The sequence below is a fragment of the Microcebus murinus genome, chromosome 4 (assembly GCF_040939455.1).
Source record: "Microcebus murinus isolate Inina chromosome 4, M.murinus_Inina_mat1.0, whole genome shotgun sequence".
NCBI classification, from domain to species: domain Eukaryota; kingdom Metazoa; phylum Chordata; class Mammalia; order Primates; family Cheirogaleidae; genus Microcebus; species Microcebus murinus.
In genome coordinates this window covers 101,934,916-102,079,094 of record NC_134107.1, presented here as the reverse complement: position 1 = coordinate 102,079,094, position 144,179 = coordinate 101,934,916, and the positions used below count along the sequence as shown (strand labels likewise).

Genomic DNA, 144,179 nt, shown 5'->3' with positions numbered 1-144,179 from the left:
CCTTTGCTTTATTGATTTTTCTATAGTGGTTTCTTAATTTTAATTTCATTGATTTCTGCTGTAATTTTTACTATTTCTTTTCATCTCCTTAAGTAGCCTTAAATTGTGATTCTTTCTCTACTTTTCTAACATGGAAACTTAGGTTATTAATTTAAATCTTTCTTCTTTCCTAATATATGTATTTACTGCTATAAAATTCCCTGAAAACATTGCTTTTGCTGCATCCCACAAAATTTAATATATTGTACTACATTTTTAACTTGCTTATTCTTGTATTTTTATTACTTATTTATATTTTTTTATTTTAACATATTACAGGGATACAAATGTTTAGGTTACACATATTGCCTTTGCCCCACCTGTGTCAGAGCTTCAAACATGTCCATCCCCCACATGGTGTGCACCGCACCCATTAGGTGTGACTATACCCATCCTCTCCTCCCCCCTTCCATCTCTCTGACACCCAATGATTGTTACTACTCAATGTGTACATAAATGTTGACCAATTAATACCAATCTGATGGTGAGTACATGTGGCACTTGTTATTCCATTCTTGTGATACTTGACTTGGTAGAATGGGCTCCAGCTCTATCCAGGATAATACAAGCAGTGCTAGATCACCATTGTTTTTTGTGGCTGAGTAGAGCTCCACGGAATACATATACCACGTTTTATTAATCCACTCGTGTATTGATGGGCACTTGGGTTGTTTCCACATCTTTGCAATTATGAATTATACTGCTATAAAAATTATAGTACAGATGTATTTTTTGTCGAATAACTTTTGTTTTTTTGGGTTAGATGCCCAGTAACAAGATTGCTGGATCAAATGGTAGCTCTACTTGTATCTCTTTGAGGTATCTCCATACTACTTTACATAGAGATTGCACTAGTTTGCTGTCCTAACAGCAAAATATGAATGTCCCTATCTCTCCTCCACATTCATGGCAACACATTGTTTTGGGACTTTTTGGTAGAGGTCATTCTCACTGGAGATAAGTGATATCTCATTGTGGTTTTGATTTGGATTTCCCTGATGATTAGAGATGTTGAGCATTTTTTCATATGATTCTTGGTCATTAGTCTATCTTCTTTTGAAAACTTTCTTTTCATGACCTTTGCCCACTTTTTGATAGGATTGTTGGATTTTTTCTTGTGGATTTTCCTGAGTTCTATATAGATTCTAGTTACCAGTCCTTTATCATATGTGTAGTATGTGAATATTTTCTCCCATGCTGGTGGTTGTCTGTTTTCTCTCATGATAGTTTTCTTGACTGTGCAGAAGCTTTTTAATTTTATCAGGTTGCATTTATTTGTTTTTGTTGTTGCTGTGATTGCCTTTGGGGTCTTCTTCATAAATTCTTTGTCTAGGCCAATGTTTAGAAGAGTATTCCCAATGTTTTCCTCTAGAATTCTAATAGTTTCACACCTTAGGTTTAGATCTGTTACCCAGTGTGAGTTGATTTTTGTGAGAGGTGAAAAGTGTGGATCCTGTTTCAGTCTTCTACATGTGGCTATCCAGTTTTCCCAGCACCATTTATTAAATAAGGATTCTTTTCCCCAGTGTATGTTTTTGTCTGCTTTGTCAAAGATTTGATGGCTGTACAAGGATGGTTTTACATCTGGGTTCTCAGTTCTATTCCATTGGTCTATGTCTCTGTTCTTGTGCCAATAAAATACTGTTTTAGTTACTGTAGCCTTATAGTATAGCCTGAACTTTGGGAAATTGATGCCTCTCAATTTGTTCTTTTTGCTTAAGATTGCTTTTGCTATATGGCATCCTCTCTGGTTCCATAAAAAGTGTAGAATTATTTTTCTAGATCTGTGAAAAATGATGTTGATATATTAATAGGTATTGCATTGAGTCTGTAGATCACTTTGGGCAGTATAGACATTTTAACAATGTTGATTCTGCCACCCCATGAGCATGGTATGATTTTCCACCTGTTTACGTCCTCTGCTATTTCCTTCCTCAGTGTTTCGTAGTTCTCCCTGTAGAGGTATTTTACCTCCTTGGTTAAATATATTCCTAGGTATTTCATTTTCTTTGTTGCTATTGTGAAGGGTATTGAGTCTTTAATTTGGTTCTCAACTTGACTATTGTTTGCCTATAGAAATGCTACTGATTTCTGTACATTGATTTTGTACCTGAGACTTTTCTGTAGTTTTCTTTTTTTGTTGCATCCTTTCCTGGTTTTGGTAGCAGTGTGATGTTGGCTTCACAAAACATGTTCAGGAGAATTCCTTCCTTCTCGATGTTGTGGAATAATTTCTGCAGGACAGGCACCAGTTCTTCTTTGTAGGTCTGTTAAAATTCAGGTGTGAATTCATCTGGTCTGATACTTTTCTTTTAGGAAGGTTTTTTATTTCTGCTTCAATTTTGTTACTTGATGTTGGTCTGTTCAAGAATTCTATTTCTTCCTGATTGAGCCTATGGAGGCTATGTGTTTCTAAGAATTTCTTCATATCCTCCATATTTTCCTGTTTATGTACATAGAGGTTTTTATAGTATTCATAGATGATATTTTGTATTTCCATAGCATCAGTTGTAATTTCTCCTTTTTATTCCTAATGGAGCTAGTTAGAGTCCCTTCTTTTCTGCTTCTTGTTAATCTAGCAAGAGGTGTGTCAATTTTATTTTTTCAAAGAACCAACTTTTTGTTTTATTAATCTTCCATATAGTTTTTTCTTATCGATTTCACTTAGTTCTGCTCTGATCTTTGTTATTTCTTTCCTTCTGCTGGGGTTGGGGTTGGTTTGCTTATCCTTTTCCAGTTCTTTGAGATGATTCATTAGATTATTTATTTGTGATCTTTCTGTCTTTGGGACGTAGGTATATATGGATTTAAATTTTTCTCTCAGGACTGCTTTAGCTGTGTCCCACAGAGTATGATAAATTTTGTCTCCTTCATCATATATTTCAAAGACTCTTTTGATTTCCTTCTTAATTTCCTCCTTAACACAATAATCATTCAGCAGAAGGTTGTTTAGTTTCCATGACTCTGTGTAGAGATGAGAATTATTTAAAAAAATTAAATTTCTTCTGTGATTCCTTCTTTGATCAATGTGTTATTTAGAAACATTTTGCTTAATTTTCAAATATTTAGGCATTGTCCAGCTATCTTTATCTTATTGATTTCTAGTTAATTCCACTGTAGTCTGATGACATGCATTATATGATTTTTATTCTTTTAATTTTGTTACAGTGTATTTTCTGATCCATAATGTGGTTCATCTTAGAGAACATTTCATGTGATCTTGAGAAGAATGTTCATCTGTTGTTATTCAATGGTATATTATATACATGTTAATTAGGTCAGGTTGATTGATAGTGCTGCTCATGTCCACAATATTTTTATGATTTTCTGTTTGCTTGATCTGACAATTACCAACAGACTGGTGGTGAACTTCCCAACTATCTGATCCATTCTGAGTTATCTTTTATGAAGGTGTAAGATGTGTGTCTAGATTTCTTTTTTCCATGTGGATGTTCAGTTCTAGCACCATTTGTTTAAAAGACTGTTTTTATTTACTCCATTGTGTTGCCTATGCTCCTTTGTAAAAATCAGTTAACTATATTTCTGTGGATCTATTTCTGAGCTCCCTATTATGTTTCATTGATCATTTGTCTATTATTTTGCCAATGTCATGCTGTCTTGATTACTATAGCTTTATAGTAAGTCTTGAAGTTGGGTAGTATCAGTCCTCCAACTTTGTTCTTCTGTTTCAATATTATGTTGGGAAGCAAACATGATTTGCCTCTCCATATAAACTTCAGAATCTGTTGATATCCACAAAGTAAAATGCTGAGATTTAATTTGTATTGCATTGAATCTATAGATCAATTTGGGAAGAACTGACATCTTGATAATATCAGGGTTTCTTATCCATAAATGTGGAATATCTCTTCATTTATTTAATTTTTAAATTTCTTTTATCAGAGTTTTATACTTTTTCTCATATAAGTCTTGTTCACATTTTGTTAGATTTCTCTCTAGGTTTTCAGGTCATGATTTGTCCTGTGACCTCATTTCGCTGATTGGTCCAGGAAAAGTCATTGACTTTCAGTCTGTTCGGTTTTTTCTTGCTTTAAAGTTATGAGTATCGACTTTCAAAGTCTTCACATGTTGAAAGTGAAACTAAAAATTCCAATTATTTGTGTAGTTGAAATATGTTATTAAAACTAAAACAAAATAAATACATACAGATTAATAAAGGAAATCAATGTGTTGAGCATGACAAGTTCTGGGAAATTCAAGTAGTTTGATTTGCTCCAGGTCATAGCATAGGTGTGAGAGAGGCTATGCATATGATATGATGAACCTGGATAAGTGGGCAGGGGTCTGAAGGTAAAGGTCCTATGCAGAATGTTACACAGAGTTGCATTAAATCATTTGTGTCTTATTCTTTTTAATGCCTTAGTATTTAGCATGATACCTAGTAAGCAGAAGGGTGACTAATGAATAATTACTGAATGAACAAGTAAATACAAGAAAGGAAATATAATTGAAAACCCACATCAAAATTAATTTAAATTGAAATGACACCTGCCATTTCTATTAAGGAATATGAAGGGATTTATTCTAGAATTTGCTTAAATAGTTAGCTTCCTTACTATATTTTAAAGCACTTAAATGTATAAAAATGTTCCTTTTATTCTTAGAGTTTCCAAATGTTGAGGCAGCTCTGCATTTAGATGGTGATTTTTAAATTTCAATTAATATTTATAGCTTCTTCTTGATGCTTCCCATATGAATAAGAAATTATTCTTTGGGTAATGTACCTGAAATTAACATTGACACTCAAATTATTCTGGTTTAATATTCTAAGTGCACTTCTCTGTATTTCCCGAGAGGCACAAGACAGGAAGCTTTTCTTTCATGTTTTCTTATCTAATTTTAGAAAGAACAGTAGTCCCTCACTACCCTTATAAAGTACAGGAACAGTCTTTTCTATTTTACTCTCTTAGTCATGACTTTAGCAACCTTCTAGGGATGAAAATATATATCCAAGTTAGATCTATCTCAGAAGGCTACTGAATATTTATCCAGGGTTATGATGGGAATTTTGCATTTTCTATTATTTTGGGATAAAAATGAGAGATACATCACATTGTGGAAATGCCTTCTAAATTTCTGGTATGAGGAAATTTATCAGGTTTTCTAAATTAAGGCTACATATAGCATAAGATATTAAATCACAGGAGATTCTGAGGACATTTTGGTTAATTTTATATCAGAGATAAGGGAAGTGAGGCTTAAAGAACTTCAGAGGGTTGTTCCCATCTGCAAAACTACCATGCTTCCCTGAAAATAAGACAGGGTCTTATATCTATTTTTCCTCAAGAAGACACCTTAGGGCTTATTTTCAGGGGATGTATTATTTTTTTTTAAGTATGGTACAACAATCTACATTTATTCAAATATAGTTAAGTCATCTTCTTCTGGAACATCATCATAACTCTCCAAACCCTGAATTCCATCCTGAATTTCTTGTGACTCTATTTCCTTTAGAACCATTGGCCCTAATCTCTCATGTTGAGCAATAGAGCTCTCATGGGGCAGATGAGAAGGGCTGCTCATCTTCTCTACCGCTCCACGACAAAATGCATGGGTTGTACAGATACGCTGTGTAGCCACACCCATCACTAGGTCTTATTTTGGGGGTAGGTTTTATATTGCACAAATGCTTAGAAATCCTGCTAGGGCTTATTTTATGGATAGGTCTTATTTTCAGGGAAACACGGTAGTTGCTGATAGAATTGAAATTCCCTTTCAGTTTAGCAACTCTCCTCTACAACCCACTTTTCAATTTTTGAGGTCTGATTATTTTTGATTCTCGTAAACCAGAAGTATCAGTGCTATCCTAAGTTATACATCCTTGTTTGATTATACCAGTGTATGATGTCCAAATGCTTGGTGTCCTGTAGACCCACTTAAAACATCTTTTATGGAGAAATAGTGGAGAATTCCCCAGAGGGGCCAGAGGAAATTATTTTAGAGAAGTTCATAAATCCCCTAATGAACATGTCCATTTATCTCAGCAGGTTCATTTACCAAGTCATACCAAGTAGATGAATCCAACAAATCATTCCCAGGTGACAGAATTTGTTCTGCTGGGGCTCTCTCAGGTATGGGAGCTTCGGTTCTTCTTCTTCATTGTCTTCTCTGCTGTGTATCTTATGACTGTAACTGGAAATCTCCTTATTGTGGCCATAGTGACCTCTGACCCACACCTGCACACAACCATGTATTTTCTCTTAGGCAACCTTTCTTTCCTGGACTTTTGCTACTCTTCCATCACGGCACCTAGGATGCTGATTGACTTGCTCTCAGGCAACCCTACCATTTCCTTTGGTGGCTGCCTGACGCAGCTCTTCTTCTTCCACTTCATTGGTGGCATCAAGATCTTCCTGCTCACTGTCATGGCATATGACCGCTATGTTGCCATTTCCCAACCCCTGCGCTACACGCTCATTATGAATCCAACCCTCTGTGGAGTTCTCATGGCAGCCTCCTGGGTCGGGGGCTTCATTCATTCCATAGTACAGGTTGGACTGACTATCCAGCTGCCATTCTGTGGGCCTGACAAGCTGGACAACTTTTATTGTGATGTGCCCCAGCTGATCAAATTGGCCTGCACAGACACTTTTGTTTTAGAACTTCTGATGGTTTCTAACAATGGCCTGGTGACCTTGATGTGTTTTCTGGTGCTGCTCGTATCCTACACAGCACTGCTAATCATGCTCCGAAGCCACTCACGGGAAGACCGCAGCAAGGCCCTGTCCACCTGTGCCTCTCACATCGCTGTGGTGACCTTAATCTTTGTTCCTTGCATCTACATCTATGCAAGGCCTTTTCGGACATTTCCTATGGATAAGGCAGTCTCTGTGCTATATACAATGGTCACCCCCATGCTGAATCCTGCTATCTATACCCTGAGAAACAAGGAAGTGATCATGGCCATGAAGAAGCTATGGAGGAGGCAAAAGGACCTTATCAGTCCACTGGAACACTGACCCCTGGATTAGCAGAGGCAGGGACCCAAGAATCTGAAAGATTTCCAAAGTTTTGGTTATTTAACTTGTTAAACGTTACTTAATCTACAATACCCTTCATGGATGTAGTATGGGAAAAGCATGACATTCAGCAAATCTATCTGCCATGTAGCACTAAGTCATTGTCCATTACTTATAGTTTAGTAAATTAGGAGAAGCAGAATTGCTTCCTGCAATAATAACCAGCTGAGAAGGAATATTTGATACAAGGGCCTAAAGCATATGTCAGACTCCAAAGAATAAAGGCATAGGGTTAGAGAAAAGGGACTTGTGATATTGACAGAGAAGATATGATGGTACAGAGTAAATACTTGTACTTCAGTGGAAAAAGAATTTTGGGATCAGAATAGCCAAGTTAGAGTTCTCTCTCCATGCAGTTAGTTCAGCAGCAAGAGTCTAGTTCTATTTCCATTCTACCATGAACTTATAACAGGGTCATATGTTTGCTTATAAAAGGTCTTATGTGAAAATAAATGTAGCTTCTTTATTTTTTAACAAGTGATATTATTTTCCTCATGAGTGTCACCATGCTGGATAGTAGAGAAAAAATAGCTAAAATTTTGACAAATTTAGTACACTTACTTCTATGCAAAAAAAAGAGAAAAAAATCAAATAGTCCCTGTAAGTAAATGATCATTTTATTTAGAAAATAATTTGGTCCATTAGGATTCTACCCTCTCCCTCTTTCTAACACTGATCTCTTTTAAAGTGGTGTCAAAATATATGGATGGGGTGTGCAATTTACATGACTCAGGATGGTGAAGGAAGAAAGAGTTCTTATCTCTATACAGTGTCTTCCAGGTGCTTGGTGGTCTCTGCTGCAGAGTGGCTGATCTGGGCTGCTTTCTGGACTGGTGAATGGATATGAAAGCAATTCTATCTCTGAGCACCCCACTGACCCCTGATGCTAATATCTGTGAATGATACAACTCAAAGTTTGGTCTTCCAGTTTGGTCAGGGCTGGTGATGCTTTCATTCTAATTAATCTCACCTAAACTTTGGTGTGGATTATAAAACCCCATGGATTCTCTTGCACTTTCTCTATTCATTCTCAGCCAAGCCACAGGGCTCAATCACTTCACCCCTGGCCACTGAGAACCTCATGACCACCCACTATCTCTCGGCTCAGACTTCATCTGTGTCCTGCTTCAAGAGCATCTAGGATGTTGGATTCCATCCATACCACATGGAGGGTGGACCTTCCTTTGCCTCACCATCCTGCTTCTCTTCAATGACTTTAATGTCAGCACATACAGCTTGTTTTATGAGCAGCCTGTGGGGCTCTTGCCTTCAAGAGGCCTCACTGTGAAGCAGGGAGAGACCTCATGCCCTTGACATTCCCCTCAGGGTATCCCAGAGGCAGCACAGTAAAGGACTATCTGGACACACCTCTGATCATCTACCCACTCTGCCTCTGTATTCCTCTGTTTCCTCTTATTTCCTTCCTGTCTGAGCAGGACTTTCTTTAGGTAAAACTCTTATGTTCTAGTAAGTTTCTTAGGCCTAGATCCTGGTGTGTTAAAAGGGGTTAAAGAGAAATAGAAAATCCTTATTTCTCAGCCAAGGTCCATATTTCAGGACTATTATCTTCATGAAAATGCTGCCAGACTCAAAACCGATGGGTGTCTTCTTTGTTCCTGTCCTCTCTTTTTTTTCTCTCTCTCTCTTTTTCTAGCATGAGCCTCATGGTGAAACTTTTGGAGTAGAAAGCTTACTGAATGCATGAGTTAAGGAGGCAGTTTAAACACTTTAGTTTATTGTTTGCAAAATATTTTCCTGTTATGCTACAAAATGGTTCCTGTGAACTATAAAATCAATGTGTCTTGGTAGAATGGCAGAAGTTCTGGAAGGGTACAGAGACGATTGAGGAATTAAATGACTTTTGCTTAGTGTTAGTGTAGATCTGACCTAAGAGCTTAAATAAATAGCCTTTGTTTGCAATGGGTTGTAGGAAGCTGAGGAATCTAAAGAGATTTATAATAATACATAGAAAGGATTTTAAGGCTGTTCGACAGATACTAATATGTCTGAATATCCTTTCTTCTAGGAAAGGTAATGTAATTTTCTAGGATTACTTGATTTAGTTGGTACAGCCAAATTGGTACAGCAATGGACAAAAGATTGTCACCTTCCTCTTATTGTTCCTACAAAATCATTACTTACTTTCCCCAAAAAGATCATATGGTTCAAGCGGCCTAATGGGTACTGGCAGTGGTTGAAATGTAGGACAGTGGACTGATCTGGAAACAGGCTAACTTTCCATGCCAATTAGCATATGCAACTTAAGAGTCCACTATGTCCACAGTGTTTTCTGATTCTTCAAATGGCTTGCATAAGACATAGCGAAGTTTATTCGTCTTTCCAACAGTATGCAATAGGGCCTGCCTACTATGCCTCAGTTGTACATACTTAATGTACCCAATGTCAGATACTGCATCCATCCCTCTAGCTCTCTTCCTATTTATATCTACTCTCCATATCTTTCTATCATCTATCCATCCATGTTAGTACTGAAATACAGTGCTAGTGATGGTACTTGGTATCAGAATGTATTAGTAAAGTGTGTTTGAACAGACCTCAATCTAATCTAAGTTATTTCAGAATCATACAGAATCATTGATTGCCAGGGCCAAAAAGAACTTCTAATTATCTAAGTTAGGGTTACAGACATAGGATTTAGTGCTCCATAAACAACCTGAAATCGTATGTTAAGTTTTATGTATGTGTAAATTATTTGGAGGAAAGAGGTTATAGATTTTATGAAATTCTCAAAAAAATATATGATTCCCCAACACATTAAAAATCCCTGATTCAATCCCTTTGTTTTACACATGAGGAAGCCAAGGAAAACTGAGAAAGTGATTTCCACAAGTGCAAAAGCAAGTGGCTGCACCATTTTGACTAAATGGTGCTTCTTAAAATGCTCACAACAGAGCCCTGCTGACTGACTCCTGCTTACCTTTCCATCCTCATATCTTCCTTCTCTTTGCTTCACAGTCTATCATACTGTACATTTTTTGGTTCTCTCAATATGCTCATTGCCCCTCTGAGCCTTTGTGCCTGCAGCTCGTGCAGACATTCATTTTCAGGTTTGTGCACAGCCTGCTCCTGAGAATGTGTGTCTCTTTAAGATATGTTCCCTGGACATAGCCCTCGGCTCACCCTAGTCCCAGCCTTGCCTGGCACGGTGCCTAAAACGTATTAGGTATTTAATAACATGTCTTAAATGAATGATTGTCCCTGAAGTTGGAATCTAATAGGCAGAATTTGACTTGGAAATTAGGCCTGTCTAAATATTTCACTGGTCTTGCATTCTTCCTTTATGAGATTCCTACAGAAGCTGCTAGTCACATTAAAAAAAAATAACAAACGAGAATCAAAGGACCATTTATTACTGCAGCCAGAATTGGATTTCCAAATATGGAGGTTCTGGTTAATCTTGTTTGTAATAAATACCCAGTCTGGTTGGAAGGCCTCAGAGGGCCCCTTACTCCCCTCTAAGCTCCAAATCTGAATCTCCATATGTTAGCATCCCTTGTTTGGCTTCACGGTACAGGAGACTGACACAGTATTAGGAGTGCATATTCACACACGAGGAGGAAGACGAGCAGCTTCCTTGCCTGGAGGCCACATGCTCACGTGTGCTCTCGAATCCAGAGATTCCCCCTCAAATGTGTCTTCACCAGAATTCTGAAATTTGACCAATCGGATGAACCTTCTCTGTGGGATGAGGGGGCACAAGGAAGATTGTAGAGAGAAAAATGAAGTCTAAGCTCCATATTCCATGTTGCATATTCATGAAGACTGTCCTTGTATTATATAAGCTGAGAAAAGTGCAGGGTAGTGCCTGAGCCCTCTGAACTTCTAACACGTTTAAAAAAAAACTCCAGTAAACGTTTAATCTCTCACTTAAAAGGAGCGTCTCCTTTGCGTGGTGACCCTCACAGTTTCCTGGCAGCAGTGGGCCTGGGCCATCTCAGGGCGTCTCTCAGCGCCTGCTTCACCTTGTCGTTGCGGAGAGTGAAGATGAACGGGTTGAGGAGGGGTGTGACGATACAGCTCAGGACCGAGGCGCCTTTGTTGAGCAGCATGGACTGAGCCTCCGACATGCGGATGTAGAGGAAGATGGAGCTGCCGTAGACGATGACCACCACCGTGAGATGCGAGGCGCACGTGGAGAACGCTTTCCTTTGCTCGGCGGCTGTGGGGGCCCTGAGAACAGTGGCAAGAATGCAGACATAGGAAACTGAGGTCAGGGCCAGCGAGCCCAACAACACCGTCGTGGAGAGCACGAAAGCCACCAGCTCCAGCAGGCGGGTGTCCCCACAGGAGAGTCTCAGCAAGGGCCAACTGTCACAAAAGAAGTGGTCAATACCATTGGGGCCACAGAAAGGCAGGCTGGCCATGAGGATGGTGGGGCAAAGGACCCAGAGGAACCCAGCTAACCAGGAGGCCAGCACCAGCTGGGAACAGACAGGGCCGCTCATCAGAGTCTCATAGTGGAGTGGTCGGCAGATGGCCAAGTAACGATCCAGAGACATGACGGCTAGCAGGAAGAAGTCGGTGGTGCCTAGGAGGAAGTAGAGGTAGGACTGCAAGATGCAGCTGGCAAATGAGATGGCGTGATCCCCTGTGAGGAGGATGACAAGCATCTTGGGAACCACAACAGATACCAGCAACAGTTCCAGGAAGGACAGATTCCGCAGGAAGAAGTACATCTGTGTGTGCAGGCGTGGGTCCCTCCAGGTGAGCACAATAATTAGCAGGTTGCCTGTAGCTGTTATAACGTAGGTCGCCATTAGCCCCAGGAACATCAGGAACCGCAGGATGCTGCTACTGGGGAAACCCAGAAGGACAAACTCCGCTATCTGAGTCCAGTTTTCAGGGCTCATCTCCGGCCACCTGCAGGGGAAATGAAAGAGAGCTTTGTAACGGGTCTACAGCTACCAATCATCATTTAATCAATCAACAAAATCGTATCAAGTATACCTAACACTGTTGCTTACATTCTGAGAACATATTGATCTATATTTCTGCCTGCAAGTGACTTACAAAGACAGAAACAAATTATGATAGCAAGCAGTAAAGCAATAATAACATGGATGATATTGTACAGAATTATGTATTAGGAAATTTATACCATATGTAGCATCTCTTTTCTGGATACCCTTAAAGGTAGGTTTTATTGTTTTCATAGATAAGGAAAAGATGACTGAGGAAGGTAGTGACTCTTCTGATCAAATAGGGAGCAGGTGGTAGAGGCAGGATTTCACAACAAGCCTCTGTGAAGCCAACATATAGGCTACTTCCACTGTTTTATATACTAAGGCAGAAAACCACGTGGGTACTGTGGTCTTAGAGGGATCCAGAGGAGTAGAGAGATCGGAGGAGACCTTAGAGAATAAATGTACCATGAACAAAATGTTCATGGCATTAAGAACACTTATTAATATTTTAGTATTAGTGGTCCTTAATGTGTCCAGGCTTAACATAAAATAACAGAATTTAAAAATCTGGGCTTTCAGTACCTTTACAAATTTTATTTTCATTAATCAGCCAGAAAGCCAAATAGGATTGGACTGTGCAGAGCTCCAACAGTGTCTTAAAAAGCTTTTTCTTCTTTTCCCCCCACCCAGACTTCTGTAGGTTACAAGAAATCCCTCTCCCTAGTGGAACATTTACCAGCCTTCTCTCAGTCTCATCTCTCCCAACGTTCTAATGGCACAAGATGGGGAGAGGGGGAAGGAACGGTATCAAAGGAGATTGAATGTATTAACTTGCCTCTTCAATTTTTGCCTTCATTTGGAGATATGTTCATCTTGTCCTTGGAACTTTTTGCATTTTGTAAAATTCACCCATAAATTTTTTGAAGGATTGGGTTTCACTAGATGTCTTGGTTCCAGGATTCTTTTTGTGTTTTGTTTTTACATCCAGTACCAAATACTCAGAAGCACACATCGATCATGCCTATCAATTGGGGAAATGGAAAATATCCTAAGACAAAAAGAATAAAAATTACCATCAAGTTACTTTCTTTAATTGACAAAGCATAAAGTGCTGAGTGCTTTGACAAAATTTAATCCAGGATCATCTATTACTCGACGCTACTAGTGTTAATGATGAGGAGCACAGATACTTTCTCAATTCTGTCTGAAGCTACCTGAACAAAGAGCATCTACTGAAGCCAGGAATTCAGGCTTGAAGGGTGAAGGAGAGAGACACTCAGCACACGTTCTGTTTGTATCAATTTGGGCAGGAATAAATCCTGAGATTCAAGTAGCTAGCTAATAATAATGCCTCCTTCTGCTATTCTGGGGCCTATGTCTCTAAAATCAAAGAAATACCTTAATAAAATCCTTAAAATGATAATAGGGCACAATTTCAGGATAATATAATCATTTCAGGTAGGGAGAGTGTGCTATTGTGGCTATTTCCAAAGTATAAGGTAAATATTATTAAATGTAATTTATAAAGCCTAGCTGTCAAATACTCAATATCAGCTTCGGGCTACTGTTATAAAATACATACACTGAAGTGTGTTATTCAACATTTCTTTAATAGTTAAACTGAATAAGTACTGATCAGTTCTCAAATATCTTCATCAGTTGGCTCGTTATTTCTCATAACTCCAGGTAATAACAATATCATCCCTTATATCCCTGTTCAAAACTTTGTCATTTTGAATCTCAACATAATGTTGTGTGTGGCTTAGAGTCTAGAATAATTTGCTTAATGTCACACAGTTAGAAATTGTTTGTGTTATTGTTGGAAATTTTTTTTTTAGTGCAAAATTATACTTTTTGACAAGATGACAATCAGTAAAAGGAATTAGAGCTGTGAGGGGCACACACACACAGATTTTCATTTGATTGACTCAGTGACTTAATTTACACAGTTAGCTATTATTAGAGTCCACTTTGCAATTGAGCAAACTATAACACAACAGGTTTAAAAAAAACTCAGAGGTGGAATTGGGGTTCATATTTAAGCTTGTCTGACTCTGGTGTCTGACCATGGCACTAGTAAATATGACTATGAAACTTGAATCTGCCAGGGAAAAGAGGATATGGATTTGGAATGCCACAATATAATGATGCCTCACAGTAATACCAGCTAGAATTTACTGAGTAGTAACTATATGCCAGGGACTTTGCAATCATTTCATTGTTAAATCTCTCAGCAACCCTATAAGGCATTATTATTAGTTTCACCCTACAGGCAAGGATTAGGGTTAAGGGGATTAAGGATCCACATTAATGAGTAGTAGAGTTATTGATTATAATTTTAGGCAGTCTAAATTCAGAGCCTGAACTTTTAACTGCTAAACTGTAAGGTCTTATATGAGAGAGTTTGTGACAACAAATTTGATTTAATATCAACTTCCACTTCTTATCTTACTTCATCTGTTGACTAATGATAGAAATCTACACATAAATAGTAATTATTGTACTTTAAAGATTTGATATTGAAACAATGAAAACTCCTTCTAGGATGTGTGTTAGATTGAGCCTTATCCAAGGGACTTTTAGCTCCTCCTCCAGAGCAATGGAAGGCAGAGGTTATGGCCATGAACACCACGCCCCATTCCTAGAAGATGGACTCCCTTCCCTGAACCTTGCCCTTCAAGTTCTATCACAGGATATGCTGCATTCATATCATGTAGAAAGTAAAGCATTCTGCTTGGATACAAAGATGCAATATTAATCATACTTTATTTCTAACCACTAACTAGTTATAGATATAGAATCACATTCAAGTACCTACCTAGTTAATCAAAGTAATCCCTCGTGGTATCATACATTTTGCTTGTTGTTCCAACTCTGATGGAATCACACAAACCACCCCATCTCCCTTCTGGAAGATGGGACCTCCTGCCAGGCTTATCATAAACCTGCATTTCTCAGACCCTTTCTCAAAGCCTTCCTCCACATGGACCATATGGTCTTGCAAATTTCTCCTTGCCTGACTGATGCGTGTATTTAGGCTGCCTAAATACACCTTTCATGCCTTCCTTGGCCAAATCCTTCCTATCCTATTGACAACAGCATTGCTTGATTTGTTTTTATTTCTTTCCACTTTTTAGATATATTCCTGGCATTTTGATGTTAGAATGAATTTCACATCTTATTAATGAAGGCTAAATCTAGACTTTTTGAGTTTTTCCTGAGAGCATAGAAAACCTATATCATAATCACCTAGTTTCTTTAAAATTCTGATTTCTAGGCTCTACCTGTAAAAATGCCATCGTTCTCTAGGGTTAGGGACCAAGAATACACATTTTTAACAATTTCTCTGAGTTATTCTTATTTATCCAGAAGTTTGAGAAATATTGGTCTTGGGGATAAAGAAGAGTGTTGAGCAGGTTTGAGTGTGATTAGGGTAAAGGTGTAAGTGAGAGGTAAGTTGGAGATTGAATATAGAAGAGCCCAGGTACTGGAGGCTGAGTTTTCTAAACTAAAAACATCGCTAATTTTCTAAAGTTATAGAACTAACTTTATAGGTGAACCACAGCAGCAATAAATCCAGGCTTCTGAATTCTTAAAACACTCTAGATGGCTATCTTCTGCTCTAACATGTGAATAGGCATGCAGAGATTATTCTTTTCAAGTGTGGGCTGGCTAAGTACCACCATAAAATGAGATTGAACACTTGCTATGTGCCAGGAATTCTACTATTGGACATATAAAGTTGAATAAGCTGTTGGGAGCCCATAGTGTACTAAGGGTTAGAAACATGTAATGCAAGGGATAAATCCCATTGGAACTCAATTAAGTCCATGATAAAAGTAAAATCAAAGTCTTATAGGGGAAGAAAAAGGGAAGGTACATATTTTGTTTGGGGACAGCATGAAACACTTCATAAAGGTAGTAACTGAACATTTAAGGATAAATTTTTCCAGATCAAGAAGAAATGAGAGTCTTTTAGGTTTAAAGTAACCAAATACAAAAAATATTGAGTTTCTTCAATATGAAAATGAGATTAAGATTATCAAGCTACTGCTTAAAATGCACTTGTTGTCATTATATAAGTATATGCTGTTTTAAGGAAGAGAGTATACTATTTGCTGAATGAAAAAATGATTTAAACCTGATGAGCTTAAGGGCTTATAGGAATAGAAACTGAGCTGGCCCCAGACAGAAAAAATTTAAACTTTCTCTTTAGATCTTTCCTATCTCTGCTAGTAATACCATAATATACCTATTATATAACATTCTTGCTTTTGAGTAATTGTCAAATAATCTTATCAATATGTTAAAGAGAGATGTGAATATTTTGAGATATTTGCTTCTTATATAGAAATATTTTAAGTCTTAAAGGCTTTAAGATAAAATGACTAACAGTATAATTGTGGAATTAAAAACAAATCCTTGAAATTGTTTATTTTGAGTAGGGTACTTTGTCTTGTGTTCTATCAAATATAATAGGTTATCAGTTTCTCCTATGCAAGTAAAACTTGATCTTCACATGAAACTTCGGTGAGTACTTAAGATAAAGTTTTCTAAAAACTGGAGGCTTTATAGATACTTCAGCCCCTAATAAAAGATAAAGTTGTTAGGCTAATTTTCTGGGTACTCAAAACATGAAAATCAGAACTTCTCATAATGCAATATTGTACTTTGTGGGCTCAAATGTTGGTCTATCTCAATAGACCAATAGCTGAACTCAATAGCTGAGTATACTAATGGAGGGTTCCCATTCCTATCATCTATCAGTAAACAGATATTTTATAGCTGCAATGAGATGTGCCATATTTTTCAATACTCCAAATCTATATGTCATAAAGTACTTACAAACAAAACTCCTTAATTCCAAAGAGTCCAGTTCTAAATAAAGAATAAGAATAACTTTGGGGTATACAAAAATGCCTTAGAGAGGAGTCTGGTGTAAGTTGATCCTTGTACTTATTCCAATGCTGAATTTCTTAGGCTTCTTCCCCTGGCCAGTTTGAAGGATGTGCACTCAGAGGACCTATATGGCTCCTGTCTATGGTCAGTGGAACACACTGAAAGCTTCTTGCATCAACAGGTTTTATGCTTCAAGTAACACCAAGCAAAACTCCTTTATAGTGTTGTAAGAGAATTTAATATAACTTTGCATCATTATTTCTTTACACAGTTAATTAAAATTTACTTTAACTTGTTTGAATGAAAAGTCCCCATTGAGAACAACTTTGACACAAGTTCACTAAAAATAAACAGTGTAATTAGTCCTTTGAGGCTATAGGGGGTGAGAAGTTTGAGATTTGTCATGGGTGGGAAGTATACTTTTTCAAACAAAAGATAGGGCTATTAATGAGTACAAGGGTGGAGAAAAATTTGTTATTGCATTCAAATTTTGGGAAAGTCTCTCAAATTAGGTAGTGACTTGGTGAAGTCTTGAGTATTTTGACCATGTAATGAAATTATAAAAATTAAATATCTACATATAATCAGCCCTAGTAACAAAACCCACCCTATTTTCAGTGAGCATGGGACATTGAGTCACATACCAGTTCTGGTATATAATACTTACATGAACTGAGGTAAGTTACTTAGACTCTCTGAGCTTCAGTTTTCTCATCTATAAAATGGGTTTTACAGGACTTTCAAGACAAAGAGTTGCATACAATTTGCACTTAGGTGATCAACAGAAATTAGAAAAACCATTTGACTCCTGCTCATCATCACGTAGAACAAATGAAAATTCTCTTCTCATTTATATAGATTATATTTAAGCATTCACTTTCCAAATTCTCTGCCTACTCCACCCACCCCCACTGACAAATGTTGAACTGTAGGGCACTAAAACCACACTGTGAACTGTTATGAGCCTGCACTTTTCTAGGTATGTTTCTATTGAAACATTCTGCACACTCTGGAGCATGAAATAAATTGCATATAGCATTGGCTTAACCAAGATTCAGTAAAATATAAAGAATACATTTTAAAGCTTATTGATGATTGTCCAAAGTTGGTTGGAATTGGGAAATGTAAAGTCATGTCAAACTGTGTATTTGGAATTTTTAGTTTTGGTAAATTATGTTTTTTCCCCCTCTCCTTGAAAATGAGAAGTTATTTTATGCATCCCTTAGGGGTTCATATGCTAAAGATATTATGGTTTAAAATATTCAATAGATAAGTAACAATAATCCAAATTATCTGTCAGGAGAAAAATTTTTAATTGTTCTATGATTCCTAAATCTTGCCTCCTTAAATAACATATAATGGTGAGTTCAATAAAAACTATTCATTTATAATATGGAAGAAGAGGGTTAGTGAGGGAACAGCCTTGTATGTCACCAAAGTATTGAATACTGGGGTGGGCACTGTTGATGAGCTCTTTCCACCTTTACTCTACCTTCCCTGGTGGATCACCTCTATAGAAAACTTGGAGTTTCAGTCTAAAATCTGTTTTCTATGCAAACCGGTTGATTTTGTAAGCTCTTATTTCCCTATCATCCTTCTTGCTTAAAATTCCTAAAATCTTTTCTGTTTTCTTCACTGAAAACAATTAGGGCTCCTAACTGATACAAATCTTAATTAGGATGGACTTCTGGGAACTATGGCAAATAATTACCTCATCCAGAGGATATTTTGGTGTCCTACATGGTCCCAAAGACTTCCCTCATAGTAACAGATCAAGAAGCAAAAAAATGCGTCCAAAATGGATTGTTCAGTATTATTCTGATATCTGTATTCATCCAGAGAAAGAATGCCCTATGTGACAATATTTCTTAGAACGAAGATGGACTATCGGTCTGGGGGGAGGTTGGTATCATTGCTAACTTTTTAAAAAAGGAAATGCATTTATTTTTATTTTATTTTAACATGTTTACTTAATTTGGTTTAATCCATATTAATGGATTAGGGAAAACTGAAATGTCTATTGATTAACTGAGTTAACTTAAAACTACTCTTCAGCATTAAATTATTCTATGGGAGGTTGCCCACATTAAGAATATATGTTGAAGTATGTAACCTTCTATATCCTTTTCTGGAATTTGATTATTCTCCTACTAATTTATGCACTGTTTAGATGCTCTTGTACAGTGCTTATCTTTTCTCCTTTGCCATAAAAATTTACCTTTGTTATATGAGTAAGGTATATAAAAAGGGTAGATTTTTGATTGTGCCATAACACTTCTAGAATTACTTATATCTTAAAAAAAATCAAAGGTTAGCCTAAATAAGTATCAGATTGGTAAATTTTCAGGCAGCTTTAAAAATGAAGAAAAAAGTTGAATGTCAACAAGATGGCAGAAAAAGAGATTCCAGCCCTCATATTCCAATAGAAACCAATTTTGGCAACCATCCATGGATGAGAACACCTTTGTGGGAGCCAAATAATCTATTTGAGAGTTACCAGAACCACAGTGCAATAACAAAATCCAAGAGTTACATATAGAGGAAGGTAAGAAGGAAAGTATCTCTTTATCCATGTCACCCCTCCCCCATAGTGACACAACTCAGTGCCAACAGAGGCCCTCTCAGTTTGTGACTTTTCCCATGGGAGAAAGTGAGAGTGAAGTGAAAGTGCACCTGGCTTCCCCAGCCTTGCAGGATGCCACCAACAGGCCCACTTCAGTCTCACCCGACCCAGAACACTGAAGGGATTAACATGGGTGAATTATCTAGGAGCAGCAAGGAGCAAGGAGAAGAGGTAGGGGCTCACATAAACCAGAGTGTGGAGCTCCACAGCTTGCCTTGGATCCTGCCAACTGGCTCATAGAGTCCACCAAGATGCTGACCTACAAACCTCACCTGTGGACCCCCAAACCAGGCAATAATCATCTCCAATGCCTTATGCACCTCCCAGCCCCCATGATGTGCATAGCATGCCATACATCCCTGGGCATTGCCTGCACAAGCTCTAAGCAGCACACAGATCTCAACAGCAGGAGTGAATTTTAGCAGCTGCCTCAGCTCTGATGGTTTGAGAGAAAGCTCACATCTTGAATACTTTAAGGCACTTCCCTAGGGAGGCTTTCAGCACCACACCTGGGTTTTGTGGGATTGAGAGACTCCTTCCTCCTTAAAAGGAAACAAGAGGAGTAGAACAGGTGTATCCATAGAAAAAGTATGAGCAAATCTCATAATCTCTAGCCAGGCTCACTGGTAAGATCTTTCTTTCTCAAGGTCAGTAAGTAAAGACTGAAGGAGGTGACAGCTTCTACAAAGGTGAAGATGGCAATGCAAAGCTTCTAGTAACATGCATAATCAAGGAAATATCTACACCAAAAAGAACAAAATAAACCTCCAGTAGCTACACCCTAAGACATGGAAATCTACAAATTGCCTAAAAGAGAATTCAAAATAATCATCTTAATGAACTCAGTGAGCTACCAAAAAAACCCCAAAAACCATATAGACAACTAAGCAATATCAGGGAAAGAATACATAAAAAAATGAGATGTTCAATAAAGAGATAGAAACCATAAAAAGAAAAACAGACAGATATTCTAGAACTAAAGACTACAATGTTTGAGCTGAAAAATGAAAACAAAAAAGCTCAATAGCAGACTCAATAAAGCAGAACAAAGAGTCAGAAAACTCAAAGACAGATCATTTTAAATTATCCAGCCAAAGGAACAAAAGGAAATAAAGAATAAATAAGAGTGAAAAAAGCCTATGGGACGTATGAGACACCATCAAGCTAATGAAAATAAGCATTACGGAAACTAAAGAAGGAGCAAAGAGAAATAAAGGGGCAAAAGCTTATTTAAATAATAATGACAGAGAACTTCCCAAATCTGGAGAAAGAAATTAATATGCAGAATCATAAAGCTCAAAGAACTCCAAATAGATGAAATATAAAGAGGTCTTCAATGTGACACATTATAATAAATTGTCAAAAGTCAAAGATAATAATAAAAAAATAATTTTGCAAAAAGAGAAAGAAAAGTAGCTTGTTACATAAAAGGGAACATCCATAAGACAGTCAGAAGATTTCTCAGCAGAAATCTTGCAGAAGAGAATAGGATGATACATTCAAAGATGTGAAAGAAAAAAAAAAAAACCTGCCAACCAAGAATACTATACCCAGCAAATCTGTTCTTTAGAAATATAGGAGAAAGACTGACAGAAAAACACAAGCTGAGGGAGTTCATCACCACTACCTGCCTTATGAGAGGGAAATGAAAGGATGATCATTAGCAATGCAAAAACAAATAAAGATATACATACAACTCATTCGTAAAGATAAGTATATACTAATATTTAGAATGTTTTAATTCTACAATGGTGGTATATAAATCACTTATAATTCCAGTGTAAAAAATAAAAGACAAAAATATTAAAAATAACTAAAACTATAATAATAATAATTAATTTCTTAATGGATACACAATATAAAAGATGTAAATTATGACAGTAAAACATAAATTATGGGGTGGAGACAAATATGAATGTAGAGTTTTTATGTGTGATTGAAATTACATTATTATCCCTTTAAGATAAACAGTTATAACTGTGAGATAGTTCATGTAAAATCTCATGATAGTCATGAATAAAAAAATCTCTAATAGATTCATAAAAGATAAAGAGAAAGGAATCAAAATAAGAAATCAAATCACAGAGGAAGACAGCAAGAAAGGAAGAAAGGGGCATAGAAACTAAAAAACAGTCAGAAAAAAACTAATAAATGGCAATAGCAGTTTCACTACTCGGGAAAATCAGCAAGGAAAAAATCAAACAACTCTATCAAAAAGTGGGCAAAGGACATGAATAGAAATTTTTTAAAAGAAGATATACTAATGGCCAAGAAACATATGAAAAAATGTTGATTGTTTCCTTCGTTGTTTAGAGGCTTCTTAATTTGCTGTAGTCCCATTTATCCATTTTTGCTTTTATTGCCTTTGCTTTTAGGGTCATAGACAGAAATCATTACCAAGAAAAATTTTAAGAAGATTTTCCCCTAATTTTCTTCTAGAAATTTTATATTTTTAGGTATTATTTTTAAGTCTTTGATCCACTATGAGTTAACTTTTGTGTGTGGTGTAAGATAAAGGTGCAATTTTGTTTTTTACATGTGGATACCCAGCTTTTCACAATGCCATTTATTGATAAGACTATCTTTGTCCCCATTGTGTATTCTTGGCACCTTTGCTAAAGATCAGTTGATCATAGACAGTTTTATTTCTGTCCTCTCTATTCCGTTCCATTGCTCCATATCCACATGTCCATTTATATGCTATTAGCATACTGTTTTGATTACTGTAGCTTTGAAATATATTTTGAAATCAGTGTGATGCCTTCAGCTTTGTTTTTTTGCTCATTGCTTTGCCATTCAGAGTTTTTTCTGATTCCGTATGAATTCTAGAATTGTTTTTTTTTTTCTATTTCTATGAAATATGCCATTGTAATTTTGATAGGCACTCATTGAATCTACAGATGGTTTTTGGGTAGTATGGACATTTTAAACAATATTTATTCTCCAATTCATAAACATGAGGTGTCTTTCCATTTGTGTCTACTTTAATTTCTTTCATCAGTTATTGCTAGTTTTCATTGTACAAGTCTTTCATCTCCTTGCTTAGATTTATTCCTAAGTATTTTATTCTTTTTGCTTCTATTATAAATGGGCTTGTTTTCTTAATATTTTTAGATAGTTCATTGTTAATGTATAAAACATACAACTGATTTTTGTATGTTTATTTTTTATCTTGCAACTTTATTGAATTAGTTTATTAATTCTAATAGTTTTTTTAGCTCATGTGAAGATATTTTTGTGCATGGATAATTATTTAAATTGATGTTTTTGTATTAGGAAAAGTGCTGGGAACGTCTATTCTGCCATTTTGCTAATGTTCTCTTTATATTATTTCTTACACCTGCCTGTAAACCTATTTTATCAAAAATAAATGTTTAATAATGAATGAATTTAAAATTGAGACTTTTCCAGAAAAAATAAAGTCAAAAGTATTAATTGCTAGCACACTTGTGGTGCAATAAGTGTTATAAGAACTTCTTCAAGACACTGAAAAATAATACCAGATTGAAAGCTGTGTCTAAATAAAAGGAATAAATGGTACCAGATATGGTAACTAGAAGGATAAATATACAGCCATTTTTATACAATTTAATCTCTTTTTTAAAATAATGACCTACTCAGAACAAAACATAATAACACTGCATTGTGGAGTTTTTAACTGATGTATAAGTAGAATATATGAAGACAAGCATATCAATGATTTTTATCAAACATTTAAGGAAAGAAATAATGCCAATTCCAGAAATGTGAAAAGCTTGGAATACACACCATATCAGTTTATGAGTATACCAAATAATAATACCAGTATTATTCTGATACCAAAAGTACACAAAAACATTGCAATAAACAAAATCTATAAACCAATGTTTCTTAAGAACATATATACAAAAACACTTATCAAGTGTTTAACATATCAAATTCAACAGTACATAAAAAGATAATACATGAAGGCCACTGGGGCTTATTCAGTGCAGAATGCAGATAGGTTTAACATTGAAACCAAACATTGTAACTCACCATATTAACAGAGTTAAAAAGAAAATACAACCATCTTGGTAGATCAATAAAAATCACTGGATGATACCCAGCACCTGTTCCTGATAAAAACTTGCAACAAACTAGGAATAGGAGTCTTCCTCAACTTGATAAAGGCCATCTATAAAAATCCCACAGCTAGCATCATACTAACCTAAGCTAAGAACATAAGAACCTAATTCCCCTAAGATCAAGAACAAGGCAAAGGTGGGAGATACTGGTTTGTTGGAGATTGTTGTAGTCACCTTTGGAAAACACAACCTTTTCTAATGTTTTAGAGTTTGGTAAATTTTTGAGATACAAAGATCAAAGTTCAAATACTTCTATTCAAAGCTTGGGGAATCCTTACCTCGAAGAAAATTGCTTTCTTTTTTTTTTTTTAGATACAATGACTTGTCTATAATTTACTGACAAGTTATTAGAAATAATGATAGGGTTTATCTAAGTGACTGGCTAAAGAACTTAGAATTTCTCTTCATCATAAGTCACCATGAAGAAAATCAAAAGACAGGCTATATACTAGCAGAAGTTATTTGGAGCACATGTAATTGAAAACACATACCTATGCATAAATATAACAATTATAAACCAATAAGAAAAAAACGTCCAATTTCAGAAACTGGCAAAATAAATGGATATGCCTTCATAGAATATAAAATCTGAACAGTGAATAAGTATTTAAAATTATTGTTAAACTCATCAGTAAAATAGGGAAATATAAATCAATACTAAAAATAAGTACATCTATTAAATAGACAGGAAATCTAACAATGCCCAATGTAGAGTAGATATGAATTAGGAAGTCATATATATATGTCATATATATAAGTCATATACATATATACATATATATATATTTGTTGTTGTTTTTTGTGTGTTTTTTTTTGCTGGCTGCTTGGAGTTTATTTTCTGCTTCATGAAAGGTGAGGAGTTACAGGGTGTCAGGAAAGCTTCCCACATGTGCTTGGACGGTATAAAGCAGGGCTTGCCCCACTTCCTTTTGGTGTCTCCTGTGTTGCTACCAAACAACCCAACTTCTTTCCTGCTCACTGCCACCCTGTCACACCCTGGGTTTGGGTGGTGGCTCTGGACAGGACAGGGGCCCAGCACTGGCTGCACTGGGATGATTACAGGGCTGTTTCCTCGCGGCTTCCAGGCCAGGCCACATGCTATTTTATTAAGTTCTATTACTATCAGTGAGGGAAGACACAATCACATGTTTTACATATCTTTATCTTATTTTAAAAATAGCCTGAAACTCATTATTTGAAAGCAACTGCTACTGTGGAAGTCCATCATTCTCTGAGGGCAGTTAGTTCACTTGACTACATGTATTATAGTTCCCTTTGTACACACCACCTTCCAGAGTACTGGTGAACTTCTGCCTCAGAAATTCCATGCCATAGGATAACCAATGGTAAGAATACCTAGTCATTCTTGTAGTATGTCCTTCCATGCAAATTACCATGGTCAAATGACACTTTTATTTTCATATTAATCATAAAGAAAAATATCAGTTCTTGCACTGTTTGCATTATAGGTGAGCTGGGAAAATAATAACTATATGTAGTTGTTCTCCTTTTGTAGAGTTTTTTCATTTTAGTTAATGCTAATTAATTCTTCAGTCCCTTTTCCCTTCAAATTTCAATTAAAACTGTAATATATATACATAACAAATCTCATAAATCTGAAAATTAAACCCAAAGATAGAAATATGCCAAAGAAGAAAACAATTAGGATAAAGAATTTCTCTTTCCTCTACTGGATACAAAATAAATATTTCTACTTGATAAATTTATTGTGAAGAAAGTGTATGTGTCTTATTTTATTTCTAGATCCTGAATACTTGACTTAATAAATATTTTACTGAGATGAGACAAATATTTTCCTGAGTTTTTTTTTTCATGGAACACTTGAGAGTTATAAGGGGCCTTTGCTCTTAAAGTCCTCACAATCTAGTTATGCACATGAAACATTTGATAAGAGAGGGTATCAATTAGTGCCATTATGAAGGCCTATTATAAATGAGCCAATGAGATGGATAACCCACAATGCACAAGAAACAGATACAAAGATGGGGGAGTAGAATTTGAGATAGTGAATGGTTCTCACTGAATAGGCAGATATAAAAGTGTTAAGGACAAAGTTGAGAAGATGAAAAATATGACTGGAATTGCACAGCCACAATCTTCTTCAGTCATTTATCCTTTGATTTCAGAAGGTAGCCATTTGACAAGATTGAGGACTGGTGTAGGACAAGACCATAGCTTGTTTCAGCACCCCCACCCTTTCTGTGTTTGACTTTCCATATATCCTACCTGTATTTGAAGTCTGCTTTGATGGGAATGCTGAGTTTGGCAGACTCACTCCTGGCATTCCTACAAATATATGAATAACTCCAAGATATTTGAACGGGATAACAGCTTTGATTTCTGGATGAATGCTGCATTTTCACTTCGTTTTTCTCTCTTTGCCCCCTTTTATTCCAATGTCTTTTTCCATCCCTGAAATGTTGGGTTCAGACTCTATAATTAAAGCTGAGTAGACACCATCCAAAGGTCAGGGAATCCATATCTCAAGGAGGGCTTCCTTGTTTAAAAGCCTAGAATAATTTTGAGGCCTCTAATATAATTGAGTAAACAATGGGGGTGGGATTTGATTATCTTCAAGGTATAATTGAAATGTGTAGTCTTCAAAGCCACACAGATTTGAGTTGAAATCCTGGCTTCAACTATAATTATGGACATGGCCTCATAAAAGTTAATTTACCTCTCTTATATGGGTTCCTTCATCTATATAACATAAATAAAAACAAAAATTTTGCCTTGAAATATAGTTCTCAGGGGAATTAATATGGATACAGCAACTAGCACAGTGCCCATGCACATATGTAGGTCAAAAGTTATTAGTTACTGTGCCCATTCTAATAGTCTTTCAATTTTTCCCATTTAAAACATTTCTAATCTAATTCTATAAAATGCTTCTTCATCTCCAATGTCTTCACCCAAATTTAACACATTTTTTCTCTTATGTCTAGGATGTTATAATGAATAACTGGTCATTCTACTGCCTCTTTTTTCTCTCTCTTTTCTCATTTATTTCATGATTTAGCATTTAAAAGAGTGGCTTCTCATAATGAAGGCAGCCCTACAGGTGGTGAAGAAGAGATGAAATAAACAGGTAGGACTCTTAGCACAGAATCTAAATTCTTTTGTATGGCATTCAAGGCCCTCGACAGTCCACAGAGTAGTCTGGGGTCATTCACTCATTTTCTCAACACAGCATGACTCTTCCCACTTCTATGGCAAGCTACTTTAACTAGAACCTTGAACTAACTTTTATCACTTTAAAGTCTAGAAATGTCTTTTTTGTAGTTGCTCCATAAATGCTTGTTCAATGAAGATATCGAAACCTTGCCAATCCTTCAGAGACAGTTAGAACCTTAGCTTGTAGGGTGAGCTCTCCTTGATATTTTAGCTTGCTTGGTAAGAAACTGGAGCACCTACTTACTCCAGGCATTAACATAATTGTCTCATTTAGTCCTCATAAAACCATACAAAGTAGTTTTTTTCTAATCTTACTTTTAACAGAAGACAGTAAAACTCCAAGTATGATAAAATCCTAGAACTAGTGGCTGGTGGGATCAGCACTAGAATACCGCTGACTCCAAAATCATGTTATTCTACCACTCAGGGTGACCTCAGTTATACACTACCATGAGTGGAAGAATAAAGATGACACTTTCCAAGTCATCTTGGGCAAGTCACTTCTCTCCTTGCAGATGTTCTTTATCATTCTAAAAAATATGGTTTCTTCTCTGGGAGATACGTATACAAAGGTTCATTGTATTATTTGTACCTTAACATTTCTGTTTTCGGTATTCTTTAACATGAACTATAGATTTAACAAAATTATTTCATAACAAGTAAGAAATATCACTTAGTGAAGTAAATGAGGATATGAATAGCCTTTCACATACCTCTGAGCCATAGAACTTAGATTTTGGAGATACCCTAGACATCACCGAATCCAGCCCCTTCTTTTTACAGATGAAAGATTTGTGACCCAGACCCTGAAGCAGGCCGCTGACCAAAGCAGGTGGGGAGGGAGGGAAGTTTGTGGCTGAGCTGCAGCTCAGTTCTTCTGATTTCCACTTGAATGACTTTCCCTCCTCATACTGAGGTGAGAATAACCGATTCCCTGGCAGGCAAATCCCGAGAGTGACCAGGGTCAGGGGGGTGGGCTGCCTGCCTGGCACTCCCTGGAGCTGTGGCACAGAAGCCTCCGCAGAGCCCGCTTCACCTCTTTGTTCCGCAGGGTGTAAATGAAAGGGTTGAGCATGGGAGTGACTATGGTGTAGAAGACAGCAGGGGCGCCAGCTCCCGCCCCGGCGGAGCGAGGCTGCAGGTAGATGCAGACGGGCGGCAGGTAGTACAGGAGCACCACGGTGAGGTGGGCGGTGCACGTGGAGAAGGCCCGCCGCCGGCCCTCGGCCGTGCGCATGCGCAACACGGCCGCCACGATGAAGACGTAGGACACGACGATGAGGCTCAGGCAGCCTATACCCAGGATGCCAATGTTGGCAAGCATGACAAGCTCGTTAATGGTGGTGTCCGCACAGGCCAGCTTCAGCACAGGGGGGATGTCACAGAAGAAGTAGGCGATGAGGTGAGGCCCGCAGTAGAGCAGGCGGAAGGTGAGGGAGGTGTGGATAGCAGAGTGCACGGCACCTGTGGCCCAGGTGATTGCAGCCAGCCCCGCACACACGCGCCTGTTCATGGCCACTGGGTAGTGCAGGGGTTGACAGATAGCCAGGTAGCGGTCGTAAGCCATGACTGTGTACAGGAAGCACTCGGTGCTGGCCAGGAAGTGGAAGCAGTAAAGCTGAACGGCGCAGCCCTCAAAGGAGATCAGCCTCCCGGCCGGTGTCAGCAGGCCCGCCATGACCTTGGGCACTGTCACTGTAGACAAACACGCGTCCAGGAAGGAGAGGTGCCCCAGGAAGTGGTACATGGGGGAGCGGAGGTGAGGGTCAGAGCCCACGGTTATGAGAATGAGGAGATTCCCAGTCACGGTGACGGTGTAGATGAGGAGGAAGAGGAGAAAGAAGAGGCGAGGGTGTTCAGCTGTGTACATCAGACCCTCCAGGACGAAGTGGCTCACCGCCGTCTGGTTGGGGTGTTCTGTCTCCATGGGCACCTTCTCACACACAGAGTGGCTAGACTGCCCTTGCTACAAAATGGACATTAACATAGTAAATAGCTGTTTCCCTCTCCTGAAATATCATTATCCACTGGACCACACCGTCTTGGTCTTGGCCAGTAAGCAAGAAATGATATATAGGTTCAATTCACAGTTATGTACTGTTCTAGTGTTTTCTTGCTGCTTGTAATGAGTCTTTCAATATGAGATCTGCAGTCTTTGTGACACACATAAAGGACTGTAAGAATTATTTGCAGAAATGCACTCCATAAATAATGGCAAGATAAATATGGATTATAAATTCTGTTCTCAATGTATATATTTATATATATGTATATATTTTTCATGTATTCCAGAATAGTGATGCCTCTGCCTTCCTAATTTACTCTGACATGCTGCAGATGTGGATAGGCAGGTTCTTTATGCTGTGTGTCAACAGACTGTGCATCCCATTTTCAGGTAAGTCTTGCCGGGAATTTGGGTGTTATTACATCAGCCAGAAACACAGCAGCCCCACCCATCCCTCTCCCAGAGGGAGTTCTTTCAAATTTCAGCTACCCACAACTCTCACGTGTATGACATGAAGCCTTGGAGGGTAGAGTAATTACCAGGACAATTTGTTCAGTACATTTCATGTTCTTCCTGTAAACTCTGTTTCAAACTTTTGGGAATTGTTTGCCTATTCCCTTTTTGGTTGTTGAGCCATTCCCCTGGGCCATAATAGAAACTCAAGAGTTCTCTTTGAATTTTTCCATTTTTTACCTCCTAAACCTAATTAGATGTTACATTAAGTGAAAATTTTCTTTAAACTTCTCCCCACCCCCTGCATTGTCCCTTCAATTTCCATGGATTTTACATGGAACTGCCTTTGCATATTTTATGCCTAGATTTTCACACTGGCATTTTATGTCCTATCTGTTACTTATTCCCTAATAAATGAAATGATTCTGTATTCAATTTCTTTGTCAGTCTTCTTAAAATAGTAGTTTTAATATCTCCTTTTTACTGTTCCCCACTACCTAAGATATAAAGTGTATCTCTGTCTGATATTCAAAATTATCTGTAAATTGTTTCCAGTAATCATAAAAAAATCTTTATGTCCTGCAATTCCCTAAAAGAAATTCCTGATATCCAGAAATGTTGCTTGCCTCATCTTCTCAGTTTGCCATGATCACTTCCTGACCTCATCATAGCATTCCATTTTTAAACATGAATGGAACAGCTTTAATCTCTACCTTCTCAAATGTATTCTTTATGGTTGAATTTGAACTTTAATTCTTCTAGGAACACTTTATAAATATTTTCTCTCATACTGATTTATTAATTCCTGTAACCTAATGGCATTTATGATAATTATTAAAAAATACCTGAGCATGTAATATCTTGCAGTGTTTTAATGATCTATGTACATGTGTCATATCTACCTAAGAGGAAAAACAGGAAAAAAAATTTATACCTTTTCTAACATCTTGGGGGATAGAACAGTAGAAATAGAAAGGAATCAATTTTCTTCAGATCCCTGTAAACTTCAGTTTAAGCCCATGTTCAGCCACTTATTAGTTGAAAGTTATAAGTCATGGTACTTGATTTCTCTTCTTTCACTTCTCAAATTTAAAATTGGGATATTATCGTTGGTTCTCCTTTTAATGTAGCTACTATTATTTTCCTTAGGATAGATCAGGGCATATATTATAGGACCTTAAATTTCATTATATCCAATAATTTGTGCAATGACATCTCCTATGATGTTCCTGACAAAAAGTTATGGAACTTCTGCTTGAGGAAGTTCACTAAAGAAGCAATCCCTGTTTCACAAAAGAGTCCATTCCAATGTTGGGTAGATCAGTACATTATAATGTTATTTACATCAGTTGTATATGTGTACTCCTGATATTTCAACCAACTATGTTTAGATTTGTCTTTTCATACCCTTCTAGAATGGGCATGATTAAAAAAAAGATGAAGAGTAACCAGTATTATTGGATGTGGAGAAACTGAAACCCCCATACATTGCTAATGAAGTGTAAAATGGACACCCTACTTTGGCAAACAGTTTGACATTTTCTTTAAAAGTTGTAGATGCTTTTACCATAAGACCTGCCATCTCCATTCCTAGAAATCTATTCAAGAGAAATGAAAACTTATGTCCACACAAGCACTTGCATATAAATGTTAATAGCAGAATAATGCACAGTAGATAAAGATTGGAAACAACCAGTTTATTGATCATCAGCCGGTAAATGGATAAAAAAAATGAGTATATCCATTCAATGGGATGTCATTTAGCAATAAGATGGAACAAAGCACTAATATAGTTTATAAAATGAATAGATGTCAAGAATATTAAGCTAAGTGAAAGAAACCAGGCACAAAAGATGACATATTATATGATTCTATTTTTATGAAATGTCCTAAAAAGACAAATCTATAAAAACAGACATTTGATCACTGGATGCCTGGGGCTGAACGTGAGAATAAGAAATGACTGCAAATGGGGATAAGAGATCTTTCTGAAGTGATCAAAATGTTCTAAAATTGTATTGTGGGAATAGACAATTCCGTAAATTTACTAATAATCATCAAGTTACACTTTTAACAGGTGAATTAATAACATGCAAAATATACCTCAATAAGCTGTTTAAAAAGAAAGAAGGAAATCTGAAGAAGAAAAGCCAGCCGAGTGACACAAAACATGATTTAGATAAAAGAAAAGATATTCCTTGCTCAAAGATGAGTATAATATTTAAATTTCTTCTAATTAAGAAAAACCTTCTATTTTAAAATGCTAAACTTACAGAAAAATTTAAAAAAATGAAGGACAGAATTCATGTACACCAAAATCTATTAATATGACATAAGATATTCATGGATTATTCAATATTAAACCAATCATGTATTCCTACATTATAGTCTACTTGGTCATAGTCTATTATTTTTCTTAATAAGTTATTGTATTCTTGGAAGCATTTTGTTTTATTTTATTTTTTTTTATTTCAGAATATTGTGGGGGTACAAATGTTTTGGTTACATGTCTTGCTTTTGTACACTTTGAGTCAAGGTTATACATGTCCCCATCACCCAGATAGTGTGCATTTTACCTGTTAGGTGTGAATTTATGCAACCCGCTCTCCCCTTCCCATCTGCTTGAGTTAATAAACCTAGAGCTTAATAAGCAATTCTAATAAGGAAAATAAAATTTAGGAACTTAACTGAAATTCCTAAGAAAACACTTAAGTCAATGAAGTAATTACACTTACAATCTCAAATTATAAAGACAATAAAAAACATCTTTATATTATAACCACAGCCAAAATAAAATTAATTCCAAAGGAAGAAAAGTAAAGCTTGAAGCATTAAATATTATATAAGTGAATACTGATAAATGTTGGTTGTAAGGAAAACTTTGTTAAAACAAACATCACCAACATCATCCACATCAAAAACCATATTGAAATTGATTGGCAAAACTTCCTAGAATATTAAAAAAAAGTATAGAGGCCGGGCGCGGTGGCTCACGCCTGTAATTCTAGCTCTCTGGGAGGCCGAGGCGGGCGGATTGCTCGAGGTCAGGAGTTCGAAACCAGCCTGAGCAAGAGCGAGACCCCGTCTCTACTATAAAAATAGAAAGAAATTAATTGGCCAACTAATATATACACAAAAAATTAGCCGGGCATGGTGGCGCATGCCTGTAGTCCCAGCTACTTGGGAGGCTGAGGCAGGAGGATTGCTTGAGCCCAGGAGTTTGAGGTTGCTGTGAGCTAGGCTGACGCCATGGCACTCACTCTAGCCTGGGCAACAAAGCGAGACTCTGTCTCAAAAAAAAAAAAAAAAAAAAAAGTATAGAAAAAAATTTTTAAAAGACAAATTTGAAAGCACATTTCATCTAACAATAAAATAATGTATTGATGTTCTTAATATGTAAAAGTATAGAAAAATTTTAAAAAGAGTATTACCATGAAAAAAGAAATGAAAGTTTATGAACAGCTAATTTACAAAAGTCAGTACACTTATAAAATATTTTAAGTGTTTTCTCATGCTTTTAACAAGTGATGGGAATTATGATGGCAATAAAATGCAATTGTTACTTATATAATTGAAAAATAAATTATGCATGGAAATTTTTGAGGAAAATGTCAATCAAAAGCTATAAATAACAATAACAGAAAAGATTGGGAATTTGGATGTTTTAAATCTCAATAAAAAATGGTGAAAGAGACAGTATATTGAGCTAAAGAGCACAGCACGGTGATAACAATTTATGGATCCTAGAAATTTTGTGTTGGAAGCAAGCAGTTGTGAGTGTCTGTCAATCACTGGAGAAGGAAAGGTTAAGTCCTCCTTTGTTTATCTTGGTATAAATATTAGTTCCAGGAAGACATGACTTATCCCAGAAGGGTTCAAACAAGAAACACAGAGGGAAATATGTGTGTGATTATGACAAACCTTCCCCTGGTCTTCTGTTGTTTTTGTGCTCACCGAGGGAACATGAAAACCCAAGAGCAAATCCAACCCCTGAGACCTAAATCAAATTAATCTCCTACCCACGTTAGTTTCTGTTTCCTGCACTTCAGCTAGTTTTGTTCTTGACTAAAAATGGACCTCTCTATCTCAACATTGCGTACATGTTCTTTGAGCGATGCCATGTAACTCATGCCTGTGAATAGCACGTGGAGAGTAAAAATATTTGAAGAAAAACCTCACATGAGTTTTACTACTGAAACAATTCACATACTGTATGGTGAGTTCTTAGAAAGGTAGATTTTTAGTTGCCTCTGCTTTCCTTCTTTCCTTTACCTCAAACTTTCTTCCAGAAGTAAGATATTTGGGAATTCTTAGACTTTGTTCTAAAATCAGTCATCTAGGTAGATAGAGGGATAGATAGGTAGGTAAGTAGGTAGGTAGATAGATAGATAGATAGATAGATAGATAGATAGATAGATAGATAGATAGATAGATAGATAGATGATAACTGAGAAGATACAAGTAGAAACTAAGGAGACTAAGTTACTATATCACGAATACTCAAGTAAACATCGATCCTGTCGATTGAGGCTCTTGCCTTAGGTCTCAGACTAACTTGGACTTCATCTGAGAAAAATTTTCATATTTCATCAAATCTGGTCATGAAGTTATGGGAATTTATTCTTCCAGAAACAGTAAAAATTTGTTATGCTTTTTCCATTTTTGGAGTTCTAATATCCATGTTGATAATTGCAATAATCCTGTCCCTGCTATTTATTCTCCTACTTGAAAAATACAGCCTTAATGTAATTTGAGCCACATTCCCTGGGCCTTTGCTAAGAGCAGAGATCTTAGTTTCTCTTGTTTGGTGAACCAGTTTCTGTCTCTTCTCACCAAACAATTAATAGCATCTTGAACTAAGAGAACATTTTGTGTTTAGTCAAAAACCTCATTTCTGCCTCAAATTCAATGGTACATAATCCCAACTTTTCTTGACATCAAGCAAACATACTCTCCTTCTTTTGCTTAGGTCCATTTTCCTATCTCAGATCATAAATACTAACTTGATGGAATTGTCTTCTTTTATGAGAATATTTCCTGTGTTTATGAGCATGAGGAGTAGGTGATGGTGGGAGAAACATGAAATCTAACAAAGCCCATATTAGAAAATATTTACACATCTATGATAGAAGGGTTTGTGGTAGAAAGCTGGCCGTGTCCAGTAGATTGCAGTCAGGACAGCACATAACAAACATCATCTGCTAGACCTCACCGGGCTGGTAAAATGTAAGAGAAGCCAAGGGTCAGACTTGCATGAGGCCTTGAGTTGTGCAGATCATTTAGGAGGTTGTAGGGTGTCCAATAAGTAGTTTTGCTGAGATTCCTACCTGCTGTGAAAGATCTGAGAGAATCCTTTTGAAAGCAAGCAGTGGCAGTGGGGGAGGGAACAGTAATAATACCAGGGATCAAATATTCCACAAGACCTAGCTATGAAATTGGCAAAAAGTTTATGGAAACATTGAGAGAATTTACTTATTTTTCTCTTAGTAAAATCATAAAAGGCAATTTTGCAATACAGTTGCAAGGCACAATGTATTATATGATGCACTGTCATTTACTGAGCAGTTATTAAGTGCCAGGCACTGTACTAAGTACTTTAAATGTATCATCCTATTGAATCCATACAACTTCTAAGTGAGGTAAGTGATGTTAAAAATGCCAACTAAATTATGAGGAAATTAGAGAATGGTTTAGGTATACAAAGGACTTTTGATATATCATTGCTACCAACAAATTCTTGTGGTTTTCAGTTTTCCTATAACCCTGCATGCAACAAAAATAGGGTATGAAAGGTAAAATTGCAAGTAAATGCCAAGACTTCTACCCACTAGTACACACTCCCTATTTATTAGCCTCCCTTTGACTGTGGGTGGGACCTAGACATATGATGGGATATCAACCCTCAAGTATATTATACTATAGGACACTGTCATAGAAAACTGGAAAAAGATTCTCATACTGGCTTTGAAGAAACTTTCATGTTGTAAACACCAGGTGCCTAGGATCCTAGGTCCCATGGTGGCAACTAGAATAAAACTGGGACCTCAGTCCAAAACTGCAAGGCATAGAATCCTGCAAACACCCTGAGGAAGCGTGGTAGAGAATACTGAGCCTCAGATGAGATTGGAGTCCCAGCTGACACTTGGATTAAAACCTGGTGAGACGAGGAGCAAAGGGCCCTGCTGGCCCTTTATGTGCTCACCGTGCTGGGAAACCTCCTCATCCTCCTAGTGATCAGGCTGGATTCTCACCTCCACACCCCCATGTACTACTTCCTCACCAACCTGTCCTTCATTGACATGTGGTTCTCCACTGTCACGGTGCCCAAAATGCTCATGACCTTGGTGGCCCCGGGTGGCGGAGCTATCTCCTTCCACAGCTGCATGGCCCAGCTCTATTGCTTCCACCTCCTGGGGAGCACAGAGTGCTTCCTCTACACGGTCATGTCCTATGATCGCTACCTGGCCATCACTTACCCACTCAGGTGTGCCAGCATGATGAGTGGGAGAACCTGTGCCCTCCTGGCCACCAGCACTTGGCTCAGTGGCTCTCTGCACTCCGCTGTCCAGACCATACTGACATTCCATTCGCCCTTCTGTGGGCCCAGCCAGATCCAGCACTATCTGTGCGATGCCCCACCTATCCTCAAACTGGCCTGTGCGGACACCTCCACCATTGAGATGGTTATCTTTGTGAGCGTTGGCATGGTGGCCTCGGGCTGCTTTCTTTTGATAGCACTGTCCTACATGTCCAGCGTCTGTTCCATCCTGAGGATCCGCACCTCAGAGGGCAGACACAGAGCCTTTCAGACCTGTGCCTCCCACTGTACCGTGGTCCTTTGTTTCTTCAGTCCTGGTCTTTTCATTTACCTGAGGCCAGGCTCCAGGGAAGCTGTGGATGGGGCTGTGGCAGTCTTCTACACTGTGCTGACACCCCTTCTCAACCTTGTTGTGAACACACTGAGGAACAAAGAGGTGAAGAAAGCTTTGTTGAAACTTAAAGACAAAGTAGCACATTTTTAGGGAGAATAAACACTATAAACCCTAATTTGTTCAAAATTGGTAATATAATTTAGTTTTCCATATGAAATTTATTCCATGTATAGTTATCTGTGTTAAATATTGAGAACTATCTACTCAGTTATATTTCTTTCACATATCTTTTTTGGAAATTTTACAATTCTGATCTATTGAGTAATTTCTCTGCAATTGGTTTCTTTTACCTTTTTAAAAAATATGTATTTTAATTGAATCTCAGGGACAGAAGATTGAATCATTCATATATTTAAGTTATTGATATGTAGGATTTTTTGTTTATTTCTTATGCACATAAATCAAGAATTTGCAATCGTGGATATCGTTCAAGAATAGCAACAAATATCAGTGGTCATTTTTTTCTGGTTGTAGGTGTTCAAGTACCTTTTCAATTTTTTTATTGGTTTTGTGAATTTTTTTATATACAAATCCAAAGGTGCATGCAATAGAAAGCATGTAACATATAACTTTTCTAATGGCAATTCCATATATCTGTGTACGTATTTATATATACTTCAAAGAATTACTTCTAGAAACATTATTTTTAATAGATGAAAATCAGAAATTATTCAAATGACTATCCACAAATGAATGAAAATTAAATTGTGTGCATTCACACAATGGGATAGTATACAGCAATGATAATTATGATCTACAACTATATGTATCATGGTTTAGGCATTTACCTTTTGTGCCTACTTATGGTTGTTAAGACTCAATATAAAAAATAAATATGTTTTAAATATTTAGATCAGTTGCTCTCAACTAGGGGCACTTTTACCCCACTGGGGGTCTCTGGGGATTGTCTGAAGACACTGTTGTATGTCACAGGTAATGGCATATAGCAATAGAAGTCAGGAGAGCTGCTAAACCTCCCACGGCCCCTCACAACAAGACCTATTTCGGCAAATATGTCAATAGCACTGAGGTTTAGAAACTTTGATCTGATTTAATTGGCAGTAAGTAAAGTTGTATAAGACCATGACAATAGAAATAACAAAATATATTCAGGGAAATGTAAAAGTTGTTGAAGAAATTAAGCATTATAGTGTAACCATCAAATATAAGATTCATGTTTTAAAGAAGCCAGACATCATCAGTTTTTTCTATAGATTCAGTGCAATGCCAAATAAAATCCCAGCATTTGATTTTATAGATATGGACATGTGATTCCTACAGTATGTGGTGAAATGAAATGAATACTCAAAATGGGGAAGAGAATCTCAAAAAATTAAAACAAAACCAGAGGATTCACACACTATATATCAAAACTTATTATGAAGCTATAGTAATTTAGTGAGTGTAGTATTTGTAGGAGTCTAGAAAAATAGAAAAATGGAACTGAATAGAAGGTATAGAAATAGACTGACACATATTAATACTATAATGATGAAACTGCCAGGTTGAAAAGCAAGAATGGCTTTTTTCAAAAATTATTTTGGGTAATTTGGGTTCACAAAATGAAAAAACCTTAATCTTGACCCTATCTCACAATAGGCACATTAAAAAATCAATTCAAACAGATAAGAGGTAAACATGTGGAAGTAGGAGAGGAGGGGTCAAAATGGCTGACTAGGAACATCACTTGCAGGAGCATCCTGGGAGATGGGTAGTGTTTGAGATAAAGGAGCAGGGAGAGAAGATGCAGCTCAGCTGTAGGTCAGAGAGAGAAGTTCCAGAGCCTACCAGGGAACTCACAGAGGAAAACAGCCAAGCAGAGAAGGAAAAAGATAAAAGAAAAAAGTATGGGTAAGGATCAAACCCAGAGAGGCTTAGAACCCAGGAAAGGAGTAAGGGGGGATCCCTCTCTCGCTCCCCTGTGCCTTCAGGGACCAGCACGCTACCAAGTTTCTGGGAGGCCTTTCTTTTTTTTTTTTTTTTTTTTTTATTTTGGCATATTATGGGGGTACAGATTTTAAGGTTTCAATAAATGCCCATTTCCCCCCCTCCCCCCAAAAGTCTGAGTCTCCATCATGACCATCCCCCAGATGGTGCACATCTCACTCATTATGTATGTATATACCCGCCCCCCTCCCCCCTCCCACCTGCCCAATACCCTATTACTGTAGCACCTATGGGTCCACTTAGGTGCTACTCAGTTAATACCAGTTTGCTGGAGAATATATCTGGTGCTTGTTTTTCCATTCTTGGGATACTTCACTTAGTAGTATGGGTTCCAGCTCTAACCAGGAAAATATAAGATGTGCTATATCACCATTGTTTCTTAGAGCTGAATAGTACTCCATGGTATACATATACCACATTTTATTAATCCATTCTTGGATTGATGGGCACTTGGGCTGTTTCCACAGCCTTGCAATTATGAATTGTGCTGCTATAAACATTCGAGTGCAGGTATCTTTTTTGTAGAGGGTCACTGGATCATTTGGGTAGATGCCCAGCAATGGGATTGCTGGATCAAATGGTAGATTCACTTGTATCGCTTTAAGGTATCTCCATATTGCTTTCCACAGAGGTTGAACTAGTTTGCAGTCCCACCAGCAGTGCAGGAGTGTTCCTCTCTCTCCACAACCACGCCAGCATTTATTGTTTGGAGATTTTTTGATAAAGGCCATTCTCACTGGGGTTAAGTGATATCTCATTGTGGTTTTGATTTGCATTTCCCTGATGATTAGAGATGTTGAGCATTTCTTCATATGTTTGTTGGCCATTCTTCTGTCTTCTTTAGAAAAATTTCTGTTCAAGTCCTTTGCCCACTTTTTAATGGGGTTATTTGATTTTTTCTTCCTAATTTTCGTGAGTTCTAAGTATATTCTAGTTATCAGTCCCTTATCGGATGCATAGGATGCAAAAATTTTCTCCCATTCTGTAGGTTGTCTGTTTACTTTCATGACTATTTCTTTGGCTGTGCAGAAGCTTTGTAGTTTGATCATGTCCCATTTATTTATTTTTGTTGCTGCTGTGATTGCCTTTGGGGACTTCTTCATAAACTCTTTGCCCAGGCCGATGTCTAGGAGAGTGTTTCCAACTTTTTCCTCTAGAGTTCTAATAGTTTCATATCTTAGGTTTAAGTCTGTTATCCAGCGTGAGTTGGTTTTTGTGAGAGGTGAAAGGTGTGGGTCCTGTTTTAGCCTTCTACAGGTGGCTATCCAGTTTTCCCAGCACCATTTATTGAAGAGGGATTCTTTTCCCCAGTGTATGTTTTTGTCTGCTTTGTCAAAGATGAGATGGCTATATGAGGATGGTTTTATATCAGGATTCTCACATCTGTTCCACTGGTCAATATACCTGTTTTTGTGCCAATACCATATTGTTTTAATTACTACAGCTTTGTAGTATAGTATGATATCTGGCATATTAATGCCTCCCATTTTGTTTTTGTTGCCTAGAATTGCTCTTGATATTCGGGGTCTTCTTTGGTTCCATACGAAGCGTAAAATTATTTTTTCTATATCTGTGAAGAATGCTGATGGGATTTTAATAGGTATTGCATTGAATCTGTAGATCAGTTTGGGTAGTATAGACATTGTGATGATATTGAGTCTGCCGATCCACGAGCATGGTATGGATTTCCATCTGTTTACATCCTCTGCTATTTCCTTCCTCAGTGTTTCATAGTTCTCCCTGTAGAGGTCTTTTACCTCTTTGGTTAAATATATTCCTAGGTACTTTAATTTCTTTGTTGCTATTGTGAAGGGAATTGAGTCTTTGATTTGGTTCTCAATTAGATTGTTGTTGGCGTATATGAATGCCTCTGATTTCTGTGTATTGATTTTGTATCCTGAGACTTTACTAAATTCATTGATCAGTTCCAGGAGTTTCTTGGTTGAATCCTTGGGGTTTTCTAGATACAATATCATATCATCAGCAAACAGTGAAAGTTTGATCTCTTCTGCCCCTATTTGGATACCTTTGATTCCATTTTCCTGTCTGATTGCTGTAGCCAAGACTTCCAGCACTATGTTGAACAGAAGTGGAGATAGTGGGCAGCCTTGTCTGGTTCCAGTTCTAAGTGGGAATGATTTCAATCTTTCCCCATTCAGTATGATGTTGGCTATGGGTCTGTCATATACGGCTTGTATCATTTTTAGGTATATCCCTTCTATGCCTATTTTGTTAAGTGTTCGTATCATGAAAGGGTGTTGAATTTTGTCAAAAGCTTTTTCTGCATCTATTGAAAGAATCATGTGGTCTTTGTTTTTGCTTCTGTTTATGTGGTGAATTGCATTTATAGATTTATGTATGTTGAACCATCCCTGCATCCCTGGGATGAAGCCCACTTGGTCGTGGTGGATTATTTTTTTGATAAGTGTCTGGATTCGGTTAGCTAAGATTTTGTTGAAAATTTTTGCATCTATATTCATTAGGGATATTGGTCTGTAGTTTTCTTTTTTTGTTGCATCCTTTCCTGGTTTTGGTATCAGAGTAATATTCGCTTCATAAAAGGTGTCGGGGAGGTTTCCGTTCTTCTCGATGTTGTGGAATAGTTTCTGCAAGATAGGTACTAGTTCTTCTTTGTAAGTATGGTAAAATTCAGGTGTGAAGCCATCTGGACCGGGACTTTTCTTTTTAGGGAGATTTTTAATTGCTGTTTCTATTTCAGCTGTTGAGATTGGTCTGTTCAGGGAATCTATTTCTTCCTGGTTGAGCCTAGGGAGGCTGTGTGTTTCTAGAAATTTGTCCATTTCCTCCACATTTTCCAGTTTGTGTGCATAAAGGTTTTTGTAGTATTCATAAATTGTATCTTGTATCTCTTTGGGATCAGTTGTGATATCTCCTTTTTTATTCCTGATGGAGCTTATTAGAGATTTCTCTTTTCTGCTTTTCGTTAGCTTAGCCAATGGTGTGTCAATTTTGTTTATTTTTTCAAAGAACCAACTTTTTGTTTTATTAATCTCCTGAATAGCTTTCCTGTTTTCAATTTCGTTTAGTTCTGATTTGATCTTGTTGATTTCACTTCTTCTGCTGGGTTTGGGGTTGGTCTGTTCTTCTTTTTCCAGCTCTTTGAGTCGTTTCATTAGATTGTCTATTTGTGATCTTCTTGTCTTTGGGTTATAGGCATTTATGGAGATAAACTTTCCTCTCAGAACTGCTTTAGCTGTGTCCCAGAGGAGTTGATAACTTGTCTCTCCATTGTCGTTTTCTTCATAGAAGTTTTTTATTTCCGTCTTGATTTCTTCATTTACGAAGTAATCATTTAGTAGGAGGTTGTTTAATTTCCACGTTTTTGTGTAGAAATGTGAGTTTCTGTTAGGGTTGATTTCTAGTTTTATTCCACTGTGATCTGAGAAGGTACATGGTATGATTTCTATTTTTTTAAATTTCTTGAGATTTTCTTTGTGTCCTAGGATATGGTCAATCTTAGAGAATGTCCCGTGAGCTGATGAGAAGAACGTATATTCAGTGGATTTTGGGTAGAATGTTCTGTAGATGTCTGTCAGACCCAATTGTTCTAGAGTTTTGTTTAAGTCCATTATTTCTTTATTAATTTTCTGATTGGAGGATCTGTCTCGTGCCGTCCGTGGGGTGTTGAAATCTCCGGCGATTATGGAGTTGCTATTAATCCATTTGCTTAGCTCCAGTAAGGTTTGCTTTATGAATCTGGGTGCACCTAAGTTGGGTGCATATATATTTAAAATTGTTATCTCTTCTTATTGGACTGTGCCCTTCACCATTATATAATGACCCTCTTTGTCTTTTACTACTTTTATTGGTTTAAAAACTAAATCGTCTGAAATTAGAACTGCCACACCAGCCTTCTTTTGGCTTCTATTTGCTTGGAATATTGATCTCCACCCTTTTATTTTTAGTCTATATGCATCCTTGCAGGTGAGATGTGTTTCCTGAAGACAGCATATACTTGGCCTGTATTTTCTTATCCATTCAGCCAGCCTATGTCTCTTGAGTGGAGAGTTTAAGCCATTCACATTTATTGAGAGAACTGATAGGTAAGGTAGATTACTGATCATTCTGTTGGGTTGGATGTTGTTGCTATGATTTCTGTCTTGAGCCATTGTAATATCTGGCCTTTAATATCTTTGGGTTTTGGTTGTTTTTATATTCGTGGGTTATTATTATGATGTTCCGTGCATAACGCTGTTTTAAGCACTTCTTGTAGGGCTGGTCTTGTCTTGGTGAATTCTCTGAGCCTTTGCTTGTCTGAGAATGTTTTTATTTCTCCTTCATATACGAAGCTTAGTTTTGCAGGGAATAAGATTCTAGGCTGGGCATTGTTTTGTTTCAAAAGAGTGAGAATGGGGCCCCAGTCTCTCCTTGCTTGTAAAGTCTCATTAGAGAAGTCTGATGTTATTCGAATTGGCTTTCCCTTGTATGTTACTTGTTTCTTTTGTCTTACAGCTCTTAGAAGGGCCTCTTTAGTTGATACTTTGGTCAGTCTGATGACTGCATGTCGTGACGTCTTCCTGTTTGCGTTGAATCTCCCAGGGGTCCTCTGAGCTTCTTGAACTTGAATATCAAGATTTTGAGCAAGGCCTGGGAAATTTTCCTCTATTATATCTTCAAACAGCTTGTCCAACCCTTGAGTGTTGTCTTCTTCCCCTTCCTGCAACCCTATGACCCTCACATTAGGTTTCTTCACATAATCCCACAGCTCTTGTAGGCTTTGCTCTTTTCTCTTGTTTCTCTGCTCTATTTCTGTGACTGATTTATTTAATTGGAGGGTGTTATCTTCAAGCTCTGAGATTCTTTCTTCTGTTTCATCTACCCTGTTCTTGAGACTTTCCACTGTATTTTGTAGTTCCTTGAATTGATTCTTCATTTCCAGGAGTTCGGTTACACTTTTCTTCAATGTGTCTATTTCTTTTCTCATATCCTGGAGACTTTTTGTGGTTTCTTGGTGTTGGTTATTGAGTTGTCGTTGCAGCTGGGTGAGTGTTCTTATGTTCCACATACGAAATTCCTCTTCTGTCATATTGGTTGCCTGATTTTGGTCGGTGTCCTTTTCTAGGGGGCTGGTGCTCCTCTTTGGGGGTGTGTTTTCCGTTTGGTTCTTCATATTTCCTGAGTTCTTTCGCTGATTTCTTCCCATGTCGATCAGTTGTTGTTTCTTTCCTTAGGTTATTGTTTGGGTATTCACACACCTTGTTTAGTTTCTGAGGCGTTAGGTGGTGCCTGTGGGTAAAATTGGACCACTCCCTGTATATTGAGTCAGTGGGTGCCGTGGAAAGGCTGTGCAAGATGCCGTCCCTGTCAGTAGGTGGCGTTTGCTTGGAGGAACAGGCTATGGTGTTGATTTTGAGTCCTGTTATCACCTCTCGTTCGGGGCGGAGCTGGGTTGGGTAAGCCTGCCCTCAGGCCGTTAGCAGGGATCAAAGTTCTGTTCCCTGCTTTCAGGGAAAGCTGTCAGGGCGGGGCTGGAATGGTCCCGCTCAGCCAGAAAGTCTGGGTGTGGGGGTGGGGTTGTCTGAGACCCGCAGTCTGCAGCAGGCCTCGCTTCTTTCCACCCTCCCCAACTCCGCAGCTACTCCTGGGCCTCTGCCAGCAGGCCAGACCACAAGCCACCAGGCCTCCCCGGACTGTGATGCCGGCAGGGAGGTTCCTTGCACAGGAACGCCACCTGGGTTGGGCGCACGGCCTCCTCCTGGGAGGAGGGTTGCCCTCTAGGATGCCGATCTGCCCCTGGAGGCACACAGACCTCAGTAGGCTGTTCACGTATAACCCTTCTGTGCCCCGGGCAATGCTAGCCCTCGGTGCAGGGGATCTGGTCTGCAGGTCCGACCTCTGGGTCCCAGAGTTCAAACTGTATTCCCACCAGGGAGAGGGTTTCCGGTCCTAATTCACCCACAGGGAGCCCAAGCTGGGTCTATGTCTCTCAGCCTCTGAGTCGGCACCGTTTTCCTGGGAACACGGTGCCAGCAGCACCTGGGAGGGCGGGCGGGGTCCCAAACGGGAAGGTCCCGTTCCCTGGAGGTGCCTCCGGCTGGTGGCTGTATTGTCTCTCTGGGCAGCCGCGGGTAGGGTCGGCGGAGGGAGGGAGGAGGCAATATGGCGCCTGCCGCGCGGCTCGGGTCTGTGCACACGGAGGTGCCCGGAGGAAGTTGGGAACCTGGTGCCACGTCCGCTACAGGCTCACCGCTGGCAGGCGGCGGCAGTCTCTGGGCTGGTATCCGCAGGTCTCTCCACCTGCTGGGGAGCCCACCAGCAGTCCCGAATGCAGGAGAGGGGAAACGGCAATTCCACCTACCCTTGCCGCTGGTCTCCGGGCTGCTCCGGTGGTCTCAGCCTCCAGTTCTCCTTCGCAGCCTCCTCCCGTGGAGTCTCCCGGGGTCTCAGGTACCCCTCCTTCTGGCCCTTGTCCGCTGTATGCTCGTCTTCTTGCTTCTTTCCTCTAGTTTCTGCTAGAATCTGTCTTTTCTGCAGAGACCCTCTGTCTGGCGGTGTTATTCGTCCGCCATCTTGCTCCACCCCGCTGGGAGGCCTTTCCACCACCATGAGCCCAAGCCCTGTGGGAAGCATGGAATAGTGGGGAAAACTTATGTGATCCCAGAGCTTGGACATCCTGTGTGGGTTTCCCCTTCAAGGAGAGTGTTAAGAGAGGATGGAGAGCCTTTTTTCCTCCATTCAGATGCTTTTCCTTCCTTGCCTCTCCCCCATCCACTGCAACCAAGAAGGCAATTTTGAAATAAGAGTTTGGTGAGCTGTTGTCTCTCCCTGGCAGGTGTGTGCTACGGGCTGAGGTTTCTACAGAGTAGGGCCCATGCCCATCCTCTTGAGGAACTCCTTGGAACTGGGGTACCTGATCTGGGAGCTATTTGCCCACTGGCCTTTCATGGAGATGCACGCCAGTGAGTCAGACAAGCAGGCCAGACCCAGTGCGCCACCCCAACCTGACTGGAGCAGGCTGCTGGGGGACAGAGTGGGGAGGTCTAAGAGCTGGACTTGGGTGGTAAGAGAGCCCACATGGACAGAGCTGACAAGAGAATATTGTGGGGTTGCAATATGTGGCGATCTGGGAGAGCAGCCATCCCCACCCCCACCACCCCACAGGAGAACTGCCCTGTTGGATTAGGGTAGGTCCTCAGGTGAGAAAAGCCAAGCTCCTGGATTCATAGCAACCAAGTGGGATGCATTCAGGTGCTCAGGCTGACAGAGAACTGCAGTTCCTCCCCAGTACATGGCAACTGGGAAAGCAGTTCGAGCCAAGAATCTGGCAAGCGGCTGCCTCTCTCCAGTGGGTGTGTACTCCAGGCCAAGGTCTCCAGAGAGAGTGGGGCCCGTGCCTCTTCCCTAGGGGACCTACAGTGGTCCCAGGAGGCCCAATCTGAGAGCTCCCTGCCTGCCAACATTTCACAGGGACTCACACTAGCAGATCAAACATGCAGACTGGACCCATGACTCCCATACTCAACGGGTTTCATGGGGACACAGGGTGAGGTTTGAGAGCTAGACTAGGGTGGTGAGTGCACATGGACAGAACTGATGGGATAGTTACTGGGGAGATCCAAGATGTGGCATTCTGAGAGAGCAACCACACCCCACCTGCAGGAAAGCTGCACTGCTGGGTTAGGGTGGGTCCTCTGGCAGGGAAGATCCCAGCCTGGCACCATAGCAACCAAGAGTCTAGGCCCCTTGCCCATGAACATCCCTCCAGGTCTAGAGAACCTGTCCTGACTTTCCTCCCAGCAGGTTCCCCTAGCAGTTGGGAAAGCAACCTCTGAGCCCTGCCAAGACTTTGCAAAGCCTTCCAGGCTCACGCAACCTAATATTCTGCCTCGATCCTCCCCGTACATCTGCTGTAGTGAAGATCAAGCAACCCCTTGGAAGCTACAGGCCCCCTCCCAAACCTGGAGCATTCAGGTGCTCCACCTGAGGGACTAGAGCTTACCATGGGCACAAAAGAACACATCAGCAGTTGGCCCTTTCACGCAAGCGCCAACCACTGACAGGAAGAACAACTCTACAGCTCATCACAGCATCTACCAACTCAATCAAACAGAGCATGGCTGATTCTCACTCACAAGTATGACCCACCATCTCGGAGATTAAGCTGAGGGACACAATACAATTCACACTGCTGGGAAGAGATGAAGATGGCAGGATAGAGGCAACCCAAGGGGATGCTGTTTATTGGGAGAAAAATGAAATTACAGACAGCACAAACTGTGAGAGGACTCCTTTTTCTGCTGCAGAGCTCTAGGATGATCAGGAGCTGCTGAACGTCTGTACAGGGACATTCCAGTAGAAACCTGCTGCAAAAGAGATCTGGTGCCTGCCAATACCAGACTCCTGCAGTGGATGACATCCTGGTCACTCTGATGCACGGAGCCACATCCATTCAGGACCCAGCCATCCCGCAGTAACCTTAGCATCATCCCACCCCAGGCCAGGCAGGGCACAGATATTCCACAGTGTCGAGCCCTGTCACTGGGGGTTAAGCACACCTCCTCCCCAGCATGGAAGTGAAACAGAGAGGGAGCCTCAAACACCATAGTCACCACTTGGGAAGCCACTACCTCAGTGGGTCCTAGGTGTGGGGAAGAACCTTGACTGACTGGCAGTTCTGGCCTGTCTCTGCAGAAACTGGGCCACTGAGAAACCCCTGCCTGCGTAACTGGGCATCAGCAGTCCCCATGTTGGTGGAACAGCCCACAACATGGGTAGCTCTGCCCTGAAATCCCCAGAGCCAGCTTTGAAGCTCTCACTGTGCCCAACTCTGAGGTTCAGCCCCTATAGCTCGAGGGCTCCTGCCGGATCAGCAACTCCATTCCTGAGACTCCTGAATTTTGCCTTGACCCCAAAACCCCACAACTGACTCCCCACCACTACCACTGGGCTGATAAGACCTCCCTGACATCCAACACCTCACTCAGGACCACCCAGCCCTGAGCAGCTGTCACTCCTGGACTTGGTCTACAGCAAAGTAGAATGGGTGGCATGCATATGTATAAAGCCAGAGTCAAGAGAACAGAAGCCAGATGAGAGGAAACCAGCAAAGGAACTGAAAAAGCAAAACAGCATGACATTCCCAAGAGAACAAAATTGAGCTAAGGTAGTGGACTCTACCCATAAGGAAATTGCAAAAATGACAGAAATCAAATTCAAAATATGAATGGCAAATAAGATGATTGCAATTGAAGAGAAAGTTGAAAAACAACAAAAAGAAGCCCCCAAAAATTTCAGAAAATCAATAAAATCAGTGGGAAAAAAATGTCACTAGAGAGCTAGACAAGATAAGAAAGAATATAAGAGCACTTAAAGAAATAAAAGAATCATTCAGGAAATTTCAAAATGCAGTTGAAAGCTTTAACACCAGGCTAAACCAATTAGATGGAAGACAAGGCTCTCAAGATATCCCAGTCATTTAAAAAGCAGAGAAGAGTATTAAAAAGTCTGAGGAATCACTGAGAAAGATATGGGACTATGTGCATATACTAACATTTGAATTATAGGTATCCCTGAGGTTAAGGAGCTAAAGGCATGGAAAAACTTATTTGAGGAATTTATTTCCCAGGCATCGCCAGAAACTCAGACAGACAGACAGATAGAAGGTGGACATCAAACACTGGAAAGATACAAAGCAAGTAGGTCATTTCCAGAACACACAGTAATCAACTCCTGACATTTTAACACAGAAAATTTAGACTATCTAAATTAATCAACATCCTTCTTTCCTTTCTTAACAATAAAAAGACATTAGAACGCTTGATATCTGCTCTCTTTCTCCTGGCTCACTTAGAGTTGCCATCCAGAGAGCTCTGTCTTCCTTAAACCCCAGGTTAGATGTTTTTTCAGGATGTCTATTGGAAAGAACCTCTTGCTGGCAAATATGTTCAGTTTTTGTTCATCTGAAAATGTCTTCATTATTTTAAAGAGTTTCCTGGGTGTAAAATTCTAAGATGGCAATAATTTCCTCTCATAGTCTCACTTTCATTGTGCCATAGAAGTGTCAGCATCCATTTTTTGTTCCTTCATGGATAATGTTTTCTGTGGCTCATTTTATGTTACGTTGTCTTTTGTGTTCTGCAATTTCACTCTGACATGTTTATGTGTTAATTTCCTTTTATTTCTCCCACTGAGGATTCATTGGGATTCCTGAATCTGAAAATCGGTATGTACAGGAGAAAAAGGTGTGATACTTTCCCTCATCCATCATAAGGGTCACTCATGGCTGACGCTCCTATAACAAAAGACAGGTCAACAAGAGAAAAACATAGCAAATGTATCTATCAAAGTTTTACATGACGTGGGAGCATTCAGGAATGAAGACCCAAAGACCCCAGGAAAACTGTCTATTTTTATGCTTAGGTTTGAGGAAGAATAGACAGCCACGTAGAAATGTGGCTGGACAAAGGGGTATAATGTAATGGGAATAGACTGAGGGAGAAAAGCCAGCAAGGTCTTGTCTGTTCAAATTCTTCTTGGCCTGTCTGTAGCATTCCTTCCTCCCAGTATGAGGTAGGACCCCTCGGGAATGAGTTCTGATGTCTATGACTCACTTTTAGGGGATAAGGACAGCCAGAGACAGGAGAGCAGGAAGAGGTTAGAGAGAAACTGCAACATAGTTTTCTTTTTGAAAGAAACATATCTAAAGCAAATATGATAGAATAATAATATCTTTTAAATTTGGTGCTAAGTATACATATGGCTGCATTATTTATGTGCACTTCTAAATGTCCAAAATACTTTACTTTTTTTACAGAAAAAGGACAAAAAGAATGAATGCGAAAATTCCCAAAATGTTTTGAAGAGACCATTTATGAATAGGAATTTGCAATACTGTATGCATTTTACAAGAAATATAATACAAACTTGTAAATATATGTTACTGCCACAGGAAAATTAAAAGTTAATCAGGGTTACAGAATATACAGTACTGCAAAAACTGGTTCAAGTATTGACTGGGTTGTAAATTCCAGGACAGGAGTGTTTATCTGTTTTGTGTTTTGTTCCCCCTGAATTGCCAACACCCATATAGAGCCCAGTACATAGTAAGTTATCAATAAATATTTGTTGAATTAGTCTTCTTTAACCATGTTCATCTGATAAATATAGTATTTCAAGTCTATGAAAAAAATGTTAAATAAATTGTTCAGTAAATAGGATTGGAAAAATTGGATATCTATTTGACAGAAAAAGAGATAATTTTTGTCTAACTCCATAGACAATAAAAATCCAGTTTAAATAACAATATAAAGGTAAAATGAAACTATAAAAGCATTTCTTAACATTAAGGAAGACTTACTCTGCCTATACTATGACTGGAAAGAAAGAATACAAATCAAAATTATTGGAGAGAATGAGAAATACAGTCTTTTTGTAATATATTCTGACATTGTCTACTAAAAATGCAAAGGTGTTTGGGTGCAACAGTCCTATTCTGGTTATTCTATTCATGAAAATAATATACATCAATACTTAAGAATAAATATATAAACACTTTTAGTAGCAATAGAAAAATAAATACATAAGAAATAGTAGAGAAATATATATTGCATGATCTTATATACTGGTATGTAAGTTAACAAGCAAGCAAAAATTTTTAGAAGGGCATAACAAGCTGTCAATAGAGACCAGAATACTTTTTATGGGAGTAAGTTGGGGCAAAATAGAAAAATATGTCTGATGCAATGTAATATGTACAACATAAAATTATTGATAATATTTCTCCAAAATTATAAAAATTGAATGTGTTTATGGTCAAAGGTTAGAAAGTAACATGGACCAGAAACAACTTGATTTTATTAGAAGATAGAACTGAGCGCTTTTTTTTTTAGATTTTTAATGTTATTTGAATACTTATTTTCAATAAAGTAACTTTAAATAAGAATAAAATACTACAAGAAGTTTTATAAACCAGGTGGGATAAATATTCCTAATGAATTCAAGGAAGCTAGAATATTTAAAGAAAAGTGTTGATAATTTTGCATCATAAAAATGTAAAACTTCTGCATGGTAAAACACTATACTCAAAATCAAAACACAAGGACAAAACTCCACAATGATAGAGTGGGAAAAATATTTCCAACATTTATGAAAGGAAAGAATTAATATCTCCAATATTTTAAAAGCACCTACCAATCAGGTAAAAATAAAAGACAACCTGCTATAATGAATGTACTGCATATATGAACCAGCAAGTAACAGAAAAGAAAGTGCAAATGGCCAATAAACATACAAAAAGATAGACACCTTTATTAATCAGAAGACGTCAATTGAAACAGTAATTTCTCTGCCTCTCTAATTGGCAAAATTTTCAAAAAATGGAAGGCACTAAAATTGGTATAGGGAACTTGTCACATTTACAAACAGTTCATAAAAATGTAACAGATGGTAAAACCCCCAAATCTGCACATGAATTGTTCTTAAATCCTTAAGTCCTCTATATTCCATGGGTCTGTTTTATGGTTTCATAGGCTATCTATTCTCTGGTCAACTTTTCTATCACTGCACAAATATGACACATTCTTAATCACAATCAGTTTGTTATTGATACTTGCTAGAGTAATTCCTCTCTCCAATACATTATTGATTAAAGAGGTAATAAAAGTGAGCATCCTAATCCCATTCTTGATTTTCAATTATTTTAATTGAAATTAGAATTTAGAATAATAATTTTTAGAATGATTTAGAATAATAATTTTTAAGTTTTTGGTTTTGGTTTTAACTTTTAGTTATTATGGATACAAAATAGTTGTACATATTTGAAAGATACGTTATATCAGGTTAAACAGGTTCGTTTTTATTTCTATCTTTCTAGCTTTTTGTGTTCAATTTCAGAATATTACAGGAATACACATGCTTTGGTTACATAATTTGCTTTTGAACAGTTTGAGTCAAAGTTATAAGTGCGCCTTTCACCCAGATAGTGTGCACTGTACCCATTAGGTGTGAATATTCCCATGCCTCCTCCTCCATCCCACCTAATTGATTTCCGTTGAGTTTTACTTTCATATGTGCACGTAAGTGTTGATCCGTTGATTCCGTTATAGCATTGAGTACATGCCGTGGGCGGGGACCAGAGGCGGGGCACCGGGGGCGGGGCGACGGCGCTGATTGGCTGCCCTGCTGTGACCCCTCCAACGGGCTATGCGGAGCGCGGGACTAGGCAGTTGGCCTCAGGGAAGACGCGCCGCCTGCGCGCGGGGTCCTCTCCCTTCCTGGACGCGGCCGCCTCTGCCCGCGCGCCCTGGGAGTGTCTCCGATCGCACGAGGCTCCCACACCAGAAGGATGCGGCCGTTGAGCTGGGCCCGTGCTCTCCGCCGCCGCGGCCCCCGCGCTCGCCACAACCCCGCGCCAAGCGAAGGACGCGGGGGTTTAACGCTCACGGCTCGCGGCCTCGAGTTCGTTGCAGGACCTCCCGCATTCTCCCGCACTTGCCCACCGCCGTGCCACGGTTTCCCGCGGCGCTCCGGCATTTCTCGGGGTCCTCTCCCTGCCTGGACGCGGCCGCCTCTGCCCGCGCGCCCTGGGAGTGTCTCCGATTGCTCGAGGACTCGCACCAGAAAGATGCGGCCGTTGAGCTGGGCCCGTGCCCTCCGCCGCCGCGGCCCCCGCGCTCGCCACAACCCCGCGCCAAGCGAAGGACGCGGGGGTTTAACGCTCACGGCTCGCGGCCTCGAGTTCGTTGCAGGACCTCCCGCATTCTCCCGCACTTGCCCACCGCCGCGCCACGGTTTCCCGCGGCGCTCCGGCATTTCTCGCGTTCCCGCATTTCTCGCGTTCCCTCGAGTTCTCCCTGTGGAGAGTTCGGATTGTTTTCTTCCTCTAGGAAAGACCCCGCAGCCTCCCAGCCGCTTCCTTCAGCCGCGCGATCCGCAGCCCGGCTCCTCCCTGCGGGGGGGGCGCCGGGCTGGGGCGGGACCCGGTTCCATCCGCGCTCGGCCCTCGGTCCCCGAGGTGGCCTGGGCGCCACTGCCCCTCGGCGGGGCCGGCACAGAGGTCGTCAGGGCCGGCGGCGTCCGCCCCTGAGGGACAGCCGGCGCTGACGCAGGTGGGCGGCCGGGCCGCGGCCCTGGGTCAGCCCCTCGCCCGGCCTGAGGCGCCGCCGCTCCGCGTAAATGGCGGGGTTCCCGCGCCCGGGCGGAGGTCCGCATGACTCCGGGTCTTGGGGGTGGTGGTCAGAGTTGGCGGTGCGGATTTTGGTTGGTGTTTCTAGCCCTGTACTTCTACCTCGCCAGACCCCAGCATAAGACATTCTCATATTTGGCCATTTTTTTCCTTGTGGTCAGGGTGACCTTTATAAAGCACTACCTTTATAAATCATGTGATGGAATAGTGACACTGAGCCAGCTAGTTAGTTTTATATGGTTCCTAGTGGAACAACATCCACTTTCCATGCATGGCTGGCCGAGGCTCCCAGACAGTGGGTGAAACCTCTGGCCAGGGTAAGGTGAGAGTCTATAGCAGGAAAAATGACTTTGGTGAGACAGCTTCATGGGTGTTTGTGACTATAGTGTCAGTTTACTCAGGTATCTCTAATGGCTGTTTTTAGAGGTGTTAATTGCAGAAGATTGAATTTAGAGCGTAATTATCAGGATAATTCAAGTTGGATAAAACGTCATTTACCACAGATTTTATTTAGGTCATTAGAAACAGAGTCCCTGAATTATATTTCTACCACCTAGGGGGGACAAAAGTAAACTCTCATGTTTAAGTTATAGCAAAAAAAAAAAATCTATTTGGAAGGAGGGATTCTGAGATGTGTGAAGATTTAAATTTGAAACAAATGTAAAGGTTCTTTAATTTTTTTATGTGAGAACTAGTGTCCGTGTCTTTGCTTCAACTGTTTTTTCCTCCCTTTTACTTGTCTTCCCTTGAAGGCCAGTTTGGGACCTCTCCTGCCTATGAAATAGAGTAGTGCCTGCTCTGATGACCTTTGGGGTATAAATAGGAGAATCCATCTCCAGCCTTGAGCCTAGGGCTGGACTCGTAGTCAGCAACAACGGTTATGATAGTGTTCTTCACAAATACTCTGATCAAAATTTAACCTCTTTATTCTCTGACCATTAAAAAAAATGACTGTGTATAGTACTTTGTTACACTTACTATCCTATTTTTTTAAACTTTTCTATTTTAGATGTTATACTTTTTATCTGTATAAATGAAAAATTGTAGGCTCCTTGATAGGCTAAGCATGAGCGATACAAAACTTGTTGAATTGGATTGAAAATCAACTTTTACTTCCTTTATAAACCACATGGTCTTTATTTATCTTGTCTCAACAGAAAATGAAAGTATTAGTAGAAAGAAGGAGGAGTGTTCCATCTAGTCCCCTCCATAGAGCTCCGCAAGAACAGCCTAGAATCAGCATGTAAGTGCAGAGCTTTGTACTACACTTCTGGTATGTGCTTGGAACATTATAGTAGACAAAGAGTTTTTCAGATCACATTTTTTATGTGTCCGTGTTTTTTGTTTGTTTTCTTTAGCACCAGAATTCTCTGTTTAATCATAGAAAACCTGACTGATGTCCTGAGGTTATTTAATAAGACCTCTTCTTTGTGGGAATCATACTGCCTTTTAGAGCTGGTGTGTAAGCTTGGTTGCTTTAAAACTGATCAGTAGTGAATCTCACATCACATAGTACACAAATATTCAGGTTCCACATTTTATCAAAGTATATTTGTAGAAACAAAAAATCAGAAAATGAATGTTGTTCTACACAAAACATTGCTTATTTTTTTATCATAAGTTGATGCCTGTTCTACATAAAACATTGCTTATTTTTTTATCATAAGTTGATGCCTGTCCATGAATAAGATCGTTTTTTTCAGCAGTTTTAGATATGAAGGAAGATAACCAGATTGAGATTATACAAAAATGGAATATTGATTTCTTTTAGATATTATTGGTTAAATCACGGAAATTCAAAGTGGGAAAAGAAGCTAAATATGTAATAAAGTGGACATCTTACCTATTCTGACTGATTATTATTTCAGTGGACATTTTAAGGGTCTTTCATAATGTGTAGATATTTAATGGATATCCAATTATTAATTTATTCATTCATTTTTAAATGGCATTTTTTACTCATAGCATTTTTTGTGTTCAAATGAATCTTGTGATGACATTCTTCTCAGCTATGAATCCTTTTATATAAAGTGAAGTCTTCATCTTTATTTAAAGTGAGGGTATATCTGCAGCTATGATATTTTTGTGAATGATGTGCTAATTTAACATAAAATCTGTATGAAGGGATGGAAGATTTTTAGTGCCACAATAGATTCTTTATACAAATCCCATTTAATGAAACTTATCAAAATACTTACATCACTTTCTTCCCAGTGCTCAACAGTCCTCTTAGATTCAGTACTCTTTCTGATCTGTCCCCAAAAGATATATGCTTTAGTTATTGGGTTGATTAGGAAATGTAAACTCCTTTTAATAAGTGCCTAATGAAAATTTAATTAGGAAGATAATTTCTTAGCAGTTTTTGTACAAAGGTTACATAAATTAAATACTCTATGAAAAAAATCAATGAATTAAATTTCATGAAATGTTAAAGCTTTTATCAAAAACACAGGGAGGAAAGTGTACCAGACAAGCAACAGACTAGGAGCAAATATTTTCCCAAACACATACCTGACAGAGCACTGTATACCAACACAACGTGCCCAGGATTCATAAAAAATTCCTAGAACACAGTAGATTACATTTGCATAACAACATATAACTCATTTTTGTAAAGCTAATGAGCAAAAGATTTGAATACATTTTACCAATGAAAATGCACAAATGGCCAGTAAGAACATGACAGAAATTAGTCATCAGAGAACTACAAGTTAAAATCATACTGAGAGGCCACTATATATCCTCTAGACTGGCTAGAATTCAAAAGACTGACAGCAGCAAATGTTTTTAAGGTTGCAGAACAACTGGGACTCTCCTACTCTGTTGTAGGGAATGTAGAATGATACAGCCACTTTGGAAAACTAACTAGAAGGTTTGTTTTTTTTTCTAAAATTAAACATACATGTATTCTATGACCTAGCAATTGGGATATTTACCCAAGAGAAATGAAAACATAGGTTATAAAAAGACTAGTGTAATATAGCAGTTAAAACTGGAAACATCCTAGGTGTCCATCAGTAATAGAATAAATAAACTCTGGTATATTTATACATTGAATATTATTCAGTAATATAAAGGAATGTATTATTGATAAATGAATTCCAAAAGCATGCTGAGTAAAAGCTACCTAACATGAAAAAGTAAATGCTGTAGTTCCATTTACATAAAATTTTGGAACAGGCACAACCTTCACCATCCCTCAGTCATAAAGATAGTTTCCTATGTGTTCTATTAAAATACTGATGATTTTGGTTTTTACATTTAAGTCGATGATCTATCTCAAATTATTTTTGGTTTATAGTATAAGGTAGAGGCTGAGGTTATTTTGTTTTTCGAGATGGGAAAACCTTCAGTGGGAAAGAAATCAGAATAGCGGTTTCCTCCAGGAGTGGGGACTGACTGAGATAAGAAATGTGAAGGATTCAGACACTGATCAAGCGAAAAGGAGATGATGATGGCACAAGGTTGCATGAGAAAATAAGTCCCCTACCACACGAGACTGTCCAGAGGCTTATGATAAAGGATGGGGAAGAGGGCAAGAGAATTCTGGATGAGAGGTGAATCAGAGATGGTGTCTCTGGAGATGACATGTCCAGGTGATGTTGCTCAGTAGTGAGGAATGTCTGGGTCAGAGAACGGTAAGGGACAGTAGCAGCGTGGGGTCTCATAACCACAGGTTCTCTCTTATCAGTGGCCAGCAGATGCTGGATCTAGTTTTATGGAGTATGCAAAGCAGGCAGGCTGTTAGTGGCTACAAATCTTCTTGTGTGGGCTATTTTTCAAATGATTGGGTATGTAAAAATTTGAGATTGGCACTAGTGAGCTTTTGAACTAACAGACCTCAGCCTGCAATGAAGAAATAACTCGGGTCAATCCATAGAAACTATGTTTCCTTAATTTACATAATTACCAGAAAGGGGGATTTTTTTGAGTGATGATAATTTCCTATATCTTGATAGGGTCTTAGATTACACAAGTGAATACAATTGTGAAAAGTCAGTGAATATCATGCTTTAAAAAGAGCTTTATAAAAAAAGATCAGTGATATACACCTAAGATTTTTGTATTTGTGCATTTTCTATGTAAATTTTATATCAAAAGGAAAATATAAATATTGAACTCTAGTTAATGACATGCATGCTGAAGCATTTGTGGGGGAGATATGTACTGCTGTATGCAGTGTACACTGAAATGCCAGCAATAAAATAGATTGGTAAATAGACCATGTGTGTTGGCCATGCCTGTAACCCCAGGCCTTAGGGAGGCCGAGACAGGAAGATATCTTGAGGCCAGGAGTTCAAGACCAGTCTGGTTAGCATAGCAAGAACCCATCTCTACAAAAAAAAATTTAAAAGTAGCTCAGTGTGCTGGCATATGCTTGTAGTTCCAGCTATTCGGGCAGCTGAGGCAGGAGGATCGCTTGATTCTCGGAGTTGGAGGATACCGTGAGCTATGATCACACCCCTGTGCTTCACTCTGAGTGACAAAGCAAGACCCTGTTTCAAAACAAATGATTGAATGAATGAATGAATATAGAAGGATAGATAGATGGATACATATACAATAAAGACGGCACAGTAAAACATTAATGGTAAAAATCTACATGCATGTGTTTATCATAAAACTACTTCAACTTTGCTTTATGTTTCAAAATTTTCATAAAAAGGTGTTAAGAACTACTGTGTGGAGAATACACTAAGGGACCAGTGAGGACACTGCCACTGCATTAAAAAGTTACAGAGTTTTATATTTCTTGACCAACTTTAAGCTAAACTTTTATAAAAACTTGGTCCTATATTTGATCATTTGACTGAAGATCTGTGGAATTTGATCTGTCACAGGGAAAGGCCTGCTGCTGGCATGAACATCTGTGCGTTTCTGTCAGCATTTGCCTGTTCTGATAGGACTCTGCTGATTGACGGCCTGGTGGAGCTCAGAACAGGCCTGCAGAGGCAGGAACGCCATCTATTTCTCTTCAATGATCTGCTTATTATAGCCAAAAGCAAGTAAGTGGACTGCACAGTCTCTCCTGGTTATCATTATAAAATTGAATTTCCACTAACAGAGATACCCTTTCTACACAATGGTTATTCTAAGAACATCTGGCCTATCTTACTATACCTAGTATCTGAAGTGAGTTTTATGTTTGTTTCTTTTTTTGCAAAATAAAGTTTCCATTTTTTATTCATACAATAAATGTTCATTTAGGTCTTGTTCCATGCCCTGAATAAATGTGGAAATGTAATGAAGGATGTGATGGGTATAGTCCCAGCTCTTTAGTACCTTACATTCTAATATGGGAGCTTACTTTCGTGTGTAGGGGGGAAAAGGACAGATTGTGATTAGTGCTATGAAGAAAATAGGGTGGTGGGTGAAGTAAAGGATGGGGTATATGTTAGGTGTGTGTAGTCAGGGGGAAAAATCATTGCAGGTTAAAAAGCAACCAGCCATTTAGATAGATAATGGGAGTATGAGCGTTCTAGGTTGAGAGAACAGGTACATAGGTGGTGGGGAAAGCTTGGCCCTTAGAGGAGTTCAAAGAAGGCCTGTGGAACTGGGGCCTAATGAGCAAAGGTGAGTGATAGGAATTATGATTGGTGAAGTAGACAAAGGTTAGGTCGTCAGGACCTTGTAGGCTGTATTAATTCTTTATTGCTATGTAACAAATTACCCCAAAATATAACAGCTTAAAACTGTAAATGTCTACATTTTCTCTGAGTGAGGAATCTGGGAGTGTTTTGCTGGGTGGTTCTGGCTCATGGTCTTTCTTGAGGGCTCTCTGGCTGGCTGGGCAGGGTCCCAGTTATCTCAAGGCTCAACTGGAACCCAAGAAACCACTTCCAAGCTCACTCATGTGGGTGCTGGCAGCTGTAGTTCCTCATGGCTGTTTTCCAAAAGCTTCCTCTCCATGTGGATCTCTCCACAGGGCTGCTCATAATGGCAGTTGCTTCCTTCAGAGTGAAAGATCAGAGAGTGAAAGAGAGAATAGGCCATTGTAATAGCACCCCAATTAGAAACCACAGTATTTTATAACCCGATTTTGGAAGTAGTGTACCATCATTTCTGACGTATGTGATTGGCCACACAGACCAACCTTGGCACAGCATGGAAGGGAACTACACACTGTATGAATATTAGGAATTAAGGATCATGGGGACCATCTTGGAGGCTTAGTACCACAAAGGCTATCATAAAGACTTTGGATTTTATTCTGAAGGGTTTTAATTGGGGGAGTGGTAGAGTGTGATTCTTTTTTAAAAAAAATATATGATTCTGGTTCATGCTAGTTAGATAACGCACTAGAAGGCAGACAAGAGAAGAAGCAAGGAGACTAGACAGTAAGTTGTTAGTGGTTCTGATGGAGATAGCAAGGGCTCTATCTAAGGAAATGACAGGTAAGAGGAAGATACAGACATGTCTGGAACGTACTTTAGAGGTACCCAAGAGGATTTACTTGCTGCTCAACACTAAATACCAGTGCACTTAATACTCAGCCTAGAACATGGTGACTGCCGCTGGCTCTGTTTCCCATTGTCCTTATGTATGAAACATCAGGAAAGATAAAACTATTTTAACAAATCCAATGTCATGAAGGAGATTTTTAGTCACTAGAGAAGAGTAAACACTTTTTTCTACTACCCACACTCACACACCTAACTTACTCAGTGGCATAAATAATGCATGGACCAGGGTAAATAATTTTGCAATTATATTTAATCTAAGTGCTATTAATAACAAGAGAAACTGTTTATTGGGATGTTATTGTATTTTAGGTATTCTTCTAAAGACTTTAACCCTTATAACTATTTTATGAAATGGGTACTTATTTTCCTCATTTTAGAAAAGAAATTCATATTCTTCTCACTACTGCACTTGTCCAGTCTAAGAAAAAAAAAGAAAAGAAATTGATAGTAAGAGAAATTAAGTGACTTCCTCAAGGTCACAGAGTAATTAGTTGAACCCACCTTGAACCTAGATCTACCTTATTCCAAAATCCATTCTTTTAACCAATATGTGGTCTGCTGCCTCTATTACTGATATCTTTTTAATGGATTTCACAGGAGAGTCTTCAACCATATAATTTTTTTCACCGTTAAATGAGTCTTTGTGATGAGTAAAAGGTTCCAACTAAATACTCATTTAGTAAGAAATGGTATAGAATGCTTAGTGAACTTTTCAAGTTGAAGGCAACATAAAGATAATGAAACAGTTTCAGAATATTTTCAATAGAAGTGATACCTACAAATGTAGTTTGAGATGTGAATATGACGTTTTGAGTAATAAAATGAAAGAAAAGTTTTTTGTTCCTTTGTTGCTTTTGGTGGGTTTTTTTTTTTTTTTTTTTTTTTTTTTTTGGTCTAAGCCTTTGCACTTGAACAAGTCCATAGGAAGATCTAAGTAGGGAAGATGTTACCAGAAGAACAAATCCTTTATTTCTTAAAAAATATTTGTTCATTTAAAAATTATTTTATGGGTTATATTATGTATGCTAGGTATTATAATAGGAGAAATCAGAAAGGTCTCATTTAATTTTCCTAGCAGTCCCCCAAGATGAGAGTTATTTTAGATGTTGAACACTGAGGCTCGAAGAGGTTTGCCATAGACTAGGAAATGGTAGAGCTCCGGGCTTTAACATAGACCTTAATTCCAAAGGCTGGCTCTTTCTGTCTTCCTTATCACATTGTACTCCTTAGGTGCAAGGCTTAGCCTGGAGGTAGATACGCAGACAACAACCAATTTCCTGAACTTTAGGACCTTAAAGGCCACTTACTTGTAACATGCATTCAACACTTAGGGAAAAAGGTATTTTCCTTAATTTTTGGATTTTTTTTCCTTAGCAGTTATTTAGAGAACTTTTGGGGTTTTTTTCTTACCTTATTTATTGTTCTGTATACTAGTCACATCTAAGTGATCTTTATGTAACCTAGATTTTTCTAAAAGCATTTTATAAAAAGACAGTTGTATTACCACTAGAAAATTGTTGTTTTTAGGTATGTTGACAAAATTTGTGCCTATTATCTACTTTTATAGCTTTTTATTTTAATTTTCCTTCACATAGGGTTATACCATTTTATCCCAGATAACTCTGTGTCCACTGTAATGTTTTTATGAAGTGACAAAAATTATATCAGTTGATGTAAATGCTGTTATTTACAACATCCAGTTCATGGGAGATTACTTTAGATACTTTCTATATCCATTGGGGATATTTAAAAGTTCAGGTGATCTATGTTATTTTTTATGTTTCTGGCATAAACCCAAGGGCCTTAATTAAGATAGAAAGAACACAGATATTTGAAGAGATGACGATGATGATGATGATGATGAGTAAATCCTGCCACCTTAAAAAAAATTTAGAAAATTTTTTAGGAAATGTATTACATGATCATTTTCATAGCAAACATTTAGATATATTCACAGATCCTTCTTAATATGAAAGAACTTAATTTTTTTTCCAAAATAAACAGCAGCGACCAAAAATTAATAGCCTCTGGCAATATCAAACGGTGTGGATACTTACCCTTGGATAAAAAATTAAGTGGTACCCTGGATCAATTAATTTGTTGAAATAATCTGAGACCAGTGCTTAGTCTCAATAATTAGCCGTGGGGAAAACGGGAGACCTCAGTTCCATATTATGTCAGCTCATCTTTAGGCTTCATTTGGAAACTGCTTTCAGTCCTTGGATGGGATCTATAGAAGTAAACTCAAGTGGGATAAATAATTGACAAGCTGTCACATATTTACTTAGTCAAAAGAAGTAAATTTTAGTAAGAGCAATAATAGAGAGGGTGTTAAATGCACCCTTTTATTGGCTAAAGTATTATATTTGCTCCATTTTGTGCTGGATGTTAACAATGTTGCTAAAAATTGTTTTGAATTTATTGTCATTCTTTTCCATACTAAATTAGGAATGTATTAAAGGCAGATATGGCCCTGGGATCTTCTTTTGTATTCATTAGGGGTGACACCTTATTGATCTAGGAAAAGGATCATTGGAATGACTTTTTCCCCAGGTCAGTATGTGTGGATGTTTGCACATGATATCTGAAGTATCCAATATGGATAGAGATCTGCATTAGAAAACACAAAATGTCAAAGCAAACATGAAAGAGTACCTTTCCTTCCAAAAGATTTGTAGTCTAAGTTTTATATTACCTGAATAACTGGCATCACAAAATAAAAACCAGTCTGTAATTGAATCTGTTTCATAAAAAATCTAATGATTTTTAGCAATACGGTAAACAATATTGAAATAAAATATAGAAAGAAGCCATTTTGCTACAACATACTTTTCTCTTACACTTAAATTCAGTGCATCCTGTGGGAAGCACAGACAAGTCTTTGAATCTAGGTTGTCTTTCATGCATATTTCCTGTAATGTCTTTTCATCTTATAAATCCCACTTAAGAGTTTTAGCCTTACTATTCCATGAATCAGAGAGTTTTAGGGATGCTTCCATACATGAGGTATCTTTGATTTTATTTTAGCTTTTCCACAAATGGTTCTGAATGGCAGGAAGGACCCAAGTTTCCCTGGGTGTTCTCTTTATCCTACTTAGTTTCTTCTGTTTAAATCTCAGCTCCATCTGAGCAATAAATCTGTCACTTAGCTCAAGAGATATGATGGTTTCCATATCTAGGGTCTAACAGGGATTAGGTAGAACTTGTCAAAAAGGAATTCCTAAAGTAGATCACCTTCTGAGTCCCCAGGGATAAACATTAATTGTGTCAACCCTACTCTCTCTCTAAGGTTCTTTTTTTAGGCTTTCCGTTTTAGCCAGAATATAAGGGAGAATGGTTGAGCAGAATCTTAAGAAAGGAAATTTAAAATAATCTATGCTTCTAACGTCTAGAAAAGCTTATAACCACTCAGTTGAAAATGTATTATAAATTCCTCTAATTAATCCCAGGTTTTTTCAGTGCATCTCTCTTAAAATGCGAATGTTATAAACATCTTAATAAATTATGTATACCTTTTGTGTTCAGCCACTCCAGTCTTTTTGTAAATAAGCAAGTTATAAATAATAAATGAATTAATTTTTTGTAACAGGAATAAATTGAAAAGTGTGTTTTTGATCCAAATGCAATGCTCAATGTATAGAAAAATAAAATGGCAGTTTATGGTAATTTGCTGCCATACATTCAGACATGAGTAATAAATGCTTCACCAAGTGTTTTACAGGCCTTCTTGGTCCAAGGTAGCCTACTATGTTACAAGTTACTGCCTCAGGCACTGAAGATAAAAACAATGAATAGACATTAACACAAGTACAGAATGTCCCATACAATTTAAGAAACAAAATAACAAGAGGTCCTTTTTGGTTTTTATCTTTCTAGGCATAAGAATAATTTGAAGTTGAAAAACATGATTCAATTATCTGACATGTGGACAGCAAGCTGTGTCAATGAAGTGGGAGACGGCAAGAGCAGTGCTATGAAATCCTTTGTCTTGGGGTGGCCCACTCAAAACTCTGTGGCCACTTTCAGGTAAGAACCACAGCTTGTCCTGTATTTACCTTGTTTAGCTACTATGGTGATTTCTGGGATGAGGGAAAAAATTTAAGCAAATTTTGCTTAAAAAAATTTAAGCAAATTTCCCCAAATCATTAGAAGGAAAATATTTTATTCTGATTGTTTCTGAAGTCAATGACTCATCTTTTGACACATAATACCCAACCAATATGCTTGTGTGCCTTATGTTTGTCCCAAAGAGCTTTTGGTTAAAACCTATGAAAATTAATAGTAACTGTTGGGAACTCTTTAAGTCATTTGCCTTGGCTTGACAAGTGAGTTTTAAAAGGGCTCTACAGAAACAACTGGGGGGATGAGAACTTCCAGGAATATGGAAGGAGAATACACTGGTGGTCAGATCTTTAGGATTCCCTCTCCAACATCCCTTTTCCTAATGTCTAGGTACTTATATGTTTTACATATCGAGCTTTCGAATCTTATCCGTCTTTTCAAACCACTGAAATGGCCTTTACTGAAGCAAATTTTATAAAATAGTCCAAATAAGTTTGGATAAGTGGTTTATACCACAAAATTTTCTAAAGGAGTAGTTTATCATCATACAAACAAAATTAATGTCATGAAATACTGGGTTCTCTGAATTGTGTATCAGGTTTTGGATTAGTATCTATAAAGATGTGACATTCAAGAGCAAAAAATATTTTAAGGAGTAAAAAGTGGTTTATCAAGAGTCACTTGTAGGTGAGGATGGGGTTGGAGAATGTATGAATAAAGAATTTTTGTCCTCTTATGCTGAACATGCTTAATTGGCACTTTACAGTTCAGTGAAAGTATACCAAAGCTTACACCTGTGCTTCTGAACAACTGTGCTCCAGCTCCAGTATTTGTTTTATTCTTGAAGATTGAGTGTCCATTATATGCACATGATGCTGTTCATTCTGCATCTTTCCCACAAACTCCTCAGGCATCATCTTAAAGCCGGTTAACCAAAATTTTCCAAGCTGTTAATCTCTATTAAAAGACAGGCATGTCATTAACTCTGCTATGCATTATTGGCCTCCCAGATTTTAAGACTTATTTGGAAGGAACATGGGTTTGTATCTTTCTCTGTGTATCTTCTTTTCTTTGACAGATGTCTATAGATATTATCATTTCTTTTTTTTTTTTTTTTGAGACAGAGTCTCACTTTGTTGCCCAGGCTAGAGTGAGTGCCGTGGCGTCAGCCTAGCTCATAGCAACCTCAATCTCCTGGGCTCAAGCCATCCTCCTGCCTCAGCCTCCTGAGAAGCTGGGACTATAGGCATGCACCACCATGCCCGGCTATATATTTTCTCTATATATTTTTTAGTTGGTCAATTCATTTCTTTCTATTTTTGCTAGAGACAGGGTCTCGCTCTGGCTGGTTTCAAACTTCTGACCTCGAGCGATCCGCCTGCCTCGGCCTCCCAGAGTGCTAGGATTACAGGCGTGAGCCACCGCACCCAGCCTATTATCATTTCTTATTGCTTAATCTCCTTAGTGTTACAGGTGAAGGGAAGCGATTTCAAGTGAGGGGTGTCACTATGTGATGTTTTTAATGAAAGAATTTCCATGAAGCTTCTTTATAAGAAGAGGGGGAAATGTGAACAATATTTGCTCAAACTATGGTTCTTTAACCAAGAGAAAAAAGTTAATGTCACCAGGATGTCACATGGATATCACGTACTCCTTTATATAATGTGATGATAAGAGCAATTCCACTCTGTTGTCTTTTTCCTGAAACACCCATTTCTCTTGTCTAATCATGAGGAAAAACTTCCAATTCACACAAATTGAGAGACATTGTACAATATACCGAACTAGTACTCCTCAATACTGTCAAAGTCAAGAAACAAAAACAGAGAAAGACTGACAAACTGTCAGAGATCAATTACTAAAGAGACATATTTAAATATAATGCAGTATCCTGGATTGGCTCCTTGAACGGAAAAAGGACATTAATGGAAAAACTAGTGATATCTGAATAAAGTCAAGAGCTTAGTTAATAGTAATGTACTGGTATTGATTTCTTAGTTTTAACAGATGGACCATGAAAATGTAAGAGGATAACATTAGAGGAAATTAAATTGGGGGACAAGTATACAGGGACTGTCTGTATTATCTTTGTAAGTTTTCTGGAAATCTAAAATTATTTCAAAATTAGGTTTATTTTTTTAAAAAAAGTAAAGTGTTGCATTCTGCCTCTCCTCTGGTATGGCAGAGTAGGGTCTTAACAGACTAACCTCCCTACAAATAACAACTGTAAACTCCAAAAACTACCTGAGGGTTATGGAGAATGAACAAAAGTTGGCAGATTTTGAAGAGGAGTTAAAACTAGGAGGAAAGCACCAGCAGTGGGTGAGTTTCTTGGTATTAGGGCTTCTGTGTGAGGGCAAGAGGCAGGCACATCATGGTGTAGGGCAGCTAAAACTGACAGAAATTCTTAATCTTTCCGGAATGAAGAACCAGAGTACGTAGTCCAGGTCAACCACAGCTATTACAACATGAGGGGGCAAATTTAATAAAAGGACACCTCAGAGAAGGGAAGCTATAAATTCTTTGGGTAGATGCTGCCCAAGTCTCTGCTATATCCCTATATGCCTAAGATAGACTTGCAGCTTAAAGCTAAGACAAAAGAATTGTACTGAACTGCTGCCCAGCACAGGTGATTCGATTTTATAGCTTGAGCTAATCAAGTTAGTTGCTTGTTGAAGCAAAAACATGAATACTCTTTTGCAAATATAGCAATACAGTCTCCAAAACCAAACATTTATAATGTCCAGAGTATAATCTAAAATTTCCTGACATATAAAGAATAAGGAAAGAGAAAAAAGATAAATCAGTAGTGACCTATCCTGAGAGTACCCATATGTTAAATTACTAGAAAAGATTTTTAAAGCAGTTTTCATAAGGATGCATGGTAGATAAAATGAAAATACAATTCAAATTAATAGAAAGATAGGAAATATCAGCAAAGAAGTAGAAAATATTTTACTTGGCCAGACAGAAATTCTAGAATTAAGACTACAATATCTTAAATAAAAGATATTGGTCTTTCCTGCAGATTGGAATAAGCTCAGAGAACCCCAGACAGAATGAGATGGAAAAAATTATACCTGGTCATGTTATAGACAATTACTGTACATCAAAGATAAGAGAGAACTCTTAAAAGCAGACAGAGAAGAACAATGCATTATAAATAAGAGAATGATGATTTGAATTATTGCAGATTTTCATTGCAAAATTTGAAGGTCAGGAGACAGTGGAGCATCTTTAAAGTGTTGAAAGTAACAACTTTCAACCTAGAATACAATAACCAGAAAAAACATTCTTAAAAAATTAAGATGAAGTAGATTTTTTAAAAAAAAACTATACGAATTTATTGCCAACACACCTATTCTACTATGAAAATGTTAATAGAAGTTGCTCAGGACAAAGTCAATGATATCAGAAGGAAGCTCAGATCTTTAGAAAGATCTAAAGATCTAAAGACCATTGGAAATGGTTTGTTAAGTCTCGGTAAATATTAGGGAACTCTAGGTCATGATCAGTTTAAACTGCCATCAGGCTACAAGCTTAAGAAGCAGTCTCTCCTACCCAGTTACTATAATAACTATTAAAAAAAAAAAAGTAAAAAGCTAATAGGTTTGAAATCTAAGGCTGACAGCTACCATATTGAAGAACTGCCAATTGAGCCCAATTGGGAAAAGAGCAAGCAATAGATATGAACTCTCCATGTCTTACTTCGTGAAACAGGACAGATAGTCATGTCTCAAAAAAGGCCAAAAGGGATTTAATTTCTCTGTCACTACATGTATTCTGATTTACAAATCTAGCATTTTGTTGTTGTTGAGACAGAGTCTCACTCTGTTGCCCAGGCTAGAGTACCATGGTGTCAGCATAGCTCACAGCAACCTCAAACTCCTGAGCTCAAGTGTTTCTCCCGCCTCGAACTCCCAGAGTGTTAGGATTACAGATGTGAGCCATCATGCCCCAGCCCATAAACCTTAGGATTTATATGCACCAGAAAAATAGGTGCTACACCTTAATTTTACAGATAACTGTATGATACAATGAGAACATTTTTCAAAACACACAGAAAGTACTTCATACTGATGATGGTCTATCTACAAGAGTAATCAGAAGAATACTATTTTAAGTTACGTACCTACTGTGAGTCTTAAATTACAAACTCAGGTGTGCCTGTTTATTTAGAGATCAAATTCATACTCCTCTTAATCCTCCATTTTCCCAGGTGGTAGGAAATCAGATGTTCTTTACTCGAACTCTGTTTTCTTAAGGGAGAATCAGAATACAAGAGACTTCTGCGATGCCTCACTGCTGACATCATCTTTTTCTATGCTCAGAGTTGTTTTTGTACCTCCAGAGATGTTCTGCTTCCTTGCCACATGCAGAATGAACATGTTCTTCCTTCCTTGCTGATATAAAAACCTTGGTGCCTGGTACCCAGGCCCTCTAGTTGCTCCTTACACCCATTTCCTCTGGATTCTTTGTTTCCTTAGGACACCTTAACTGAGTGACATGGTTTCCAGCTCACTCTCAAGGATGACAAATTTCTATGCCCTCCATAATTTGAATCTTCCAATGTGCCATGCCCTTTTTCTTTCCTTAATATACACTGCTTTCTCCTCTCCCGAGTATTAGTAGTATGTTTTTTAGTGGGCTTAGGTGTTTATAAAACTCTGAGGTAACCATTGACTTTGGAGCACTTCTGTTTTTAGTCCTGTAAACATGCCTGAGATTAATAAAACTACTAAAGAAATGGAGCCCTGGATTCTAATATAGAACAGGGGGAAAGGGCAAATATAAGGAGATTACACAGATCAATCTCTATAAATTAACCTGACACATTCCATAGTTTGTTTATTATTTAAAGTAATAAAAATATGCTATATATTTAAACAACACCATACAGCAATAAGAATGAATGACCTAGAATTACATGTGGTGATATTTATAAATTTCATAAACATCATGTTAAATGAAAGAAGCCAGACTCAAAATAGTATATACTGTATGATTACATTTACATAAGGTACCCAAACAAGCAAAACAATTCTGTGCCCTTGGAAGTTAGGATAGTGGGAACTACTGGCTGAAAGGAATATCAGGGGACCTTCTAAGGTGATTACCTGTTTTATAATCTGGGTGGTGGTTAGGCATGTGTGTTCAATTTACAAAAATTCTTTAAGAGGTACAGTACAGCTTTGTGGTACAGTACAGCTTTTGTCAATAACTAAGTGTCCTAAAGGGGTAGTTTTCTTTAACTGCTTTGAAAAAGTTAATGGGTCTGAAGAAAATGTCTCATCTATTTTCCACACAGGTTTTTGCTGAATAAATGCAAGATTTAACATAAACCTACAAAATTTGAACCTAGAAAATCTTTTTTAGAAAAGATAGTAAGAAATGAAAGAAGGAAGTTGCATGGTTAGTGGTTAAAAAAAGATGTAAATACGCTTTTTGATGGCCAATCCTGAGAGATTGCGTATGGAGAAAATTGCTGAGCACCAAAGATAGAAACAAATTGCAAATATTTATGAAGTGTATTTTGTTAGAAAAAGACAATAACTAAGTTTTCCAATTTCTTTAAAGAGATTAGAAATATGGTTTTAAAAGCTTGTAAGTGCCATGACTATACAGGAATAAAGTTAATTTTATTTCTAATTTTAATAATTAAATGAGGCCATGACATCAGCAAAAAATATTAATCTATAGCAATTTAGTTGTAAATGGATTGATCTTAATCAGATTATCGTCATTGAGAGTAAGATTTCGATGAACTCATTTACTAAATTATAATTGTGCTCTATATATTTAAAAAAAAAATGTTTCTTTTCCTGACAAGAGTCTGGTTTCTGGGCCAAGGTATTTTTCCATATGCCAAATTTCTCCTTAATCTCTTTAATCTCAATATTAAGCTTACTTCTTAACAGTAAGGCCTTTTATGCTATAAAAACACTCCGAGTTAGATAATTAACCCAGTTTTACAGATGTGGAAACTCCAGGTATTGAATTCCAAATCAAGTACTCTTTCCACAGTAAGAGCTACCACTTACTGGTATAATACCACTTGTAGAAAAACAGTTGAGTAGAAAAGAAGGTCTGTCTTGGGTCCATCAAAGAGAATTTAATAAAACTATAGTTGGCTGTGTAATTTTTCCAAAAGGGTATTTTCACCATGGGATTCTCCAGAACAAAGTTATGCTGAGGTTGCATCTTACATGTGCAACTACGACAATAACAACAGGCTGTTCATATTTTCATCTGGATTGACAATCTTAAATATTTTAGCATACGTAGTGTATGTGATTTCTGTCTTCCATTTTCTTTGAATGCAGTTCTTCGGAAGAAAAGGATACATGGCTGTCTCTCCTTCAGAGGTATTTTTTTCAGTATATATATATATATTTTTTTTCTTTTTCTTCTTCTTTATTATTTCAGCATATTATGGGGGTACAAATGTTTAGGTTATGTGTGTTGCCTTGCCCCCCCTCCTGGAGGCAGAGCTTCAAGCATGTCCATCCCCCAGATGGTGCACATCACACTCATTATGTATGTGTATACCCATCCCCTCCTCACCCCCCCCACCTGCCTAACACCCGATAAATGTTATTCCTATATGTGCACTTAAGTATTGATCAGTGAAACCAATTTGCTGGTGAGTACATCTGGTGCTTATTTTTCCATTCTTTGGATACTTCACTTAGTAGAATGGGTCTATCAAGGAAAATACAAGAGGTGCTATATCACCATGGTTTCTTATAGCTGAATAGTACTCCATGACAGTATATGTATTTTATTTTATTTAACCTGCAATAAATGAATTAAAACTTTTTCTGCAGAGGCATGCCCAAGTTATTCCCCTTCTCCTTAGTAGAAATTGTTCATTTGTCCTGAAAATAAGCTGCTGTTTGGATTGTTCACTAGCTGCTACTTGCTATAAATAATGTTCTTTCATTGCATGTATTTCTTAGTTCTAGGAAGGAGAGCTCCAAGGTCTACTTAGATCATTTTATGCAGAAATTGGTCAATAGTATCTTCCATCTCTTTCTGTTTAGAGCTAAGTTTCATCAAAGTATGTGTTAAGCTTCCATAAATGCAGGGTTTTCTAATGAGCACCTCAGAAATCAATTATTGACCCCACCATTGAGCATACAAACTAAAATGATAGACTTAGGCTATCTACTAGACCCCTAGTCCTTCCCTCCTTCCACTCCTCTCCCCCTCCCCAAGCAATGAGATACCCATGATTTACACTCTACTGGAGAGCTAGATGAGAAGTAAAAGGTCACTGCTTTGGTTTGTCCTTGTAAAGTATTTTATATGCTCCTGTTCTTATCAGCAAGGTACTGGACATGTCCAGAGAAGGCAGGGCAGTGTTAAGGATAAAACATTATCCAGAGGTGCCTTAACCTGCTTGTGCTCCTCAATCCTCACTTGACATGGAGGTACCATTCTTTTTTGTGCCCATGCCTAGTGTCCTGCCGTGTTTTTTAATTTCCTTTCAACCCATACTGTAATCTGGCTTTGCTGAATCTTCTCATCTGTCTTTAAAAATAGCATATAAGTACATTGAAAATATTAGCAAAACTGATAGATTTTAAAAATAAGCCATCAGCAAATTCCATCTGACTCAGTGTTTGCATTTGATTAGACACATCGATCTCGAGAAACAAAAGGACCACCTGAAGAGTATTCCCATCAGAATATTCACCGAGGACATGGGGAATTGTGTACATGTAAGTGTTTGTAAGGAAGAAAACTAAATTCCAAGTCCCTGCATTAAAGCAGAATACCATGGATAAAAAGAGAGACTGACAGGCAGACAGACAGACTGTGTATGTGTTGTGCAAGGTAGGCATTTAGAAATGCCATAGGGGGAAAGTGCATTTTCCTAGGTATATTCATGTCTTTGTACATATGAAAATTAAACCCTAGAGAAAATTAAGCAAGAGAAATTCATATTAACTATAATATTCGACATGTATGCTTAGAAAGAACACTGCTTATTAGATGTCTCTTTTCTCCCGCTGGCATGAATGTTTCTCTGAATCTTGTTACTAGCAGCTGCAGAGACTTGTAGTAAAGCTCTTTCCACAAAGAGGTATTTTCAATTATTATTAAGCATTTTTTCCAAGTTGTCACTTCTTAAGGAAAAAGTGGTTTTGAAAAGTTTATACTTTGAGTTTTTATGGACTGAATTTCTCAAGCTAGTCAGTGGATGATCTGGGAAAGTTGATATTTTTAAGGGATCAGCATTTTCCTGCCTCATAGTTTTATTACATTGGTCACATGAACATTAAGAGTTTAACCCATTTATTAGGTATGATGGATGGATGAATGATATTGTAGCACAAGAGCCATTATGTTATCAATGATGAATAAAATGGAATCTTATGGATATTTTTGTGATACTATGGACTGCCATACTTCACAGCAGCTCTAGTTCACACAGAGTAGTTTTGTTTGTAGAAAAATATATAGTGCAAAATTGTTATGTTTTGACCAAAAGCAAAAGTTATGGAAATATTCTGACAAATACCTGAATGCCAGATAATCATGCTTGAGGGAAATATTCAAATTTTGGTGGTATGAAACAAGAGGGATCTTCTGTAGCAAAGTAGAAAAAAACAACATGAAATGTTATTGTTTCTGCCTGGTTTGATTCTGTTGTTGTGGCAGTTGGTTACATTTAGGATTGTCATGGAAAACCTCCTGAATTTTTTTAACACCTTCATCTCAGTGTATGGAAAGTATGTGCTTGAGAAAGGACTGGTGTCCCACTCTCATTTTGGAAAAAACAAAAGATGTGGTCAGGTTGCCTGCTCTGTTTTTGTCATTACTACCCTGGGTAAGTCAAGGATGATGTGACACTCTCTGTCATTTGCTCTCTGAAGCAGATTTCATGGCTAGAGTCTCTTTCCAGGATCCCTGCTTCCAGAGTTAATCCCCCAAATAAGAGCACGTGTATCAGAAGTATGATCTTCCTCCTTCAGTTCTACACAACCTGTCAGTGAATTCTGCTAATATGCAAGAAAATAGCCATATGCTCAGTTTTGTCTATTTATTTTATTTATTAGCCAAAAAGCATAATTGCTCAAATTCATTTGTTTTGTCTACCAGAACGCATGATGGAAAAATACACTTAATGTAATTTTAACATATGTGCCCAGTACTAAAAAAATCATCATGTTAGAAACTAGGTAATTGGGAGAATAGATTCTTCACTTTACAAAAGACTTCATGAGAGTGTTTCTTTAAATTAAATGCAAGTGTTTTTAAACTTTAAAAAAAAATGCAGAAACCCTTATTGAAATTAAGTCTTAAGTTAAAGCCTGGTATGTAACATACCTCTGACACACTGGTAGAAGACAGACACTGGGCTGGGTGTTCCAAACCCTCCTTTGTTGGCCTCTGAGACAATTTTGCATAATCCCTGTGGCTGTAAGGAGTACAATTTGAAGTTAATGCATTTAGAATACTGTTTTAAAAATTAAAATTCATTTAACAAACCACTTTTAGAGGCAATTTGTCATGCCAAGTAATTGTCTCATAGGGAAGAAATACTATTAACAGAAGGATAAGTGATAAATTTTTAGTGGATTTCACTTAACTTTATTTTTATCTTTTAAAAACTATCATTCATTTCTGCTACTTATTTGTACATTTTAATCTCTCTTTATCAAGGACATAGCCCTGATAACTGAATTCTTATAATTATCATGTATAAAACTTACATATATAGCAAAAATATTTTTTGATAACATAACATTGTTTTATATTTAAATAATGTCTCTTGGAATTCAGAAACCTATATAGATATCTAAGAATCTTGCTAATTCCTTTTCTGCTTTTTGCAAATTGTCTTTTTAAGTAGCAGTTCTCACTATAGTTTAACAGAGAGCTATTATGGATAGATTATAGAAGATTTTATGGCAGAGTTGGTAATAGAATTGAGCTTTCTGAAATTTTCAGTTCTTTCTTCTAGACTCATTTGTTTTAAATCTAAAGATTTCAACAATGAAAATCTTAGTAGCTACAGTGTCTGACATGTAGAAAGTACTCAATAAATAGGTGTTTTTAAACATTCTAAGCTTTAAATGTTTATTATAACCAATTATTATTCAGATTTTACCTAAACTGACTTTATACCATGCAAAGAAATAAAACCCTGTACTGTGAAAACAAAACTGGGGGGAAAAATAGAGATTCAACTTCTCCCTTCTTTTATTACACATTACATTGTGCAGATACAATTATTGAAATGAGGCAATTGACCAGTCTCAGTGATTCTTCTTTTGTTTTTTTGCTTGATTGGGAGCTAGATCCCTGTACTCTCTCTCTCTCTCTCTGAAATATATTTAATATACTTCTTACTTGCTTAATCTCTTATATACTGTGGCCCACACATCTTTAATTTAAAAGAATTTTTTATTAAAAGGCATAATTTATAAGGGAATAAATGTAAATTATAAGTACTTGTGTTCTACTTAAGTCTTGTGATATACTTTCTGTAAGAAATTAAGATGTATCTTTGGATAATCATTTGATGATAATTATTTCTTCATCTGATTTAAAAATCTTTATTTATAACTGTATTTCTTATTTCTTTTTTTCCTACAGTATAAAACAATCAAAGTAAAGAACACAGACAGAGCAAGTGAAGTAATCCACAAGTTATTGTCAGTGCTAGGGGTAACTATAAGTTATTCTGCTAGATGATCTTAATTAAAAACAAGCAATGATACTTTAAATCCATGGAAATATTATCCCTTTCATCATAAGACAGCTTACTATTAGAGATACCAGTCATATTTTGTTCCCCCAAATCTAGAAATTAAGGATAATAAGCTTTAATGTTAGCTTAATATAGGGGTGATGTTCTTCTACTCTTATTTTAAAACCTATGTTAACTGAAAACCATTATGAGCTTGGACTATAAATTTAAAGTATAATTGTATTTTTATTGTATATACTACATACCGATACAAAACATGTTTTTGTATAAGATTCTTAATAAGAAAGTTTCAACCTCCTCTTTCCTTCCTATGTGACACTATTTGACTTCTCCTCCCCACCTAAATATCCTGTTATTATCCCAAGACCCAATCAGTCTGAGAATGATCAATTCTCAAGGATATTCTTGGTAGTAGAATTTTTACATAAAGTCACATTGGCTGGCTACAGGTCCTGAGAATGGCATGGCTAGGACCTCTAATGAACTCGTAAATAAAAAGACAAGCTTTGAATTAGATAATGGATTTGAAGAGCTTTAGTGTGAAAACCACAGTCTTCCCTGTTTTGCTTTTAGCTTCTGTCCTTTTCTGTTTTCTGTGATAGAGGTGAGTTTTGTTGAAATTTTACTAGTGGAGGAGATTGGAATGTTTGAGGATGAGGTAGAGGAGACAGAACTGGAAGATTCTTGTCATTACTTCCTTACCAGTTATATAAACACATATAATGAGTATTTTTATTAAAGGAAGTGACTTTCAGAAGGATGGAAACTAAGGGAAGCACTTTAAAAATACTATTCCTTGAATGAGATTCTCTATAAATATTAAAGTACACTATTAGTATTATGTGCCATGATACATATTTAAGACATGCCATAATATTACTGTCTTTAGATTTGCTTATACACAGTGCTGTAGTGAGCCCTTAACATACAGCAACTAAAATTTCAAATAAGAAATCCAATTTCTTTTGAATTTAGTAACATGTCAAATGTAATTAGGTGTATATACACTGAATAAAGCAGGCATGTCTGTATTGATTTCTAACCTATATGTGCATATTTTGGAAGAGAGTGATAGTAGTTTTAGGGGTAGAAAGGGAGATTAATGACATGATTCATTTTCTTATCTATGCTTTTCCTTTGGATAAAATGATCAAGCTACCCAAACCGCCCCCCTCAAAAAATTGTATTAATTAGTAATTGAGGCTTTTGGTTATACCTGTTCTAAGGGATTATGATAGTTTCAGATAATACATAAAAACAAAAGATTTTTATTAGGTTACTCTTCCTATTTACCATAAAAATTTTGGCTAGGGGATAGGGCAACAATAAAGTGACAAACTGTTTGGGAGGGGGTCAGGGGGAGTGGTTTGTGTGGTATTCTTCATAGCCAGGACCCTCCATTGTAATCATGGCAGGGCCATGATTTTTAATTAGAAGTTAAAGGCAAGGCTATGAAATATTGCCAATAAATTTATCTGTTCTAGCTTCATTTAAAAGATTTTTGTTTGACTCTCCTAGGGGATTCAGCAAAATCTGTATAATTTAGTGTTAAATCTTTCAAATGGGATGTAGAGTGTCGCTAAGTTATAATTCTGCTAGTGAACAGTTTTATTGTTGTCCCTCACTGGGCCTATTCTCTAGATAGAATTCTTGTCCTTTCTGTCCCCAGGACTGGACTTACCCAAACTAAAGCCAATGCAAACTGTGCCAGCTACCTATCTCCTCAAAGCCTCTTGGTCATTCTTCTGCTCAGAAGCAGCTGAGCTAATAATCAGCCTTTGACATTTGCCTTTTTAGTCACAGACACAGCAGTATTTGTGGCTTCCTGCATAAGAAGGTTGTCTTTACACAGGGATATGTTGGAAGTTAAGTCCAATATTCTCTGAGAAGTCTGGAGATAAAACAGAAGTCTGGACTCTAAAGAATAAATTAGCCTTTTAGAAACAGGGAGTTTGTTCTTACTTTGTAAAAGAGCCTATGATTTCACATTCCATGGGCTACCTATCTAGTAAGGGCTGATTCCATTGCAGTTTATAGATCCGTAGATATCACTGCAAGGAAAAAGGCAGGATTCCTCAGTCCCACATTGAGTAATGGGGAAAGGGAGATTGGTTGCAGGAATCAGCACTTCCATCTTCAAAAACCATAACTACCCTGATGAACCTGATTAGTTAGCATTTATATTCTCTAGGAGTTTCCTTTTGCAAAGCATAAAAATGCCAAAAATATGTCCTTATTCAAACACCAACTATGAAAGATTTATTGTGACCTTTAATCCTTTTATCTCCAAGGGCTGTGAGGGAGATTACCAGTTATGCATCAATTCTGGGAAAGAAGAAGCAGTGTACCCGCTAATTGGTAAAGTTTTGCAAAAATTGAAGTAGCTTTGATTATGTTTTGATTATAATTCTAAGTGTCTCAGAGAATTGGTCATATCATCCTAAGCTTAACTACTATTAAATAATCTCATGGTATTCATTTAATAAATATATATCAAGCATTTACTATGTGCTAGGCAAATAATATCTCTGAATTCAAGCAGTTCATGGGATAGCAGAGAGGAGAAATGAAAATTTCCCTCTCTGCCTTGTCAATTTACCAACAGACCTATCTTGCCAAACTTAAAAAAAAATTTTCTGTAAGAAAGCAATATGCATTGGTATTCATTTTTCCTATTTTTCAGATTCCCTTTATACCTTTAGTTTTCATATTCAGTTCTTGAATTTCCTACTCCCTTTCCTAACTACATGTTGCCTCTATGGAAGACAGTCTCTAATCCAGTCATGCATGTTAATCCACCAATGAGCATGCAACACCCACTCTGTGCCCAAATGTGCCTAAATTTAGGCATCATAAAGGAAGTGAGATTAACCCATTTGCTACTTCTCTAGTCAAATTTCCAGCATTTGTTTTGAGGAATTATTGGTAAATAGGTTACATCTTACCTTATTTAAATAATTTATCTAAAAAAATGTATTTGTTGATCAGTATTTTATTCAGTGTGGTTAACAGAAATAGAACAATTACAATAAGGGCAAGTATCTGTAGCAAAACTTGAGATGATGACAACGGTAATGATGATGGTGATGATGATTTCTGTTAACAATCTTAAATGATTACTACCTGCCAGAGATTGTACAGAGCATATTGTATGCATTATCTCATATAATCCTTTCATTTATCTATGAGGTCCTACTGTGAAATTTAGAGTGTTTCAAATGATCTGAGAAATCTAAAACCAAACTTTTCTACAAAATGTATATGCTCTGACTTAGAATATAGAAATATACTTAGTATATGCACAGAACTGAGGACAAAATCAACACCATTTCAGGTTTTTTTTAATGTCACTTTTGTAAAAGCCAATGAGCAACTAAGTCATAATTAAAAATTAAATACTTAGCATAACCATTTCAATAAAATATATTAACTTAATTAAACCTAGGTGGATGGTAATTTTTAGGCTTAAAACAGCTCCAAGCTTCAAATTACCTCTCACTAAAAAACAATGGGTCATGATTGTTCCATGAATTAGCAGCAGTTCTTAATTATACATTGTCATTTTAATGTGCCTTGAAAGCTTCAGTTGTAGATCACCAGCTGGCTATGTTGATAAATAGATTTTGTTATATTGCTATTAAAATTAGAAGCCTTTTTTGGCCCTAATCCCTGGATGTTGCTGTAGTAATTGATATTAATGGAATATTCACATTGTATGCCTATGCCAGGTGGAAAACAAGAGTAAAAGTTCACTGAATTACACTCAGTAATAAATCAGAAATAGAAATTATTCATTGTACTTAAAAATATCTATAGCATAATGGTATTTGAGGATTACTCTGAGAAGATGCAGTTATTTAGAATATTAAAGAGCAAAAATCTCATTGCAGCCAGGTGTCCAGGGGTTGGTTTTTCTAGTTTGTAAATTTCTTTTTGCATCTGTTTCTGTGCTTCTGATGCCCTGTTGTCTTCCTTCTGATTATTGTCTATGAACACTGCCCTTAGAGGGTAGCAGTAGGAGGGAAGCATAAATCAGATAAGCCCCAATGCTTGTCTTCAGTAACTCTAATTATGTGACTCATAAAAACTAATGAAATGTCTTTTCAGACAGACACCATGTGGTAGATAGTGGAAATGACAGCAATTCTTGACACATGTTCCTATTATTTAAATAATGTTAGCCACTAATATTTACTTATTGATCCTTATAATATTTGTGTGATAGGTTGGATAATTGTTTTAGTCATAGATTTGAGGCTGAGTGAGGATATAGATTTGCTTAAGATTTATAGATCTAGTTAATGTCATGGAAAAAACTAGAATACCTTTAAATATTCTTAGATGCAAACAGGAGGAGTCAACATTATGCAACTCACAGACTGATCTGTGCATTCATTACAAGCGAGATAGTCTTTAAAGGTTTTTGTGGGGTTTTTTCTCCCCACCCCCTCTTAAAACTATGTTGGTAGGAGCACACCTCTATTATGCAGGGGTCTCAAACTGTAAGCATGTACATGATTATTCAGTCAACAAATGGGTTCTTTATACCAAAAGTGCCAGGAGTAAATTGTAGTGTATCCTGTTTGTAGCACACATGGTCACAGCACCAGTCAGTCTAAGGTCTACATTTAGATTTTTTTATGTAGGACATGAATATCCCTATGGGATTAAAATGAAGCATCTGCGAGACAATGCACTCCTAAAAGCAGGCTCAAAGGACTCTACCACCATTTTCAACTCCCAAGAGGCCTTCCTGATGGAAGAGCTGCCAGGAGAGAGGCAGTGCCGATTCATCTTAAAGCCCAGAGTCCTGGCTGCAGCCCAGCAATTGAGAGGTGAGTTGCTTTTCCTTCTTCATAGAATCTTCTTTCAGCAAAGTGTTCATTTCTGAACATAAATTTAGGAAGAAAGGCAAAGACTCAGACTTCCAGCCAGATAAGGCATATTTTTTTAGACTTTGCTACGTGTTTTGAAAGGAAAGATGAGGTTTTAGAAGAAGATTTTTTATAAATTAGCAATAGGCATGACTGGTTTATAAACAGCAAGCTAATAGCAATACACTCTGTCCCTTCTTTCCTCACCATTCTGTTCCCTTTAACCTTCTGCCTACTGCAGAGTCAAAGGCACCAGGCAATGCTGCAGGTGCCTCTAAGGTGATTTCTGTGGAAGTCTCTTCTTAGCCTACTAATCGAATATGAATTTACTGTGAACATAAAAAAGACTCTGGAATGCTAAAAGTGATGTACAACATAGTAGCATCATAATTTGTCCTAACCTAAATTTGAGATTTAAGCTTTCAGTCTGAAAGTCAGATTGTATAGGAAACAGAAGAAAATAGATACTGAAAAGTATGAGTGGGATAGTAGAAAACTGATGCTGAATTTCTGCAGCTGCCTTTGTCAATTTGACCTAACTGGGCCTTTGGCTTTTAGCATATCATTTCCTTGCAGATTAATCACTAGCAACTAATGGATGGGTAAAAGCTCATCAATCGCATAGTGCAATGGATCTTAAGATATGTAAATCTCCTTCCTATTGCATTGAGGTTGGGAAAACACTGCTGGAACTGTAGTTTGAATTCAGAAAATATATCTTCTATAAATTTGTATAGGAATTAAGATCTTTCTTTTTTCACTTTTATTCTATTTTATTTTACTTTATGTTTTTTAATTTCAGCATATTACTGGGGTACAGAGGTTGAGGTAACATATATTGCCTTTGCCCTGCCTGAGTCAGATCTTCAAGCATGTCCATCCCCCAGACCAGTGCGTATCACACCAGTTAGGTGTGAATATACCCATCGCCTTCTCCCCTCTCCCACGTGCCCTATACCTGATGAATGTTACTACCATATGTACACATGAGTGTTGATCAATTAATACCAATGTGATGGTGAGTACATGTGGTGCTTGTTTTTCCATTCTTGTGATACTTCACATAGTAGAAAGGGCTGCAGCTCCATCCAGGATAATAACAAGAGGAGCTAGATCACCGTTGTTTTTTGTGGCTGAGTAGTACTCCATGGTATGCATATACCACATTTTATTAATCCACTCATGTATTGATGTTGCTTACACATCTTTGCAATTGTGAACTGTGCTGGTATAAACATTCTAGTGCCGGTGTCTTTTTTAGAGAAAAAACATAAGATGCTGCAGTATCATGATACACATGGCACTTGAATCACTTTCAAAATATTACAGGGTCACTACAATTTATAGTGCCTTAAGCAGCAGTGTAAACAACGAGAGTGCCACATACTGTCTCTGTCACAGCTTCTTATTTCTATAATTCAGTGTGAAGAGAAAGCAGCCACGAGCAGTACCTAAAGGACTGCCTGTGACTGTGCTCCAGTGAAACTATTCTGGGCAGTAAAATTTGAATTTCATATAATTTTTACATGTCACTAAATACTATTTTGATTTTTCAACCTTTTTAAAAATGTGAAAATCATTCTTTTTTTTTTTTTTGAGACAGAGTCTCACTTTGTTGCCCAGGCTAGAGTGAGTGCTATGGCGTCAGCCTAGCTCACAGCAACCTCAAACTCCTAGGCTCAAGCAATCCTCCTGCCTCAGCCTCCCAAGTAGCTGGGACTACAGACATATGCCACCATGCCCGGCTAATTTTTTCTATATACATTAGTTGGCCAATTAATTTCTTTCTATTTGTAGTAGAGATGGGGTCTCGCTCTTGCTCAGGCTGGTTTCGAACTCCTTACCTGGAGCAATCCTCCCGCCTCAGCCTCCCAGAGTACTAGGATTACAGGTGTGAGCTACCACACCCAGCCTGAAAATCATTCTTAACTCACTGGTTATCCAAAGTGGTGGCAGGCCAGATTTGGCCCAGGGAGCATGGTTTGCTGCCCTCTTTAAATGATTAGAATGCACAGCTAATTAAAAGCATTGCAGCTAAAGTATCAATGCTCTACCAGATTTATAACAGAGTTCACACGAGTAACAGAACCATCTCATTTGACTTGTGTGCATTCCCTTTGCATGGTGCATCTTTGTAGTGCTTTGATTAGAGGAAGAAAAGCCAAAAGGCATCTAGAGACTCTAAAGAACTACAAGAGTCTAGGAATTCTAAAAATGGAATTGTCTCCTAAATGATGACAATCTTCATAATATCATCAAGTAATTTCTACATAGAATTTAACACTTTAAATAATACTTTCTTTCAAGCCTCAAAACATTCATGTAAGTTTTGCATTATCATCTCATTTTACAGATTAGCAGTGTCAGACTGTATCTGGCATCACAAAGCATATTATAAATGTCAGTACAACATAGGCCTTCTAACTTTAAATCTCTGCTCTTGTCACTAGATCTAACTGCCCTATTATGTGGACACGTTAGCACTAACTGCCTTCAGACACCAGTTATGTAGTTATTATTTGGCTTGCTCTCCACATTCCTACTACTTCTGTTACTCCCCTTGATCTTTTAATTTGAAGGCAGCAGACCACTGTGGAGATTGTTCTCAATATTCTTGTAGCCTATTGTGTGACCATGTGAATATAAAAATGCCATGGTATAAAGTCCACAATTTTGTCACCTTTCCCACCTGCTGTGCACCAAAGCATTCCTAACACAAATCAAAATTAAGAGAGAGACCCCTTATAAGGAAATCAGTATAAGAACAAGTCTCTTCACTCTTTTCCCCCTACCCTTGTTGCATACATAACAATATTAACCTGACTTCTAAAAGGGAAAAATGAGTTAATACTTCTTTTTCTTCATATACTAAGAATGTATAATTTGATCCTGTTTACTAAGTGCCACTTGTCAGAGTCTATCACACTTTGTTTGTGGCCTACATATTTTAAGTCTAGGGCTGGGCACAGTGGCTCACACCTGTAATCATAACACTTTGGGAGGCTGAAGCAGGAGGATCTCTTAGGTCCAGGAGTGCAAAACCAGCCTGGGCAACATAGCAAAACCCTGTATCTTCAAAAATATTTTAACAGAAACAAAATAAACTCATCAGAATTCAGAAATTCTTAAATTACTCCTAGGAAGGTATATATTTGCAATGTTTCCCTGTGTACAAAATCATATCTTGTTTCCAGTGTTAGCAGGAACATAAAAGAGGGAGACAATTTGTATTAGTGTATTGGCTGAGAACAATAGATAATCTCTATTAAAGTATTGGCTGAGAACAATTAATATTTTATTTTGAAACCACCTGAATAAGATAAACCACAATTAGACAGTCAAAACTCTATATATCTGTTTCTTAGAGATGCTTTCTCTAGTTAGCTTAAGGAAATTATCCTTGCGAACCATCATAACCATAGGTAAGCATAGGCATCCCCAAACTGTTTTTGAAATTTCTGCCTCAGTGTGGAGAAGACATCCTACTAAATAGTCTTACAGTGAAAACAGAATAACAATAGGCCACCCCTGAGACTTAGATCACCATAACTAATGCTAGCGGGTGATTAGTCCAGAGTGAAGACAGCTCTAGTGTAAATTGGGAGTACAAGATTTAAATGTTCAAAGATGTGACCTCAAGGCCCAACTCACATGTCACTTCTATGAAATCTTTGTTCCTTCAGGCAGTTTGTCAGAGCACTTTACACATATGTATAGTATAATATGTAAAAAATTGTGTTTATTTCTTTATATATTTACATGTATCTTTAGACTATGAACTTCTTAAGGGCTGGGAACTAATCCCAGAGCTCAGTCCAGTATGTAGAACAAATCAGAAGTTAAATGAAAGATTGAATGACATAGTCACCCCTAGAATGAAAGGGGAAGAGTTCTAGACTTAAGTGGGATCTTTCTGAGCATGATTTGAAGTAGTGTTTGGAGTTCCAGCCTGAACTGAACTTTTATGGTAGATAGTAAAATATCAGAAGCATTGTTTTCTTTTTTATTATGATGATGATATTTTTTTCCTTTATTATTTCAAAATATTACAGGTAAACAATATTTTTGATCACAGGGATAGATTTTGTGATGATTGAATCAGGCATATGAGTGTGGTCATCACCCTGATAGGTTTTATTGTACCCACTGGGTAGGTTTTCACCCATCCTTCCTCCCCCTCCACCCTGCTTGATTTCCACTGAGTTTTACTTCCCTCTGTGCACATGTGTGCTCATTGGTTAGTTCCAATTTGATAGTAAGTACATATAAGGTTTATTTTTCTATTTTTGAGATACTTCACTTAGGATAATGGTCATCAGTTCCATCCAAATTATTGCACAAGGCATTAATTGATTTTTCCTAATGGCTGGGTAGTATCCCATGGTATACATACACCACATTTTGTTAATTCACTCATGACTGGATGGGCACTTGGGTTGATTCCACATCTTTGAATTGTGCTGCAATATATATTCAAGCGCAAGTGTGTTTTTGGTAAAATGACTTCTCCTTTGAGTAAATGCCCAGTAGTGGGACTTCTGGACCAAATGGCAGGTCTACTTTTAGTTCTTTGAGGAATCATACTGTTTTAATTTGCCACCAACAGTGTATAAGTGTTCCTTTCTCTCTGCATCCATGCCAGCGTCTCTTGTTTTTGTCCTTTTTAATAAAAGCCATTCCAACAGGGTTAAGGTGATGTCATTGTGGTTTAGATTTGCATTTCCCTGATGATTAGTGATATTCAGAACTCTTTCATATATTTATTGGACATTTGTCTATCTTGTTTTGAAAGGCTTCTGTTCATGTCTTTTGCCCATTTCTTAATGGGGTTGTTTTTTCTTGCTGATTTGCTTGAGGTTTTTGTAGATTCTGGTTATTTTCCCTTTATCTGATGTATAGCTTGCTGATATTTTCTCCCATTCTATAGGTTGTCTATTTGCTTTGTTGATTATTTCCTTAGCTGTGCAGAAACCTTTTAATTTAACCAAGTTACATTTATGTATTTGCGTTGTTGCTGCAATTGCCATTTGGGTCTTAAATTCTTTGCCTAGGCTGATGTCCAAAAGAGGTTTTCCTATATTTTCTTCCACAATTCTTATATGATTTCCAGTCTTACATTTAAGGCTTTTATCAATCTTGAATTAATTTTTGAGTGGTGAGAGATATGGATCACGTTTGATTGTTCTGCATGTGACTATCCAATTTTCCCAGCACCATTTACAGAATAGGGATTCTTATCCCCAGTACCTATTGTTGTCTGCTTTGTCAAAGAGCAATTGTTTGTATATGGATGGTCCTAGCTGGGACAATCAGGCAAGAGAAAGAAATAAAGGGTATCCAAATTGGGAAAGAGGAAGTCAAACTATTGCTTTTTGCTGACAATATAATCTTTTATCTACAAAAGCCAAAAAACTTCACCAAGAGTCTTCTGGAATAAACAAATTCAGCAAAGTTTCATGTTACAAAATAAATGTACACAAATCAGTAGCATTCTTATACACCAATAAGATTCAAGCTGAGACTCAAATCAAAGACTCAGTAACATTCACAATAGCTACAAAAAATAAAAATAAAATTCACAATAGCTACAAAAAATACTCCTGAATAAAATAAAATTCAGGAATATACCTGAATAAGGAGGTGATGAAAGATGTCTACAAAGAAATCAGTGAAACACTGAGGAAAGAAATCACAGATGACACAAATGGAAAAATATATTATGCTCATGGATTGATACAATCAACATTGTTAAAATAACCATACTGCCCAAAGTGATGTATAGATTCAATGTAATTTCCATCTACATGTGAAAAATCATATTTCACAGATTGAGAAAAAATCATTCTATGGTTTGTCTGGAACAAGAAAAGAGCTGGAATAGCCAAAGCAGTCTTACATTATCAGAACAAATTTGGAGGCATCAAATTAGCAGACTTCAAATATGCTACAAGGCTGTACTAACCAAAACAGCATCATGTTGGTACAAAAGTGGAGACATAGACTGATGGAATAGGACAGAGAATTCAGATATAAAACCATCTTTTTCTTGTACCTGTTTTTCCTGTCATTCCAGTTTTCTCCTCTACATGTTTCCTACTCTAACTACAGAAGAGGCATTCTTACTTTGGGGAGATATGTGGCCAGAATAGAATTTCTAATTAAAGCTTTTTGTTTTTATGATTATTACTATATAAGTACAAAGTCTGAAAAATTGTACTCTTTAATATTCACTTTCATTACTTAAGCATGAAGGAAACACTAGTCTGAATTATATCAGAGTTATTCAGGAAATCCAGATTTACATTAATTTAGTTAGCTTTACATTTAAATCACTCATTTTTTATAGTACTAGCATGTTTTTCATCAGCTTTTGACATTAGAAATTAAGAGCTATGCATGAAAGTAAACAGTAATGACTGCTTTTCTCAGTCCCAGAGTAAAAGTGAACTCTCAGATTGAATGCTATATATAACAAAAGACATGGCTACCACTGAAAGTATTTATGATAAAGTAAAAGACTCGATTTCTACTTTATCCTCTGTCAACACTCATACCATAGCTACTATAGAATTTATTGATAGAGCATCCCTTTGAAGAAATGAATGAAACCTTAAAAAATAAATAAATTTTGATAGTTGTAGAAATAATAAAATTAGGTCAAATGTGAGTAAACAAGACTGAGTATAGCTACTTAACCTACATATTAATGTATACATCAATGTAGATTAATTAATGTAATTAATTACATGTACACATTAATGTACATTAATTAACATACATATTAATGTACACATTTGCACAGATTGACTTTGCTAGACATGTAGGAACCCCTTCTTGGATTTAAGACAGGGTTTAGTTTTCTGTTTTTTTACAATGGCAGAGGTTGGGAATGTTAGGGCAGGAAGAAAGTGCTTGAGTTAAGCAGACTATTGCTGTTCCTTCATGTCTGCAGACCTCTTAATGGGGGTGACACCAATGGAGAGTGGATGCAGAGAGGAGGCCCTGTTTGTGAGGAGGAGATTGGTATCTAGGCATCTTTAATCAAGATTGCTGTGACCTATGCCCTGGGCTCACTAGTAGTTTTCACACGTTTTCCTACATAATTCTCTCAGTAAACCTCTGAAAAAGAAATATTTTTTTTTTTTTATTTTAAAGACAAGGAAGAGGGTAAGTAACTTGCCCAAGTAAGTATCCTAAACAGGAGTCTACCGGACTACTGTCCCCAGAGCCAAACACCATTACACACCTGAGTGTGTCTGGAAGAGCATGTACGTGATGACGTACTTACTATATCCCAGGAAGTAAGGCACAGGTGATGGTTTAAGGCCATTTGGTAAAATGTTGCTTACTTGCTTATCCTCCCACAACTTGGCCTTTTTAATATTTGCTTTAAGTAGGGTATTCTGAGGAAATAAAATGCTAAGATATGTTATACTCAAACAATATGGAAGCCTTCTTTGAAAGTAGCCTTTGACACCACTGACTGTGTGTCCTCCTTGAAAAGCTGCTCTTGTGCAATGTTTCATTATCAGGGAATTCTGGGAGCTAAACATCATCTCTAGGTAGCTTTGTTGGGCATCTCAAGGAACAATGCCACACAACCAGAATTTAATGACTAATTCCCATGCCCTCTCACTGCAGAAAATCATGTCCAACCACGAGTGGGCACTACCTGGTCATTATAGCTCCTCAAATCCTGGTTGCATTAACCTTAATTGCAGGCTCTTTGGAATCTGCCCCACAAATGCAAGCTTCAGGGGTCAGCCAGAGATTTGGGCAGAATGTACACGCTATTTGCGGTTCCCACTATTAGGTTTTCTCCCTTCTCTGATTCCCCCTCACTTTTCAGCTGCTGTGGGTACCTCTATCTTGGTTCTCTAGTTGTTCAAGCCAGCAAGAGTACAAGTTTCTCTCTGAATTTCAGTCACTCCCTGCCACCTGCCTTCAGGCTAAATGCTCTAAGAATGAGAAACTCAACCAGTGCTCTGCCATTCCCTTCCTACATGTGTCAAACTTATACCTCCACTTCTACCTTGTTTGGGTTGCTCTTCAGTGCCTTCTAGTAGGTTACTTTTGGTTTGTTTCTGCAGAGTGCACAGTTGTTACCTGTGTGTATGTGCTGCAGGGAAGAGGCAGGGGTCATCCACTTTTAGAATTGGAACCTCAAAGAGCTTTTATGTGTCAAAACTTGTGCTCTTAACTCTCAAATCTCCTAACTCTCATGTTAAAATTAGACACAGATGATACCAAAAACATTCTTACACTACGGTGTCATAATAGTATAACTTACTACTGATGTTTTTTACTTCTGCCTATTCTGTTCATGCTGTCTTTTTCTACTAAAATCCCTTCACATTTTCAATTGTAGTTCAATAGTGATTTATTGTAGACACTATGCTCTATCTGTTGAACTCTTATTCATTCCAAATACAAATCAAATGCCATTGCCTCCAAGATCACGCCCCTCCCTACTGCTGGATAGATGTGATTTACTTTCCTCTGAATGCCTTCAGTACTTTTTTCCTCCCTTATGGCATTCTATTCCTTACTATGCTTGCTTTCATCCCCACCATGAGAGGTCTCATTTCTATTATAAACTACATTTGCAAGGGCAAGTCTCACTCATGTTTGCGTCCATCCATGCTACCTTAAACATGCTTTTTAAAGTCAGGAACTGAAAAGAAACATGAAGGTGTTTGCATTAGGAAGGCAAAAAAAAATTGTAGGCTATAAGCTTCCTATCTCTATTCCCAATAGTAGAGTGGGACATCAGGTAATAAAATATTGTTTATTTCTAGGGAACATTTTAATGGAGATAAATTCTCTCCTCCTTCCTCTTCTTCTGCCTCTTTCTCTTCATCCTCTTTCCGTTCATCTTGTCCTTCTCTTTCTCCTACTTCCCCTGCCCCTTCATCTTGCCCTCCCATCCTCTCTTCTCTGTTTTTCTCACTATTTAATTATGATCAAATTCTAACTTTTTTGTATGCATATTTGTATCTTTAAATGGGAAAATATGTGTGTTGGTATGCAACACTTTTTTGCTTTAAGTTGTGACTGTTAAAAAGGAAGCCTTTCTTTCACCTTTAAAATTTTACTACCAAAACTCAAGTAAACAGATCAATGATGTCCCAAAAATAGATGGGAGAACTCAAATATTTGATTTTTCCTTTATTGAGCCTCTTTCCTTTATAAAATATTATCATGAAATGTAGTTTAAATTCTCAATAACAAAAGACATCTATAAATATTTTTTTCTCTATGAGGCATTGTAAGAAAAATACTGTAAAATAGAAATTGTAGAAATAAGGTGAAAATGAATTAAATTAATTTTGCTAATATTTCAAACTCCTTTGTTAGATTCACATCAGAAGACATCTCAAAAGAGAAGATGTATCATCAATTTGGCCTGTTGTTGGGGTTCTAGCACTGACCAGGACAACTCCCTTGTGTCACTGCCAGTATCTCCTCCTGTGGCAGGAGAGCTCCTTGGACTTTCTTTGGAAAATACCTCTGAGAAGGACACACATGAGGTTGTTGATGCCCCATGTGTCAATACAGGAAAGACAGTTGGCCAGGGAAGCACAAACATGGCCTCTGTTTTAAAGTTCACTGATGACATCCTCAAGCAGCCTGAGGTGCAAGATGTTTTAAACAAAAACGACTGTGACTTGGAGCAGTGTACTGAAGAAGGAGCTCAAATAGAACATCCACTTGAGTCCAAACTTTTTGGAGTTTCTCTGAAAAATATTTGTAAAAATGACTATCTGCCGAAACCTATCATGGTAAGGCTTATTTTGTCCTCTAAACTAATGGGAAAGGGGATGTGGGAAGGGAGAGCTCTGGGAGATAGATCTGTCCCCAAATGGAAAAACTGTAGACACCACTGGTTACTTGAAAGTGTAAAAATATGACATAGTATTACAGAATGAGAAGGAAGACATAGTAAGAAGAGATAATCTAGTCTACTGATTACACGGAAGAGCCACATAAGCCTGCTCAGATAAATTAGGGTTTTCTCTGTAGACAGAGAATTTTCATTATCCCTCAGAAATCCTGTCTTGAATTCCACTTTGTTCTGAAAGTTTTCTTTTATCACTTTAGTATCAGAAACTACTGACTCTTATATTTAAGTTTTAGGAATTATTTTATTTATAGTTAATATGTTTAAGCATAAAGATACAGTCTCTGGTATTTATTCTTCTTTTGCATATACAGTGGGTCAGATCAAAGCCACTGAGTTTACATTCTCTACAATTGATATATTAATCACTTCTAAGCAGAATTTATTGAGTATCCTTTAAGAACTATGGTACATGTATGGGATTTCATCCTATGTCATGCACCTCTAAGTGCCAGACACTAAGCCAGCCATTGTTGGTTAGCCTTCACAAGAAATTTCAGGAGTAGTTAATATCACATCATCATCATTTGACAAATTTTTAGAAGCCTCAGAACTTTATTCAAGGTTACAAAGTAAATATGTAGCATAACTAGGTTTCAAATCCCAGGGATTGCATGTCTCCAAAACCCATCCTCTTTATACTGCAAGCAGAGGATGTAAAAACAGGAAAAAAAAAAAAATTAGAAACCATTTAAAATACTCCATTAGCAACTTTTAAGAATACAGGGCATTGTTGTCAACTGTAGTTTCCTTGGTATATAGATCACCTCAACTTAATTCTCCTGTCTAACTGAAATTTTATATCCTTTCACCAAAATCTCCCCACCCCAACCACCACCTCTACACCTTGGGAACCACTCTTCTGCTCTCCATAAAAATTGATTAATCTTTGTAGCCATCCATCCAGCTCCAATCCTTCAGCTGTTCTACGCTAGCAACATCCTAGCCTCTGGCAGCCAAAGAAGGCAAGTACATGTCCCCTTGTTTATATGTGTCAAGTGCCATTTTGGTTTTTGTTCTTTGCTTTCCCATAGGATACTCTTTTGTTCCTGAATGAAAAAGGCCCTCTGAAGGAAGGCATCTTCTTTGTACCGGCCAACACGGAATATTGCCGACAACTAAAAGAAAAACTTAATTGTGGAGTACCAGTACAGCTGTACCGGGAAAATGCCTTTGTTCTGGCATCTATCTTAATGGTAGGAAAAGTTCTTCTTTTATCCACAGCATGTGTAGCTCTCAAGATAAATTTTTTAATTGTGAGCATTATTTCTGTCTACAATGACCTATAATAGATTTAGAATTGAAATAGTGTTAAGAAACATTTCGCAAATCAACATTGGACTTTAAAAGCCACCACCGCTGATATCACATATCAGATAGGCTTTTTTTTTTTTTTTTTTTGAGACAGAGTCTCACTTTGTTGCCCAGGCTAGAGTGAGTGCCGTGGCGTCCTAGCTCACAGCAACCTCAAACTCCTGGGCTCGAGTGATCCTTCTGCCTCAGCCTCCCGGGTAGCTGGGACTACAGGCATGCGCCACCATGCCCGGCTAATTTTATATATATATATCAGTTGGCCAATTAATTTCTTTCTATTTATAGTAGAGACGGGGTCTCGCTCTTGCTCAGGCTGGTTTTGAACTCCTGACCTTGAGCAATCCGCCCGCCTCGGCCTCCCAAGAGCTAGGATTACAGGCGTGAGCCACAGCGCCCGGCCCAGATAGGCTTTTTAAATAGTTTTTCTCCCGCAGGCTAATCTCTTCACTTCTGAAACCCCATGTAAAAGATAAAGTTTAATTAACATTTAATCAAAGCACACGCTCAAAGATTTTACCAAAACAAACCTTCTGCTTATGATGATTTCCTCACTGTCTCACTACCTTCTGAATGAAGGCAAAGTTTTCAAAAACAAACATTTATTAAACTTTTGAAAATAATTACAGAAGTTTATTATAGTGATTCGGAAAATGTCGGGTACCAGGACACAGCCACTTGCTGCCTCCCTGTAGCTCCACATCTCTGCGGGCCAGTGCTGCACGTGGCCAGTTGGAGGGCACGCTGCTGGGGCCGCCACCCCCCCAGAGCTGCCTGGGACCCTGACTGCCGGAATGCCCCCAGGCCCACATGCCGCTGCCTGTTACTGGCCACGCTGCTTGCGTGATCCTGATTGGGTAATTTTTGAATCCCACTGTTTTTGATTGGATGTTAAAGCTTGTTGGTGATTGGATGTTAAAGCTTGATGTTGATTGGATGTTAAAGCTTGTAGTTGATTGGACGCTTTTTGAGCCCTACCAAGGGTATAAAAGGAGGAACAGAAGGAGCGGAAGGGTCAGAAGATTGGAAGATGCAAAGAGAGCTGTAACACTAGGTGTGCTGAGCCTGCTGGGAAGTAATAAAGACTGTTCTCCCACTCTTCATGTGCCGCTCCATTCTTTCCCCAGTCAAGAGCTATAACACTAGAGCTGTAACACTAGCTGTACACATTGCCGCAACATTTTGGTTCCCTGGCTAGGAAAGCCGACCGGGCTGGCCCCTTGAAGCCGCTGGGACAGCACCCTTAATGGTGCACAGCACCCTTGATGGAGGATGCCACTGAGCAGCACCTCTCTCCTTCAGTGCCATGTTGGCTAAGCTGGCCAAGGTCTTGCTGAGGGAGGAGAAGCAGGGGCACTGACGCAGGCCACGCTGTAACAGGCCTTCCGGCAAGTGTTGGCCTCCACGGTGCATGGGCAGGAGCAGGAGGCTGAGCAGGTGGGTGCCAGGATGAGCAAGCTGGAGCAGAAGACCAAGGCCAGGACGTCAGACAAGGTAGGGGCCTAGGACCCGCCCAAGATAGGTCTGTCACTAGGACAGAAGAGGAGCCCCATCAGCTCCTAGGGTATAGGCCCGTCAGTGGGATGGAAGAGGAGCCCACTGGGCTCCTAGGATGTAGGCCCAAAAGTGGGACAGAAGAGAAGCCTGATCGGCTCCTAGAGGTAGGCCCATCAGTGGGACGGAAGAAGAGCCCAATCGGCTCCTAGGGTGTGGGCCCATCAGATCGGCTCCTAGGGGTAGGCGCGTCAGTGGGATGGAAGAGCGGCCCAATTGGCTCCTAGGGGGGTAGGCCCATCAGCGGGACAGAGGCCTGTCATCAGGACAGAAGAGGAGCCCTATCAGCTCCTAAGGACAGGGATCCCCAAGGGGAGGGAATATGTAACCTCTGAGTGAATGTGAGTGGAGGGAACAGTGACTGCTTGCAGTCATTGTGTCGGTAGCTCCACAGCTTCGGCTACGGGGGTTGAGTGGGTCCTAATCTGGGGTTCTGTGGCAACGTCGGCATAGAAAGGGGAGGAGCCAGAGCAGGGACCAGAGTCTAGGCAGGGATGAGGTTCAGAAAAGGAGTGTTGTCAGGCAGTGTAGGGAACAGGAGTGCTGGCTAAATCAGTTGAAACATGGGAGGATCCGAATCCAAGCCAACAGTTCTAAGGTGCATGCTGATAAGTTTCATGCATTCAGTATGGAGAGTGGTGACTAGGACTGCATACACCCTACCACCATTGGTTTCTCCACCTCTGGTATCTCCACCACTTGTCTGCTGGTCGCAGTCTGCCCCAGCCTTCCAGATGTCTCTGCGTAAAATGCTAGGTCCGCCGCAGGTTTGGGATGCCGGAACCATCCAGATGGGGCAACCTGCCCTGTATTATCAGCCTTTCTCCACCACTGCTCTATTGAATTGGAAACACCACACTCCTTCCTACTTGGAGAAACCGCAGGCCCTCATCGACCTCCTGGAGTCTATCTTCCAGACTCACCACCCCACATGGGAAGATTGCTGGCAACTCCTGCTGACTCTCTTCAGTACTGAAGAATGGCGTCGGATCATGATTGGAACTCGGAAGTGGCTGCAGGAGCGGGCGCCAGCGGGCACCCTGGATGTGGAACAATGGGCATCTCAAGCGGCGCCTGAGACCATCCCAGGGTGGGATTTCAACACTGTGGAAGGGCAAGCAGCACTTGAGCGGTACCGAGAAGCTCTTCTCCAAGGAGTTTGGGAAGGGGCCAAAAAGCGGACCAACATGAACAAGGTTGCCCTAATTACCCAGAAGCCAGAGGAGTCACCCAATGACTTCTACTAGCACCTCTGTGAGGCGTACCGAGTATATACACCTTTTGACCCAGAGGCAGCCGAAAACCAGAGAATAGTGAATACAGCGTTCAGTTGGGCAATCAGCCTCCGAAATCCCAAGGAAGCTGCAAAAATTTGAAGGATTTGCAGGCATGCCTATCACACAGTTAATGGAGGTGGCCCAGAAGGTGTACGTCAACCGGGACTGGACCGCTCAGAGGGAGAAAGACCAGAGGATGAAGAAAAAGGCTGCCCTCCTGGCTGCTGCCCTCAGTAGATCTGACCTGTCCAGGCAGCCTGGACCCCCATGAAAGGGGGGAACCAGAGGATGGGCGCCCCTGGCGGGAGAACAGTGAGCCAATTGCAAGGGGTTTGGCCACTGGAAGAATGAATGCCCCCACAAGGGAAGTCAGCAAAGGGGGCAACCAGAGGATGGGTGCCCCAATAATAGTAAGAAAATATATTTGCCTTACAACTAAAAGATTTGCTGAAACTGCAGAAAATTCCTTTTGTTTTCATAATCATCATGCCAAAGATCCTTAACTCCTTTTACTTTAAAAGCTGAGGAGGAATGAATTTGAAATCTAGGTTTTCTTTTACCTTTAATACATTGGACTTTCTTTATAGTTCTTATGCTTCAACTATGGTTACATAAGCCCCATCTACAGTTACAAGTTTACAGAGTTCTAAAATGTTTTCTACCCCACATTCTTGGAAATGCCCTACAGTTTTAGAAAAGCCAGAGTTAAAATCAGCATTTTAAGTTGAGGTTTTGACCCTGAAAATCACTTCTGCAGAACTGCCTTAGACTCCCATCTCCCAAAGGATTGGAACAGACCAGAGCCAGGGGTAGAGACAGGGCCCTAGCCTGCACCTCAGAACCTAAAGCATAGAAACCAAATGAATAAAAACATGATGACAGTGAATCTTGCATTCCTCCACTCCAGCTGAGTGGCCAGCAGCTTATTTAATCTTACTTCATGACTCTATGTACAATGACATGTTTCTTGGTACATGGTCCATGTCTGCTGTTCAACAAACCCTGCTATAGAATTTTGCAATTAAATATCACTCAAGAAAATGGGAGAGTTTGAGCTAGGATCGGCTAATCTGTTTTGCACAGAATATGTATTTATTCTGCAATCCTGAAATACAATAAATATATACATGGTATAGTATTTCAATTATATATGCCAGGATATATACGTATGATGCATCTTTTTTTTTTCATATAATTAATTTTTCTTCCATCTCTGAATTTAAGAAGTTTAAAAAGGTAAAGCCTGGCTCAGAAAATATTTTCTTACTCTGCTAGTCTTCATAGCACTACACTCCTAAAAATTTTGTGCTAAATTTTTCAGGCTATCACAAAGAAGCACATTTTAGAAGAGCTACATTGTTTCAAGTTATATAAATAGCATTTGTCTGAAAACAAAAGATGAAAAATGGTCCCCATGATTGAAGAGTCTGGTTAATGGGTTCCAAGTAATTGAAGTTTTGTCATACAACTGTGTTTTACTCCCATTTCTTCCAGTGGTTACAGGAAGGAACATATTTTTTACCAGAACTTTCTGAGCTTCTGTTTTTCTTTTGTTGTTGTTGTTTATTTCTTATTGTTAAGTCTGTTTTGAAATGGTACTTAAGATTTCCTTGAATTTTTCACTTATGCTGGTTTGCTTACATATAAGTTTAACCCTTCGAAGTGTAACTGGACAAAAATTGCTTGAGATACCATAACTTTGATGCCTCTGACTTTTGAGGAAAAATTCACATTTAATTCTGTGGAATATCAACTCAAATCATTTTGGGAGTTCTGCTGATGGCCTAGGCTCTGTTTTGGAAGGGAAGAGACTTTCAGTTAAGTGCCGTGAGTTGGTGACAATAATCCAGAACCACACCTCTCACGTCCTATTCATCTGTGATGGTGGTTGTATTTCATAAGCTGTTTTCCAGCTGTGGGAGAGTTCACTGAGTTGTTACTAAGTTATCTTTAAGTTATCTTTATCATTAGATTTAAGATTTAATGATGTTTTCAAGACAGATCAGAGTATGTTTTCCATTGATACTTTAAAGGAGCTATTATCACTACCTGATTTTGAAATAACACATTTTTGCCTCTTCTAAATCTGACTTTTAAAGTGGGTGCGACAGCTAAAATTAGTTTAGAATTATGAAAACTCAATAGCTTTACCCTAGGGCAGTTAACTTTTGTGATGATGTACCTGATGCACAACTATCCAGGTGCATTTCCACTAGAAGATACGATAGAACAGAGAAAGACTTTGAATCAATCCATCTTCCTTCTTGTTAACTACTCTAAAAAGAAATAAAGTATGGTAAGAGAGTGACATGATGAGAAACAGGTTCTTAAAATTATCCTAAAAACTCATTTATACTTGATTGGCCTTCTCTTGTCCCTCATTAATGTTTGGGCATATGACTTCAGCTGCAGTTTAATGGTGACCTTTGCTAAGGACCTTGCTTGGCATTGATGTGTACAAAATGGTGAAGGTCTGTCCCTTCCCTGGAAGCACTCATAAGCAAGTGGGAAAGATGCCCGTGTAATCAGCTCACTATAACAATAAGTTATCATAGCTTTCATATAGTGAAATGAACATGATACAGAAGTAACAGGTTGTGTGTTGCCTTCTATAAAGAACATAAAGTTATTGTTTTGGTGTTCCAACAAAAGTTAAAATTATGCAGTTGTAGACTTTCACCTTTCTATATGTTATAAGCAGGAAGTTGCAAGAAGATAGCCAACTACAGATATAGTGCTTTGACATGAAATTGAGTTTCCTTTGCCTAATGTTTGCTCAGTGGGAGATCAGAATAAAAGCTTGGTGTTGCTAATGCCATGCCAAAAGCAACAGTGAGAGTTGGCCTAGAATCAACTTTCTCAGACTGGGAACAAATTTAGTTTACTTTTAAGTTTTTGTAAACAAAAGTACAACAGCCAATGCCTTGGGTCATATCCTGTTTGTGTCATGGTTTGGTTTCAGCACATCTAGCCTCACCAGGAGTCTCAGCAGAATAGGGTCTCCAAGAAAGGATAATGTACTGTGGACACGTTACTTAGTGTATGTCAAGCACAGTGATGCTGCCCCAAGCCCCCAAGTCTCAGCTTGTACCCAGAATACTTTAGCTCCCCAATTATATGACAACCCTTCTATATGGAATACTGGGGAAAATTCTAAGTAGCTCTTGAGGCAATTGTGCCCCAATAGCACTCGAATATAAATTTCTAAGTTTAATTCACTTCTGTCTCCCTAGAACCTCAAGAAGTGCTTGGTACCTATGAGTAAGCACTTATACAATGATTGAATGAATGATTATGAGATTGAGTCTCACAGCTATCTGGGTGCATTTCCTTGAGCTAGCCATTTAAGGGAAGGGGAAAAGAGGACTTAGAATGGTTTACTGCCAGATCCAGTCATGTTCTACTAGCTTCCTAAAGTTGTGTGCAAACAGGAGGATCCACCCAAATGGGTTGTCCTTTCTCTTTCCCACCATAATCCAGACTTTGGCTACCCCAATGGCTTCTGTTAGATAAAAAATCAAAGCCTCTGTTTCTTTGTCCCCAGTCTGTGGTGAACTGGCACAGAGCTCTGTATAGTTCATGGAAGGGGGGGCTTAACTGAAGTTTTCAACAGCACATTTTCTTTCTGGTTTCTCTTGTACATACTTGGCATGAGAATAATGATTTAAAATATTTGTTTTTTCATCTATGTAAGGATTTTCTAAAAGAAATTCCTGGAAGTATTTTGTCATCCGATCTTTATGATGAGTGGGTCAGTGTCATGGATAATGGAGAGGATAAAGACAAAATAAATAAAATTCAAAGGTAATTATTCTATTTTGTTATGTCTCAAAAATCCTTTCTAAAACTTTAAAAAGTATAAATTTATCTGTTAAAAATCAAAGTCATATTCATAGGGACCAGTTTAAAAATGGATTTATGCTAGCTCATCATAGTTATTGTCTTCTCCCTAATCATATTTACATGGAATACTTGAACGTTGTACATCTTCTGTATATCTGAATAAATAAGAGGTGTCATTCAGTAGTTCACTAGCTAATACTGTAGGCCACTCTATAGTTTATGATCTTAATTTTGATAAATATTTAAGTAACCAGATAACTCCTTATATAATTCCTTCAGGAACTGAAGTCATACAGAGAAAATGACCCATTTCCTCTACTCTAGCAATTCGGTTTAGTAGAGTAAGAATAGACAAACCAAGAATTACCATAATAATGCAGTATAATCAGTGCTATAAAAGAGCTATCTAGAGAGTTCTGTGGGAGTACAGCAGAGAATCAGTTAACTCCTTGAGAAGAGTCAAGGAAAAGGCGAGTTGTAAAGTCTCAGTCTGATTACAGAGCATGCACTGTTTCTACTCATGCACAGGGAAATTGCTTGGAGAACTTGTCACCCCTATGCCTGGGTATTTCTCACATTATAATAGACTAGGAAAGAAATGTACATTAACAAAAAGAAATACTTTGAGTTCTGGAAAAACTCAAGAATCCCAAAATCATTTATTTGCATATGCTTATTTAGTACAGTTATTTTCTTGAGCAACTTTTAAATGTGAATTATTCCCATACTGCTATTGATAGACATTTATATGTCTACATTTATATGTCTAACATACTATACCTGTGGAATATACCAGAAACTAAACCAGGTGATATAATACTACCTCCACTTTCATTATTGTTTGGTGGAAGCCATTCAGGTAGCATCAAATTTTTATATTTGTTTGCTCATTGTCCAAAACATTATCTATCTATCCATCCATCCTATAAGTTGTTAAAGGGTATTTTTTATAAAAAGGTAATATTATGACTGTCATGCAAACATAAAATAAACACATGTGAAAGATTTTCTTTAAATTATTAATAAGGGAACCAAGAGATGTTACAGCCATCTTTGTAGATTTCAAATTACCACCACTTCTGTGTTCAACCAATTTGAGCCAGAAATACTGAAAATCAATTTACAAAAAAATACAAAATTAGCCTTTTCTACCAGGGCAAGGGTGCAGATAAATCAGTTGTCTCTCCACCAGCCAGAATTTTCAAGTCTTTAGCCAAGTATTATGTACGCTGCTATCAGTTATCTACAACTTACACAGTTGTAAAATAGCCCTTGTGAAAAGGCTTAGGGACTCCATAGTAACCCAGAAGCATTTGCTAGTGCCTTATTTTCCATTGAATACACCCAGCAATCTTTTGGTCTATCTCAAAATCCTTCATAACTTACCCTTACAAAAACTATACTCATTGCCAGTCTATTACAGTGAAGAAAGGCTTTTCTGCTATTTGCAACAGAATGACAATACCTTGTTATGACTAGGTTGCAAAGTCTTATAGAAAACAGCAACAATCATGAATATCAGCTCCTATCTTGTTTTCTGGATAGTAATAATAATAATTTTTGGTGACTAATCATTTAAAAATCCCTTATCAATTACCAAATGAGAACAGTAGAAAACATACTACTATAAGCTTAACTTATATGTGAAAGTGATACTAAGGAGGCAAGATTTGGGACAAAATCAACCTTAGGAAATGGAGGAGCAGAGCATAAACTCTCAGAATGGACCTGGAAATCTTTATAGCTGAGGTTTGGGTTCTTACCAAGAGACAACATTCCTGAGTTGCCTCGTGGAAATAAAGGAGATCTTTACAATTGAATGGCTGTTTAATTTTATCAGAAATGTTTTTTGGGTTTTGGTTGAGATTATTCTGAATTGTTACAGGATTTGCATAAGTTTAAACACATTCTACTAGTTTCAGGGAAATATTTCAGAAAGGTTTTTATTTTTAATGGTACTTTTCCTGCATTCTTTCACATTTCATTGGGTTTTGAAGACCGTGTAGAAATATACAAAAAAATAAACCCCAAGTGCTTATTTTCTCCTCTTCAGGCATCCTCACTTTGCTAGGTACACCTTAAGTGAAGCTTGTGTATCTGAGTTGGGTTCTTGATTTGCCCTCTTCTTTATGCAAGGAAGTTGCCTGTCTTTACAGATTTTAAAAAGAAGTCTTGTGTAAAGAGTGCATTTTTCTGTCTTTAGCCTCTTAGAGAAGCTTCCAAGAGCAAATGTCGTGCTCTTGAACTATCTATTTGCCTTACTGTACAATATTGAGAAAAATTCTACATCGAATCAGATGGATTCATCGAACCTGGCAGCATGTCTGGCTCCCACAATTCTTTGGCCTGCTACTTCCTGCGGCCCAGAACCAGAAAATGAATTGGCAAGAAAGGTAACGAATATTTTCTTGTCTGCCCTGGGGGACTGCATCACCATTTTGAAAATGAAATTTGAAGTATTAATTGTGATAGACAATTTCTTAAATAGCTTAAATATACTTCTAAATTAGAGTTTACTAACTATGGGGTGTTTTATTCTATCAAGGTATAAACTATACAAAAGTGATTTGTCAAGAAGAAAAGTAATAACATTGGATTTACTTCTCTTTTCACTGTAAAGAGGATAAACACTATGATTAACTTAAACCACAGAGTGATAAGAAAGCAGGTGATACATTTGTAAAATTTAAATGAGGAAAAACAAACAAAAAGGATGCCTGCATTAGGCAAGCTAAGGTGCAATTCTCAGCTCCAGCACTTGCCTGTTGCATAATCTTAGGCAAATTCAGTGACACTGACACACAGTGTCCTCAACTAAAAATGTGGAAGTGGTAGTAATAGAGTAGTTACTTAAAAACTTCACTCCTATAGTGCCTGGCAGTTAATGTCATGTTTGAAGATATCATATATGTTCAGATATGAAATAGGGTTTATAGACATGTCATATGAGAACTAGCACCTCATGTGTGTCTGTCTTTGTATAGGTTACGCTGCTCTTTCAATTTATGCTGGAGAAATGCCAAACAGTATTTGGAGAAGAGGTCACATCCCTTTACGGAGAATTTTCAGGAACACATGACACTAGAGGAAATTCCTCAGGTATTGCCAATAATTGGATTGTTTTCTGTGAAAAACAGACACATGATTCTGAAGATGATTGGGCAATGGTTTTCCTGGAGCTCCTGTCAGCTGAGGTGAAGGGAGCCTCTGTCCTGGGTCAGTGGGGCCCAAGGCTTCTGATTATTTCCTAAAAGGCCTCTTAATAGGCCAGGGCATGATCATATTATGGTAGGGCTTAGAAATGTATATTAATGAAGTCACAGCTTTTAAGAAGACAGAATAATGGCCAAAAAACATATGAAAAAAATGCTCAGCATCTCTAATCATCAGGAAAATGCAAATCAGAACCACAATGATATGTCACTTATCTCTAGTGAGAATAGCCTTTATTAACAAGTCCCAAAACAATGAATGTTGGCGTGGATGTGGAGAGATAGGAATACTCCTACATTGCTGGTGGGACTGCAAACTAGTTCAACCTCTATGGGAAGCAATATGGAGATACCGTAAAGCGATACAAGTAGATCTACCATTTGATCCAGCAATCCCATTACTGGGCATCTACCCAATAGATCAAAAGTCACTTTATGAAAAAGACACCTGCACTCGAATGTTTATAGCAGCACAATTCACCATTGCAAAGTTGTGGAAACAACCTAAGTGCCCATCAATACATGAGTGGATTAATAAAATGTGGTATATGTATTCCATGGAGTACTATTCAGCTATAAGAAACAACGGTAATAGAGTACCTCTTGTATTTTCCTGGCTAGAGCTGGAACCCATACTACTAAGTGAAGTATCCCAAGAATGGAAAAACAAGCACCACATATACTCACCAGAAAATTGGTATTAACTGATAAACACCTAAGTGGACATATAGGAGTAACATTTATTGGGTATCAGGAGGGTGGGAGGGGGGAAGAGGGGATGGGTATATACAAACACAATGAGTGAGATGTGCAACGTTTGGGGGATGGACACACTTGAAGCTCTGACTGGGGGGGGGGTGCAAGGGCAATATACGTAACCTTAACATTTGTACCACCATAATATGCAGAAAAAAAAGAAGTTATTGGTGGTAGCATGCTATGGAATGATGGTTTGAACCTTTTTCTTTTGGTTGTTTTTAGTAAAACTTCATGAGGATCCCTAATATATACAGTGCAATGTGCTATGGTTGAAACTAGAATAAAAAGCCCAGAGGTAGTAAAGGCAGGCATGTTTTGTTTTTGTTTTTGTTTTTTTGATTGTTTGGTTTTGTTTCTGTTTTCCTTCCTTTTCCTCCTCTTACTGGGCCCTGAGACACTTCTCAGAATTCTGATGTGCTATGAGATGGTTTGAAAACAACTGTCATCATTTGGGGTAGGGAGATGCTGAATTCAAAGACAAACCATCTTCTAGAATATGAATTCCTGTACCTCCAGTTACTAGTTGTGTTTTCTTGGGCCAATTATTCTATACCACTGAAAATTAATATCTTCATTTATGAAATGTGAATAAAAATTCCTTTGTTGTTATGATGAATATTAAATTAGGTAATGGGTATTAAAAAACTTTGTATTGATAAGTTGATAACTTGAAATTGATAAGGTTAGTGAATGGTTTCCCCAAGGCTACATTAATTATGTATAACAACCAGCAATCCGTGTTAGAAGGCAGAGTCTTTTTTTCAGAATCTAGATATATCTAGCATTACTTCCTTCATATTTTTCACCATTTTGTGGCCTTATGACATGTTCATTACTTTGAGAAAATCTTACTTAAGGAAAGCCTATTCATGGGGACCTGAGATACATCTAGTATACTCCAACAGGTGTTTCTTCTTTTATTCTGTACTAACATTTGGCAAGATTGGAAAAGATCCTTTCTTTCTTCAGAGTGTATTCAAGAAAGGAATCTGAATACTCTACATGAAAAGAGAATTAAACTAAGCACCATAATTTGTTTCCAAGGCAGTGTGGGCTCTATTCCTGCTGAGTAAAAGTATTAATCATGGTTTGATTTTTTTGACAGATGTTTCTCACTTTGAACTGAGTGACTCCTCCTCAGTAGAGAGCCTGGAATGTGAGGATGACGTTTATGCTCCATTCTCTGATGTGAAGGACCTTGAGCACTGGAAGACAAGCATACAGTCTATGCTAATGGACATTGAGAATCTTGACCCAGCTGAGGTGGCATACCTTTTATCACTCAATGACTTCCTCTTGGAGCATCCTGAATAGGGAGTTGCTCAATGTGGTGTGCTCTTAAAGCCACACCACATTTTCATTCTCACAAATATTTTTGAGCTTGAGAACACAGGTGTTATTATTATCTCTGTTTTACGGCAAGGAGATTAAGACTCAAAGAGTTAAAGTAACTTATCCAAGGACACTTTAAAAATGAATGGCAGAATGGGGACTCTCGGGCTGGTTTTCTGACTCTGGACCTGCGATCTCTTGAGGACAAGGTAATGCTCAAGATGGAGGGATGGGACTCTTCCCATGGACCTTCTGCTTCTCCATCTTTATTTCCTTCATCCTCCTCCATCCTCTCCTCCTCTCCCGAAGCCACACTGGCACTTCTTCCTCTCGGGTGCATTATTGTATCTTCAAATGCATGTACTGAATTAACCCTCATCTTATTGTTCTCAGATTTGTTGAAAAAGTGGAAGAAGTTCATGTCCGTGGCTTCAGATGGAATTCGTTACTTCTATACCTTAAAGTGCTGTAAAGAGGACTTCTGGCCAGCTGCTGAGACATGTCTCTTACAGGCAAAGCAGAGGTACGTGTGCTGTGTCTTTTCTAAACCGTGCCCATTGGGCTTAGACCTGGAAACAGGCCCTGGCTGTGAACAGGCAGCATGTGCATCAGAAGAGAATTTAGATGGGGGAACCCATGGTGTAGTGACTGTGCTGTGATTCTGTGTTAGAAAGTGTGGATTTGGCTTTGTCTTGCTCAGCACAACCAGGGGAAATTATTAGGTCCAAGCTGTCATTGTTGTGTGTTCTTGGCTTCTCTTTTTACTAAAACAGTTTGATATCCAAAACACAATCCTAGGTGGATTCTGATTTCTTTAACGTCTTCTCTATTCCCCTCTAAAATTTCTGCAAGACATCCCTATATTCTCCAGTTATCATTTATGTTAGCTTCTTTCTGAATGTCTTAAAAAACTGATGCCTATTCTGGATTTCACTTATATGTTTTGCTTTACCTACAGTGCCTCTGGAGAGCAAATCTACAATGAGAGGATCCAACGTGGGAATCTGTGATATGCATGCTAAACTCAAACTAAGGTGATGGCGAGTGACATTGCATTAAAAGAATTGTGAATTGGGGTTTTCAAAGGCCTGCCCACAGGAGTCTAGGGCTATTTTATTTATTCCCTGCTCTCCAGGGGCCCTGATGATTTATTTGTTCTAAATCAAATTGATTTAAATGAATATGTAATCAGTCAGAAATAATATTTTTCAATCATTCAATTGGCAATTTTTCTTTTTTGGTTAAGAATATTGGCTATACCTTTACAAAAATAATTATCCAAGCTAAGAGAATAGCATTATTACAATCACTATTAAATTTTTTGTTAGTTCATGTAGGGTAAGAGGGGAAATAATAGTGTAACTGGCTCCATAAGATAGAAAATGCTTTTCTCAATAATACTTTTAGTTTCAATGGGTTTTTAGTGTTCACATTATGGCTGGGGCTGGTAGCTGTTAGTAACCTCCACAGTAAGATTTACCTCGGCCCTGGTAGCTTAGCAGCTACAGTCTCAAAATAGGCAGAAATTAGGCACAGAACAGTCAGATTTGCTGATTGGAACTTTGTAACTTTCTGTTGCACTGACACATTCTCTTTTGAGTTTCTTTGCCAGGAATGGTGGAACCTTCTTCAAAGCCTCACACCACCTGTTTGTTTGGAGAAAAAAAGATAAGTAATACTCTACCACAAACCATGCCCACAGACCCCCTGAATCTGTGTCCAAGGCTGAAAGAATAATCAATATTAACCCCTAGTTTATAATGATACTAAAATCCCCACCCTGGGAGGGGGTTTATCTGCCATTTTTTGATCATGGGACATATTTACTCACATGATTTCTCGCTGCACTTGCATGCCCTGCACTCTACTCCAAACATGCAATGATGCTCACACCCCACCTGCATTATTCATTTCACCTCTAGAAAAAACATGTTGGCTGAGGAGGTTCATTTTAGGCAGTTCATAACCCCCTCCCAGTTGACATGCCCACTAAAATAAATCCTTTCCTCCTTAACAATCCTCGCTATCTTACTAACTGGTTTTCTGTGTGGCAGGCAACATCGACCCCCCCTTGTGGGTTCGTTACCCACTTGGGGACTCATCCAGGATCCGTTGCTCATGGACTGGTGGCCAAGGAGTGGGGACAGACTTTAGCCTCCCTAGGAGCTGCCTGGCTGAGTTTCTGCCAGAGGTTGGTTTTGGTTTCTCCCACTAATTTCCCTATTGTCAGCCCCAAATGCATCCCTGATTGTCAGGGACGAATGGACTTTTGACTTTTGGATTTTGGCATTTGCATCTGGACAGGTGAGAGCTCTTTGAAGGTACTGCACATCAGAAAAACTCATTTCATCCTCTGGGGAGGTTCTCTGGAATTTCTGTTTGGGAGGGGAACCTCAGCCATTTGGGAGAGTAGGACCTAAAACTCCTCTCTCCGTTTGGGGAATTCCTCCACAGTTCGTGTTTAGGCTAGAGACCTCAACCATTTGGCAGGGTAGGACCTGTGACTGTTTGTATTGGGCACTCCTTAGGCTCATTTGTTGGAACTGCAGTCCCTCTGGTATGTGTGTTTGTGTGTGTGGCATGGGAAATAAGAATTCCATTCATAAATGTAAAAGTTGTACACTGGGAATCCTCTGTCCCTGCTGTATGGGATTTCGTGCTATTTGGACCTATTCGAACAGGTTGTTTGTGGTAATGGTTTGAGATAAGATTCTTGAAAACTTCTCCCCAGTCTCCTTCTACAAATATTCTGAATGAACTGTATTTGTTTTGGGTTTTGTTTTGTCTGATGTGTTTTTCCCGGGCTTGTGTTTGAAACCTTTTCCATTTCTCTTTGTATTGAGTGTTTATCTGTATTAGTATATGACATATAAATGTACTGTCTATGATAAAGTTTAAAAACATGCCAGGTTTTCTAGGACTTCAGCTTGTCTCCACACACTATGCTCTGTTCTTGTGCACATGTTTGAAATGATGGGCAAATTACATCAAGACAATTTCAGAGCTCAAATGGTCTGTCTGGCACTGTGGAGTTAAAGTACAAAGTTTCTTAAACTGTCTGTCTTTTCCTGGATGAAGCTGTGATTTCTAAGTTATGGATGTTGAGATGGAGCTCATTCAACTATGTTATCACAAATTCAAGGCCAGCTGGGAACAGCCAGTTACTCATTTGAAACTGAAGGGGAAAAAAGGGTTAAAGAGGCCTTTTTTAAAAAACTCAAACTCCCACGAAAGCTGCTTTACCCAAAATTTTAGTCCATAGTTTTCATGACATTGCCTCTTGGGGCAACTGCAGTTTGGCTATGTGAACAAGTCTCAACTTTGACAAAAACAATTTGATCCAACCATCTTTTACAAAGTAATCTGAATATGGCTATGAGCCTATAAAAAAAATTGTATATTTGTGTAATACTGCCTGGCCCCAGTAGTCTCACGGGGCTGGGAAATATGGCTCCTTAATGGCTCATTGAGCTGCAATATTATTCTCCAATTAGATTTGTTTTGTCACTGTGTCGGGAAATGGGACGAAATCCCTTACGTATAGTTTTCTATGATTCTGTATCAAAACAAGGCAGATCCAATTAAATGTAAGATTCTAATACAGAGGACAGAAACCTTCAATATGGTTGGGGAACAAGAAGCCAGGTCTAAGAACCCTGTCTTGCCATTAGAAGAAAATGCCCATGTTGAAGTAGACCTTTGGGCAGCTGTAGCAGTGGCTCCAGCTCTGGCTATGCTGGCTCAGGCTCAAGCTGTGCTGATGTGCTGGCTGCAGCTTTGGCCACAGTGGTGGCGCTGGCCAGAGGGCACAGCAGGTACACCAAGTAACCCCTCCAATCAGGTGCAGCCTCCCCATGGTGGTAGAAGAGCCCTGATCAACATATTAGTGGCTCCCCCTAGCGGCATATCAAGCAACCATAGAAACACACACATCCAAGCTAGTAGGCAGCACCTGCAATCTGCCTTGCTCCTAAACATCACCTCTGGCGCAGAGTCTAACCAGGGTGTTTCATTTTCCAAACAAAACCCAAAAGGTAGAAGCAACAGCTGATCCAGATGGGAAGGAATCAGCAAAAGAACTCTGGAAGTACGAAGAATCAAACAGAAAGCACACAGAAAGTTCCCAAAGGGGAACACCAGCTCTCTAGCAATGGACATCACCCAAATTGAGAAAATGAAAATGACAGAAGAAAATTTTCGAACACAGATTGTAAGAAAACTCAATGAAATGCAAGAAAAAAAAAAAAGGATAACCAATACAAAGAAACCACAAAAAATCCAGGACATGGAAGAAAAAAAATGCACTAAAGAAATTAAAATATTAAAGAAAAACCAAACCAAACTCCTCGAAATGAAGAATTTTTTTCAAGGAACCACAAAACACAGTGGAAAGTAGGATGTACTATGGTTGAAACTGAAATAAAAAGCCCAGAGATAGTAGGGGCAGGCCATTTTTTTCCTTACTTTCCCTCTTCTTACTGGTCCCTGAGACACTTTTCAGAAGTCTAATTCTAATGTGCTATGAGATGGTTTGAAAACAACTGACATCATTTGGGGTGGAGAGATGCTGAATTCAAAGGCAAACAACCTTCTAGAATATGAATTCCTGTACCACCAGTTACTAGTTGTGTGTTCTTGGGCCAATTATTCTATACCACTGAAAATTAATATCTTCATTTATGAAATGTGGATAAAAATTCCTTTGTTGTTATGATGAATATTAAATTAGGTAATGGGTATTAAAGAACTTTGCATAAGAGAAATTGATAAGGTTAGTGAATGGTTTCCCCAAGGCTACGTTAATTATGTATAACAACCAGCAATCCGTGTTAGAAGGCAGAGTCTTTTTTTCAGAATCTAGGTATATCTAGCATTACTTCCTTCATATTTTTCACCATTTCGTGGCCTTATGACATGTTCATCACTTTGAGAAAACCTTACTTAAGGAAAGCCCATTCATCACCCAATAGGTGTTTCTTCTTTTATTCTGTACTAACATTTGGCAAGATTGGAAAAGATCCTTTCTTTCCTCAGAGTGTATTCAAGAAAGGAATCTGAGTACTCTACATGAAAAGAGAATTAAACTAAGCACCATAATTTGTTTCCAAGGCAGTGTGGGCTCTATTCCTGCTGAGTAAAAGTATTAACCATGGTTTGATTTTTTTGACAGATGTTTCTCACTTTGAACTGAGTGACTCCTCCTCAGTAGAGAGCCTGGAATGTGAGGATGACGTTTATCCTCCATTCCCTGATGTGGTGAAGGACCTTGAGCACTGGAAGACAAGCATACAGTCTATGCTAATGGACATTGAGAATCTTGACCCAGCCGAGGTGGGATATCTTTTATCACTCAATGACTTCCTCTTGGAGCATCCTGAATAGGGAGTTGCTCAAATGGATGGGCCTCTTAAAGCCACACCACATTTTCATTCTCACAAATATTTTTGAGCTTGAGAAGACAGGTGTTATTATTATCTCTGTTTTACGGCAAGGAGATTAAGACTCAAAGAGTTAAAGTAACTTGTCCAAGGACACTTTAAAAATGAATGGCAGAATGGGGACTCTCGGGCTGGTTTTCTGACTCTGGACCTGCGATCTCTTGAGGACAAGGTAATGCTCAAGATGGAGGGATGGGACTCTTCCCATGGACCTTCTGCTTCTCCATCTTTATTTCCTTCATCCTCCTCCATCCTCTCCTCCTCTCCCGAAGCCACACTGGCACTTCTTCCTCTTGGCTGCATTATTGTATCTTCAAATGCGTGTACTGAATTAACCCTCATCTTATTGTTCTCAGATTTGTTGAAAAAGTGGAAGAAGTTCATGTCCGTGGCTTCAGATGGAATTCTGTTACTTCTATACCTTAAAGTGCTGTAAAGAGGACTTCTGGCCAGCTGCTGAGACATGTCTCTTACAGGCAAAGCAGAGGTACGTGTGCTGTGTCTTTTCTAAACCGTGCCCATTGGGCTTAGACCTGGAAACAGGCCCTGGCCGTGAACAGGCAGCATGTGTGTCAGAACAGAAGATAGGTAGGGGAACCCATGGTGTAGTGACTGTGCTGTGATTCTGTGTTAGAAAGTGTGGATTTGGCTTTGTCTTGCTCAGCACAACGAGGGGAAATTATTAGGTCCAAGCTGTCATTGTTGTGTGTTTTTCCTTCTGTGTTTACTAAAAGAATTTAGTATGCATGATCCAACCTCAGCTGGATTCTGATTTCTTTAGGGCTTCTCTGTCCTCCTGCAAAGTATCTGGCAGATATCCCTGTATTTTCCAGTTATTTATTTTTGATCCTTTCTGAATGTGTTACATAACCGATACCTATTCTAAATTGCACTTCATTGTTTTGCTTTACCGACAGTGCCTGCAGAGAGCAAAGCTATGATGAGGACATCCAAAGTTGAAACCTATAATATGCATACTGAAAGTGAAACTAAGAAGATGGCCAGTGACATGGCACAGGGAGGATACTGAATGGGGGTTTTCAAAGGCATGTTCACAGGGATCAATGCCTCTTCTGCTTATTCCCTCCTCTCCCTGGAACCTGTTGATTTGTTCTTAATCAAACTGGTTGAAAGAATAAATAACCAGTCAGAAATAATGGCTTCAATCACTCAATTTGCAATTTTTTCTTTTTTGGTCAACAGTATTTTTACCTTTACAAAAGTAATTATTCAAGCTGAGAGAAGAGCATTAATACACCTATTATTATATTTTGTCTTAGTTCACTTAGGGTAATAGGGGAAATAATACTTTAATTATTGTAATGCTAAATTAGTAAGAAACAGTCCACCCTATTATTGCCACCCTATTATTTATCATTCTGTATTTTACATTTTATCTAAAATATTATTTTAACTCTTGGTTCAATAATATTCTATAATAATGATACCATTAGAAAGCTATTCTTCATTTTCCCATTGGATATCTTTTGTTTAGAAAAAAGATTTTGAGATGGGAGGGAGAGAAAAAAATTAAAAAAATTTTTAAAAGATTTTATCAAATATTAAACAAAATAATCTTAATGAGAAATATGCAAAGTATAAAGAACTATGATACATTGACACGTGTGTCCCATTATCCAGTTTAAGGATAAGAATAATGTCAGTGCCTTGCACGTTCCCAGTGGGTCCTCACCCATCCCTTCATTTTCCCTAGAAGTCATCATGCTCTTGAATTTTCTATTTATTTACTCCACTGTTTTTCCTTGAGTTTTACCTTATATGTTGGTGTCCCTAAACACCATATTGCAAGGCTTTGAAGTTTTACTAATGTAATTCTACTAAAATTGGCTGTTTTCACTAAATATTAGTTTTTTCTGGGGGGGCACAAGGAATCATGACTTCTTTATTAAGAAAACTGCCTTTAGCCTCCTGTTTACCAATATTTAATGTTTTAATGCTGCAAATTAATCAGTACCCTTTTTATAAATGTCAGAATATTACTGGGGTACAAGTGCTTTGGTTACATAAATTGCCTTTCAGCTGCCCAAGTCTGAGCTATAAGCTTACCCATCCCCCAAACATCATGCACCACACCCATTAGGTGTGAATTTACCTATCCCCTTCCCACCTGCTCGACACCCAATGAATGCTACTTACATATGTGCACATAAGTATTGATCAATTAGTGCCAATTTAATGTGCATGTGGAACATGTGGTGCTTGCTTTTGCATTCTTGTGATACTTCATTTATAATAATGGGCTCCAGCTCCATCCAGGAGAATAGGAGACTACCATTTTTTTACGGCTGAGTAGTACTCCATGGTGTACATATACCACATTTTATAAATCCACTCATGTGTTGATGGACCCTTGGGTTGTTTCCACATGTTTCCAAATGTAAATTGTGCTGCTATAAATATTTCAGTGCAGATGTCTTTTTTATAGAATATCTTTTTTTCCTTTGAGTAAATACCTAGTAGTGGGATTACTGGATCAAATGGTAGTTTCACTTTTAGTTCTTTGAGATATCTCCATATTACTTTCCATAGAGGTTGTACTAGTTGGCAGTCCCACCAGCAGTGTAAGAGTGTTCCTATCTCTCCACATCCGTGCTAATATTTGTTGTTTTGAGACTTTTTGATAAAAGCCAAGAGATAATCAAGATGGCGGATGAGAAACACCACCAGAGTGTCTCTGCATAACAGACAGATTCTAGCAGAAATTTGAAGAAAGAAGCAAAAAGATGAGCATACATCGGATGAGGGTCGGAAGAAGGGATACCTGAGACCACAGGAAACTCCACGGAAGGAGGTTGCAGAGGAGAACTGGAAGCAGAGACCTCTGGAGCAGCCTGGAGAACAGCCCTAAGGGTAGGTGGTGCGATTAACTCTTCCCTCCCTTGCATCTCGGACTGCTGGTGGGCTCCCCAGCGGGTAGATAGACCTGCGGACACTGGCCCAGAGACGACCACCACCAGTGAGTCAGAGTGGTCAAATCTCACCCACAGACACCTACCAGCTCAGAAACTAAACAAGGCGTGTGAATACCCAAATAAAAACCTAAAGGAAAGAAACAACAACTGATCAACATGGGAATAAATCAGCGAAGGAACTCCGAAAATATGAAGAACCAAACGGAAAACACACACCGAAAGAGGAGCACCAGCCCCTTAGAAATCAACACCAACCAAAATCAGGCAACCAAAATGACAGAAGAGGAATTCCGAGTGTGGATCATAAGAAAATTCAACGACCTGCAAGAACAACTCAATAACCAACACAAAGAAACCACAAAAAGCCTCCAGGACCTAGAACAAAAGTTCACTAAAGAAATCAATACAATGAAGAAAAGTTTAACCGAACTCCTGGAAATAAAGAATCAATTCAGGGAACTACAAAATTCAGTGGAAAGCCTCAAGAACAGGGTAGATCAAACAGAAGAAAGAATCTCAGACATTGAAGATAACACCTTCCAATTAAATAAATCAGTCACAGATATAGAGCAGAGAAACAAGAGAAAGGAGCAAAGCCTATAAGAGATGTGGGATTATGTGAAGAAACCTAATGTGAGGGTCATAGGGTTACCAGAAGGGGAAGAAGACAACACTAAAGGGTTGGACAAGCTATTTGAAGATATAATAGAGGAAAATTTCCCAGGCCTTGCTAAAAATCTCAATATACAAGTTCAAGAAGCTCAGAGGACCCCTGGGAGATTCAATTCAACAGGAAGACGTCACAACATGCAGTCATCAGACTGACTAAAATACCACCTAAAGAGGCCCTTCTAAGAGCTGTAAGACGAAAGAAGCAAGTAACATACAAGGGAAAGCCAATTTGAATAACACCAGACTTCTCTACTGAGACTTGATAAGCAAGGAGAGACTGGGGTCCCATTCTTACTCTTCTGAAACAGAACAATGCCCAGCCTAGAACCTTATTCCCTGCAAAACTAAGTTTTGTATATGAAGGAGAAATCAAGACATTCTCAGATAAGCAAAGACTGAGGGAATTCACCAAGACTAGACCAGCCCTTCAAAAAGTACTCCAAACAGTGTTACCCACGGATCAGCACAATAAATACTCACAAATGTAAAGCTACTCAAAGCTAAAGATCAAAGCCCAGACACTACAATGGCTCAAGAGAGAAAACAAAGCAACAAAGTTCAACCCAACATAATGAGCAGAAATCTGCCCCACCTATGAGTTATCTCAATAAATGTGAATGGCTTGAACTCCCCACTGAAGAGACACAGGCTAGCCGAATGGATAAAAAAGCACAAGCCAAGTATCTGCTGCCTTCAGGAAACACATCTAACCTGCAAGGATGCAGTTAGACTAAAGGTAAAGGGGTTGAGAATGATATTTCAAGCAAATGGAAGCCAAAAGAAAGCTGGCGTGGTGGTGCTGATTACAGATAACTTAGTTTTCAAATCAACAAAAGTAATGAAAGACAAAGAAGGTCACTATATAATGGTGAAGGGTACAGTTCAACAAGAAGACATAACAATTCTAAATGTATATGCACGCAACCTAGGTGCGCCCAGATTCATAAGTGAAACTCTACCTGATCTAAACAAATGGATAAACAACAACACCATAATAGCTGCAGACTTTAACACCCCACTGACAGCACAGGACAGATCCTCCAAACAGAAAATCAACAAAGAAATAATGGACTTAAATAGAGCCCTACAACGAATGGGCCTGACTAACATTTACAGGACATTCTACCCCAAAACCACTGAATACACATTCTTCTCATCAGCTCATGGGTCATTCTCTAAGATTGACCATATCCTAGGACACAAAGCACGTCTCAAACAATTTTAAAAAATAGAAATTATACCACGTATCTTTTCAGACCACAATGGAATAAATGTAGAAATCAATCCTAACAAGAGTCCTCATTTCTACACAAAGTCATGGAAACTAAACAACCTTCTGCTTAATGATCACTTAATAAACAAGGAAATCAAGATGGAAATCAAAAGATTCTTTGAACTAAACGACAAAGGTGACACAAGTTACTAAAACCTGTGGGACACAGCTAAAGCAGTCCTGAGAGGAAAGTTTATTTCCATAAATGCCTATATCCAAAAGTCGAAAAGATCACAAATAGACAACCTAATGAATCATCTCAAAGACCTGGGAAAAGAAGAACAGACCAACCCCAAACCCAGCAGAAGAAGTGAAATCATTAAGATCAAATCAGAACTAAACAAAATTGAAAACAGGGAAACTATATGGAAGATTAATAAAACAAAAAGTTGGTTCTTTGAAAAAATAAAACTGACACACCATAGGCTAGACTAACAAAAAGCAGAAAAGAAAAATCTCTAATAAGCTCCATCAGGAACAATAAAGGAGAAATTACAACTGATGCCACAGAGATACAAGATATAATTTATGAATACTACAAAAACCTCTATGCGCACAAACTGGAAAATGTGGAGGAAATGGACAATTTCTTAGAAACACACAGCCTCCCTAGGCTCAACTAGGAAGAAATAGACTCCTGAACAGATCAATATCAAGTACTAAAATTGAAACAGCAATAAAAAACCTTCCTAAAAAGAAAAGTCCTGGATCAGGTGGTTTCACACCCGAATTTTACCACACCTACAAAGAAGAACTGGTGCCTATCCTGCAGAAATTATTCCACAACATTGAGAAGGATGGGATTCTCCCCAACACATTTTATGAAGTGAACATAACCCTGATACCAAAACCAGGAAAGGATGCAACAAAAAAAGAAAACTACAGAACAATATCCCTTATGAATATAGATGCCAAAATTCTCAACAAAATCCTAATCAGTCAAATCCAGGTGTTTGTCAAAAAAATAATTCATCACAACCAAGTGGGCTTTATCCCAGGGATGCAGGGATGGTTCCACATATGCAAATCTATAAATGTAATTCACCATATAAACAGAAGCAAAAACAAAAACCATATGATCCTCTCAATAGATGCAGAGAAAGCATTTGACAAAATTCAACACCCTTTTATGATAAGAACGCTCAACAAAATAGGCAAAGACGAGGCAAACCCACAGCCAATATCATATTTAATGGGGGAAAATTGAAAGCATTCCCACTTAGAACTGGAACAAGACAAGGTTGCCCACTATCTCCACTTCTGTTCAACATAGTGCTGGAAGTCCTCACTACAGCAATCAGACAAGAGAGCGGAATTAAGGGCGTCCAAATGGGAGCAGAAGAGATCAATCTCTCACTCTTAGCCGATGACATGATATTATACCTAGAAAACCCCGAGGATTCAACCAAGAGACTCCTTGATCTGATAAATGAATTTGGTAAAGTCTCAGGATACAAAATCAACACACAGAAATCAGAGGCATTCATATACGCCAACAACAGTAAAAATGAGAACCAAATCAAAGACTCAATACCCTTCAAAATAGCAACAGAGAAAATAAAGTACCTTGGAATATATTTAACTAAGGAGGTAAAAGACCTCTACAGGGAGAACTATGAAACACTGAAGAAAACACTGAAGGAAATAGCAGAGGACGTAAACAGATGGAAGAATTATACCATGCTCATGGGTCAGCAGAATCAACATTGTTAAAATGGCTATACTACCCAAAGTGACCTACAGAGTCAACGCAATCCTTATCAAAATACCATCATCATTTTTCACAGATACAGAAAAAATAATTTTACACTTCGTATGGAACCAGAGAAGACCCCGTATAGCAAAATCAATCCTAGGCAATAAAAACAAAATAGGAGGTATCAATTTACCAGACTTCAAACTATACTACAAGGCTATAGTCATTAAAACAGCTTTTTACTGGCACAAGAACAGGGATATTGACCAGTGGAAGAGAACAGAGAACCCAGATATAAAACCATCCTCATATAACCAACTAATCTTCGACAAAGCAGATAAAAACATACACTGGGGAAAAGAAACCTTATTCAATAAATGGTGCTGGGAAAACTGGATAGTCACATGTAGAAGACTGAAACAAGACCCACACCTTTCGCCTCTCACAAAAATCAACTCACGCTGGGTAACAGACTTGAACCTTAGGTGTGAAACTATTAGAATTCTAGAGGAAAATGTTGGAAATACTCTTCTAGACATTAGCCTAGGCAAAGAATTTATGAAGAAGACCCCAAAGGCAATCACAACAGCAACAAAAATAAACAAATGGGACCTAATGAAATTAAAAAGCTTCTGCACAGCCAAAGAAACTGTCAAGAGAGCAAACAGATGACCCACAGAATGGGAGAAAATTTTTGCAAGCTACACATCTGATAAAGGGCTGATAACTAGAATCTATTTAGAACTCAGGAAAATCAGCAAGAAAAAATCAAACAACCCTATCAAAAAATGGACAAAGGACATGAACAGAAACTTCTCAAAAGAAGACAGAATAATGGCCAACAAACATATGAAAAAATGTTCGACATCTCTAATCATCAGGGAAATGCAAATCAAAACCACGATGAGATATCACTTAACTCCAGTGAGAATGGCCTTTATGAAAAAGTCCCCAAACAATAAATGTTGGTGTGGATGCGGAGAGATAGGAACACTCCTACACTGCTGGTGGGACTGCAAACTAATTCAACCTCTATGCAAAGCAATATGGAAATACCTCAAAGCGATAGAAGTAGATCTACCATTTGATCCAGCAATTCCACTACTGGGCTTCTACCCAAAAGATCAAAAGTTACTTTATGAAAAAGACACATGCACTCGAATGTTTATAGCAGCATAATTCACAATTGCACAGCTATGGAAACAACCCAAGTGCCCACCAATTCATGAGTGGATTAATAAAATGTGGTATATGTATATCATGAAATACTACTCAGCTTTAAGAAACAATGGTGATATAGCACCTCTTGTATATTCCTGGATACAGCTGGAACCCATTCTACTAAGTGAAGTATCTCAAGAATGGAAAAACCAGCACCACATGTACTCACCAGCAAATTGGTATTAACAGATCAACACCTAAGTGGACATATAGGAGTAACATTTATTGGGTGTTGGGAGGGTGGGAGGGGGGCTCGAGGTGATGGGTATATACAACCACAACGAGTAAGATGTGCAACGTTTGGGGGATGGACATGCTTGAAGCTCTTACTCGAAGGGGGAGGGGGTCATGGGCAATATAAGTAACCTTAACACTTGTACCCCCCCCAAAAAAATTTAAAACAGAAAAACAAAAGATAAAAGCCATTTTCACTGGAGTTAAGTGATATCTCATTGTGGTTTCGGTTTGCATTTTCCTGGTGATTAGAGATTTTGAGCATTTTTTTTCCATATGTTTTTTTAGCCATTAGTCTGTCTTCTTTTGAAATGTTTTAGTTCATGTCCTTTGCCCACTTTTTAATGGGGATATTTGATTTTTTCTTGATGACTTTCCTGAGTTCTATATAGATTCTACTTATCAGCCCTTTATCTTAGAATTGAGAAATATACTTATTGAACTGAAAAATTTATTGGAGGTTGTCAGCAGCATTGATCCAACACAAGAAAGAATCAGTGAGAAGACAGGCTACTTGAAAATACACAGTCGGGGAGGGGTGGGGGAGGGAAAAAATGATAAGAAATGAAGACAACCTGCAAGATATAGAAAATTACCTCAAAAACCAAATCCAGGAATTATTGCTGTTCAAGAGAGAGCTGAACAAAATCAAGGGGTAAAAATCTTATTCAAAGAAATTATAAAGGAAAATTTCCTAAAACTTTAGAAACAGATAAATATCCCAGCACAGGAGGTCAGAGAACACCGAGAGATCTGACTGAAATAAGACTACTCTAATGCATATAATACTAAAACTCTCAAAGGTGAAGGACAAAGAGAGAATCCTAAAAGCAGCAAGACAATATAAAAGATCTCCAAATCAGCTGACAACAGACTTCTCAGTGGAAACAATATGGAAGTATATGATATTTTCAAAGTGCTTAGAAAAATAAAAACTCACCATACACTAATAGTGCATCCAGTAAAACCATACTTAAAATGAACAGGAGATAGTCTTTTCTACACACACACACACACACACACACACACACACACACACACACACACACAAGCTGAGAGAACTGACAACATCTAATACATCTTAAAGGAAATGCTAAAGAAAGTTCTTCAATCTGAAAGAAAAAAACCACTCATTTGCAGAAAGAACATTTGAAGGTATTAAAACCATAAGTAAAATTAAGTACACAAACTCAAAATACTTTAATACTGTAATTGTATTGTGTAATCCTCATATAACAATAGAATGAAGCCCAAAAGATAAACCTATCAAAAACAATAATATCTACAACAACCTATTGAGAAATAGGCAATATAAAACTATGTAAGTTGAGACAACATAAACTTAAAATATGGGGTCAATGGAGTTAAATTGTAGAGGATGTTTTTCATTTTTTCTGTTTCTATTCTTTTATTTGAGATTAAGATATAATCTCTTTAAAATAATGTTATATTAATAAGATTTTTGTAAGCAATGTGGTTACCATGATGCAAAAATCTATAATAGATTCACTAAAAATAAAAACCGATAAATGAAAAACATACTGCCAGGGGAAATCACCTAACTATCAATAGAGAGACAGTAAGAAAGAAAGAGAGGAATTATGGGCAAGTTGCTGAAAATCACACACAGGGTCCTGCCAGCATTCAGCCCTGAGTTTGTCTCACTTCCAGCCCCAGCTGTGCTCCAGCACCTCTCATGTGCCATGTAGGATGTGCACCACTGACCACAGCATGTGCTGTCCATGATCACCCCCATTAACATCATTAGTTAACATTCAGAAAACGGTATCTGTTTCTTAAATTAGATAATGGAAAGCTCCTGAGATGAAACACATTTACATAAACTTCTTTTCTCTCTTACATCAAGCTGTAAGCTCTCTCTAAGGGAATCACTGAGAAGAAAACTTTTATGGTTAATCTCAAAGGCATTAACTCCTGTGAGATGCTTTTGATGCTCATTATGATGAGCTTTTTTGCCCTCTAATTTTTAGCTCCCATTTGTGAGCTGTGTCAGGGGGCAGAGTGGATTGGCTTAGGCAATTCAAGAAGGTCTGTTACAGTGTTTCTGTCTTGGATTCTCTCCAACCTTATTATTCCAAGGAAAATCTAATCATGAGTGCAACACACATGCTAACATATAGCCTCCTTCCCACACACATGCTCATGGACAATTTCATTCATGTTGGTTTTTCCAGCATTTCTAAGATGAGGCTGATTCTTCCTAAACCAGTACATTCTCTACATTCAGGTGAATTTTTTAATTGATACATTTATTTATTTTCATTTAAATGTCTCCATCTCTTTCCATGTTGATTTGTTGTTATTTTTTAAATTTTTTTACTTCTTAATTTTTTTTAATTTCAGCATATTATAGGGGTATGAATGTTTAGGTTACATATATTGCCTTTGGCCTACTGGAGTCAGAGCTTCAAGCATGTCCATCCCCCAGACTGTGCACACTGCACCCATTAGGTGTGTATACACCCATTCCCACCTCCACACTCCCATCTGCCTGACACCCGATGAATGTTACTACTATATGTTCACTTAAGTGTTGATCAGTTAATACCAATTTGATGGTGAGTACATGTGGTGCTTGTTTTTCCATTCTTGTGATACTTCACTTAGGAGAATGGGCTCCATGAGAATGGCTTTTATCAAAAACTCCCCAAACAATAAATGTTGGCGGGGATGTGGGGAGAGGGGAACAATCATACACTGCTGGTGGGACTGCAAACTAGTATAATTTCTGTGGAAAGCAATATGGAGATATCTCAAAGAGATACAAGTAGACCTACCATTTGATCCAGCAATCCCATTATGAGCCATCTACCCAAAGGAAAAAAAGACATCCTATATAAAAGACATCTGCACTAGAATGCTTATAGAAGCACAGTTCACAATTACAAAGATGTGGAAACAACTCAACCACCCATCAATACATGAATGGATGAATAAAATGTGGTATATGTACACCATGGAATTCTACTCAGCCACAAAAAACAATGGTGATCTAGCACCTCTCATTCTTTCTTAGTTTCTTTTGAATAGAAAAACTCTCTAGAAACTTATTGAATATTCTGTCCTTTAAGTGACTTATTTTATCCATAGGACCTAAAAAACATTTTTGTATTTACATTTGAATATTGCTAAATAAAATCCCACTACCAAATTTAGCTGAATTGAAATGATCATTGAAGATTATCTGGTCTCTTCCCTATTCAGATCAGATAAATACATATAATATCCCTAACTCTTTTAGTAAAGAAGAATTTATTACCTTTACAAACATATTTCTGCCAATTTCTTTGAAGGAAAAATATTAATGCTTCTGTGTGGGCAAGGACTTAAAGGTAGACATTGAGAGAGCTCATGAAGACACCATGCTGAAAAAAACAGTCCATATTGGATGATGCAGTGAAAATCTGCAAAGATGTTTTGATAGGCTTGAGTGATGGATGAATACATTGAAACTGGGCAGCCATAAATGATGCATGTAAAAATGAATTATTTTGTAGAAAGAAAAATTTTTAAATAGAGACAGGGAGGGAGAGAGAGTTTCTAACACTGAATAGTATAAATCAGTGTAAAAGCTACTCTGTATGTTTACAAATGAAAATTTTCAATTTCATATGATTGTATTATCTTTTAATGATTTCTTTAAAATCTCATGTGATGTTATAATAGAATGAATTAACCTAGATGCAGGAGAGAATGTAGGAAAAGCACTTTATCTGGAGTGCTTAACATAGATAAAAGGACAAGGTTAATACAAGAATTATCAGGGAAGAATTCAAAACCAACTTGAAAAGGGTGTATATAAAGAAATCTAAATTATAAATAAATGATTGAGATAAGTTATCTTTAAGGAATTCTGAGAAAAATAGATTAATTTTTCTTTTTTTTTTTTTTAATTTCAAAGTACTATGGGATACATAGTTTTTGGTTACATGGATTGCTTTTGTAATGCTTGAGTCAGGGCTATAAGTCTTCTCATCACCCAGATAGCATTCATTATATATGTTAGGTATGTTTTTGCCCTCTCCTCCTTCCCCTCTCCAATCTTCTTGATTGCCACTGAGTTTTGCTTCCCTCTGTGCACATGTGTGATCATCAATTAGTTAAAATTTAATAGCAAGCACATATGCTGTTTGTTTTTCCATTATTTTGATACTTAGGATTATGGTCTCCAGTTCCATTCAAATTGCTGTAAAAGGCATTAATTCAGGCCGGGCGCGGTGGCTCACGCCTGTAATCCTAGTACTCTGGGAGGCTGAGGCGGGCGAATTGCTCGAGGTCGGGAGTTCGAAACCAGCCTGAGCGAGACCCCGTCTCTACTAAAAATAGAAAGAAATTAATTGACCAACTAAAAGTATATATACAAAAAAATTAGCCGGGCATGGTGGTGCGTGCCTGTAGTCCCAGCTACTTGGGAGGCTGAGGCAGAAGGATCACTTGAGCCCAGGAGTTTGAGGTTGCTGTGAGCTAGGCTGACGCCACAGCACTCACTCTAGCCTGGGCAACAAAAATGAGACTCTGTCTCAAAAATAAAAAAAAAAAAGGCATTAATTCATCCTTTTTAAGGCTGAGTAATAATATTCCATGGCATATACACACCACATTTTTTTAATGCACTCATGAATTCATGGACACGTGGGTTGATTACACATCTTTACAACTGTAAATTGTGCTGCAATAAATATTTGAGTACAGGTGTCGTTTTGATAAAATGACTTATTTTCACCCCGTAGTGTAATTGTTGGATCAAATTGTAGGTCTACTTTTAGCTCTTTGAGGAATCCCACTACTGTGTTCCATAGAGGTTGTACTAATTTGCAGTTCCACCAACGACATATAAGCCAGTGGCTATTGTTTTTGGACTTTTTAATAAAAGCCATTCTAGCTGGGGTAAGGTGGTATCTCATTGTGGTTTTAATTTGCATTCCCCTGACAATTGATGATGTTGACCACTTTTTCCTATGTTTATTGGCCATTTGTCTATCTTCTTTTGAAAAGCTTTTGTTCATGTCTTTTGTCCACTTTTTAATGGAGCTCTTTCTTGTTTTCTTGCTGATTTGCATGAGTTCTTTATAGATTCTGGTTATTAGCCCTCTATCAGATGTATAATTTGTGAATATTTTGTCCCATTCTGTAGGATGTCTATGTGCTCTGTTGATTATTTCCTTAGCTGTGTAGAATCTTTTTAATTTAACCAAGTCCCATTGACTTATTTGTGTTATTGCTGCAATTGCCATCAGGGTCTTACTTATAAATTCTTTGCCTAGGCTGATATTCAGAAGAGTTTTTCCTGCATTTTTCTCTAGAATTATTATGGTTTCATGCCTTAAATCTAAGTCTTTATCCATCTTGAATTAATTTTTGTGATTTGTGAGAGATATAGATCCTGTTTCATTCTTCTGCATGTGGCTATCCAATTTTCCCAGCACCATTGACTGAATAGGGCTACTTTTCCTCAGTGTGTATTGCTGTGTACTCTGTCAAAGATCAGCAGTAATTTCTTTTTCGTATTTTCGCTTTCATAGCTCTTTTTTCTCTTCTTTCCCAATTGTGTTATAATAGATTTAAAATCCTTACATTCTAATCTGGGATCTGCCATGAGCTATATATGAGAATTTGAACAAGTATTTAACTTTCATGAAGCATGATTTATTCATCAACCATAAAATGAAATTATTAACATCTATTTTACAGTCTTTCATTAGGGGTTAACTAGGAAATGGTTGTAAAACTGCTATGTAAACTATAAATGTGCCTGCCTCCACCTTTTTCTTCATGCTTTCTCTATTTCTTTTTTCTTTTCTTTTTTGTCTTTCCCTGCCTTTCTTACTCCTCAACTCTTCCATCTCTTTTTCATGTGCTCTTCTTGATCTGATGACAGTAAAATAAAATCTGCTAATTTACCAGTCATGTTGCCAGGATTCAGTCCTCACCCCAGGAGAGCACACTTCCTTCTGGCGATGTTTGCTGTTTCCACAGTCTGAATCACAATCAACGTTCTCCTGTCATCAACAGGATCTCTGATTGCTTTTTTCCTGGTGAATCTACTGGTAGAAAGCAGTGAAATTTGGTCCCTTGGATCATCAATTTACTGTCATTTCCCTTCTTTTCAGGATAGCATATAACGTCTATGGAGATAAAGAATCACACTTTGGTCACAGAGTTCATCCTGCTGGGCATCCCACACACAGAGGGGCAGGAAACTGTGCTTTTTGCTGTGTTCTTGATCTTCTACCTCTGCACTCTGCTGGGAAATCTGTTCATCCTCCTAGCTGTGATCTCTGATTCTCACCTCCACATGCCTATATATTTCTTCCTTTGTAATCTCTCCATGCTGGACATTGATTCTCTTCTGTAAGCACTTCAAAGATGCTGGTGAGAAGCCGAGTCATCTCCCTGGGTGGTTGCATGTGCCAGGTCTTTTTCTACTACTTCCTGGGCAGCACTGAGTGCCTGCTGTATACAGTAATGGCCTAACACTGGTTTGCTTCCATCTGTACCCACTGCACTACATTATCATCATTAACCACCAGGTGTGTGCCCTGTTGGCTGCCAGTGCCTGTTCAGTAGCTCCTTTCATGTTACAATTCTCACCACATTGACCTTCCAACTACCATATTGTAACTCAAATGAAATTTACTATTTATTTGTGATATTTTTCCCTTTAGTCAAACTGGTATATGGTAACACCCTTATCACTGAGACCGTGAGCTTCATCAACACTGGCCTCGTGCCCATGACCTGCTTCCCCCTCTTCCTTACCTCGTATGTCCACATTGTCACTGCAATCCTGAAGATGTGCTCTGCCAAACGGAAGCACAAGGTGGTGCCTACCTCTGTTTTTTCCCTCTCAGTGGTCACACTGTTCTTTGGGCCCTGTGCCCTAATCTATACTGCTCCATCTTTGAGTGAAGTTCTAGTAACCCCAGTGCAGATCTTTGGCAATGTAGTCACCCCCATGCTGAACCCCACAATCGACATGGTGAGGAACAAAGATGTAAAGCGAGCCCTGAAGAAACTGGCTAGGGCCCAGATTGTTTCAGAAGGGGGTCACTAGTCCACTTGTGGGTGAAGCTACCCTTTTTTCCCTTTTATTTGTGTATAGACTAATTTTTTAAAAACTCTATCCATGTTTACAATCCATTTGAAACTAATGAAAAAAAAAAAAAAAAAACTCTATCCATGCGAGTTGTAAGCATCTTTTGGGCATAAAAATAGCTAGAAACAATTCTAATGGATACAAACCTGTGACATCTTCCTTATCTCCTGGAATAGAGATCAGATCTCTAAAGATCCAGATGATAACTATTTTAGGTGTTGTAGGTTGTACAATGTGTCACAAATTCTCAACTCTGCCATTATAGCATAAAAATACCCATAGAAAATCTATAAGCAAATCGGTAAAGCCTTGTTCTAATAAAACTTATCTACAAAAACAGGTGATCGGCACAATTTGCCCCACAGGCCATAATTTGCTGACCCCTGTCATAAAGGCTAGCTGAATTTAAAACACTCTTTTCACTGCTATGTTGATAACAGCTTAAGAGTGGACTCTGATGTGCACTGGGTCCCACCAGGACATGAGTTAAATTATTAATCAGGAATAGGTGGAGATGTGGTGGATATTGAGGGACACAGTGAGTGTGCCCTACTGAGAACTCCATAGTACCCCAAGTACACACACTGAGAACTGCTCCTTGATGCAGGCCCATCTGCCTGGGATCTATGCTAATGCCTAGAAATTTACTCATTCCTCTGATACTTGTAACTGAGATCGCTCGTGGCCAATTTTCTTAGGTATGAAGGTAAATGACCACTACTCTTGCTCATAAGTACAAATTCTTTCACCTCAGAAGTTACTGACACAAGACCAGAGACACAGACCCATGGAACAGAAGAGAGAACCCAGCTATAATACCACCCTCATATAGCCATCAGATCTTTGACCAAGCAGAGAAAAACATACACTGGGGAAAAGAATCCCTATTCAATAAATGGTTCTGGGAATATTGGATGGCCACATGTAGAAGACTAAAAAGGAATCCACACCTCACACCACTCACAAAAATTAATTTGTGATGGATAACAGACTTAACCCTAAGGCATGAAACAATAAGAATTCTGGAAGAAAATATTAGGAAAACTCATAGATATTAGCCTAGGCAAAGAATTTATGAAAAAGACTCCAAAGGCAATCACAACAACAAAAATAAATATATGAGCTCTGATCAAATTAAAAAGATTCTGCACAGCCAAGGAAATTATCACGAGAACAAACAGACAACCTACGGAATGGGAGAAAATTTTTGCATACTACAAATCCAATAAAGGGCTAATAACCAGAATTGACAGACAACAAGAAAAAATATCAAACAACCCCACTAAAAATTGGGTAAAAGATATGAACAAAAAATTTTTTAAAAAAGAAAGACTAATGGCCAATAAACATATGAAAAAAAAATGCTCAACATCTTTAATCATCAAGGAAATGCAAATCAAAACCACAACGATAAGGCCGGGCGCTGTGGCTCACGCCTGTAATCCTAGCTCTTGGGAGGCCGAGGCGGGCGGATTGCTCAAGGTCAGGAGTTCAAAACCAGCCTGAGCAAGAGCGAGACCCCGTCTCTACTATAAATAGAAAGAAATTAATTGGCCAACTGATATATATATAAAAAATTAGCTGGGCATGGTGGCGCATGCCTGTAGTCCCAGCTACCCGGGAGGCTGAGGCAGAAGGATCACTCGAGCCCAGGAGTTTGAGGTTGCTGTGAGCTAGGCTGACGCCACGGCACTCACTCTAGCCTGGGCAACAAAGCGAGACTCTGTCTCAAAAAAAAAAAAAAAAACCACAACGATATATATCACCTAGCGAGAATGGCTTTTAGCAAAGCTCCCAAAACAACAGATATTAGCATAGATGCAGAGAGAAAGCAGCACTTGTACACTGTTGGTGAGACTACAAACTAGTATAACCTCTATGGAAAGCAGTATGGAAATTCCTCAAAAAACTAAAAGTAGAACTACCATTTGATCTAGTAACCCCACTATTGGGCATTTACACAAAGGAAAAAAAGTCATTTTATAGAAAGTCACTTGAGCTAGAATGTTTATAACAGCACAGTTCACAATTGCAAAGATGTGAAATCAACCCAAGTGCCCATCAATACATGAGTAGATTAATAAAATGTGGTATATGTATACCATGAAGTACTATTCAGCCATAAAAAAAATGTTGAACTAATACCTTTTGTAACAACCTGGATGGAACTAAAGACCATTCCCTTAAGTGAAGTAACAGAATAATGGAAAAACAAACAGCACACATACTCACTGTTAAACTGGAACTAATCGGTCAACACTTATGTGCACATATGGAAGTAAAACTCAACAGAAATAAAGCAGGTGGGAGGAGAGTTGGGTAAATCCACACCTAATCCAAGCTGGGTGATGGGCACACTTATAACCTTGACTCAAACTGTACAAAAGCAATCCATGTAACCAAAACATTTGTACCCCCATAACATACTGCAATTAAAAAAAAAAAGAAGTTACAGAATTCAGCATCTATATTCTATATTTGTAGTTCCCTTTCCTACTAAACTATATTAGGTTACCTCTCATTCCCTGGAGTTTCCCTTATTCTCACTCCCTAGTTTTCCAAGGCTGCAGTGATTGATATCTCTGATTGGTCTTCAGCCTGGCTTCTGCCTTTGTCACTGCATTTATGTGAGAATCCAGAATTGAGGAATATACTTGATAATGTAAGTAACAGGAAAAGCTTGGCCCTGACCTCAAGGCTATTTGATGACATGGAACACGGGCTGTGGATGCAGGTTGCTGCGGAGAGCCTTCCCCTGTCTCTGCGACTTCTGAAAACACCTTTGTCCCATTGTTTCAGAAGCCCAAGAGAGATACTGAGGCAGGAAGTGGGCTCAGTAGTCAGAAGGCTGTCCATGTAGCATGGACATGAGAAAGTCTGGAAATTCCCTCCCAGGCTATGGCTTCTCTCCAGCCGGCTCTGGTTCCCACTGTAGCACATTCCATTAAAGTCCAAGGAAATCACAGCCCTGCCTTCAGGAAGACAATGGAGGAGGCTGCATGCTGCAGAAAGCTGAGGATGTGAGTCTTGCCTTTCTCCTCCAACTGAGCAGTCATCACATATGACCAGGATGGAGAAAGACAGCAGCTGCCACTCAACAAGTTAATGAGGTTAAAATTGTTCTCTTCATGCTTTTTAGTTGTGACCCAGCCATTGTCCATTTCTCCTTGAACTCATGGGCATAGTCTCTGGATTAAATCACAGATTTTATGAAGAAAATTATCTGCATCTAAGTCCTGCACTATTATGGAGAAAATGAGGGTAATAACTTTACTTACCTCATAGAGCTGTTGTGAAAATTACAGGAGAAAATATCTTTAGATCAATTAGACTTTTGGGAACATACTAAACACTTTAACAATATTAACTATATTCATGGTATAGAATCTGAGGACCTTCGGGGCATTTAATAACTTTCATTCTCTTTTAAAATGAAGAGTTAGAGGTCTAGCGAGAAGGAATTATAAGCCCAAGTAATTATTATACAAATATTTATTAAACAATCTATAGATTTGATTTTTAAACTATAATTTTATTTTATAAAGCTAAATTTAAATTTATTAATTAAATAAATATCATATATTTTACATTAAAAATAATTACATTGGAGTGACACAATGTGTCCTTCTCTGCAGTTTGTCTTTATTTGGTGCTTACCTAGGAAGATCTACATCATTTACAGAAAATGTAACTTCTGTGATATAAAAGTACATAAAAGTGGAGAGTAACATGGAAAAAAGGGAGAAAGCCTAAAACTAAATGACTGATAACATGTTGTATTCATATAGGATATTTTAATTTATAATGTACACAACACACAGGTTACTCTGTTCATATTTTATAGGCAGGTAAATTGAAACCCACAGAGATTGACATTTCCCAAAACCAAAAAAGTAGAGGAAGAGGAAGGATTACTTCCTTACTTCTATACCCTGTTAAGTGTTTTCCCAGTCTATGGCCCTATTTTTTGAGTCTAACAATTTTAAGTCAATTTAATGTCAGTGACTAAATATTAATATATACTACCAAAGCTCTAAAATATGTAATACATTATGAAAAATATGAAAAAAAAATTTGTCCCTGTCTATAGAAACATGCAATCTGGGAAAACAGAAACACATGCACACACATGCATACGAGGGCTGTCCAGAAAATATCCAACCATTCTAAGAAGAACATATTACATGGCTGGATACTTTCTGGATGGTCCCTTGTATATTTGTGTGTGTGTGTGTGTGTGTGTGTATACATACACAAATGCATGCACCTACACATACATGTAATTTTAGTGGCAAAGTAAAAAGTGCTACAGGTGGATGGAGGTCATGGACATTCCCGTGGCTTTTTTAGTTCTTCCTCATATTCCTCAATTAGACATGCGGAAAGCTCTGGGAATGGTGGTGCCAAAATAAATCTTGTTCCTTGTGGAAGCACCTGTTTATGGTCATTTCTCTCCATGTCTTCCTTTCCTATAATGATAGACGATTTCCTGGTCATTGCAAGATTAGATCATTAAATGCAAAAGATAATGATAAGGCTTCAAAATGGTCACATGAGCAAGGACAGAGGAATGAGAAGGTAGAACTTGAATGATGGGAAAAATGAATACATTGGACTATTGGAGAACAGTGATCTGATGTGGTCTAATAAGATCCCTAATTTAGATCAAAGAGCTGCCCATCGCTAGTATCTTTGATCCTTACTACAAATGATAATAATAATCCCCAATGTGTACATGTCATTTCCTTTCCTTGGAAGGAAGATATTTTTCCCCTGAAGTTATATGGGGTTTTTTGTTGGTTTATGACATGGTAGTTATATTTTAATGTTTTTCTTTTATTCGAAATAAGAAACAGGCAACCCCATAGCTAGTTCTAATTTAGTATTATTCTTTTTCTTCTTTTTATTTACTGACTAATAAAAATCCAAAGTGGAGAGAAACAGACTCTACTCAATTTGACTGGAATATAAATTTGGCTTCGAATTTGACTTCTTAGTCAGGTCTCACTACAGAGAAACTGAAAACTACAGATTTTTCAGTTAGTGTGACAATTGTCATCCACATATTAGATTGAACTTTCAACATTCAGACTTCCTATGTATAGCAAAGTATTTCTCATAAAAATTATAAGTATTCTAGACTCATGGTAAGTTAATAAATGAACACTGGTTTTATGTCTCAGGTTTGTGTGCTTGGTTAGAGTGCAATCCACCATCAGAGATCAATTTCCTTTCTGTGTGCACAGAGAATTGTTTCCAAGACTACAGAGGTTAAAGCCAGGTGTATAGACAGTGATACATGCACTAAGGTCATTAATATCATTCTGTCATCTCTTGGCACAGCTGCCAATCTTTTGCTTGTGATACACATCCACACAAAGTCTACACTATAACTCTTATCATATTGATAAAGAAAAACAGCTCAAAGATGTTAAAGGTAAAGGCAGTGAATAGAAAATGCTGCAAGATGGGAGGAAGTTGGGATAACTGGGGATGATGGAAAGGGATAGTTAACTTTAAATTATCTGCAGTAATCTTAGAAATTTTCTAAGGTTCTATTTTATACTGTATTAAAATAATTTCAAAATTAGAATCTTAAATCTTTTGTATTCTATTCTTGTATTCTGTAACAAATCCATTTTAGGTTTTAAAATAAATTTTCAGGCTCAGAATTCCATCATGATATTTCAGACTTAAGAAAGACAAACTTTATTCATTCTGTTTATTTTGTTCCATCAACCACCTTTGTCCACCTTGGATTAATCATTATCCACATAACAATATTGAAAAGTAGGGCTCTACACTGTGTCATTTCCTCTTAGTTTGGTCATTTTAAAAGGCAGTTGGTTTTCTCTCTCTTTCCCTGTCTCTCTCCACGCAAACCCCTACCTATTCCCTTTGTCTTCCCTGGTCTTGCCTACTATCTGCAACCTAGTCTTAGAGTAATGGTTGTAGGTTCTTGCCCTACAGCAATGTTGAGCATATGGGAGATCCAGTAATGAGTAATGAATAGCTTGGAGGAGTTTCTGGTTGTGAGACTTGGTCCTGACCACCAAATTCCTGAAACTTCTAAAGAGCAATAAAGTTGGGCAGAAGTCAACCCCAACTTCGTTATTTGTTGTTTCCTTGCTTGTTTGTGTGTGTGCTTGTCTCTGGAGCAGGAGAGGCCCATGCCAGCCCCTGCGTTCAGGTAGTGAGCCCAGCTTCAGTTTGCTTTGTATGAGACACTTATGCTCTTCATGATAGATCTCATGGATGCTGCAGCCTATTTTCAGATCTGAGGAACAAGTGCCCTATAATCGTACTGTAGTTCCAATCTTTGTCACCTGCCTCCTTGAATGCTGTAATAGTACCTTTGTTGTTCTCTGCAGGGCTTCCATTTACATAAACTCAGCTCTATATGATGAAGTCCATAATACAACAATATAGTCAGTCTGGCCTGTCTGACTCAAAAAGCTTTATTGAGTCTCATTCCTATTGCTTAGTGCAGTAGACCAGGTAATCCACAATATCTTCCCTGCTGACCTGCCCAACCTAAGCTTCTATTGCTGCCTATTTCTGAGCCTAGCCAAAATGTATTCATTAATATACATTCAATTTGCCTCATTCTTTTCTACCTCTGTGCTTTTATTTGTGTAATTATTTTTGTCTAGAATTCTCATCTTCCTTCTCTGGGTTTCTATTCATTCTCTATCTGCAATTCTGGTCATAATTTAGCTCATAATTCTTTTAATTAGAAGTGATCTCTCCTTTCTCCAAGGTCCCTAGAAGTCACTACTTTTCCACATATAAGATCTGCCATTTCAGAAGATAGTTCTATTTTAATTTGGAATTTTAGAAAACAGAACACATTTGATAATAAAAATATTTGGCAAAGAATTCTGTGTTATGGAAAAATAAACAAATATTAATAAATTATTTATTATTTATCACTGCTTATGAGTGTTTGAACAAATCCCTTTTTTTTACTCGGAGCTGTTTAACCTATAAGCAGTTTCATAAAAAAATCTTTTTAATAAAGGTCTGAAGCAGATTATTTCCTGAGGTCTCTTAGTGCTAAGATCTGTGGGCATGAATGCACACCAAACTCTCATTTACTTTGAGTTCTCCATTATATTTGTGGTATTCTTCAAATTGACTTTCACTGACAAGGGCTAGAGAAACAATGATCAGTGAAGGTACCTCAGGATGGTTCTCAGGGAAGATCAGCTTCTAACATGGCAGTTTCTGTTTTTTAACTATCTAAAACATAAATATTTATGTGAAAATTTGCAATATAAAGATATAGATAGGTTCAAAGTAAAAAGGCTAATAATATATACCATGCAAATCTAATAAAAACAAAGCTGGAATAGCTTTATTAATACAGTATCAGTGAAAGTAGATGGAGAAAAGAAATCTATCTCGAGTGAAGAACATTTCATGATGTCATCAAGCTGTCAATATTTGAAAATCCATTCTCCCTAAAAACTGGAATAAGACAAAGATGCCCATTGTCACCACTCCTATTCAACACAGTATTGGAGTCTCTAGCCAGAGCAATTGTGAAAGAGAAAGAAATAAAGGGGATCCAAATTGAAAAAGAGGTAGTCAAACTATCTCTGTTTGCCAGTGATGTGGCTTTATACCTAGAAAACCATAACATCTCCTCCGAAGACTCTTAGATTTTATAAGTGAATTCAGTAAAGTCTTAGGTTACAAAATCAATGGAAATCAGTAGCACTTCTATACTCCATAACAACCAAACTGAGAATTAAATCAAGAGAGCAATCACATTTACAATAGTTGCAAAAAAAAAAAAAAAATACCTAGGAATATATCTAACCAAAGGGGTGAAAGATCTCTACAAGGAGAGCTACAAAATACTAATGAAAGAAATCACAGAAGACACAATTAAATGTATCTCAAAAAGATATCCACATTTCCATGTTCATTAATTCCATGTTCATTTAAGCATGGTTCTCAATATCCAGAATACGGAAACAACCCAAATGTGCCTGGAAAGATGAATGGATAAGAAAATGAGGTGTATAAATACAGTGGAATAGTATTCAGCCTTAAGAAAAGAAGGAAATCTTTCCATCTGCAACAACATGGATGGACCTGGAGGATGTTATTCTAAGTGAAATGAGCCAAGCACTGAGAGAAAAATATCACATGCTTCCACTTAGATGAAGTATCTAAAATAGTAAAATTCAAGGAAAATATACTGATGGCTACCTGGGGACAGAGGAAGGGGCAAATGGAGAGTTTTGTTCAATGGGAATAAAGTTTCAGGTAGTACAACATAGTACCTACAGTTAACAGTATCGTAATGGGCATTTAAAAATTTGTTAAAAGACTACATCTCATGTTTACTGTTCTTACCACAGAAAGTGAGGCAGCTTTAATACAAGTAGAACAAGTGGCATAGCAGGATACAGAAAGTGCAGCAGACAGTTCAAGACTTTCAGGCATAGCTTCCAGGGCTTCCTTATAAAAAAAATTACCTTTCATCATTTTTTCCTATATCTTTTATAATATTTATAGACCAGAAAAAATATAAAACAAAAAATTAACAATTTGATCATTCAAAGCAGTGTGACTATTGCTTAAAAAAAATTTATGTTTACTAAATATTCTAGAACAAGTATGTTTGTAATCAAGTATAAGTTTGACATTTCCTTTACTTTTTTTTACCACTGAAATGTGAACTTCATAAAAGGTATCAATAGATTGATTCAATCGGACAATTAATTGCTTAAAAATTTGATTTAGTTATTTCTCTGGTCTATCATCTTCCATCAGAAGAAGGCTAATTCAATGTCCCAATAATTCTGGTTATCAATATTCTTATAGGTTATATTAAAATCAGTGAAATTAATCTTACCAATTACACGGGAGCCAAACCAAATAGAGATTATATTTTTATGAGTTAGATGAATTCTCCATTTATAAATTCCCATAGACTAAAAGGGCCATAAGCTACCATGACATTCAATCCTTGTGCTTCTTATGCTAAGATATCAGGCTATTTTCTTTGTGTAACCTCTGCTTCCATCCAGAGGAACATTCTCTAAACCATCTTTGGGTCACTGTCTATACACACAATCTCCTATCTTTGTCTCATAGTGTGCCATCTAACTATCTTTGAGTTTATGTGGTTTTCTAAAGCCAGTTTACCTGCCCAGACTGCTTGATATTCTTTACTTGATATATCTTACTTGATATTCTTCCTTGATATTCCTGAAATAAGAATCCTTCTAATAGCCAGTTTGGGCAAGTAAATTTTTTTCTCGTTTAAATAAGTTCAGCCTGCTATAGGTCTCCTAGCACTATGCCAATTTTGCTCAAGGCTTTTTTGAGAATTTCAGTCAATGTTAGTGTATTCACCAAATTGAGTGCTTATTTTTGCTTGAGAGCAATTTGAGTACATTTCCAAACCAAAAGTATCGAGTTCTCCAACACCATGTCATATAGCTAGCCATGACCCACAAATAGATCTTAGTTTGTGTGTACCAGAACACTTCACATAAATGCCATCAATAAACATTGTGGCTTTCAGTAGTAGGTGTGTTGGCCCACCAAGTTACCCCTAAACTAGCATTGATTTCTGATCATTAAATATCTTTACTGTGATTATTGCCACCCATCCACAAAAACATGGTTTGCATTTACAGGTGTTCAGTTAGGGCACTATGAAAAGTGACGCATGTAGCATTCTTCTGTCCATTTTATCTGGGCACCTTTCTCAGTGAATCATGAGTTAGGTTACTAGATACACGGTGGTCCGTGCCTTTGTTTTAAATAATGCCCTTTTTGCACACACAGTAGGCACAATATACATATTACCTCGCAAAAGACAAAGCAACATGGGAATTATTACAAATGTGTATATACTAGATATAATTCATAATCTCATAGTGTATTACAAAAATGACATCAAATTGAATGCTTCTTAAATCAGTCTGGATGTCTTCTTGACCATTAGGTTTAAACAAAGGAGTTTTCACAAGGTGTCAATAAGCATAGCGAAGATAATCATTCTCTTGCTTTAAGTCCTTCATGAGATACCAAGGTTATAAAGGATTTCCTTTTTGTGTTATCCATTTATAGTCTTTATCAGCATTCACTTTTCCTTCTTTCTGTTTGTTATTCGTTATTAATTTACATGCACAGCTTCCCCCAAGGGCATGACTATCAGGTTCATCCAGTGCCCTTGCCAACAGAGCCAGGGATGATATGATTCTAGCTAGTGCTCTCCCCTTCATCCAGGCCTACTCATAGGGAGTGGGGCTGGATAAGTACAAGCTTATAGGAATATCTCATCTACGAGGTAAGAAAGAGACAGAAATCTTTAATCCTTGGCTAAAGAGGTGAGAAGAAGGAACAAACATGTCCCAAAATTCTGTTAGAAATTTAGACAGTAATATGTACTGATATTATCATGGTGTTATTTTCAGCAACTGATCCTTCCTGTGGAATTTGTAAATACAGTTCAGGTCCCTATATTATATGACAAGGCAGAGAAAAAAGAAAAAAATTTAGAATTATGAAAAAGGCTTGCGTAAGTTATTGAGTTGTTCCCCACCTGCTCTTCTTCATCTTCTCCATAACCTAAATAATGGTGATCTCTCTTTTTTTAACACCCACCCGGGTATAAGACATTCCTTCAATCTCTTACCATTCCTCAATTTAGGGAGATGTTTCAAATGTCTGCTCCAGTTCTTATTCAGTCCATTCCTTTGTGGATGGTAAAAAGAAAGATAAATTCATTGGATTTGGTGCTTTTTTTTGCACATACAATTCACATATAGCTCATTGTTGCACATATAGTAAGATGAGTTCCTTCATCAGGCAATGTATGAGCAAGGGTTTCACATTAAAATAATCATTTCTGTTCTAGGTCTCTATATAGCAATGGGCACCAACCTTTTTGACACCAGAGACTGGTTTCATGGAAGACAATTTTTCCACGAACAGAACCAGGGTTGGGAGCAAGGGATGATTCAAGCACATTACATTCACTTATTTCTATTATTGTTACATTGTAATATATAATGAAATAATTATACAACTCACCCTAATGCAGAATCAGGGAGATCCCTCAGCTTGTTTTTCTGCAACTAGATGATTTCATCTGGGGGTGATGAGAGACAGTGACACCCAAAATGTATTGCCTATGTGCAGTCTACTCCATAATCTCATTTTGGTTGCTGTCACCACAGAAAACCCTGCTTCACAGAGATAGGATGTTGGAAATGGAAGCAGGCTTTTCAGTGCATTTGCAGCAATCTCAGGATATCCCGCCTTGACTTTAATCTAGAACCTGTGGAGATCTGAAGTTGTCTCAAATATACTTTTAAGACCACTGAAATTTGTGATTTCAAGCAGCTGATCCTCTTCCAGCATCGACATAGTCGATTCACCTGGCTTATTCACAAATGGGTAGCGGATCCCTTTCTTCCCAGTTCAGGGGTCTATTTTGGTTGGAAAACAATGCTCAAACTCTTTTGAAAGCTGAGATAGGTGGTCATGCACCAGCTGGGAGAAAGAAGACTCTGGCTCAGTCTCTTTTGAAATCTCTGCTAATGTTTGAAACATGTGAAAAATCCCAGTGTCCACTCATGACCCTGATAATTCCACCTTGGCTTTGAATGCAGCCACATTATCTGCTGACTTTAGCACAGTTGTCTTCTCCCCTAAAGTGACAGACTGAGTTCACTGAGCAGGTTGAACATGTCACACAATGAGCAAGTTTTGTAACTCATCCTGTGTCTCTGAAATGTGCTGCCAGTGGTGACTGTTTTTGTAAAAGAAATCTCTGGAGTGGCTCTCTAAACTCAAAAACTCTGGCCAGCGATCTGCCTTTAGAAAGCCATCTCACTCTGGATATAAGAGAAGACATGTGTGCTCTGCATCCATCTCCTCACAGAGACAGGATCAACTCGTCACCAGCAGTAAAGGGCTTTCTTAGCTTCAGCAATGTGGCTAGCCACTAAGAATGATGCTCTCAGAGCAGACACATTGGATGAAGTGGTGGCCTTCAGTAATTGCTTCTGTGCTTCGTGTTCATGCTTTTTTTCTTTTGGAAAATCCCCAAGGTTTGTCTTTTAATGCAGGCACCTTGGTCTCCATGTGGCAAAGCAGTTTTGAAGGTTTCATGGCTTTGTTAGATAGCCACCTGTCACATATTATACAAAGTGGGCTTGGAGAATGTGAATCATCTGTTGCAACGAACCTATAATTTAAGTAGGACTCTTGGTATTTTCTTTTAAATGCAGCTTTCATTTTGTTGGCAGTCTTACAGTATTTTCTTTTAAATGCAGCTTTCATTTTGTTGGCAGTCTTACAGTATTTTCTTTTAAATGCAGCTTTCATTTTGTTGGCAGTCTTACAGTATTCTGCTCTCCCATCATTGGGTCTTTCCCCCTTTTCAAAGAAGATCTCCAGGGACATTCGTTTTTTACTCATTTTTGCTAGGGTTAGCTCGTGGGCTTTCCAAAACTGTTACTGAGATAGTGTGCAGTGCAGGAAAGAGGCACAGAAGGAAGTGGTAAATAAAATAATGGGTGGGCCATGTGTGGGTTAAAGAAGTGACAGATTCTGGCCGGGCGCTGTGGCTCACGCCTGTTATCCTAGCTCTTGGGAGGCCGAGGTGGGCGGATTGCTCAAGGTCAGGAGTTCAAAACCAGCCTGAGCAAGAGCGAGACCCCGTCTCTACTATAAATAGAAAGAAATTAATTGGCCAACTGATATATATATAAAAAAATTAGCCGGGCATGGTGGCGCATGCCTGTAGTCCCAGCTACCCGGGAGGCTGAGGCAGAAGGATCACTCGAGCCCAGGAGTTTGAGGTTGCTGTGAGCTAGGCTGACGCCACGGCACTCACTCTAGCCTGGGCAACAAAGCGAGACTCTGTCTCAAAAAAAAAAAAAAGAAGTGACAGATTCTGACTTGAAGCCTGCCACCAGATGCAGCTGTAAAATTGAAGTACATCAATTCACTTGATACTATAATGCCTGCCACCAGATACAGCTTAATTGTCACTTGCCACTCACTAATGGGGTTTTTATATGAATCTGCAAACAACTGATTTATTATGGTCTCTGTGCAGTCAAACCTCTCTGCTAATGATGATCCATCTCTATTTGCAGCCACTCCCCCGGGCTAGCATCACCGCCTCAGATCCACCACACATCATCAGGCATTAGACTCTCATAAGGAGTGTGCAACCTAGATCCCCTGCATGCGCAGCTTACTGTAAGGTTTGCCCTATGAGAATGTAATATCATCGTGTGCACTGATCATGCAGGAGGTGGCGCTCGGGTGGTGATGCAAGCGATGGGGAGCGGCTGTTAATACAGGTGAAGTTTCACTCACTCACCCACAGCTCACCTCCTGCTGTGCGGCCCAGTTCCTTAATAGGCCACAGACCAGTACTGATCCGTGGCCCAGGGGTTGGGGAACGCAGCTATATAACATTAGAGACATTTTCTTCAATTACCAAGTATGCAAATCTAAATTCAGAGTAAACATATCTCCCAGTCAAGATATCAGTATCCACCTGGAACTGTGGGTAATTAGACAATGCAACCTACTTGCCATCTATAGGACAGCCTTATAACTCTTGGAGTTTGGCCCATAGCTCCTTTAATATCTGATGTTCTTGTTGAAAAACAGAGCAATTTTTAGTTACAATCCAAGCTTATGAGGGGGACAATAAAATACCATTTTTTTTTGAGACAGGGTCTTGCTCTGTCACCCTGGCTGGAGTGCAGTGGCATCATCATAGCTCACTGCAACTCCAAACTCCTGGGCTCCAGTGATCATCCTGCCTCAGCCACCTGAGTAGCTGGAACAACAGGGGCATATTTTTCTATGTTTTGTAAAGACAGGCTCTTGCTTTTGCTCAGGCTATTCTCAAAATCCTGACCTCCAGTGATCCTTCCAATTAGGATTACAGGTGTGATCCCCCATGCTGGCCTAAAATACCATTTTTTCTATCCATCATTGCACTACCCAATGCCTCCATGAGCACTCAGCTCAAGTACCCAAGAGGCCACTTCCAAAGAGTAAACAAAGATATCCCCTTTTTGGCTTCACTAAAATTGAGATTTTTTTTTTCTTTCTTGACTGGGCAATCAAAATAAATCAAAATAATATATTTTGACCTTCCCTATCTAAGTCCACAAAGCTTTCCATAATTTAATGCCCCACATTGTGATTTCTTTTATCTTCTTATCATCTAAGATCCATTTTCTGGACCATATTACCAACCCATTGTGTACTTCCCAAGAATTTTTATAAATCTTTACCATAACATAATTTTTATTGTCTAGTTCCTGTTATCCATGAGAAATATCACTATTCTGCTGATTAAGCACACTTATCTTTTGGTTTTAAAAGTGTAGCCATCAACCAGGTGCAATGTAATTAGCTTCCAGATAGAATGTTCATCTTCCACCCTTGAACTATCTGTAAATCATGTGCTATTTGGCATGCTCTGATAACTGATCAGGAGGAGGGTTCTACTTAGCTCTGGAGTTAGATAACTCATCAGGGATATCCACAGTAGGGTTTAAAGTAATGGAAATCACCTGTTCACATATTCAGCAGCTGTCTACTGTGGTCCCCCACTGCATATTTTTGTAACATATCATTTCTATTTGATTAAGTAAACTTCTTGGGCACTTACTTCTCTACTGGAATATTGTTCCTATAAAAACCATGAGTTCTCAAAATAATTTTAGGTGTCTCTGTAATAGAAGTTTCAATTAAAGCCCACGAGCAATTTTAACTGAAGATCAAAAATTACCTATCAAAGAGAGTATCCCTGAAGGCAGCCTCACGTAATTTTCAAGTCCAACATTGAAGCCATTATCTCCAGATGACAGTTATAGGCCTTTGTAAAGTTTTGGTCGGCTTAAGTGTGTACTGCTGATGTTTCTAATATTGTTTGAGCAAAAGGGTTGCAGAGTACCAAAGGAATCATGTGGCTCTGTGAAGCAACAATATAAAATGCTGCTGTTAATAATTACAGCCCAACCAAATTCAGTTTTTTTCTGCTAATTTTGTTAATAGAGACTAACAAAATTCTCAGATGTAGTGCAATTTCTCCAGAAACCAAACAACCTTTCTATCTTTTTGCCTCTTGTGTTGACATTGGAGCTGTCAGAAACAATTACTTATTTCATAGTTTCTTGAAGAATATCTCTAGTGGCTCCAGCCCAAGCAATTATCAGAATTTTGTTGTCTTAATGGGTTGGGTTTTATACTTCAGCCAGGTTAATCAACCACTCCCTAGTCATATGATAAACCAGCATTTGAAATTCAGTCTTTGTTTTACCTTCACATTGAGATATCAACCTTGTATCATAAATATAATGAAATTAACAATGCTTTTCAGTTGAATCAGAACTAAGAAAATTTTCAGAAAAGGAAAAGACAAGTCATGTATAGAGAAAACATTTGCAAAACATGTGTTTGATAAATAGCTTGCATCTGAAATATACTTTGAAACATTTATGACTCAATAGCAAAACAAATAATCTGATACAGTTTTAAAAAGTTGGTCAAAATATTTTAAAAGACACTTTAACAATGATGATGTACAAATACAAAATAAATGCATGAAAAGATCAGCAATGCCATTTGTCATTTAAAAATGCAAAGTGAAAATAAAAGTAGATGATTCCACTATACATGTACTAAAATGACCAAAATTAAAAAGACTAACACCACCAAGTGTTGGCAAGAATGTGCAAGTAGGCGACTCTCATACAATGCTGGTAGGAATGAGAAAGGTACAATGATTTTGGAATACACTTTAACAATTTATTATACAGCTAAATATATACTTATCATACAACATATTAATATTACTCCTAGGAATGTATCCAAGGGAAAGAAAAACAAATATTCACCCAAAAACATAAAGTGCTCAATAGAAGCTTTATTGATGATAGCCAAAACTTGAAACAACTCAAGTGTCCATCATCTCGTGAATAGATAAACAAACTGTGGTATATCTATATAATCTAACAATTTATAACTCTTAGTAGTACAAAGGAGGAAACTACTAATACCTGAAACATTTGGATTAATCTCAAAGCATCACATTAAGGGAAAGAAGTCACTCAAAAAACACTACATGCTATAGGATTCCACTTACATAAAATTGTAGAAAACTCAAAATTACTGTGACAAGAAGCATATCTATGGTTTGTATGGGCTGAGGTGGAGAAAGAAAAGCATTTATTACAAAAGGGCACAAGGAAACTTTTTAAGGCATGGAAATATGTAAACCATTGTTGTGATGATGATGGTGGTTATATGATTAAAGGTACTTTCAAAATTCAACAAATTATATGTTTAAAATCACTTATTGTATATAAATGAAACCTCAATAAAATGGATTTTAAAATATATATATGTAGACACATACATATATGTAAATAATCTCAGTTCAAAGAGCAGCTTAAACCTTAGTTTAAGATCCATTTATGATAAACCCATGGCCAATATCATACCGATTGGAGAAAAATTGAAACATTCCCACTTAGAACTGGAACCAGACAAGGTTGCCCACTATCCCCACTTCTATTCAACATAGCGCTGGAAGTCCTTGCTAGAGCAATTAGACAAGAGAGGGGAATTAAGGGTGTCCAAATGGGAGCAGATGAGATCAAACTCTCACTCTTTGCCAATGATATGATATCATATCTATAAAACCCCAAGGATTCAACCAAGAGACTCATGCAATTGATAAATGAATTCAGTAAAGTCTCAGGATACAAAATCAATACATGCAAATCAGAGGCATTCATATACACCAATAACAGTCAAGCCGAAATTCAAATAAAAAACACAATATCTTTTACAGTAGGCTCACAGAAAATTAAATATCTAGGAATATATTTAATGAACGATGTGAGAGACATATACAGGGAGAACTACGAAACACTAAGAAAAGAAATTGTAAAAGATGTGAACAGGTGGAAAAATCTACCTTGCTCATGGATTGTAGAATCAACATCGTTAAAATGTCCATACTACCTAAAGCAATCTACAGAGTTAATGCAATCCCTATCAAAGTACCATCATCATTCTTTATAGACTTAGAAAAAATAATTCTACTCTTTGGGTAGAACCAGAGAGGACTTCGTATAGCCAAAGCACTCTAAAGTAAAAAGAACAAACTTGGAGGTATCAGTCTACCAGCCTTCAGGTTTTTTTTTGAAGTTTTCCAAGTTTCTGTTTCCCTGAGGCTTTGAAACAAGTCTCTCAAGTTTTCTTTAAACAAAATAGAGCACCCAAGAGAGTCTTCCAGAAGATCTTAACTTTGTAACTGTGATTAGTTACTTCAATTCTAACATTCTTTGATTACAATAATAATTAACTTTTTTATGCAATAGTCCCAAGAGCCATTCTAAACCAAATCTCTAACAGTTAACAAAAAAAAAAACTTATTAAAGATTATAATTGCAAACACTTTGACTTAGGCAAGATCATATTATTTTCTGAAGAAAGCAAATACGATGAATATATCTAAAATTAAGTCACAACAAGGCTGGTGAATAAACAGGACTGTCTAAACAAAATCATGAAGCTTTAAAGAGATATTTCAGTAAATATAAATACAAATTTTTCTACCAATCAGGACTGTTAAAGTAAAATGAGATCTTCAGGAATAGGGAGTTTAACATCACTGGACAACAACTTGTTGAAGATGTTGCAGACCTTTTTAAAATCAGGTTGGCTCTTAAACCTTTTAAGTTCTTTTCCAACCCGACATTCTATGGCTTTTAAAAAATCCAATTTTCTAGTTGAACCTACTAAAGAAATAGAAATCGAATGAATAGAATGGAAATCACACTCCTACAAGGGGAAAAAAAATCTGAGAGTTGAGAAGTTTTCAGTCATCAGGGATCTAAAATAAAAGGCAGAGCGCCTACACTTAATTCAGTTGTGTCTTCTTGATTCATCACCAAACCTAACCACTCTGCCCTTCTTGGCAAAAATGAAGTCAGAATATATATAGGTTGAAACTCAGAGCAGTGTTCTGAGATTAAAACATACTGAAAGTGTTGAGGGTTAAATGAGAGTATAATACTGGGATTTATTCTAAGTCAAGACTTAGACTTCTTCAGTGGGACCAATAAAGAAAAAGAATTGAAAAAAGTAATCAGGGATTACAAAAAGACAGTAGTTTAATCAAAGGAAGGAGTATTTAAGCAAAAATTGAATAACCACTGGGTGTAGTTTTGAAAGGAGATTAAGTATGATACGGGAAAGAGTCTTGGATAAGACAAAGATATATATAGAACTCAAAATTGGAGTAATAAAAACTTTTCAAGAATAGTGAATGGTATGCAGCAGGAAAAAAATACTCCAAGTTCAACTTTCTTAACATACGTGAATGAAGAAAATACCAATTTGTTCTTCAATCAGTGCGATGTAAGTATACTTTTTAATGAAATGGTCTATATTATATGTTAAACAGTCTGAGTCTTACCTAAATTTGTTTACATGTGTATTTTATAAATTAAAGTGTAATTACTGATCTGTCAAAAATTTTAGTGAGAGCAGATATCAAATGTTATGGCTTTATTTTGGGTATATAATTAAATTCTTTTAATACACTTCAGTTATAATTAAATTTTTTCACATTTTACTGATAGCGGCAAAGATCTTAAATTATCTCCAACCCCCAACTGCCACCACATCTTATCCTATTTCTATTCACCCTTCCCCAACACGATGTTCTTAACAAACAGTTATTGAACACCAACTAGGTATAAATCACTTTGGTGGCACTGTCACAGGACCCTGAGTCTGGCATCATCACTGTCCCTACCGTAGAGATGAGAAAGATAAGACTCAGGATGCTTCAGACCCTTATTAAATGATCACAAAGCTACAAGTGACCAAACAAATAATTCAGCACAGGTTCTCTGATTCTAAACCCTGCTATACTTTGTCCATTATGCCACATTTTCCTAATTCTTGAATCGTGAACTGTGCAATTTATTCAATTTTCTAAGGATTCACAGAAATGCTAATGAGAAAAAAATGCCCCTAAAAATGAAAGCCTTAATTTGGCAAGGTGATGATTAAACTGTTACACACAGATTACTGTAGTCCAGAGGGCCCAGGACCTTTCTTCCTAGACATGATGAAGCCCTGAGGTTATCTGAAAAAGGCCAGTCATTTTTGTTTTCTGTTTTTTTTCATTCTCATGAATGAGGTTAAGAGACTCCACTAGGGACGGTAATGCTACATCTTTAGTCCTTCTTGGAGGACTACATTTGACCCAAAGTATAGCAAAATAAAAAGCTGTCAATATAATTTTTCCCCATCCTGATAAAATTTTTAACACAAACATGGCAAATAGCAACTCTACACGTTTTCAACTATCCCAGATTTTGATGTTAAAAAATGGCATAATGCTTCTGAAGATCCCAAATTGTCCAACTCCTACAATACCAGAGGGGAATCAACCTCCTACCATGGCCCTAACAGACTACAGAGGCAAGAAGAAAATATAGGACATTAACGCTGTTGTAAAGCAACTAACTAGACAAATGGAAGGAACAATGGGACAGAAGATAGGCAGCTGCATGAGGATCCACATTATTCTTCCATAAGACACCCGTTCATCTCCAGTGTTACCAGCGAAGAAAGGAGGAAGGGGGAAATGCATGGAATTGTAACACATTTCTACTTGTCTACATAGTGTGCTCTACTACTTGTCTAATTGGACATGTTAATACTCTTGCGCAGTAGTAGATAGTGTGGAAGTTTATTGTCTGGGCACAGGAGCAGTAAAGAAGGGAGAGAATATTAGAATATCTGTAGAAAAGGAGTTCCTACTGGTATAAACACCGTATTTCAGTAGACATGACCCTTTGAAATTCTTTGATAATTCAAAAGATGATTCAACAGCCTACCTTATAACAATTTGAAAAAATTACTGGAAGAAATAAAATAATGCACCTTGCTATTATAAATGTGTCTCTTCTATCCTAGACGTTCCCTTTCTTGTTACCCTCCCATCTCTAAACCATGAAAGATCTGCTTTATTAGGCATTTTGGTGTGTGAGTCCCTTCCCAAGCTCAGCATTAATATTGCAGCAATCAGCTTTCCAAAACTACATAGATCCCAAATAACAACCAGAAAAAGTAAAACATGCCAAGAAAGTGCAGGTTATGAAAGACGTCTATATTTGATATACTCATGGGGCAGCTGAGACCCTATGTTTAATGAAGACACTCCCCCAATTCTGATTTACTTTTTTATAAAATAGATGAGCACCTTTTGTGCTCAAATAATGAGGAATTAAAAGATAGAATATTTGACCTCGAGAAAAGCAAAAGAAATTTTTAGACTTAGAAGAAATATGGAGATGATCAATATTCTTCTTTTATGGGTGTAGAAACCAGGATCAAGGATGTCAAGGAAGTAAAAAGAGCCCTGTTGCTACATTTGACAGCAAGTCAAGTTACTCCACTCCAATCACATCTGAAAGTTACTCTTAGATGAACTAACACCACTATGCATTTGTAAAGGAGTTGACTTACCAACAACCAGAAATGTTAAATAATTCTAAGAAACCAGTATTTACTTATCTAGACCAGAGAAGATGAAGACAAAAGCCCTGTTATTAAAATAATTAGGATACCTTGATTCATGAGATGAATGAGTGGTAAACAGAAATAAAGAGGCAACTATAGGAACCAGAAAAAGTCATAGCTAAATTTTCAGATGAAAAATCTGTTTAGAAAAAAAAGTCTTAGCTGTGAGACTTATCACAGTCAAGGTCATAGTATGTATTTTACTTATTTATCTAACCATCTCCCTTAACTATATTATAGGCTACATAGGGGAAGTTTTCTGTTGTGGATGTTTGTTCTGTTTTTGCTTTGTATTTTTTATTTTTCACTGATACAGTTCTAGCACCTGAAACTTTGGATGATGCATGGTATATGTTAAAAAACTAATGGTTAGCCGGGCGTGGTGGCTCACGCCTGTAATCCTAGCTCTCTGGGAGGCTGAGGCAGGCGGATTGCTCAAGGTCAGGAGTTCAAAACCAGCCTGAGCAAGAGCGAGACCCCGTCTCTACTATAAATAGAAAGAAATTAATTGGCCAACTGATATGTATATAAAAAAAAAAAATTAGCCGGGCATGGTGGCGCATGCCTGTAGTCCCAGCTACTCGGGAGGCTGAGGCAGAAGGATCGCTTGAGCCCAGGAGTTTGAGGTTGCTGTGAGCTAGGCTGACGCCACGGCACTCACTCTAGCCTGGACAACAAAGCGAGACTCTGTCTCAAAAAAAAACAAAAAAAAAAACTAATGGTTGACCAAAGAAATGAATAAATTAAAAATAATAATAAAAATAAACTAGTTGCTGGTGGTCACTTTTCCCAGACAGAGAGGCTCAGGAAAGTGACCTCCTTTGAATAGGAACTGGGTTGGCTCCAAGGCAAGAAATTGCCTGGTTCCTGGTTCATAAATTTGCCATTTTAACTAAAACTAGAGGAAGTCACAGAATAATACACCAAAGGACACTGGTTCGATTAAAATATACAGACATGCAATAGAAGATGGTCAGCAAAGTTGAGCAGTATTCAGAGATTAAGCTGAGTGTTTCTAACACATGTATTGGCATCCAAGTTTTTGCACTGGTGTTAACAACCTTCTCTTCAAATGGCTGAAAAGAATGCAAAGTACAAGAGAGCTAGTTGAGAGAACTTGTAAGACTCAGTTGGGGAATGAGAGAGGAAAGTTTTGTTATTATCCTGCATGCTGCCATAGATGGAACATGTAAAGGAACAACAACCAAAACAAAACAAATCCACTAATCATTTTCTCATAAAGACTTTTTCAAACTATATAAAATAAGTTATGCAAATTATTGATTACATATCATGGACCTACTTGTTCTGTAGTAGTATAGACATCAAAACTTTTACATCGTTATATAAAGTATAAACA

The 144,179-nt window shown here is 37.9% G+C and overlaps 5 protein-coding genes and 1 pseudogene across 5 annotated transcripts; 4 read left to right on the top strand and 2 right to left on the bottom strand.

Annotated features, from left to right (window-relative positions):
* The first annotated feature begins 6,074 nt into the window (after positions 1-6,074).
* LOC105885157 (olfactory receptor 4D5) lies at positions 6,075-7,019 on the top strand. The gene has a single exon (XM_012789836.3). It carries the CDS (start codon positions 6,075-6,077, stop codon positions 7,017-7,019), a length of 945 nt encoding a protein of 314 aa, XP_012645290.3.
* A 3,962-nt stretch (positions 7,020-10,981) lies between these two features.
* OR6T1 (olfactory receptor family 6 subfamily T member 1) lies at positions 10,982-11,950 on the bottom strand. Its single transcript, XM_012789833.3, has one exon. The coding sequence runs from the start codon at positions 11,948-11,950 to the stop codon at positions 11,000-11,002; it is 951 nt and encodes a 316-aa protein (XP_012645287.2). The 3' UTR covers positions 10,982-10,999.
* A 15,841-nt stretch (positions 11,951-27,791) lies between these two features.
* LOC105885149 (olfactory receptor 10S1) lies at positions 27,792-30,867 on the bottom strand. The gene is made up of 3 exons (XM_076001420.1): positions 30,805-30,867; positions 30,131-30,187; positions 27,792-28,793 (listed from the first exon to the last, which is right to left on the bottom strand). Exons 1-3 carry the CDS (start codon positions 30,865-30,867, stop codon positions 27,792-27,794), a joined length of 1,122 nt encoding a protein of 373 aa, XP_075857535.1.
* A 4,203-nt stretch (positions 30,868-35,070) lies between these two features.
* Positions 35,071-36,307, top strand: LOC105885139 (olfactory receptor 10G9-like). The gene is made up of 2 exons (XM_012789829.2): positions 35,071-35,077; positions 35,448-36,307. The coding sequence occupies exons 1-2, from the start codon at positions 35,071-35,073 to the stop codon at positions 36,305-36,307; spliced, it is 867 nt and encodes a 288-aa protein (XP_012645283.2).
* A 15,018-nt stretch (positions 36,308-51,325) lies between these two features.
* On the top strand, positions 51,326-108,226 carry LOC105885140 (rho GTPase-activating protein 20-like). The gene is made up of 20 exons (XM_076001419.1): positions 51,326-51,958; positions 52,009-52,230; positions 53,465-53,550; positions 57,149-57,313; positions 62,648-62,797; positions 69,157-69,198; positions 70,473-70,557; positions 75,848-75,914; positions 78,203-78,391; positions 87,788-88,212; positions 89,366-89,527; positions 96,168-96,277; positions 98,520-98,709; positions 99,301-99,415; positions 101,393-101,828; positions 102,013-102,142; positions 102,578-103,810; positions 106,790-107,229; positions 107,414-107,544; positions 107,975-108,226. Exons 1-15 carry the CDS (start codon positions 51,326-51,328, stop codon positions 101,599-101,601), a joined length of 2,850 nt encoding a protein of 949 aa, XP_075857534.1. The 3' UTR covers positions 101,602-101,828; positions 102,013-102,142; positions 102,578-103,810; positions 106,790-107,229; positions 107,414-107,544; positions 107,975-108,226.
* Positions 108,227-121,452: 13,226 nt separating this feature from the next.
* On the top strand, positions 121,453-122,522 carry LOC142870549 (olfactory receptor 10D1B-like; annotated as a pseudogene).
* Positions 122,523-144,179: the final 21,657 nt, after the last annotated feature.

Excerpts from the sequence above, each read along its gene's own strand:
- LOC105885157 (XM_012789836.3), top strand. The coding sequence starts at position 6,075 with ATGAATCCAACAAATCATTCCCAGGTGACAGAATTTGTTCTGCTGGGG.
- LOC105885149 (XM_076001420.1), bottom strand. The coding sequence starts at position 30,867 with ATGGCAGGTCTTATGGTAAAAGCATCTACAACTTTTAAAGAAAATGTC. Across the intron at positions 30,188-30,804 it reads ATGTCAAACTGTTTGCCAAA|GTAGATATGACACATGTACA; the intron begins GTAGGGTGTCCA and ends TTTTCCTCTTAG. Across the intron at positions 28,794-30,130 it reads GCAAGATATTACATGCTCAG|CAAGGGCAGTCTAGCCACTC; the intron begins GTATTTTTTAAT and ends TCCATTTTGTAG.
- OR6T1 (XM_012789833.3), bottom strand. The coding sequence starts at position 11,950 with ATGAGCCCTGAAAACTGGACTCAGATAGCGGAGTTTGTCCTTCTGGGT.
- LOC105885140 (XM_076001419.1), top strand. The coding sequence starts at position 51,326 with ATGCGGAGCGCGGGACTAGGCAGTTGGCCTCAGGGAAGACGCGCCGCC. Across the intron at positions 52,231-53,464 it reads GACAGCCGGCGCTGACGCAG|AAAATGAAAGTATTAGTAGA; the intron begins GTGGGCGGCCGG and ends TTGTCTCAACAG. Across the intron at positions 99,416-101,392 it reads CACTAGAGGAAATTCCTCAG|ATGTTTCTCACTTTGAACTG; the intron begins GTATTGCCAATA and ends TTTTTTTGACAG.